Source organism: Dendrobates tinctorius, unplaced genomic scaffold, assembly GCF_039654945.1.
Source record: "Dendrobates tinctorius isolate UK_male_01 unplaced genomic scaffold, ASM3965494v1 ptg000151l, whole genome shotgun sequence".
In the NCBI taxonomy this organism is placed as follows: Eukaryota; Metazoa; Chordata; class Amphibia; order Anura; family Dendrobatidae; genus Dendrobates; species Dendrobates tinctorius.
Window position 1 is genome coordinate 26138489 of NW_027361818.1, and position 144179 is coordinate 26282667.

At 44.3% G+C, this 144179-nt stretch overlaps 3 protein-coding genes across 3 annotated transcripts; 2 read left to right on the forward strand and 1 right to left on the reverse strand.

Moving 5' to 3' along the window:
- Nucleotides 1-6158: 6158 nt before the first annotated feature.
- Nucleotides 6159-63501, reverse strand: LOC141050117 (olfactory receptor 5P52-like). Its single transcript, XM_073546949.1, has 4 exons — nt 63408-63501; nt 6881-6985; nt 6654-6763; nt 6159-6530 (listed from the first exon to the last, which is right to left on the reverse strand). Exons 1-4 carry the CDS (start codon nt 63499-63501, stop codon nt 6159-6161), a joined length of 681 nt encoding a protein of 226 aa, XP_073403050.1.
- A 15622-nt stretch (nt 63502-79123) lies between these two features.
- LOC141050118 (olfactory receptor 11L1-like) lies at nt 79124-80087 on the forward strand. The gene has a single exon (XM_073546950.1). The coding sequence runs from the start codon at nt 79143-79145 to the stop codon at nt 80085-80087; it is 945 nt and encodes a 314-aa protein (XP_073403051.1). The 5' UTR covers nt 79124-79142.
- A 23357-nt stretch (nt 80088-103444) lies between these two features.
- On the forward strand, nt 103445-104389 carry LOC141050119 (olfactory receptor 1500-like). The gene has a single exon (XM_073546951.1). It carries the CDS (start codon nt 103445-103447, stop codon nt 104387-104389), a length of 945 nt encoding a protein of 314 aa, XP_073403052.1.
- The last annotated feature ends 39790 nt before the right edge of the window (nt 104390-144179 follow it).

Below are 144179 nucleotides of genomic sequence, written 5' to 3' on the forward strand. Positions count from 1 at the left end.
CATACATCCTCCATCCCATAGTCGAGTGCCCATATACCCATCACACATCCTCCACCCCATAGTCCCATGCCCATATACCCGTCATACATAGCCTCCATCCCATAGTCCCGTGCCCATATACTCGTCATACATGTCCTCCATCCCATAGTCCCGTGCCCATATACTCGTCATACATATCCTCCATCCCACAGTCCCGTGCCCATATACCCATCATGCATATCCTCCATACCATAGTCCCGTGCCCATATACCCGTCATACATATCCTCCATCCCATAGTCCCGTGCCCATATACCCGTCATACATATCCTCCATCCCATAGTCCAGTGCCCATATACCCGTCATACACATCCACCATACCATAGTCCCGAGCCCATATACCCGTCATACATATCCTCCATCTCATAGTCCAGTGCCCATATACCCATCACACATCCTTCAACTCATAGTCCCGTGCACATATACCCATCATACATATCCTCCATCCCATAGTCGAGTGCCCATATACCCATCATACATATCCGCCATCTCATAGTCCCGTGCCCATATACCCGTCATACATATCCTCCATCTCATAATCCCGTGCCCATATACATATCCACCATCCCATAGTCCCGTGCCCATATACCCGTCAAACATATCCTCTATTCCATAGTCCAGTGCCCATATACCCATCACACATCTTCCATCCCATAGTCCCGTACCCATATACATATCCGCCATCCCATAGTCCAGTGCCCATATACCTGTCATACATATCCTCCATCCCATAGTCCAGTGCCCATATACCCGTCATACACATCCGCCATACCATAGTCCCGAGCCCATATACCCGTCATACATATCCTCCATCCCATAGTCCAGTGCCCATATACCCATCACACATCCTTCAACTCATAGTCCCGTGCACATATACCCATCATACATATCCTCCATCCCATAGTCGAGTGCCCATATACCCATCATACATATCCGCCATCTCATAGTCCCGTGCCCATATACCCATCATACATATCCTCCATCCCATAGTCCCGTGTCCATATACCCGTCAAACATATCCTCTATTCCATAGTCCAGTGCCCATATACCCATCACACATCTTCCATCCCATAGTCCCGTACCCATATACATATCCTCCATCCCATAGTCCCGTGCCCATATACCCGTCATACATATCCTCCATCCCATAGTCCAGTGCCCATATACCCGTCATACACATCCACCATACCATAGTCCCGAGCCCATATACCCGTCATACATATCCTCCATCTCATAGTCCAGTGCCCATATACCCATCACACATCCTTCAACTCATAGTCCCGTGCACATATACCCATCATACATATCCTCCATCCCATAGTCGAGTGCCCATATACCCATCATACATATCCGCCATCTCATAGTCCCGTGCCCATATACCCGTCATACATATCCTCCATCTCATAATCCCGTGCCCATATACATATCCACCATCCCATAGTCCCGTGCCCATATACCCGTCAAACATATCCTCTATTCCATAGTCCAGTGCCCATATACCCATCACACATCTTCCATCCCATAGTCCCGTACCCATATACATATCCGCCATCCCATAGTCCAGTGCCCATATACCCATCATACATATCCTCCATCCCATAGTCCAGTGCCCATATACCCGTCATACACATCCGCCATACCATAGTCCCGAGCCCATATACCCGTCATACATATCCTCCATCCCATAGTCCAGTGCCCATATACCCATCACACATCCTTCAACTCATAGTCCCGTGCACATATACCCATCATACATATCCTCCATCCCATAGTCGAGTGCCCATATACCCATCATACATATCCGCCATCTCATAGTCCCGTGCCCATATACCCATCATACATATCCTCCATCCCATAGTCCCGTGTCCATATACCCGTCAAACATATCCTCTATTCCATAGTCCAGTGCCCATATACCCATCACACATCTTCCATCCCATAGTCCCGTACCCATATACATATCCGCCATCCCATAGTCCCGTGCCCATATACCCGTCATACATATCCTCCATCCCATAGTCCAGTGCCCATATACCCATCATACATATCCTCCATCCCATAGTCCCGTGCCCATATACATATCCTCCATCCCATAGTCTGGTGCCCATATACTCATCACACATCCTCCATCTCATAGTCAACCATTATGACATCATAATGAGCGGTGACGGGGCTTGCAACCTTTGATGACATCAGCGTCGCCATGGCAACCATTGTGACATCATAATGAGGGGCGGGGCTTGGCGCGCACACACTGCTTCCCCAGTATGCAAATAGGGGCATTGTGACATCATAATGAGGGGTGGGGCTTGACGCGCACACACTTTTTCCCCAGTATGTAGATAGGGGCAAAATTGTTTGGTGAATTGGAACGCGCGGGATTAAAATTTCGCCTCACAACATAGCTTAGGACGCTCTCGGGGTCCAGACGTGTGACTGTGCCAAATTTTGTGGCTGTAGCTGCGACGGTGCGGATGCCTATCCCGGACATACACGCATACACACACACACACACATACAGTACATACATACACACTTTGAGCTTTATATATTAGATGGAGCATCATGTGGGGCCATTATACTGTATGCAGCATCATGTGGAGCAATTATACAGTTTGGAGCTTAATGTGTGGCCATTACACTGTATGGAACACTTTGTGGGGCCATTATACAGTATGGAGCATCATGTGGGACCATTATGCAGTATGGAGCATCATGTGTGGCCATTATACATTATGGAGTGTCATGTGTGGCCATTATACAGTATGGAGCATCATGTGTGGCCATTAGACAGTATGGAGCATCATGTGAGGCCATTATACATTATGGAGCGTCATGTGTGGCCTTTAGACAGTATGGAGCATCATGTGTGGCCATTATACAGTATGGAGCATAATGTGTGGCCATTATACAGTATGGAGCATCATGTGTGGCCATTAGTCAGTATGGAGCATCATGTGTGGCCATTAGTCAGTATGGAGCATCATGTGTGGCCATTATACAGTATGGAGCATCATGTGGGGCCATTATACTGTATGCAGCATCATGTGGAGTCATTATACAGTATGGAGCATCATGTGAGGTCATTATACAGTATGGAGCTTAATGTGTGGCCATTACACTGTATGGAACACTTTGTGGGACCATTATACAGTATGGAGCTTAATGTGTTGCCATTACACTATATGGAACACTTTGTGGGGCCATTATACAGTATGGAGCATCATGTGGGGCCATTGTACAGTATGGAGCATCATGTGTGGCCATTATACATTGTGGAGCATCCTGTGTGACCTTTAGACAGTATGGAGCATCATGTGTGGCCATTATACAGTATGGAGTATCATGTGGGGCCATTATACTGTATGCAGCATCATGTGGAGCCATTATACAGTATGAAGTATCATGTGGAGCCATTATACAGTATGGAGCTTAATGTGTGGCCTTTACACTGTATGGAACACTTTGCGGGGCCATTGTACAGTATGGAGCATCATGTGGGGCCATTATACAGTATGGAGCATCATGTGTGGCCATAATACAGTATGGAGCATCATGTGGGGCCATTATACTGTATGCAGCATCATGTGGAGTCATTATACAGTATGGAGCATCATGTGAGGTCATTATACAGTATGGAGCTTAATGTGTGGCCATTACACTGTATGGAACACTTTGTGGGACCATTATACAGTATGGAGCTTAATGTGTGGCCATTACACTATATGGAACACTTTGTGGGGCCATTATACAGTATGGAGCTTAATGTGTGGCTATTACACTATATGGAACACTTTGTGGGGCCATTATACAGTATGGAGCATCATGTGTGGCCATTATACATTATGGAGCATCCTGTGTGGCCTTTAGACAGTATGGAGCATCATGTGTGGCCATTATACAGTATGGAGTATCATGTGGGGCCATTATACTGTATGCAGCATCATGTGGAGCCATTATACAGTATGAAGTATCATGTGGAGCAATTATACAGTATGGAGCTTAATGTGTGGCCTTTACACTGTATGGAACACTTTGCGGGGCCATTATACAGTATGGAGCATCATGTGGGGCCATTATACAGTATGGAGCATCATGTGTGGCCATAATACAGTATGGAGCATCATGGGGGCCATTATACAATATGGAGCACTATGTAGAGACAGTATACAGTGGGGCGCAATATATGTAGCCAGTATTCAGTTGGGAGCACTATATGGTGCCTGTTATACAGTATGGAGCACTATGTGTGGCTATTATACAGTATGGAACACTATGTTGGGCAATTATACTGTATGGATGGCAATGCAGGGCCCCGTTAAACATGATATGGAGCAGTATGTGGGGCCCATTACACTTTATGCAAGTCTATGTGGAGCACATTGTACTATATTGAAGACTATATGGAGTCTTTGTACTGTATGGAGGACTTTATGTGTCCATTATACTGTATGGAGGGCTTTATGTGTCCATTATACTGTATGGAGGGCTTTGTGGGATTACAGATGGCGTATCACACTGTGATGGGATCAGCATTCGTTGTGGGGGGACTGAAGGAGGGGGGTACAGTAGGGTCATCATGCTGTGCGTGTGGAGGTGCTCACTGTGGGGGTGTCATACTGTGTTTGGGAGCACTTTTCTTTGCATCATACTTTATTATCTTGTTTATTCATGTTTACTCTATCCTTTTTAATACATATTTAAATTAGGCCATTTCCTATTTACTGCTCTTACATAACATATTATATTATTCCACTATCATTCCAAAAGTTAAACATTTTATTTGATAAGGAAAAACTTCCTTAATTGTAGATTTTTGTTTAAATAAATATCAAGGTTGGCCCGCCACTTTGTCCAAGCTTTTAACTTTGGCCGTCTGTGTATTTGAGTTTCACATACCTGGCTTAAAGGGATTGTTCTCATCATGATTAAGGGTTACAATTGCAAAGAGGTTGTAAAAACTAACAACTTTGCATTTTTACTTTTGATTAAAAATCCTCTCCATTCTCAAGAACAGACCTCCATTGCAATAGGTGGCTGGCATCAGGATTGGAGTGCAGCGCTTACAAGCTCTTTGCTACAGACTCTATAGTGCTAATGTATAAGTTGTTTTTCTAATCTAGTAACTGAGAATTCAGCTTGAATTGCCATGTTGGCACTATGCGATGAATAAGTGGTTTTGTCTTGCGATTTGGGCACTCGGTCTCTAATAGGTTGGCCATCACTGCTGAAAAGGATATGGATCAGCAAGCTTGTCGCATTACCTTTCTTGTAGTTATCCAGGAAACTCCCCCTTCCCACCCTGGCAACCAAATGTCTTCTTTTCCCAAAAGGATATTTTCTATAATAGTAGGGAGCAGAGGATGAGGATGTGAACAAATATGTTGCCTTTTTTTGTTGTTGCTGCCTTTCAATGCAAATCAATATGCCAGGCACTGGACATGTAGTGCTTGGTGGCAAATGAGACCTTGGTCTATTAATCTGGGCAGTAGAGATAAGTGGATCAGGCGCAATTCAAATGTGCCTGTTTGAGTGGTTATTACCAGGAAATTGAATGTCCATTCCCCCCACTTATGTCACAATCGTTGGTCCTCTCGCACTGCACCTGACTTCCTAGTGTCATGGTGTCCAGGATTCTTCTATGCAGGACAGCAGAATATATGAAGCCATTGACCTTCTCGCACTCGTGCAGAACCATTCAGGAGCCATGAAAACCTGAAGTCCTGCGCAGTGCCAGATTGCCGAAGATTCTAGTTTTTTTTAATCATTTTAACCTATTTGATGGCACAGTATGGTTCATAAAGAAATGGCAGCTAGTGGACACCATGTGGGTGAATCCGCACAGAAGCAAATTGCAAAAAGAACTCAGTTAAATCCCAATAAAATGTATTTAATCATCTCTAGCACACAGGATATACTTAGATTAAGGTATATTTAATTAATTTCCATAAATCCAATGCAAATTATTTTTGACCAAAGAAACATCATGAACAAATATGTTTATTGATAACGTTTTCAGAGGTTATCACAATCTACAACAATACATCAACAAAGTCCAGTAAAATCATGGAAGCTGAATTAAACATAGTTTGACCATTTTTGGCAAGTACTCTACCAGAGATTAGAGATATTTCAGAATCGCTTCCTGCACGGCTTTATTAATATCTTTATTTCTAAAACTATAGATAATGGGATTGACCAATGGAGTAACCACAGTATATAACAGTGATATGATTTTATTAATATCTGGTTCTGCTTTTGCTAGAAAAGTATAAACACTGAACAGAGTCAGGTAGAATATGAAGACCACAGCGAGGTGGGAGCTACAGGTGGAGAAGGCTTTCTGTCTACTGACATTGGACTGAATCTCTAAGACGGCACGGACAATGTTACCGTAAGAAATAACAATTATCACGCTGGGAATAATCACAAAAGCAATGCTTCCTAAACATATTAGCAGTTTTATAGGAAATGCATCAGAGCAGGAAATCTCCTGCAAGGGAATAAGATCACAGAAGAAATGGTCCATGATATTTGGCCCACAGAAATTTAGCCTTGATGCTGTTAATGTATAGATAATTGTAGCAAAAAAACTGGCCAACCAAGAATTGACTACTAATCGCAGGTACAATCCATCTGTCATGATAGTGGTGTATCGGAGGGGGTTACAGATGGCCACATATCTGTCATACGACATAACTGTGAGAAGAAGACATTCAAATAACTCTGTAACACAGAAGAAAAAAAATTGAGTCATACAGCCGGTAAAAGTAATGGTCGCCCCATTATTGAGTAGAATGTAAAGTGTGTAGGGGACAATATCAGTGGGCAACAAGATGTCACTGATGGACAGTTGTGAGATGAAGAAGTACATTGGGGTGTGGAGGTTCTTGCTGGTGGACACCAGGGTGATGATCAGGAGATTCCCACATAACGTGACCCAGAAGACTACAAGAAGCAGACAGAAGAGTGAAAGTCTTAGTTGTAGGCTCAATTGAAAGCCTAAGAGAACAAACTGTATGACATCAGTCAGATTGGTAACCTTTAGAAAAAAAAAGAGAGAAGACCTAAATATCAACTCTTGTAAGAAAATATATTTGGTTAGGGTCAATTAAGTCTTAGTGAGCCCTCAGCAGGACATGCACTGAGGAGAAGGCATATACCGTATCTATTGTCAAAGATAGGCAAGATGAAAGATCAAAGGGAAGCTAGAAATCTTAGACAAATGGTTACCTGTGTTTCTGGTTAGGGTTTTTTTCAGGGCCCAAATTGGATGACCAAGCCATAAAAAATGTAAAATAGGTATGGCCTCTGGAGTGTTAATACATAAATATTATATTTTATGTGGAAAAGGAATAAAGGAAAAGTTGTGAAACAAAGCAAAATGTGTGTGGGAATATGTATATACTAGAGGTGTGCCCGATGCTATCGCATCGGGAGTGAAGTGTGTGTGGGGTGTGTGTGTGAGTACGTGTGTGTATGTGTGTGTACACACAGTACGTGTGTGTGTATGTACATGGTGAGCAGGCGGCGGCGGGATGTTTCCGCGGCGGCGGGGCTCCTGGCGGCGGCCAGCTGGCAGGAAAGATTGTGGCTTGCGGCCTGTGCTGGAGATGGGGTGCGGCGCCACCAGAGGACGCCGCACCCCATCTCCATCACAGGCCGCAAGCCGCGGTCTTTCCTGCCGCCTGTGACGGAGGTGGGTAAGCAGACAGCGGCGGGTCCAGTGGGGGGGTCCAGCAGCAGCGGCGGTGGCGGGGTCCAGCAGTGGCGGTGGGGGGGTCCAGCAGCAGCGGTGGGGGGGTCCCGGCGCGACACGCTGTAACGTGTATTTTTTCAGTACAACGACACACTGTAGGTGCACTGAGACGCTTTACCCTTTTTTTATGTACAGCGTGTATTATTTTAGGTCCAGTGACATGCTGTAACGTGTCTTTTGTAGGTCCAGTGACATGCTGTAACATGTATTATTTTAGGTCCAGTGACACACTGTAATGTGTATGTTTTAGGTCCAGTGACAGGCTGTAAGTGTAACCTTTTTTTTATGTACACCGACTCAGAGTCCTTTTTTTTATGTACACCAATGCAGAGTCTGCTGGCAGGTGCATCACAGCAATGACATGCTGTGATGCAGTTCATAAATTAACAGATAGCGCAACTGAATTCACACATGCGCAGTGGCCGGGATCCCAGCGGTGGCTGCGATTCTAACGGCCGTCGGGATCGCAGCTGCGTCCTGGATCCGAGCGGCATCACTTGAGTGTACAAAAATGGCGGTCGGCGTACTACCGGTGCGGAGCAGTGGATTGTGGGATTTCGGGGACATCCAGACGGAAGTGGATGACAGACAATTTAAGGCAATTATATATATAGATACTGTATATATGTCTCTCTTTATATATATACACTGTATCATGTTTGTAAAACATTTAAACACCCTTGTTAAAATCTTAGCTTTTTGCCCTATAAGTAAATCATACCAAGAAGAATCATTTTAGAACTTTTTCCACCTTTAAAGTAAATTAAAATCTGTACAATTCAATTGAAAAACAAGCAGAATCCTTTTGAAGTGCCAAAAGAAAAAATAAAGAACTAAAATGAAGTGGCTGCGTAAATGGACACACTCTCAAACTAATTCTTTGCTAAACTATACTTTGAATTTAAGGCAAAATTCAGTCTTTTTAGGTAGGAGTCTATAAGCACTGCATATCTAGGATTGGCCATCTTTGCCCATTCTTCCTTGCTGTTGCCGCATCTCTCAGATCTCTGGGGCATGTCCTATGTACAGCACTTTCGTCAGGTCACTCACAGACTGTCACTGAGATTCAGATCTGGCCTTTTGCTTCCTGATGTTTAGAACTGTTCATAATTCCTTCATCTTGATTAAACCTCAGTTCCAGCTATAGATAAACAGATCCAAAACATACTGCTGCCTCAATGCTTCACTGTGGGAATGGTGTGCAGAGGTGACTTTTCGTGGTCTGCAGTGTAGGCTTTGGGCCAAACATATCTGTTGGAATTTTGGTGAAAAAGTTCAACCCTGAAACCTTTTTCCACATGCTTTTGTCAGACTTGATGTAGGTTTGAGAAAAATATTTCTTGGATGTTTTTCTTTGTAAAAAGGCTTCCATCTTGCCACCGTACCTCATTGGACCAACTCAAGAAGAATTTAAAGGATTGTTGTCACATGCTGTACGCAACCAGTGTCTGCCTAGTTTACCTTCTTCAATTTTTCTGTATGCCTCTTGGCAATCTCCTGGAACTATTTTCTTGTCTTTTCATAAATATTTGAGGGATGTTTAATACATTGAGCAATTCACTATTTTTCCAAATTTAAGCCACTTTTTGATGACCGTTTTCACAGTGCTCCCTGGTTTATCTAATGTTTTGAAAATCTTTTTAAACCCTTCTCAGAACTGATAAGTTTCAACAATGAAATCCCTTTGCTGTGTAGAAATCTGTATATGGAGCATGGCTTATGCTGTAAAATATAACTAGGAAAATGTCAGGCAAATCCTACGAAAACAGCTAAACTTTAATCACAATCACTCTATATGATGTATGATGGCAGCTGTGTAATGTATTTGATTGACTAATACTGAACACAACATCACCAATTCTGAGAGAGTGTTCATAATTATGCAACCATATAATTTTAATTTTGTTATCTGTGATTTAAAATGACATAGTGAAAAAAATAAAACCTTAATTAGCTATTTATACTTTCGAAATGAAAAAGTGAAAGCGTTTTGAATCTGGCAATGTAAAAAACAAACTAAAAAAAGTATCCTAACTACAACCAGTAACGAAGAGGTAAAACATTTAGTTATGAACTGTTTAAACAACTGAGCCAACAAAAAGTATCAATAGGGAAGCCATACACTTGTCAATGACCCAGGTGTATTGACCAGAAAAAACATTACTAATGTATTTTATATGTCATATGGTAAGTGTGTTCTTTATTCCTTACATGATTACACTTGTGACACCGGCTCCTCGTCTTGCCTTTGGAGGAGGTAAATTATTTAATATTATGCTGCCCTCTCATGCCTTGTTTTGGTATTACAACTTGTAGTACTATGCTGCCCTCTTCTGCCTTAGTGTGGCATTGCAACTTGTTTTTCTGATTAAAAAATAAGTGGCAGTTGGAGGTGGGGCGTGTGGAACTGAAAAGGTCCAGTTACGGGTGGTTTTGGTGGTGAGAAGAGGTAGAAAATTGGTGCTCCTCGATTGGGACAAGCGGGGAGTACAGATAGCACCCTTTTTGGAGTGCCCCACGTTTACAGCAACAGAGAGCTGAGATAAAAGAAGGAACAGCAAAACTGCGCAGCAGATTTCCCTGAAACTCGGATCCAATTAAGGTTGGCTGATCCTCCCCCTTCACGCAGCACAGTTAGTCAAATGAAAAGTTATCGCCATCATCCCAAGGCCAGAACAGAGAAAAGACTTTGACAGACGCAATGTGTAAGGAAAATTTTATCTGCTACCCATGACTGTTATATTGAAAAAATATAAGAATTCTTACCAAGTTGATCTTTCAAGTTTGCACGAGACCCCGGTGTATGCTTCTTTTCGTCCGTGGCCTCATACCTTGCGGGCATCCACATAACTCTCATTCTCATATATCCATCATCTTCCCCTTTACAATTGCCACCTAACCTAGGGATTCTTAGAGCCATCGGAGTCACCGAGACTGAACGATGCTCCGAGGTACTAGGCCCTGCATCTCACAAGGCGGTGTGTCAATTAAAATGGCGTCATGAACAGGATGAACCTTCTGTGCCTGCATGTACTCTAACTGTTTACTAAGACTGTTTTAACAGAGCTCACTACTCTAACAGTGAAACTCACAATGGCAGACGAAAGTGAAAATGAGCCTCTTTGCAACAGCTCTTCTGATAAAGCCTCCACTGCATTTATGCCTCTCACCATGCCATATTATTTGGGAGCTCCCTGGATGTCACATTATAATGGGGAAAACAACACATTATGAGACTTTAGAGAAAAAATGACTGCTTTGTTTCGCCTGTGCCTCAAGACCAATAACCAAAAAATGGAAATCCTGAGTGACCAACTCCAAGATGCAGCTTTGAGAGAAATCAAGTCCTGGCCCAAAGTTCATAAAAGGACTGTAGAACAAATCCTGGAGCGGTTAGAAAGCATATTTGAGGTCCGCTACGCATCAGAATTAAAAATGCATTTTTTCTGAAAAAAAACAAGACATTAACGAGTCACTAAGAGACTATGCTTTTTGCTTGAAGAATCTTGGAGAGCTTTAATACACGTGGAGCCCCAGGAGACCAGGGTTACAGATGAAGTCCTGAAAGAGCAGTTTATTGAAGGTGCTGCCACGGAAACCCTACACAGTCAGCTAAAAATGTTAGCGCTCCAGCATGCCAATAGCTCCTTTCAGGAATTCTTAGAACTTGCTATTCAGATTTTAGAGAGAGAATTTCGCCCAGTGGCTAAAAAACTTGAAATATCTACCTTTGCTAGTGATACAGCAGTTCAATCATTGCCAAATTTTTTAAGAAGTAACGTCCTGCTGTTCCAAGCAGACCAAACGCAAGCTCCAAATACTAGTGCTATGATAGAATTACAGAAACAGATGGCGGAGTTAGCTAGCGGACTAGCCGATGTCTGCAAAAAGATAGAAAAGCTAGAGAGCCTGCTACTAGAATCTACGCCCAGAACCCAAATGGAATTCCCTGCTGACCGCACTAGCCAGGAATATCAAACCCCGTCTGAGAAAAGATCCACCAACTATTTTGACAAGCAGGGTAGGCCAATCTGCAGATATTGTCATCGAGCTGGACATTTGGAACATCAATGTTGGCATTTAAAAGAGCAACCCCTGAGGCAGAGGGCCGCCCCTTGGGAGGACAGGCGGTAGGTCCCGAAATTGTTACTTGGTTCTCCAGATATGTTGGACCTCGTAATTCTAGGCATGAAAGTCCTGCGCAACTGTTATGGAGAAATGTTAGAGGCTCTTCGCAAATCAGTACCCACTGCTTCACAAGAACAGCAAAGAGACTTTCAGAGAACTATCAAAGTGTTGTCAGCGCAGCAGCAGTTCAGTAATCCTCGAGGCGAGATCTGCCGTGCCCGCATCTGTGATGTACGTCCTGTCATTTTGCAACCTAACACTGAAACTATGCTGTGGTGTCGTGCTCGACAAGGGATCCAAGGACAAGACTACCAGGCACTAGTAGAATCACAATCCATGGCAGAGCATCCTACGCTTGTGACTGCAAGGAGTCTTGTTACGGTATCTGCAGGAAGGGTACCAATTCATCTGTTAAACCTTGGTGACACTGCAGTGGAATTGAAAAGGTACTATCCTGTAGCTCAATTATCTATAATTTCTTACCAGGATGTAGTGAGTCCAACGTAAAAAAAAAAAGCCCAACAGGCGAATCAAGTAGTAGAGGGGAACAGTGTAGCTCCAGAAGCCCCGTGGTGGTCTGACATACATGTAGTAGAGGTAACCACCACATCTAAACAAATCGAAGAAGTACTGAAGCTTGCTCAAGACTTCCATCAAGCCTTTAGCAAAAATCCTATGGATTAAGGTAAAGCACGGTAGATAAAGTATACCATCCCCAATGGTTCTCATCCTCCCATTAAAGAGCTGTACCAACCCATTCCACCGGCCATGTATCAGCCTGTCAAAAATATGAGGCAAGAAATGAAAGATGTTGGAGTAATTCATGAAAGTCACATCCCCTGGGCTGCGCCTTTAGTTTTGGTGAAGAAAAAAGATGTCAGTATCCGATTCTGCGTGGACTACCGCAAGATAAACAGCTTTACCCATAAAGACGCATATTCATTACCGCGCATCGAAGAGTCACTAAGCTCTGGGGTCTGCTGCATATTTCTCCACCTTAGATTTAAAAAGTGAGTACTGGCAAGTGACTATGTGGGAGGAAGATAGTGAGAAAACAGCATTTACCTCCCCAATGGGCCTCTTTGAATTCAATGACATGCCTTTTGGACTCTGAAATACCCCAGGAACTTTTCAAAGGCTAATGGAACGTTGTTTAGGCCACAAAAACTTTGAGACTGTTTTGCTTTATCTAGACTATGTCATAGTCTACTCAAAATCTTATGAGGACCAGTTACAGCACCTGGCAGAAGTTCTCCAGATTCTCATCAAACACGGCCTCAAAGTCAAACCTTCGAAGTGTCACTTACTGCAGACCCAAGTACCCTATCTAGGGCATGTTGTGAGTGCTGAAGGAGTGAGATCTGATCCGGACAAGACTGTTGTGGTCACGGATTGGCCCACGCCTACTACCTTGGAGGAAGTTCAGAGTTTCTTAGGATTTACGGGCTACTATAGACGCTTTATACCTAACTATGCCCAAATTGCCACACCACTGCAAGAACTTTTTCGTGGTCACCCAAAAAAGGAAGGAAAAAAATCAATTATTAGTCATTGGACAGAAGAGCAGGAAGTTGCCTTCCAGCATCTCTAGAAAAAGCTTACTACTCCACCTATTCTAGCTTACCCGGATTATAGCAAGCCTTTCCGTCTTTTCACTGATGCCAGTCTAAAGGGGCTAGGAACAGTTCTAAGCCAGAAGCAAGATGGAAAAAAATGAGTAATCGCTTTTGCTAGCAGATCTCTTAAAGGAGTGGAATGATCAAAATTACAGTTCTTTTAAACTAGAGTTTTTCGCTCTTGTGTGGGCCATTACGGAGCGATTCAAGGACTATCTAGCTGCCTCTCCATTTGTCGCCTACACTGACAACAATTCTCTTGCTCATTTGAGCACACCTAGATTGGGATCTTTAGAGCAGAGATGGGCCTCAAAGCTAACTACGATTTTATCATCAAGTATCGTGCTGGGAAGTCCAATGAAAATACCGATGCCTTGTCCTGATTTCCAACCTCTTCAGATCCCCTGCCAGATGAAGATCACTGGGAGGAAGTGGAGATATCAAACTTTTAAGCCCATTTTGCTCAACAAAATGTAGCCAGTGCCCTTTGGCAGGAGACTTCTGCCTCCCAGTCCCAGGGAGCTAGTTTAGACCCTCCGCTAGAGGAAACTAGATGGATACAAGTACAGACTGAAAGTAGAGTTACTGCAGAAATTTCGGAATTCCTATTCACGGGGAAACCTCCTGGGAGAATTCGCAGAGGCGATGCTGACCCTGAATTGATTCGTTTGTGGAGACAGTGAAAGCGGTTCTTTGTGAAGAAAGGGTTGCTGTATTGCAGTAGCATGGATCCCATCACAGGTAGTCATCTTCATCAAATTGTGATCCCAAGGAGAGATGTAGACCTGGTTCTAACCGCCTATCATGATCAGTCTTACCACTTTGGAGTGCAAAAGACAGAAGCCACAGTCCATAGGCAATTCTATTGGATTGGCATGAGGTTAGACATTGAAAAATGGTGCCAGGAATGACACACGTGTGTGACTAGGAAAACTGTGAAAGCTGATCAGAAAGCACCACTGCATCTGATTGTGAGTCGACACCCATTAGAAATGGTAGCCATTGATCATCTGAAGGTAGAGCCCAGCAGGACAGGCCATAGCTATGTCTTAACTATCATCGATCACTTCACCAAATTTGTAGTGGCCATCCCTGTGAAGGATTTAACTGCCCAGACTACCGCTGCTATCCTCTGGAAAGCCTTCTGGCTACCTTATGGATGCCCAGAGAAGATTTTGACTGATCGAGGCTCCGCCTTTGAATCACGACTCTTCCAAGAATTGTGCAAGTACTGCAATTATCAGAAGCTCAGGACTACTGCATGCCACCCTCAGTGCAATGGGCTTTGCAAGAAGATGAATCAAACCATCCTGAACTTGCCAAGAGCTATTCCAGCTCACAGAAAGGCTGACTGGCCAATGTTCTACGGGTTAGACCTCATATTATCTGATGTTCAGATGCCAATGGAAAACTACTGGCTGACGTTGCTCTAGGAGTGACTGTCTCCAATAAAATTAATCCTCTGCCTGCTACTGAGTGGGTGAGTGATCATCAAAGACGCCTAGTGGAACCCCAAGAAATTGTGGATACCTGTATGGGAGAAGCTCGCAAAACACAGCAACATGATTTTGATAAACAAGCAAAAGCTACACCTTTGCACGTAGATGATAAGATCTGGTTGAGAAACAATCATCGTACAGGTGTGAAGGGTTAAAACTAAAATCAGAGCTGAAGGTTCATTTTCTCCATTCTCTGAAGGTTTCTTTTCTCCATTTTTGTTGCTGCAAGATAAATTTTTGAAATTAGGATGAAAAAGTTCAGGCTGTCATGAAACCAGACTGTTCCCATCAGGTGCAAGATAAGGGGAATGTCATTTATTGTATCCAGCGAGATACTCAACAACCCAAGGTTGATCTCAGGAATTGACTAAAACTCTGCAGGTCAGAATATCTCCATCCTGATTCAACACCTGTGGACTAAGTGCACACGTAGCAGAACTCCCGCGGAAGTTACCACGAGAATTTCGGAATTCCATTCCGCTGGAAAATCGCATTTTAAATTCTCGCAATTTTCCCGCGGAAAAACTAGCGATTTGCAAGCGGAATTAGCTTGCAGAATACTTCCATTTTCCAAGCGATCTGTAGCATTGCTTGGAGAACTGATTGACAGGTTGGTCATGCTCGTCTATCATAGTGTTGGACGAGTGTGACCAACTTTTTACTATTGAGGCTGCCTATGCAGCATCAGTAGTAAAAGATATAATGTTAAAAATAATAAAAAAAATAAAAATTCAGGTTATATTCACCTTCCGATGTCCCGCGCAGCCTTCCCGGGCCTCAGCGATGCTTCCGTTCCCAGTAATGCATTGCGAGACCTTTGATGACATCCAGGTCTCGTGATACCGTAGCGGTTTCGCGAGGAATAGGGACTGCTACAGTATCGCGAGACCTCGACTTCATCAAATGTCTCGCACGACATTACTGGGAACGCGAGCATCGCTGAGGCCCGGGAAGGCTGGGCGGGACGCCGGAAGGTGAATATAACTCGATTTTTTATTTTTTATTCTATTTTTTACAGGGATATGGTTCCCACAGCCTGGAGGAGAATCTCCTCTCCTCCACCCCCTGGGTACTATCCGCAAATGTTCTGCTTACTTGTCGCATGGTGGGCACAGCCACATGCGGAAAGTAAGCAGAACAATGCATTCCTATGTGGGCGGAATCCCCGCGATACCGCAAAATTAATGAGCATGCTGCGTATTTTTCCACGATGCGATTCTGTCGCAGGAAAATCCGCAGCATTAGCACAGCATTGTGGAAACCCATAGGAATGCATGGGATGCTGTTTTTTTGCGTTTTAATGGCAAAAACGTGCGTTAAAAATCGCTGCGGAAAAAAACGCGACATGTGAAAGCAGCCTTACACATTTTACGCATTACTTTAAGGCTGTTACTTACATCTACGAGCAGGAAGATTTGCTACAAGAGAAAGATATTCTTCCTCCTGAGAGACTCTAGTATTTGTGCTATTTTTTTGAGTTCTGAAGAAATGTTTAGTCTTCCTATTACAGTGAAACCAAGATTTAAGTTATAAAGTTTATGTATGTTTAGGTATTATTGCACCTGTGCAGTTGCCATTTTACTTCGGTCCGCTGCACCCTGTTAGTGCAGTTGTATTGAGGTCTGTTTAGACAGGTAAGCATCTCTACATGTTTCTCTTTTTTTTTTTGGAGGATTTTCTCCTCTTTCTGTGGTTTTTATGTTAGAGTAGGACTGGCAAGTGTAAGGAATTATAAAGTTTATTGTTGCACTAAAATGCATGTTTACTGGATGTTACAATACTTTCATGATTATTTAGTGCCCCAAGTTTGTACAGGGGGCAGGGAGAATAGTACTCTATTTCTGGTACCTCAACATCTACGTTGGAACATATTTTGCAGTCATTCGAGTGTCCACAGATATATTTACAGGTCTGACAATTAACCTTTGACTGAACTCTATCTCGGAGTTCCGAAGTGACCTATGTCGGAAGTATTGTATGGATCTCATAGATTTGCTATAGACATGGGATTCTGCCCTCACTTAGCTCCCCACTGCAACTCACATGTTGCTCAGTTACCAGTCTACACCCCGTTATGGGGAGGTTTAGACTCTGGTGTCACACCCCACTGTTTGGTAATTGTGACTATAAAACCTCTTTGGTTCAAACTGGACGATGACCTGTATTATTTTATAAAATATATATGGTGCCAAACTCCGGGGATGACTCTGTTTAAACTAGGGGGTATATGTAATGACCAGAAAAAGCATTACTAATGTATGTTATTTGTCATATGGTAAGTGTGTTCTCTATTCCTTACATGATTACACTTGTGACACTGGCTCCTCGTCTTGCCTTGGGATGAGGTAAATTATTTAATAATATGCTGCCCTCTCCTGCCTTGTTTTGATATTACAATTTGTAGTACTATGCTGCCCTCTTCTGCCTTAGTTTGGCATTGCAACTTGTTTCTCTGATTAAAAAATAAGTGGCAGTTGGAGGTGGGGCATGTGGGGCTAAAAAGGTCCAGTTACGGTCAGTTTTGGTGGCGAGAGGAGGAGGAAAATTGGGGCTCCTCGATTGAGACAAGCGGGGAGTACAAATAGCACCCTTTTCGGCGTGCCCCACATTTACAGCAACAGAGCGCTGAGACAAGAGAAGGAGCTGCAGAACTGCGCAGCAGATTTCCCTGATAGTCCGATCGGATTAGGGTTGGCTGATCCTCCCCCATTCACGCAGCACAGATAGTCAAATGAAAATTTAACGCCATCCTCCCAAGGCTGGGACTGAGAAAAGGCTTTGAACGACCCAATGTATAAGAAAAATTTTATCTGCTACCCATGGCTGTTATATTGAAAAAATATAAGAATTCTTACCAGTCTTCAGTAAAGTTGATCTTTCAAGTCTGCGCGAGACCCTGGTATATGCTTCTTTTCGTCCGCGGCCTCTTACCTTGCGGGCATCCACATAACTCTCAGTCTCATATATCCATCATCTTCCCCTTTATAATTGCCACCTAACCTAGGGTTTGTTAGAGCCATCGGAGTCACCATGACTGAACCACCCTCCGAGGTGCTAGGCCCTGCATCTCACAAGGCGGTGTGTTACAGGCAACTACACCGGTGAAGGGGTCAATGGAAATGAGCTTGTGAAAGTCCTACCTTACCACGTTCTGTTCTGATTCTTCGATTTACTTCACAGCTGAAATTTCTTACCGGCTGTTGTAACAACCTCTAAGCAAATTTGTCAAGATGGACAGAAGAGACGTTGGAGAAGCATATAGTGAATCTCAGACGCTTTCCTCAACACAGCTTTGTCTCCAACAGAGCTCACAGACACAAAAAGAAAACTTTGAAGTCCTCCAAAAGTTTTTTTTAAAAATCACAGGAAAAACGCAGAGATGCTTACCTGCCCAAGCCTCCAAACAAATGCAATCGGGTAGACCCGATTAAAGATGGCAGCAACACAGGGGCAGCAATACCGATATAACAATCACTCTCAGCCTAGCAATCCTTGGAGGGGGTGGCTGTTTGATATATTAGTGCCCAAAAAATAATAATCTATATACGGCGTTATTCACATACAGGTAATGCTGAGCACCTGGCCTATCAGGGACGCCGATACTCTTAGATCTCACGGGCTGCCCAGTGCTAACCAAAATGCATCCTGTGTGAACAGAGGCCACAGTCTACAGAACCATCTGGGCCCAACTGCACCCTGAAAAATAAATTAAATTACGTGCAAAAAACGCAAATCAATATATGCGAGGTATTAGTTGATATTAAGGCCAAAATATTGCAAAGTATTGCTACACCTATGCTGTTGCCATCTTTAATCGGGTCCACTGCACCCTCATTGGAGGCCTGGGCAGATAAGCATCTCTGCCTTTATTCTGTGACTTTTTTAAAAGCTTTGTCTCCAACACTGAGATATGTGGTATATAATACACGATGTGCCTAAGGTGTGTACCTATATGATGTTGTATTGTGTACTTGTGTGTTACATGTTCTACTATTCATGTGTAACGTGGACCCTTCCTGACATGTGACTTACATGGATGTTTCTCACATATTTGTTGCATTAGAGAAAAACAAGTTTAATACTAAACCTTAGAAAGAGTTCAGCCTAACCCTAACTTTAACCCTAACCACATAAGTCGCAATATATTTAAAAAAAATGTTTGGGGTCTCATAGTATAGCTAAGTTTTGATTATCTTGTAATATTTTTTAATAATATTTTTGCAGTAAATGATTTTAAAAATTCTATATAAATTTGGTACCATCATTCCAATGAAAATGTTCTATTTCTCCTGCACAGTAAATCCCATGAGAAATTAACAAAAAAAACTGGCAAAATTCTTATTTTTGTTCCAATACATTATTTTTCAAATTTAATAGTGTCATTAAAAATACAGATCGTCCTAAAGAAAAAAAACAGGATGTCAACAGAAAATTGAAAAAGTTGACGCGTTAAAGGTTTGACTACCGCAGTCATTCAGTGGCCACTGCAGAGAAGAATTGGCCATTTATTGGCTGGAATCGTCAAGAATCCACAGAGCCAAAAGGGGAACAGAGGAGAAGGCCGGCGAATCTGAGGATGGAATTAGTGAACAAGTTAATTTTCCAGAAAATAACAAGCAACACTTGAAAACCATTTTTATTCCTAAGAACTACTGGACAAAAAGAACAGGTAGATTTGTCATGGGAAATAATAATAATTTAGATGGTATGAACAGAAGTTTCTGTAGATTCCTGCTGATACTGTGTACAGTGAATATCTAATAATTTACTATAAATATGATTCCTGTAGATTTGGGTTTATATGATTTTATAAAATGAAAATCATAAAATTACAGATATGTTAATGTTTGCTCTGTACGAAAATGATAAATATAAATTGCTCCAATAAAGATGGGAAACTATCAGAAGCCAGTGAGGAAGCAAAGACTAAACAGAACATAAAAACATGGACTCACAAGTTTAAAATTAAAAAGGAAATATTTTCATTTCTTTACATTAATTCTGATATATATAATATTCAGTATTATTGAGATTTAGAATATTATTTTTCCAGGAGTCTGAACTCAGAGCATTCTGCTTGTACTTACATCCGGTGTTTCCATGCTGCTGTTTGGATGAAGCTCATCCGCACCTAAAAGAAAAAAAATATTCATCAATTTGATCAATTTTTTCAAGATGAAGTGACCCAAAGACATAAACATTTACTCACAGAGCAGAAGCTACGATAGGACTCCGTGGGCATTTATATACGTTTATGCTCTCTTATGATTCGGTGGAGGGAACATACGATTTTTTTATTCTAAGTCTCCTGAGTTAAAGTCCAAATAGAAGGAAAGTAAAATAATTACCAATTACTAGATAATTGCTAATATGATGTAATCCGCATGTTGAAGAAGTTTATGCTAGGCTAAAGAAAAGAAAAGTTTTTACATTAGAGAACTGCAAATCTTTTGAAATCCGAACTTGACATCTTTATTAATTATATTAAAGAAAATTCTTCAGAATAAATTGATTCACAGTGACTTTTCAAGTCCGGCAAAGTTTCCAATTACCCTGAAAAACATGTGTGTAACACCATGAAGTCTCCTCTGAGTGTACTGAGCACTTTTCAAGCTTTTTACAATGTCAAAGTGACCTCAAACTATATGGCAATGAGCAAATGGACGGTGACTATTATTCACTGCCCGGCTGTCACACACTGTCTGGAATCATTATTCAGTGTTTGATGATTTCTCTCCTTATCTTCTGAGTTGTGAGCTACATTGTTCACTCACTTTTCATATTCATAACATAATTTCTGCTGCATTCCTGCCTTCACCTTTATACGATGATAGTTCTTCCTAATTGGCTGTGCTACACCCTGTGATGTGATTGCTGCAAGGCATTATGGGGTAGCTCGCACAGCAGCGCCTGAGGTAATGCTATTATTGTTATTATTTATAATAACCAGCTTTCCCCTCTACTCTCCAGATCACATCTCACTACATGTGCACTTGACCCGATCCCATCTCATCTCATCCTAAACCTCACCACAGCCTTCATCCCAACCCTAACCCAAGATCTTCAACCTATCACTAATGATTGGAGCCTTCCCTTTTTGCTTAAAACATGCCTTAATCACACCCATCCTCAAAAATTCTCCCTTCACTAAGTCTCTGTTTCTATTGACCCATATCACTTTTCCTCTATGCCTCAAATCTCCTGAAACAACACAACCATCCTGAACGCCCCTCCTGCTCTCTCTTTGATCTCTTACAATCTGGCTTGCGACAGCATCATTTGCTATGATTTGGTAACCGAGAAAGATAGCCGGGGAATACGCGAGGCAACCAGATAACCAGAATAGTTGGCATTGCAGACCCCTAAACTGACAACACAACTAGAATTAGCTGTGGGACGTACCCACGATGCTCTAGACACCTCGGCACAACCAAAAAATTTACTAAGCCTAAAGGAAGAAAGGGGAAAGCTAAACTGCCCCGAAGTAGAACCCAAAAGGAATCGATAGCCCCCAAACATATATTGCCAGTGAGACAAGATGAAGCACAAAACACAGGCAGAAAATAGAATAAGCAAACAATGGGGCCCAAACTGTCTAGCTAGAACAGGACAGGAAAGAATACTGTCTGCCATCACGCAAAAAACCCTAAGAAAAATCCAACGCATTTGATATGCAAAAATACTGAGGCCACACGACCTCTCCCCCACTAGATCAGAATTCTGGTGTGAACTGGAAGCAAAGCAAAAGATACTGATATACCAGGGGATTAAAAATACTAAACAAAGTAACATGAGCTGTAGCCTCAATACTTAATACTTTGGGCCTAGTAACTGTGTCTGCTACTCAGCAGAGTTGACCACCCGTGAACCAAGCTATGGCGCCTATTTATTAAAGAACCAGTTTTTTAATGCATTTACACCGCTTAATACTTTGAGCCTAGTAACTGTGTATGCTACTCAGCAGAGTTGGCCACCCGTGAATCAAGCTATGCCGCCTGTTTAGGTAAGAACTGTGTGCTACTCAGCAGAAGAGCCCAGCTGTTAAGCAAGCTACAGCACCTGTGGTTTGGACACTTAATTTTTTCCTTTTTTCTGGAATTTCGGTTGACCTGCACTTACTGTGAAATCCTCGTTCGCGGGGATGAATTGGAATCCCAGATCCCCATCACTAACGGTGTTCAGTGGGTTATCTGCACCTGTAAGAGACACACGCTGGTCCTTTCAGTGTAGCGCGCATGCAGCCACGGACATGTAAGGGCATGACAGACCTGTTATTGGCCGATCTTGCGTGCCAGAGCCTCACGTGTCCCTCTAGTAAGCTGGACGCGGACCGCGGGGGCATGACGGAGTCTCGTTCATTAACGGAATTAAGCATTCCTTTAAGGTTCAGCTTTGCAACCATACTGGCCCTGGAAACCAAACACTTTGCCTTCATGGACGCTGTTTGGAGGGTCGTGACACGTGGGTATAACACCGCCCGATCGGTTTACCTGCTAGAGAGATCCTTCGTTGCTCACAAGCATGACATCACACTCCCTAGGAGGAAGGTAATGCCACTGTGGCGAACGTACTCCTTGGGGCGCCACAAATGCACAGATGCCCAGCTAATGCTAGATGATTCTGCTGGAACATTGACCCAGACCACTACTTTCCCCTCGCAGTCTACACAGCCAGAATCTGACCCTGATGAAACTCAGGTTCCCCTTCCTGCATACTATACCACCTTACACGGTGACAAAGAGGAAGGTGCAGATGAAAGTGCAGGTTCCTTGAGCAGGTGGGGGGGCATACTCATGGGCGACGCACTGGCACAGGGCCCCTCATAGTATGCAAAAGTGTCACTGCTGGTGGGAGCAATTTTTGGGGAGCATGATACTCTGGAGAATGATATCTGGGGCCCACCATACACTGGAGCATTCCAAAGGTGGACATCAGTTACTGGAGCTGCATTTACAGGGCCCATTATACACTGGAGCATTAGAAATGGGGCCCATTATATATGGAGCATTATTTGGGCCCATAAGACAGTGGAGCTTCATCCATGGGGACCAATATATACTGTAGCATTATGTGGAGCTCATCATATACTGTATCGAACATTATATGGGACCAATGATTCTGTATGGAGAAATATATGGGCCTCATTACTCTGTATGGTGCACGATGCAGTGGCCATAATACTGTATGGAGGAATATACTGTCTGTTTTTGGAGCTATTGGAGAATTTAAAATGGATATCAGTCATGTGATGTAAGAATTTAAGTATTTTCATTGCACTGTACCGCTATTTCTCTGCTGTGTCAAAGGATCATGAATTGTGTCACGTGTTAAAGGAGCCCAGTGACACTCTTTGGCCTTGGGCCCATGAAAATCTGGAGCCAGCACTACCCCCCCCCACAACTTTAGCCAAATAACCCCCAGTTTTCAATGCCTAACTATTATTATAAAGTAAATTTGTCATGATCCAGGACGGGATTTCGCTTTGACCCGTCCTGGTTAGACTATGGGTTAATTGTGCTGCCTCTCTCTGGCAGCAGGAGGCTATTTAGTGCTCACTGGACCTGGGTCCAGTGTCAGTTATACTCCTGCCCTTGGCTGAGTTAAGTGACCTCTTGTATACGTGTGCCTTGTGCCTGATATCTTGCTTGCTTGTTCGGTTGTGATCTGGTTCTGTCCCCGTTTACGAGTTCTGCCTGACCCTCTTGTACTGTGCTACCTCTCGTGTATTACTCTCTGCTTGTGACCTGACTTCTCTGTGCTTGACCCCTTGGTACCACGTCGCCCTCTTGTGTATGACCTTTGGCTTTGTCTGACTACCCGTCTGTTTGTCCCTCCTGTACCTCGTTTGCCCGTACTGCTGTGACCTCTGTTTTGCCTGACTCTGAGTTGTTGTATGGTGTCCTGTCCTATCTGAAAACAAGACGCTAAGCCCCGCCCCCTTGCAGTCACATGACCATAGGTCCTGTGCAAGCTTGCTCATTTTCAGTGTCCGCAGGTCCCGTGCCTCTTTACTTTCCAGCGCTGACTGGACCCTGACACTATTAGCTTGAAGCACGCATGGTCACCTTTGCTGCCCTTCTCCACAGGTATCTTTTAGCACTGCTTCTGTACTCAGAACACGCGCACTGGCTCTATGAGCAAGTGCAGTGCGGTGTCTCTGACATTATAACTGACCGATACCATTTTTTTTCTCTGCTCCCATTCACCTGTGTGTGTGATGGATCCTATGCACACTCTTTCTGAACAGGTTAAGCATCTGACGCAGATGTCTCAGAAACTCTTTGGAGAACAAAGAGTTCTGGCTCAGTCTCAGCAGCGGATCGCCGACACTGTGCAGGGGGTTCTTTCATTGGGGGCTCGGGATGTTACATTAATTTCCCCTGAGTCTCCAGTGAAGTTACCAGATACCTTCTCTGGAGATAAAAATGACTTCAGAGTTTTCAAGGAGGGCTGTAAGCTTTTTTTTTCCTTAAGACCACACTCTTCTGGGGATGAAAGTCAGAGAGTGGGGGTCATTATGTCTCTGTTAAGGGGAGCCCCCCAAGCTTGGGCTTTCTCCCTTCCTACCACGGCCCCTGAGCGTATGACTGTGGATGCATTTTTTGAGGCCCTGGGGCATATTTATGATGAGCCTGATCAGGTGCGTATGGCTGAGGACATGCTGATGAATGTTTGCCAGGGGAAGCACTCAGCCGAGTGGTTTTGCTCAGAGTTCAGACGCTGGGCTGCTGAGGTCTGCTGGAACGACGACGCCCTCCGGGGGTTGTTCAGGCCTGTCTGAGCATCTGAAAGACGCCTTGGCTCTCCACCACCCACCTGATGCCCTGGAGGAAGCTATGACACAGGCCGTCCGAATGGATCGCAGGTTACGGGCAAGAGGAGTGATACAAACCGAGACATCATTATTCTCCCAAGGAAGGGGAGCCAGTTCTTCATTGAAAATCACGAAGATGGGAACCATCAACCTTAAGGAGGAAGAAAGGAGACAATGGCACGTGAGAAAATGCTGTGTTCACAGTGGTGAGTCTGGACATTGGAAAAAGGATTGCCCCTCCCGGCCACTAACCAACAAGCGACTGAGCCCGGGTGATTATCGTGGAGGTCACCCAGGCTCTCAGGTACCCTTTTCTGCATTTTCTAAAATGTCATTTCAAGTGGAACTTTGTTGTGGGAGTGTCTCCACATCCACTTCTGCCTTCGTGGATTGCGGTTCATCGTTGAACTTTATTGACTCTGACTTGGTGGCCAGGTGTAAGTTAGGGACAGTTAGGTTGTAGACTCCGATTCACCTTGTTGCTATTGACAAAACACCACTGGTTAAGAATGACATTGTGTTTTGTACTAAGAGTTTCTCCTTAAAGTGAGTTCCTTACACCAGGAACGTATTTCATGTTTTGTAATGAACAACCTGCCTGCGGGACTGGTGTTGGGGTTCCCCTGGTTACAGCTGCATAATCCTGTGATTAATTGGGAATCTCGGGATATTGTTAAATGGGGTCCCTATTGCTCTGAGAAATGTCTTGTTTCTGTGTCATCCGTGGGTCTAGAAGGCATTCCGGAGTGCCTGATAGATTATACTGACGTTTTCTCCGAAAAAGAGGCTGAGGTTTTACCACCACACCGCCCATTTGATTGTGCCATTGACCTGGTTCCAGGTGCTAAATTGCCCAAAGCCCGCCTGTATAACCTCTCGGGTCCGGAACGGGCTGCGATGAAGGAATATATTTCCGAGAGCCTCCGTAAGGGACATATTCGTCCTTCTGTTTCTCCTGTGGCTGCAGGGTTCTTTTTTGTAAAAAAAAAAGACGGTGGTTTGCGCCCATGCCTCGATTTTCGTGAGTTAAATAAAATAACTGTGAGGAATACTTATCCCCTTCCACTTATTCCTGATTTATATAATCAGTTGTCCGGAGCTAAGTGGATTTCGAAATTAGATCTACGGGGAGCGTATAACCTTATCCGAGTCCGGGACGGAGATGAATGGAAGACCGCTTTTCTCACTACTGAAGGGTTGTTTGAAAATTTGGTCATGCCCTTCGGCCTGACCAACGCTCCAGCGGTCTTCCAAAATTTCATAAATCATGTGTTCTCCGATTTGATTGGACGTTTTATGGTGGTGTATTTGGATGACATTTTAATCTACTCGCCTGATAAACAGACTCACATTGGTCATGTTCGGGCAGTTCTCCAAAGGCTCAGGGAGAACTGTCTGTTTGCTAAACTTGAAAAATGTTTATTTTTTGTTCAGGAACTGTCCTTTCTGGGGTTCATCGTGTCTGCTGAAGGGTATCGCATGGATCCTAATAAGGTGCAGGCCATTCTCGAGTGGGTTCAACCGTGTGATTTGAAGGGTCTGCAACGTTTCCTAGGGTTCACTAATTATTATCGGAAATTTATAAGGGGGTTCTCACAAGTGGTTAAACCCCTCACAGACATGACTCAAAAGGGGGGCGATATCAAGAATTGGTCAACCGCAGCGGTAGCGGCATTTCAGTTTTTGAAAAAATGTTTCATGTCGGCCCCGGTTCTTGTCCAACCGGACCCCTCTGAACCATTTATTGTTGAGGTAGACGCCTCAGAGGTGGGGGTGGAGGCGGTATTGTCCCAGGGACCCGCCACTTTGACCAATTTAAGACCTTGCGCCTTTTTCTCAAAGAAGTTCTCCCCTGCGGAGAGAAACTATGATGTGGGGAATCGGGAACTTCTGGCCGTAAAATTGGCTTTTGCAGAATGGAGGCATTTTTTGGAGGGGGCTGTTCATCCTCTAACGGTAATCACGGACCACAAAAACCTAGCTTACATTAAGTCAGCTAAAAGGTTGACTCCCAGACAGGCTAGATGGTCACTTTTTTTTTCCCGATTTAACTTCTCGATCACTTTTCGACCAGGATCCAAGAATATCAGAGCGGATCCGTTGTCACGCAGTCTTGATCCGGTGTCCCCCCCGGAACCTCCATCCTCCATTCTTCAGCCTGGGGTGGTGGTGGCAGAGGTTTCTAATGTGTTGGAACGGGAGATTCGAGAAGCCCAGGCTCTTGCACCTCCAGCTAAGCTGGTGGATAAACTTTTTGTGCCAGCTCAGTTTCGTCTCAAGGTCCTCCAGGAGTTCCATGGCTCAGTTCTGGGCAGACATCCAGGGATCTCAGCGACCCGGAAGGCCATTGCTAGAATATTCTGGTGGTCTTCTTTAGCCTCTGATGTTGGGGAGTATGTGTCTGCGTGTGAGGTTTGTGCCCGTGCGAAAACTCCCCATAACCGGCCGGCCGGGGAATTGGTACCACTGCCAATTCCTGAGAGACCATGGACTCATCTGTCCATGGATTTCATCACCAACCTTCCCCCTTCCAAGGGTAATACCGTGGTCTGGGTCGTAGTGGACAGGTTTAGTAAGCAGGCACCTGGATAATGAATTGGTTAAAATTTTATCATCAGGAATTAATGTGGTGTCAAGAAAAGCACTGTCTTTAGGGAGTATACTATCCCCCAGCATGTTTTCACTAACACATCACAAGCCTAAAGAAAACTGGTTAACGGTGAAGGGCTTTTACAAATGTGGTGCTAACATTTGTAAAATATGCAAATATGCCCAAATTTCTCAGGAATTCACTAATAATGATCATACTTCATGTTTTAAAATAAAAAATTATATCAATTGCAATTCTAGCAACATAGTGTATAAAATTAATTGTGAACAATGTGATTTATCCTATGTTGGTTGCACCTCGAGGCAGCTAAAAATAAGAATAAGGGAACATTTAAATGATATTAGCAATACAAATAATTTTATACGGAATGTCTCAGCAGTTTCCAAACATTTTATTTATTTTTTTTTTTTCTATGTCGCTTTTGTATTTAATTTTGTATTTAAAGTCCTACCTTACCACGTTCTGTTCTGATTCTTCGATTTACTTCACAGCTGAAATTTCTTACCGGCTGTTGTAACAACCTCTAAGCAAATTTGTCAAGATGGACAGAAGAGACGTTGGAGAAGCATATAGTGAATCTCAGACGCTTTCCTCAACACAGCTTTGTCTCCAACAGAGCTCACAGACACAAAAAGAAAACTTTGAAGTCCTCCAAAAGTTTTTTTTAAAAATCACAGGAAAAACACAGAGATGCTTACCTGCCCAAGCCTCCAAACAAATGCAATCGGGTAGACCCGATTAAAGATGGCAGCAACACAGGGGCAGCAATACCGATATAACAATCACTCTCAGCCTAGCAATCCTTGGAGGGGGTGGCTGTTTGATATATTAGTGCCCAAAAAATAATAATCTATATACGGCGTTATTCACATACAGGTAATGCTGAGCACCTGGCCTATCAGGGACGCCGATACTCTTAGATCTCACGGGCTGCCCAGTGCTAACCAAAATGCATTCTGTGTGAACAGAGGCCACAGTCTACAGAACCATCTGGGCCCAACTGCACCCTGAAAAATAAATTAAATTACGTGCAAAAAACGCAAATCAATATATGCGAGGTATTAGTTGATATTAAGGCCAAAATATTGCAAAGTATTGCTACACCTATGCTGTTGCCATCTTTAATCTGGTCCACTGCACCCTCATTGGAGGCCTGGGCAGATAAGCATCTCTGCCTTTATTCTGTGACTTTTTTAAAAGCTTTGTCTCCAACACTGAGATATGTGGTATATAATACACGATGTGCCTAAGGTGTGTACCTATATGATGTTGTATTGTGTACTTGTGTGTTACATGTTCTACTATTCATGTGTAACGTGGACCCTTCCTGACATGTGACTTACATGGATGTTTCTCACATATTTGTTGCATTAGAGAAAAACAAGTTTAATACTAAACCTTAGAAAGAGTTCAGCCTAACCCTAACTTTAACCCTAACCACATAAGTCGCAATATATTTAAAAAAAATGTTTGGGGTCTCATAGTATAGCTAAGTTTTGATTATCTTGTAATATTTTTTAATAGTATTTTTGCAGTAAATGATTTTAAAAATTCTATATAAATTTGGTACCATCATTCCAATGACCAGCGAAATAAAGAGAAAATGTTCTATTTCTCCTGCACAGTAAATTCCATGAGAAATTAACAAAAAAAACTGGCAAAATTCTTATTTTTGTTCCAATACATTATTTTTTCAAATTTAATAGTGTCATTAAAAATACAGATCGTCCTAAAGAAAAAAAACAGGATGTCAACAGAAAATTGAAAAAGTTGACGCGTTAAAGGTTTGACTACCGCAGTCATTCAGTGGCCACTGCAGAGAAGAATTGGCCATTTATTGGCTGGAATCGTCAAGAATCCACAGAGCCGAAAGGGGAACAGAGGAGAAGGCCGGCGAATCTGAGGATGGAATTAGTGAACAAGTTAATTTTCCAGAAAATAACAAGCAACACTTGAAAACCATTTTTATTCCTAAGAACTACTGGACAAAAAGAACAGGTAGATTTGTCAGGGGAAATAATAATAATTTAGATGGTATGAACAGAAGTTTCTGTAGATTCCTGCTAATACTATGTACAGTGAATATCTAGCAATTTACTATAAATATGATTCCTGTAGATTTGTGTTTATATCATTTTGTAAAGTGAAAATCATTAAATTACAGATACGTTAATTTTTGCTCTGTAGGAAAATGATAAATATAAATTGCTCCAATAAAGATGGGAAACTATCAGAAGCCAGTGAGGAAGCAAAGACTAAACAGAACATAAAAACATGGACTCACAAGTTTACAGTTAAAAAGGAAATATTTTCATTTCTTTACATTAATTCTGTTATATATAATATTCAGTATTATTGAGATTTAGAATATTATTTTTCCAGGAGTCTGAACTCAGAGCATTCTGCTTGTACTTACATCCGGTGTTTCCATGCTGCTGTTTGGATGAAGCTCATCCGCACCTAAAAGAAAAAAAATATTCATCAATTTGATCAATTTTTTCAAGATGAAGTGACCCAAAGACATAAACATTTACTCACAGAGCAGAAGCTACGATAGGACTCCGTGGGCATTTATATACGTTTATATACAGATTTACCAGTGGAAAAGCCAAACTTCACATGCCACAAATGCAAGCTTGTGACCCTGTTGGAGGAAAAGTTGCAAAATCTCGAAGAGAGGTTAGCTACGTTGAAGATCATTAAGGAAGGTGAAGAGTTCTTGGACAGAGCAGAATTATCTCTTCATGTTACAGAAAGAGAAGAAATTCGAAGTGCACCTGAAGAAACAGAGGATTGGAGACATGTGACCCAGAGAAGCAGGAGGATCAGGAGGCAGTCAGCACCCATACTGCTCAGAAACCAGTACCAGGCTCTCACGCAGGAAAACGATGAAGAAATACATCAGGATAAGACTTTGCCAACAAACAGCAACCTTGTACGCCTTCAGAGTCCTCCTGGATGGAGAAAGAAAAATGTTGTGAAGAAGAAACGGAGAGTGGTGGTCATGGGGGATTCCCTGCTGAGAGGAACAGAGGCCGCTATCTGCAGACCGGATATAACTACAAGAGAAATGTGCTGTCTTCCAGGTGCAAAAATTAAAGATGTGTCTGACAGGATATCAGGACTCTTCAGACCTACAGATGACTACCCATTCCTGCTACTACATGTGGGGACAAATGACACCGCAAGAAACGACCTGGAAACCATCTGCAGAGACTTTGAAGACTTAGGCAAGAAAGTGAAAGAACTGGGAGCGCAGGTGGTCTTCTCTTCCATCCTCCCAGTGGATGGCCATGGAACAAGGAGGTGGAATAAGATTCTGCAGGTGAACAACTGGCTACGTCGATGGTGCCGTCAGCAACGATTTGGATTTCTGGATCACGGAGTGAACTACTTATACGATGGACTACTTGCTAGAGATGGGGTGCACCTTACGAAGACTGGAAAGCAGGTATTTGGAAGTCGCCTTGCTACACTTGTAAGGAGAGCTTTAAACTAGAACAACATGGGAAGGGAAGCAAAAGACCAGAAAAAGCCATACACCTGACAAATGCTACTGAGAACTCTGCTATTAGAAGTGGAAAGGAAGAACAAAGACGAAAGAATCTAATTAAAAAAAATATTGGAAAAAGAGAAACCAATCACAAACTAAAATGTTTCTATACTAATGCACAAAGCATGGGCAACAAACAAGGAGAATTGGAACTACTAACACAGGAAAAGAAATATGATGTCATTGGAGTCACTGAAACTTGGTGGGACAATACACATGATTGGAATACAAGACTAAACGGATACAACTTATTTGCAAGAAACAGACTTGATAAACGAGGAGGGGGTGTCGCATTGTATGTTAGAAATGCGTATATCTGCACAGAGATTGAAGCTTCAGAGACTGGGAGTTCTGTGGAAACTGTTTGGGTAAGAATACAAGGACAGAACAATGGAAAGGACACCATTGTAGGCATTTACTACAGGCCGCCTGTGCAAGCTGAAGATATGGATGAACTCTTTATGCATCAAATGGCCAAGTTCTCCAAAAAATATGAGTTGTCATGGGAGATTTCAACTATCCAGACATTTGTTGGGAATCTCTCTCAGGCAAAACTAACAGGTCAAGGAAATTCTTATCCTCTCTTGCTGACAACTTTATCTTCCAAAAGGTAAAGGAGAAAACAAGGGGAACCGCTACCTTGGATCTAATCCTTATAAACAGGGAGGAAATGGTTGAGGAGGTAAAAGTGGCTGGGACCCTAGGAGGTAGCGACCATGCTATTTTAGAATTTTGGATAACTAGAGGCGGAAGACCTGTGAAGACTCAGACGTCAAGGTTAGATTTCAGAAAGGCAGATTTTAAGGGATTCAGAAAGAGAATTGGAGGGATCCAATGGCTGGATATCCTTAAAGACAAAAATGTCCAGGAAGGATGGGAAATCTTGAAAAATGAAATTCTCAAAGCACAGTTGTTAACAATTCCGAAAAGAGGGAAGAATAGGAAGCATTTAAGGAAACCAGGATGGATGAACACAGAACTTAAGCACATGCTAAAAAGGAAGCAAAAAATGTTTATAAAATGGAAAGAAGGAGGCATATCTAAAGAAGAATATAATGCTGTCTGCAGAACCTGCAAGGCACAAATCAGATTACCTAAAGCTGAAAATGAATTGAGGATTGCAAGAGATGTCAAAAGCAATAATAAAGGATTTTGGGGATATGTCAAAAGTAAAAGTAAAAGAAAAGTCAAAGATGCTATAGGATTTTTACAGGATGAAAATGATGAAATGGTAAGACAGGATGTTGAGAAGGCTGAACTTTTAAATTCCTATTTTGCATCTGTTTTCTCTCAGAAAGGAAATGTAACATCAACTGTTATTCACTGTCCTATTAAGGGAATAGAAGAATCCAGGATATCTATAAACAGAAAGATAGTGAGGAAACACTTAGCTAACCTAAATGTATTCAAGTCTCCAGGTCCAGATGAATTACACCCCAGAGTACTGAAGGAGATAGCAGAAGAAATTTTTGAACCCCTCTCCATAATCTTTGAAAATTCTTGGAGAACAGGAGAAGTGCCAGAAGACTGGAGAAGAGCAAATGTTGTTCCTATCTTCAAAAAGGGGAAGAAGGTGGACCCAGGCAACTATAGGCCGGTGAGTCTGACTTCTATACCAGAAAAGATCTTTGAACAAATTATTAAACAACATGTATGTCAATACCTGGATAAGAATGAAGTGATTAAACAGAGTCAGCATGGGTTTGTAACTAATAAGTCATGTCAGACTAATTTAATTTCCTTCTATGATGGTATTACTGATTGGGTGGATCAAGGAAATGCTGTAGATATAGTATATCTTGACTTCAGCAAAGCATTTGACAAAGTCTCTCATACAATCCTTATTGAAAAAATGACTAAGTATGGAATGGACAAGGCAACTGTTAGGTGGATTCATAACTGGCTTAGTGATCGGACCCAAAGAGTGGTCGTAAATGGCTGCACATCCAGTTGGAAGAATGTCTCAAGTGGGGTACCACAGGGCTCTGTCCTGGGCCCTGTATTGTTCAACATCTTTATCAACGATTTAGATGAAGGAATTGAGGGTAAACTGATTAAATTTGCTGATGACACAAAGCTAGGAGGGATAGCTAATACTAGAGAAGAGAGAGAGAGGATTCAAAAAGATTTAAATAAACTGGAGAAGTGGGCAGCAACTAACAGAATGGTTTTTAACAGGGAGAAATGCAAAGTACTACATCTGGGCAATAAAAATGAAAAAAGCATATATAGAATGGGAGGAATAGGGCTAAGTGACAGCACATGTGAAAAAGACTTGGGTATACTAATAGATCACAGACTGAATATGAGTCAACAGTGTGATGCAGCAGCAAAAAAGGCAAATGCAATTCTAGGATGTATTAACAGAAGCATACAGTCTAGATCACGTGAAGTAATTATTTCCCTCTACTCCTCTTTGGTCAGACCTCATCTGGAATATTGTGTCCAATTTTGGGCACCACATTTTAAAAAAGACATCAACAAACTGGAGCAAGTTCAGAAAAGAGCAACCAGAATGGTGACCGGTCTGCAAACCCTGTCTTATGAGGAAAGGTTGCAGGATTTGGGAATGTTTAGTTTGCAAAAGAGAAGACTGAGAGGAGACTTAATAGCTGTCTACAAATATCTAAAGGGCTGTCACATTGTAGAAGGATCAACTTTATTCTCATTTGCACAAGGAAAGACTAGAAGCAATGGGATGAAGCTGAATGGGAGGAGACACAGATTAGATATTAGAAAAAACTTTTTGACAGTTAGAGTGATCAATGAGTGGAACAGGCTGCCACGAGAAGTGGTGAGTTCTCCTTCAATGGAAGTCTTCAAACAGAGGCTGGACAGACATCTAACTGGGATGATTTAGCGAATCCTGCTTTGAGCAGGGGGTTGGACCAGATGGCCCAGGAGGTCCCTTCCAACTCTACGATTCTTTGATTCTATGATTCTATGCTCTCTTATGATTCGGTGGAGGGAACATATGATTTTTTTATTCTAAGTCTCCTGAGTTAAAGTCCAAATAGAAGGAAAGTAAAATAATTACCAATTACTAGATAATTGCTAATATGATGTAATCCGCATGTTGAAGAAGTTTATGCGAGGCTAAAGAAAAGAAAAGTTTTTACATTAGAGAACTGCAAATCTTTTGAAATCCGAACTTGACATCTTTATTAATTATATTAAAGAAAATTCTTCAGAATAAATTGATTCACAGTGACTTTTCAAGTCCGGCAAAGTTTCCAATTACCCTGAAAAACATGTGTGTAACACCATGAAGTCTCCTCTGAGTGTACTGAGCACTTTTCAAGCTTTTTACAATGTCAAAGTGACCTCAAACTATATGGCAATGAGCAAATGGACGGTGACTATTATTCACTGCCCGGCTGTCACACACTGTCTGGAATCATTATTCAGTGTTTGATGATTTCTCTCCTTATCTTCTGAGTTGTGAGCTACATTGTTCACACACTTTTCATATTCATAACATAATTTCTGCTGCATTCCTGCCTTCACCTTTATACGATGATAGTTCTTCCTAATTGGCTGTGCTACACCCTGTGATGTGATTGCTGCAAGGCATTATGGGGTAGCTCGCACAGCAGCGCCTGAGGTAATGCTATTATTGTTATTATTTATAATAACCAGCTTTCCCCTCTACTCTCCAGATCACATCTCACTACATGTGCACTTGACCCGATCCCATCTCATCTCATCCTAAACCTCACCACAGCCTTCATCCCAACCCTAACCCAAGATCTTCAACCTATCACTAATGATTGGAGCCTTCCCTTTTTGCTTAAAACATGCCTTAATCACACCCATCCTCAAAAATTCTCCCTTCACTAAGTCTCTGTTTCTATTGACCCATATCACTTTTCCTCTATGCCTCAAATCTCCTGAAACAACACAACCATCCTGAACGCCCCTCCTGCTCTCGCTTTGATCTCTTACAATCTGGCTTGCGACAGCATCATTTGCTATGATTTGGTAACCGAGAAGGATAGCCGGGGAATACGCGAGGCAACCAGATAACCAGAATAGTTGGCATTGCAGACCCCTAAACTGACAACACAACTAGAATTAGCTGTGGGACGTACCCACGATGCTCTAGACACCTCGGCACAACCAAAAAATTTACTAAGCCTAAAGGAAGAAAGGGGAAAGCTAAACTGCCCCGAAGTAGAACCCAAAAGGAATCGATAGCCCCCAAACATATATTGCCAGTGAGACAAGATGAAGCACAAAACACAGGCAGAAAATAGAATAAGCAAACAATGGGGCCCAAACTGTCTAGATAGAACAGGACAGGAAAGAATACTGTCTGCCATCACGCAAAAAACCCTAAGAAAAATCCAACGCATTTGATATGCAAAAATACTGAGGCCACACGACCTCTCCCCCACTAGATCAGAATTCTGGTGTGAACTGGAAGCAAAGCAAAAGATACTGATATACCAGGGGATTAAAAATACTAAACAAACTAACATGAGCTGTAGCCTCAATACTTAATACTTTGGGCCTAGTAACTGTGTCTGCTACTCAGTAGAGTTGACCACCCGTGAACCAAGCTATGGCGCCTATTTATTAAAGAACCAGTTTTTTAATGCATTTACACCGCTTAATACTTTGAGCCTAGTAACTGTGTATGCTACTCAGCAGAGTTGGCCACCCGTGAATCAAGCTATGCCGCCTGTTTAGGTAAGAACTGTGTGCTACTCAGCAGAAGAGCCCAGCTGTTAAGCAAGCTACAGCACCTGTGGTTTGGACACTTAATTTTTTCCTTTTTTCTGGAATTTCGGTTGACCTGCACTTACTGTGAAATCCTCGTTCGCGGGGATGAATTGGAATCCCAGATCCCCATCACTAACGGTGTTCAGTGGGTTATCTGCACCTGTAAGAGACACACGCTGGTCCTTTCAGTGTAGCGCGCATGCAGCCACGGACATGTAAGGGCATGACAGACCTGTTATTGGCCGATCTTGCGTGCCAGAGCCTCGCGTGTCCCTCTAGTAAGCTGGACGCGGACCGCGGGGGCATGACGGAGTCTCGTTCATTAACGGAATTAAGCATTCCTTTAAGGTTCAGCTTTGCAACCATACTGGCCCTGGAAACCAAACACTTTGCCTTCATGGACGCTGTTTGGAGGGTCGTGACACGTGGGTATAACGCCGCCCGATCGGTTTACCTGCTAGAGAGAACCTTCGTTGCTCACAAGCATGACATCACACTCCCTAGGAGGAAGGTAATGCCACTGTGGCGAACGTACTCCTTGGGGCGCCACAAATGCACAGATGCCCAGCTAATGCTAGATGATTCTGCTGGAACATTGACCCAGACCACTACTTTCCCCTCGCAGTCTACACAGCCAGAATCTGACCCTGATGAAACTCAGGTTCCCCTTCCTGCATACTATACCACCTTACACGGTGACAAAGAGGAAGGTGCAGATGAAAGTGCAGGTTCCTTGAGCAGGTGGGGGGGCATACTCATGGGCGACGCACTGGCACAGGGCCCCTCATAGTATGCAAAAGTGTCACTGCTGGTGGGAGCAATTTTTGGGGAGCATGATACTCTGGAGAATGATATCTGGGGCCCACCATACACTGGAGCATTCCAAAAGTGGACATCAGTTACTGGAGCTGCATTTACAGGGCCCATTATACACTGGAGCATTAGAAATAGGGCCCATTATATATGGAGCATTATTTGGGCCCATAAGACAGTGGAGCTTCATCCATGGGGACCAATATATACTGTAGCATTATGTGGAGCTCATCATATACTGTATCGAACATTATATGGGACCAATGATTCTGTATGGAGAAATATATGGGCCTCATTACTCTGTATGGTGCACGATGCAGTGGCCATAATACTGTATGGAGGAATATACTGTCTGTTTTTGGAGCTATTGGAGAATTTAAAATGGATATCAGTCATGTGATGTAAGAATTTAAGTATTTTCATTGCACTGTACCGCTATTTCTCTGCTGTGTCAAAGGATCATGAATTGTGTCACGTGTTAAAGGAGCCCAGTGACACTCTTTGGCCCTGGGCCCATGAAAATCTGGAGCCAGCACTACCCCCCCCACAACTTTAGCCAAATAACCCCCAGTTTTCAATGCCTAACTATTATTATAAAGTAAATTTGTCATGATCCAGGACGGGATTTCGCTTTGACCCGTCCTGGTTAGACTATGGGTTAATTGTGCTGCCTCTCTCTGGCAGCAGGAGGCTATTTAGTGCTCACTGGACCTGGGTCCAGTGTCAGTTATACTCCTGCCCTTGGCTGAGTTAAGTGACCTCTTGTATACGTGTGCCTTGTGCCTGATATCTTGCTTGCTTGTTCGGTTGTGATCTGGTTCTGTCCCCGTTTACGAGTTCTGCCTGACCCTCTTGTACTGCGCTACCTCTCGTGTATTACTCTCTGCTTGTGACCTGACTTCTCTGTGCTTGACCCCTTGGTACCACGTCGCCCTCTTGTGTATGACCTTTGGCTTTGTCTGACTACCCGTCTGTTTGTCCCTCCTGTACCTCGTTTGCCCGTACTGCTGTGACCTCTGTTTTGCCTGACTCTGAGTTGTTGTATGGTGTCCTGTCCTATCTGAAAACAAGACGCTAAGCCCCGCCCCCTTGCAGTCACATGACCATAGGTCCTGTGCAAGCTTGCTCATTTTCAGTGTCCGCAGGTCCCGTGCCTCTTTACTTTCCAGCGCTGACTGGACCCTGACACTATTAGCTTGAAGCACGCATGGTCACCTTTGCTGCCCTTCTCCACAGGTATCTTTTAGCACTGCTTCTGTACTCAGAACACGCGCACTGGCTCTATGAGCAAGTGCAGTGCGGTGTCTCTGACATTATAACTGACCGATACCATTTTTTTTCTCTGCTCCCATTCACCTGTGTGTGTGATGGATCCTATGCACACTCTTTCTGAACAGGTTAAGCATCTGACGCAGATGTCTCAGAAACTCTTTGGAGAACAAAGAGTTCTGGCTCAGTCTCAGCAGCGGATCGCCGACACTGTGCAGGGGGTTCTTTCATTGGGGGCTCGGGATGTTACATTAATTTCCCCTGAGTCTCCAGTGAAGTTACCAGATACCTTCTCTGGAGATAAAAATGACTTCAGAGTTTTCAAGGAGGGCTGTAAGCTTTTTTTTTCCTTAAGACCACACTCTTCTGGGGATGAAAGTCAGAGAGTGGGGGTCATTATGTCTCTGTTAAGGGGAGCCCCCCAAGCTTGGGCTTTCTCCCTTCCTACCACGGCCCCTGAGCGTATGACTGTGGATGCATTTTTTGAGGCCCTGGGGCATATTTATGATGAGCCTGATCAGGTGCGTATGGCTGAGGACATGCTGATGAATGTTTGCCAGGGGAAGCACTCAGCCGAGTGGTTTTGCTCAGAGTTCAGACGCTGGGCTGCTGAGGTCTGCTGGAACGACGACGCCCTCCGGGGGTTGTTCAGGCCTGTCTGAGCATCTGAAAGACGCCTTGGCTCTCCACCACCCACCTGATGCCCTGGAGGAAGCTATGACACAGGCCGTCCGAATGGATCGCAGGTTACGGGCAAGAGGAGTGATACAAACCGAGACATCATTATTCTCCCAAGGAAGGGGAGCCAGTTCTTCATTGAAAATCACGAAGATGGGAACCATCAACCTTAAGGAGGAAGAAAGGAGACAATGGCACGTGAGAAAATGCTGTGTTCACAGTGGTGAGTCTGGACATTGGAAAAAGGATTGCCCCTCCCGGCCACTAACCAACAAGCGACTGAGCCCGGGTGATTATCGTGGAGGTCACCCAGGCTCTCAGGTACCCTTTTCTGCATTTTCTAAAATGTCATTTCAAGTGGAACTTTGTTGTGGGAGTGTCTCCACATCCACTTCTGCCTTCGTGGATTGCGGTTCATCGTTGAACTTTATTGACTCTGACTTGGTGGCCAGGTGTAAGTTAGGGACAGTTAGGTTGTAGACTCCGATTCACCTTGTTGCTATTGACAAAACACCACTGGTTAAGAATGACATTGTGTTTTGTACTAAGAGTTTCTCCTTAAAGTGAGTTCCTTACACCAGGAACGTATTTCATGTTTTGTAATGAACAACCTGCCTGCGGGACTGGTGTTGGGGTTCCCCTGGTTACAGCTGCATAATCCTGTGATTAATTGGGAATCTCGGGATATTGTTAAATGGGGTCCCTATTGCTCTGAGAAATGTCTTGTTTCTGTGTCATCCGTGGGTCTAGAAGGCATTCCGGAGTGCCTGATAGATTATACTGACGTTTTCTCCGAAGAAGAGGCTGAGGTTTTACCACCACACCGCCCATTTGATTGTGCCATTGACCTGGTTCCAGGTGCTAAATTGCCCAAAGCCCGCCTGTATAACCTCTCGGGTCCGGAACGGGCTGCGATGAAGGAATATATTTCCGAGAGCCTCCGTAAGGGACATATTCGTCCTTCTGTTTCCCTTGTGGCGGCAGGGTTCTTTTTTGTAAAAAAAAAAGACGGTGGTTTGCGCCCATGCCTCGATTTTCGTGAGTTAAATAAAATAACTGTGAGGAATACTTATCCCCTTCCACTTATTCCTGATTTATATAATCAGTTGTCCGGAGCTAAGTGGATTTCGAAATTAGATCTACGGGGAGCGTATAACCTTATCCGAGTCCGGGACGGAGATGAATGGAAGACCGCTTTTCTCACTACTGAAGGGTTGTTTGAAAATTTGGTCATGCCCTTCGGCCTGACCAACGCTCCAGCGGTCTTCCAAAATTTCATAAATCATGTGTTCTCCGTTGTGATTGGACGTTTTATGGTGGTGTATTTGGATGACATTTTAATCTACTCGCCTGATAAACAGACTCACATTGGTCATGTTCGGGCAGTTCTCCAAAGGCTCAGGGAGAACTGTCTGTTTGCTAAACTTGAAAAATGTTTATTTTTTGTTCAGGAACTGTCCTCTCTGGGGTTCATCGTGTCTGCTGAAGGGTATCGCATGGATCCTAATAAGGTGCAGGCCATTCTCGAGTGGGTTCAACCGTGTGATTTGAAGGGTCTGCAACGTTTCCTAGGGTTCGCTAATTATTATCGGAAATTTATAAGGGGGTTCTCACAAGTGGTTAAACCCCTCACAGACATGACTCAAAAGGGGGGCGATATCAAGAATTGGTCAACCGCAGCGGTAGCGGCATTTCAGTTTTTGAAAAAATGTTTCATGTCAGCCCCGGTTCTTATCCAACCGGACCCCTCTGAACCATTTATTGTTGAGGTAGACGCCTCAGAGGTGGGGGTGGAGGCGGTATTGTCCCAGGGACCCGCCACTTTGACCAATTTAAGACCTTGTGCCTTTTTCTCAAAGAAGTTCTCCCCTGCGGAGAGAAACTATGATGTGGGGAATCGGGAACTTCTGGCCGTAAAATTGGCTTTTGCAGAATGGAGGCATTTTTTGGAGGGGGCTGTTCATCCTCTAACGGTAATCACGGACCACAAAAACCTAGCTTACATTGAGTCAGCTAAAAGGTTGACTCCCAGACAGGCTAGATGGTCACTTTTTTTTTCCCGATTCAACTTCTCGATCACTTTTCGACCAGGATCCAAGAATATCAGAGCGGATCCGTTGTCACGCAGTCTTGATCCGGTGTCCCCCCCAGAACCTCCATCCTCCATTCTTCAGCCTGGGGTGGTGGTGGCAGAGGTTTCTAATGTGTTGGAATGGGAGATTCGAGAAGCCCAGGCTCTTGCACCTCCAGCTAAGCTGGTGGATAAACTTTTTGTGCCAGCTCAGTTTCGTCTCAAGGTCCTCCAGGAGTTCCATGACTCAGTTCTGGGCAGACATCCAGGGATCTCAGCGACCCGGAAGGCCATTGCTAGAATATTCTGGTGGTCTTCTTTAGCCTCTGATGTTGGGGAGTATGTGTCTGCGTGTGAGGTTTGTGCCCGTGCGAAAACTCCCCATAACCGGCCGGCCGGGGAATTGGTACCACTGCCAATTCCTGAGAGACCATGGACTCATCTGTCCATGGATTTCATCACCAACCTTCCCCCTTCCAAGGGTAATACCGTGGTCTGGGTCGTAGTGGACAGGTTTAGTAAGCAGGCACCAGGATAATGAATTGGTTAAAATTTTATCATCAGGAATTAATGTGGTGTCAAGAAAAGCACCGTCTTTAGGGAGTATATTATCCCCCAGCATGTTTTCACTAACACATCACAAGCCTAAAGAAAACTGGTTAACGGTGAAGGGCTTTTACAAATGTGGTGCTAACATTTGTAAAATATGCAAATATGCCCAAATTTCTCAGGAATTCACTAATAATGATCATACTTCATGTTTTAAAATAAGAAATTATATCAATTGCAATTCTAGCAACATAATGTATAAAATTAATTGTGAACAATGTGATTTATCCTATGTTGGTTGCACCTCGAGGCAGCTAAAAATAAGAATAAGGGAACATTTAAATGATATTAGCAATACAAATAATTTTATACGGAATGTCTCGGCAGTTTCCAAACATTTTATTTATTTATTTTTTTTCTATGTCGCTTTTGTATTTAATTACATGTGTCCAATTGGATTGGCTCATGTGATCATGTGATTTTTATATGATGTTTTATTCGTTAAGCTACATATATATGTCTAATCTAAGGCAAATTTCAAACATGGCTTTGACAAAGACCGTCTGGTCGAAACGCGTAGCCTGTCATCTCTGTTGTGGTGAGGTTATATGGAGAGTCTTCACCATTGTATGTTTTAATGGTTTTTCATTAAAGAAGATTTTAATAGCAGCTGGAGCAGAATTTTCCTTCTATGGTCTATGACGTTGGTCCGCACGGAGCTCCGAGTTTCTGCGCTTGATCTCTGGTGAGCTGGCTATTTCTTTCTATTTCTATTTGGACAGTTTTGGACTGCCGTGCTCCCATTGATTATCTCCACTGCTTATAAATTATATAAAGCTGCTTATATTGGAAACTAAAATCTGGTGGGATCATGCCACCTTAAATAACTATATTGCAAAGGACATGATACCAAGAGGTTTACGTATAAAAAAAACTGCCTACTACTGTTTACTCAGATGAGTTTAAAAATGAATGGAATGCTATATTGAGCAATTGTTCGGCAAATTTAATGAAATTAATAATAAAATATGAAGATCAGAAATTGAAGGAAATACAAGAGGAATTGAGTCTATTGAACATTTCAATGGTGGAATACAAAACATTACCACAATTTGACTCTTCAGTGACTGCTGTGAACAAAAAGGTGTCAACATTGGAAGATGAAATTATGGATAGAAAGAAAAAAAGTTCACAAGAGACTTGAATGACTATTCTACCAATATGGTGTATGAATGGGGAAAATGGAAGGGTCTAAATAGAACCCCAAAATCTATCTTGAAGCAAAGCCATGTTCACAATAAGCGCAGAAACTCCACCAGAATTCCAAGATCTCATGTTTCCTTCACTTCATCAGAGTTGGATTCTTCTGACAATTTTTCAAGCATATCTGATGTTTCATCTAATGAGATCACTCCAGGTGCGTCCAGACGTAATCTTCATTATTCAAAAAACGTCAGAGGCGTGGAGGCAGAAAACACCGGAGGAACACAAGGAATCACAACTCGGAGAAAAAAATATTGGCACCAATAAAAAGCTGCAATAATGTCCTCAATTTATCTTCAATTATTCTAACCAAAGAACAAACCCAAATATTATCATTGGGTCTCAATTTTGTCCCTGATCGAGATTTTGATCTGTTTTCCACCATTATGGACGTTAATAAATTTATTCGCAATTTGACAGTTAAAAAACATTTTTTTGACATTGATAATTCAGACTGTGTCCCTCTATCTAGTCACCCCTCAGATGCTAACAATGAGTTTGTGGACATGAATTTTGAGGAACAGTTAGCACTGGTTACTCTGCAGGATCTAGATGAACATTCCCTTTCCAGCAATGATCAATGTGAACAGACACATGCTTTTGAGACAAAAAATCCGTATTTTTACCCAGTGCAAACAAGATCTAGTTGCATGGAACAATTTCAGGATATGGTAGAGAGGGATTTGCTCCATTTATATGATCAAATGAAATCCAAAGATAAATCAAACAACAAAAATTTTTTTTCAAATTATCAGCACAAAATCCTGCAGGATTTGAAAAATAATGCTGATTTAGTCATTAAAATGTCAGACAAGGGAGGAGTGGTAGTGGTATTGAATGCCACTGATTATTATCAAAAAATGATGGAATTATTATCAGACAGTACCATCTATAAAAAACTACCGCATAACCCGTCAATAAGATTTAAGGAAATAAGTAGTGCTCTAATAAAGTAAGGTTCCAGTTTGGGGATTTTAACAGCTAGTCAAGCAGAATACTTGGAGGTAAAAAATCCCATTTTGCCAATAATACATGGGGTCCCCAAAATCCATAAATCTGAGGGTATTCCACCTTTGCTCCCAATAGTATCGGGCATTGGCTCAAATAATGAGCATTTATGTCAGTGGGTAGATTCGCTGTTACAACCTTTGGTGCAGCGCACCCCGGGATACATCAGGGACTCCAAACAGGTTTTGGGGGCATTCTTCAAAAAAACTTGGTCATCCAAATATAGTTGGCTAACTTGTGATGTTATTTCATTATACACGTGCATTTTCCATGATATAGCCATACGAGCATTACAATTCCATTTTGTCAAATACAGCAATTTTTCATCTGAGCTGCAAAATTACATTCTACAAGTAGTTGCATTTCTTATGTCACATAATTTCTTCACGTTCAATGGAGAATTTTTTTTGCAACTTAGAGGAGTTGCAATGGGAGCTAAATTCTCACCCTCCCTTGCAAATCTTGTAATGTCATTCTGGGAAATGGAATATATATATTCCACTGCCAACCCTTTTTCAAAGCAATTAATCTGGTATGGTAGATATATCGATGATACCCTCATCATTTGGGGTGGAGATATTTCTGCCATACCAGATTTCATAAAATATATTAATTCTAATAACTATAATATCAAATTGACGTATAACTACAGTTCTAACAATATTGCATTTCTGAATTTGTGTTTGAGTGGCACAGATGGTGCGGTCATTCATACCAAAACGCACCATAAACCATACAGTGGGAACACGGTGCTACATGCAAGGAGCAGTCATTCAAAGCATACAATCAGGTCAGTCCCTGTTGGTGAATACACCAGAGTTAAACGTAATTGCAGCTCAGAGGAATCCTTGCAAGAGGAGTTTGCACATGTTACCAATAAATTGACAAATCGCAATTATCCAAAATGGACCCTAACTAGAGCACAAAATATAGTGCAAACCAAAGATCGAAATGACTTGCTGGCATCAAGTACAGAAGGGGAAAAAAAGGCAATAACTATGGGAAAAAAACCCTATATATGTTTCCAGTACAGCCCGCAATTCACATCTATAAAAAATATTGTTCACAAGTTTCTACCCATTCTGCACCAGGATAATGAATTGGTTAAAATTTTGTCATCAGGAATTAATGTGGTGTCAAGAAAAGCACCGTCTTTAGGGAGTATACTATCCCCCAGCATGTTTTCACTAACACATCACAAGCCTAAAGAAAACTGGTTAACGGTGAAGGGCTTTTACAAATGTGGTGCTAACATTTGTAAAATATGCAAATATGCCCAAATTTCTCAGGAATTCACTAATAATGATCATACTTCATGTTTTAAAATAAAAAATTATATCAATTGCAATTCTAGCAACATAGTGTATAAAATTAATTGTGAACAATGTGATTTATCCTATGTTGGTTGCACCTCGAGGCAGCTAAAAATAAGAATAAGGGAACATTTAAATGATATTAGCAATACAAATAATTTTATACGGAATGTCTCAGCAGTTTCCAAACATTTTATTGATTGCCACGCCCGCAATACATCTCACCTTAAAGTTCAGGGAATAGAAAAAGTAAACCTGTCATCCCGTGGGGGAGACATCAGGCGATGTCTCCTTACTCGGGAAGCATTTTGGATATACCATTTAAATACTAGACATCCAAACAGTCTCAATAAAAGACATGATCTATTGTTGCACTATTGTTGAATTTCCCCTTTTTCCCCTTTTTTTTTTTTTTTTTCTCAAAAGAGGAAAAAAAACTTTGGGTTTTTTTTTTTTTTTTTCTATGTCGCTTTTGTATTTAATTACATGTGTCCAATTGGATTGGCTCATGTGATCATGTGATTTTTATATGATGTTTTATTCGTTAAGCTACATATATATGTCTAATCTAAGGCAAATTTCAAACATGGCTTTGACAAAGACCGTCTGGTCGAAACACGTAGCCTGTCATCTCTGTTGTGGTGAGGTTATATGGAGAGTCTTCACCATTGTATGTTTTAATGGTTTTTCATTAAAGAAGATTTTAATAGCAGCTGGAGCAGAATTTTCCTTCTATGGAATGAATTGTCAACTCCAGGTTGGTCCGTCGCGCCCTTCAGTATCTGATACATTGGAAGGGCTACGGTCCTGAGGAACGCTCGTGGGTTCCTGCTCGATCAGTTCATGTGGATCAGTTGATCCGAGCCTTTCACGCCAAGTACCCTGAGAGGCCTGGAGGTCCGGTGGCCCCCATTGAGAGGAGGGTACTGTCATGATCCAGGACGGGATTTCGCTTTGACCCGTCCTGGTTAGACTATGGGTTAATTGTGTGCTGCCTCTCTCTGGCAGCAGGAGGCTATTTAGTGCTCACTGGACCAGGGTCCGGTGTCAGTTATACTCCTGCCCTCAGCTGAGTTAAGTGACCTCTTGTATACGTGTGCCTTGTGCCTGATATCTTGCTTGCTTGTTCGGTTGTGATCTGGTTCTGTCCCCGTTTCACGAGTTCTGCCTGACCCTCTTGTACTGCACTACCTCTCGTGTATTACTCTCTGCTTGTGACCCGACTTCTCTCTGCTTGTCCCCTTGGTAGCACGTCGCCCTCTTGTGTATGACCTTTGGCTTTGTCTGACTATCCGTCTGTTTGTCCCTCCTGTACCTCGTTTGCCCGTACTGCTGTGACCTCTGTTTTGCCTGACTCTGAGTTGTTGTATGGTGTCCTGTCCTATCTGAAAACAAGACGCTAAGCCCCGCCCCCTTGCAGTCACATGACCATAGGTCCTGTGCAAGCTTGCTCATTTTCAGTGTCCGCAGGTCCCGTGCCTCTTTACTTTCCAGCGCTGACTGGACCCTGACACTATTAGCTTGAAGCACGCATGGTCACCTCTGCTGCCCTTCTCCACAGGTATCTTTTAGCACTGCTTCTGTACTCAGGACACGCGCACTGGCTCTATGAGCAAGTGCAGTGCGGTGTCTCTGACAAAATTAAGGTTGACAAGCTTAAGTTATAAGAATTGATGTTTTTGGCATTAAAATGGGCACTGTAGGTGTGTTTCCTGTCCTCCACTCACTGCCGACTTTTCTTCCCCATTGACTTACATTGGGATTCGTGTTTCAGTCGGCCTTCGACTTTTCACAAAAATCGGCCGATTTCGTTCAACCCGACTTTTACGAAAGTCAGATTTCATGAAACCCGACTCGACCCGAAAAAAGGCAAAGTCGCTCATCTCTAGTCAGGAACATCATGAGACTGGGGAGAGGTGGAAAAAACAGGAGTGTCACTAAGAACACATTGACAACCCCAACTAACCACAGACACATTTCCAATCCAGAACAGGATTATGGGTCTGCAACCAAGGAAAACCCAGTACAATAATGTCATGTAAATTATGCAACACCAAAACAGGGGTTAATTCTCCGCCAAAGGAGTAGCATCAATACCCATTAAAGGAATAGGATTCTGCAGGGGTACCATGGGAAAACCACAATTTTTGGCAAAGTCAAAATCCATCAGGTTCAGGGTTGTTCCTGAATCAACAAAAGCCTTAGCAGAAAAAGAAGAAGGAAAACGCCAAAAGGAATTTAGGCTGTACATTGCCCAGAGCAAATGAATGAGCAAAACGTTTTTCCCGCTTAGGGCAGACGGAAATAGTATGAGACGTATAGAAAAACACCATGAGAACAACTATAGAGGGTGCTAAGGAAAGGTTCCCAAACCGTTAAAGCAATGAATATAAACCTAGCACTCAACTTAAAGGTGATTGCAGAGAGATTTATTGTAGTACATGAAAAAGACGTTTCGGGTGGTGTGATCTTCTTCAGTTACGTGTGACAGGACAGGAAATCGCAACATAACATCTTTTACAGTTTCTGCCAGACCCTTCCGAAAAAGAGCCACTAAAGCGTCATCGTTCCATTTAGTAAGGACCGCCCACATTTGGAATTTCTGACAATATAACTCTGCCACTTCCTGACCCTGGTTCAATGCCAATAAAGTTTTCTCAGCTTGGTCAATCACATTAGGTTCATCATGCAACAACCCCAGAGCCTGAAAAAACGCATCCACATTAGCCAGAATAGGATCCCCAAGTGTCAGGGAAAAAGCCCAGCCAGTCCTGATGGTCACCGCGCAACAGAGAGATGACTATTTTAACCTGCTGCACCGAGTTCCCCGAGGAATTAGGTTTCAAGGCAAAACACAGTTTACAATTATTCTTAAGGTTCAAAAACTTAGACCGATCCCCAGAAAATAAATCAGGAATAGGGACTGTAGGTTTTACAGCAGATGATTGAGCGAGATAGGCAGAAATTCCCCGAACTTCAGCAGCAAGCTGCTCAACACGATCGGACAATTGCTTAGTCTCCATTAAAGAAAAATCCTCCTACGGCCCCCAGAGAAAAAGAGGAAAAAATATATAAAACATTCTGACACTGATTCTTTCCTTCTTTAGAGTACCCTAGAGTCTACAGTGTTGGCTGGTGATTCTGTTATGATTTGGTAACCAAGGAGGATAGCCGGGGAATGTGCTAGGCAACCAGATAACCAGAATGGTTGGCAACTAAGAGGTTTGCAGACCACTAAACTGACAACACAACTAGAATTAGCCGTGGGATGTACCTAAGATGCCATAGACGGCTCGGCACAGCCAAAGATTTAACTAAGCCTAAAGGAAGAAAGGGGAAAGCTAAACTGCCCCGGAGTAGAACCCCAAAGGAATAGATAGCCCCGAAACATATATTGCCAGTGAGACAAGATGAAGCACAAAACACAGGCAGAAAATAGAATAAGCAAATGATGGGGCCCACACTGTCTAGATAGGACTGGACAGGAAAGAATACTGTCTGCAATCACGTAAAAAACCCTAAGAAAAATCCAACACATGTGATGTGCAAAAATACTGAGGTCACACGACCTCTCCTCCACTAGATCAGAATTCTGGTGTTAACTGGAAGCAAAGCAAAAGATACTGATATACCGGGGGATTAAAAATACTGAACAAACTGACATGAGCTGTAGCATATGGAACGGGGTCCAGCACAGGTCCCAGCAGGGGACAAGGCTGAACTCACAACAGCAAAGCAGAAATCAGCGAAAGGCAAAAACTGACAAATGACTTATCTGAAAGATGCAGGACCAAGCAGGAGGCAGACTTCCAAAGTCCACAGGAAGAAAACCAATTCACCAACAACAACTGAGGGAAGGTTGCTCACTTAAATCTTCCCAGTCTGTACCACCTGACCTCCAATCATCCTCTTCAGGTGATTGACTTCTGTCAGCCAGACCAACTCCATTACCAGCAGCAACCACCAGAGGGAGCCCAAGCTCAGAAGCCAGGTCAAAAGTGTTCACAACAATTATTCCACTGAAACTGCCCTCACTAAAGTTATCAATGACCAACTAACCCCCTAATCCAAGCGACAATACTTTATCCTCCACCTCCTGTACCTGTCCTCTGCCTTAGAAACAGATGGCCATTCCCTACTACTACAAATTCTCCCATCCCTTTTCATTACAGACTTGCCACTATCTTCAACTTCTTCATACACATATATGATAACACCTCCTTACTAACCAGAATCCGACAATGTCTGTTCTCTTTTTCATCTTCTCTGGTAGATTTCTAAGACTTAACATATATAAAACAGAATTCATCATCTTTCCTCCATCTGACTCAACCCCCTAACCCATCAAAGTAACCTAGGGGTAATCCTTGACTCTGATCTCTCCTTCAAACTACATATCTAAGCCCTTTCCCCAAACTGCTGACTCATAAATGTTTCCCTGATCAACACATTTCTTTAATCAAGAATCTGCAAAAAAAATTAGTTCATGCCCTCATCATCTCCCACCTTGACTACTGCAACCTCCTGCTTTTTGCGGCTTCTCCTCTAGCACTCTTGCATCTCTCCAATCTATCCTAAACTCTGCTGTCCTACTAATCCACCTGTCCACCCACTATTCCCCAGCCTCTCCTCTCTATTAATCCCTCTACTGGCTCCCCATTTTCCAAAGAGCAGTTCAAAACCCTAACCATGACAAAAGAGCCATCAACAAGCTGTCTCTTCCATACATCTGTGACCTAGTCTCCCATTACATACCTGCATGAAACCTTCAATCCTCACAAGATATCCTTTCTTGTTCCCATCTTATCTCCTCTTCTCACAATCACATACAATATTTCTACTGTGCATCCCCCTAATCTGTAACTCTATATCCCAACATATCAGACTCTCACCTACCACGGAAACCTTAAAAAGGAACCTGAAGAACCACCTCTTCCAACAAAGTTACAACCTGCTGTCATCCTCCTACCACCATATAGCTGCATGATGAGCTCTCCTCTCACCTACTGTATCTTCACCCATCAGTTGTACACTGTGAGCCCTTGCGGGCTGGGTGCTCTCTCCTCCTGTACCAGTTGTGATTCATTTTGTATTTGTAATTATAGATTATAGTGCTTGTTTTTTATTATGTAAACCCCTTTATAAATGTAAAGTTCCATGGAATAAATGGTGCTGTAATAATAAATAATAATACAAATAACATTAAGAGCACCATTGATTCCATGGTGCTCTACATGATGAGTGGTTACATACAAAGTAGAAATATTAATTACAGTTCAATGTACAAACTAACAATGCCACACAGAGGGGAGATGACCTTGCTTTTGCCGCCTTACTGTCTACAGCAGTGGTCCCCAACCTTTCTGACCTTGAGAGTCACATTCAGCTTAGAGGGTTGCGAGCCACATTCAGCACTTAGAGAGGGTCGCAAGCCACACCCAGCTCCCACCCCCCTCAAAGTAGTGTCATCCAAAGCCCCCATTACAAAAGCTTTTCCACTGAAATCACTTCAAAGAAGTACACTAAGATCCAGGGGTTCCCACAATACCCCATTCAGTATTCTCCCATCAAGGGCTCCCATCACACTGTCACATTCAGCTTTGAGCACCTCCTCTAACAGGTAGTACCATCCTCTAGTGTACCATACCTAAATCATCTCTAAACCCCAAGACAGTATATGTGCATCCAGATCTGCTCTTCAGTGCAGGGCTACTCACAAAATTCACTATTTTGAGTTGTTCTCTTCATACCTGTTTGCTAGACCTGGAGCTAACACACCAAGCTGGCAGACTGTCGCGAGCCACATGTGGCTCCCGAGCTACAGGTTGGGGACCCCTGGTCTACAGAATAGTGGTGAAGGAGACAGTAGGATGGGGGAATGCGTCAGCTCCAGTGGTGGTGCGGTGGCCCCTTGGTAATTTCTGGCTGTAAGCTTTCTTAAAGAGACGGGTATTCATTTCCTTATTAAAATCCTGAATGTGGTGGATAATTGGTCATGTTGGGACATAGAATTCCAGAGGATATGGAATAGGAATACTCAGGATAAGTCTTGGAGACAACTAGGTTCAAAGGTGTATGGAGGAGACAGATTATGGACAGCTATGTAGCTCTATGTAAGTAGTTTTAACTGGATATGTTGAGGAATTTGGAGCCAGCAAAGGGACTTGCAGAGTGGAGAAGCAGAGTAATAGCCGGGAGAGAAGTGGGTTAGTCAGGCAGCAGAGTTAAGGAAGGGCTGCACAAGTGCAAGACTGTCAGCAAGAAGAACATAGAGGCTGATATTGCAGTAGTCAAGACGGCGGGGGAATATGAGAGCCTGGACTAACATTTTAAAATATTCAGGGTTGAAGAAAGGAAGGATTTTGGAAATATTTTTGACTGGAGGTGACAGGTGGTAGTAAGAGATTTGATATGTGGTTTGATTGGCAGAGCAGAATCAATGGTCTCTCCAAGGCAGCGGACTTCTATCGCAGGAGAAAATTTTATGTCATTTATTGTGATAGAAAGGAGTTAATCGAGATGAAGAAAAGACATTAAGTTCTTTTTTGACCACACTGAACTTTAGGAAGCATGATGAGAAGAAAGAGATTAGGGATGATAACCACACTGGGATTCAGACAGCAGAGAGGTGACTTTAGAGCAACAAAATGCTGCACATATAGGACCACTAAATGTTAGTCCCACCTATGTATAGATAATACTTCAAGATAAAAAAAAACCTCAATGTTGCACTAATGTGTTAAATAAAAAAAATCCTTTATTATAATGAATCCAAATATATAAACAAAAATAGTCAAAGAATGCAAAGCAATGCAGTGGAGGACCGTACATTCATAAGGTAGCACAATAAATGATTAAATATGCTTTCCAATAGCTGTAAAGTGCCGAGTGCACTAACACATTTATATTAGACCTGCTTCATAATATCTAGAGTATATATCATAGTAAAAATTATAGTAAATAAGTATTTATTCTTCCACATACCCCAGTCACAATTCATTTGCTGTCACCCCAAGTCCAAATTATTCATTATTTGCTGCACCCCGTCTCCTGGTTTCAATCATTATTTACTCCCACAGTCTCAATTCATCACCATTTTCTGTACCCCGCCCCCAGTCTCACTTCATCATTATTTATTCATTGTCCCAACCCCCCAGTCTCAATTCATCACCATTTGCTGTCTCCACGAGTCTCAATTAATAATTATTGACTACAATTACAATTAATCATTTTTTATTCTCCCCGCCCCCATACTCAATTAATTACCATTTGCTATCCCCTCCCCAGTCTCAATAAATCACCATTTGCTGTCCCTCCCCATTTTCAATTAATCATTATTTGAAAGAGAGGAGGGAGAGAAGCAAGGAGCCTTGGGCTGGAATCAAGTTGAGGTTGCTGATAAATAACCGGTGGGTGCCGATCCTGCTGGTGTAGTACATAGGCAAGAGAGACACAAAACCCAAATAGGGTCTTATCCAACGATAAAACAGCAATTTTTTAAAAGAACTGCTCACCTGGCATTAGGTGGTCAAAGCATGTGTAGTGAGGAAAGGCTGCTGCAGAACCACAGGTTGGTCACCAAAAATTCCAAGATATAGTAGGTAAGTTATACGTGGTGTTTCCTGAGGAAGGCGTGTTATTCATCCTGAAACGCGTTGAATAAACCACTATTGAACGTCTACTATGTCTTGGAATTTTATCATTCGGGCAGCGCGGACAATAATCCACATCCTATCCTGCAGTGCACTGTATTGTCTGGTCGGTGACCAACCTGTGGTTCTGCAGCAGCAAAATAGCATGAAATCTTTTGAGCAAGATTGGAGCATTTACGCAACATCTCTCCTCAGAAACGTATCCATTCTAGACCATCGAATAGAAGAGATCACCATGAATCTTCTTACTGTCCAGAATTTGTTTGATCTTATACTCCTTACTGTGATCAGAAGCAGAAAAAGTCTCAACCAAACTATAAACTGGATTATTGTCCGCGCTGCCCGAATGATAAAATTCCAAGATATAGTAGACGTCCAATAGTGGTTTATTCAATGCGTTTCAGGATGAATACCACCTCTTCCTCAGGAAATACCACGTATAACTTACCTACTATATCTTGGAATTTTATCATTCAGGCAGCGCGGACAATAATCCACATCCTATCCTGCAGTGCACTGCTCCTGCTGGTGAGTACAGCAATCAGAAGAAAAGTTAAAGATGTTTTTCCAGCACACTAACCAGGTAAAATCCAGAATTATATTCAATCAGGGTTAAAACAAAGAAACAAAACAACCTGACACGTTTCTGGAGCGGCAATGCGCCCTTAGTCACTAAAACATCCATTTGAAGACTTGTTGCAAAAAACTGGCATCCAGGATCATAGGCCATTCCAAATTATCAAGCAAATGAGCCTGGCCACCTTCCATCTGAAACTAAGTTTTACTCCGAAAATCTCTACTATGGCCTTTGGTCCTCAATACAATTTATAGTTTGGTCGAGACTTTTTCTGCTTCTGATCAGAGTAAGGAGTATAAGATCAAACAAATTCTGGACTGCAAGAAGATTCATGGTGATTTCTTCTATTCGATGGTCTAGAATGGATGTGTTTCTGAGGAGAGATGCTGCGTAAATGCTCCAATCTTGCTCAAAAGATTTCATGCTATTTATCCTCTTTCTGTAGTTGCGGACTCATCTGGAAGGGGCCCTAAGAGGAGGGGGTAATGTTACACACCTGTTCCAGGTATCCAGGACTTTGCCTTGTTTATTTCAGTCCATTGTCCTATGTTGTGCTCTACATCGGGTTTGCAGGTGGCCCAGCGTGACATCATGTTCGTAGACCTTTTAATGGACATTGTTTTACAACTGTGATTTAATACTCTACTTTTGTGTACTCCACCTTTTGTGCACATTGTGCTAACCTGCTTCCATCCCTTCTGACCTTCAGTTCATCCATCTTGAAGCTCCCAGGATTTCTGGCTGTGCCATGTACTAACTTCCCAAGTGCCATTGTGACAGCGGCACCAACGCTCAGTGTCCACAAACCAAAACCGTGAGGTTTCACTCTTAAATATTTGTGTTTGTTGCTTGTCACTTGAGATTTATATCCTGTAGCCACACAGTGCCTCCTATCATTATTTACATATGGTATCACTGCATGTTTTATGGTAGTGTGGTTCCTTGCATATCATATTTATTTTTTGACTGTCTATGAATTTGTGCTCTTGGTAATGAATAAAATATTTATTTTGGGCTTAATATACTCTGGTGTTGGTATGCACCACAATTTCTTCCGCTGTTTGTGTCTTCTCCTGCAGAAGTCATAATATAAGATATTGGAGGGATCTTGAAGTTGGACTCACCTGCATTTGTCTAATCTCTTAGCCAGCTTCAAAGTAAATAGGGATTTACATTGTAAGATATTTCCTTTAACTCTGTTAAATAATTGGTGGAGAAGAATTACAGATGTAAAGTAACCACCAGAGATGACTGGATCCATCCAATGTGAATAACCCTCCAGTTTATTTTAGGGAACTTGAAAGTCTCTGCAAATGCAAATAATTTGTTATTCAAGTTGTAAGGATCGTATGAAAAAAAAATGTCTATGTCCATTTCACACACTGCTGCAGATTGCAGTAGTCAGAGAACGAGCTCATGACTTCAGGTTTGGTTATGCAGGATTCCCAATAATGTCCTGCAGCTATGATATCAAGTAGCCTAGCGCATCCAATCAGCAGGGGCTATAAAAAATAAGGAGAGGTCAAGCAGTGGCCATTTTAGGTTTTTACAGTTTAGAGATAGGAGGTCATTACATGTAGGGAAATTAAAAATGCTAAATCTTATTGCGATGCTCTGCTGCGGTGCTAGTGTAAAGGTTCGTCGGATGCAATGAACAGCAGGAGGCAGAGAAGGGGTAAACTAAGTTTACTAAAGCAATAATTGAATCTGTATTCGAGGAAACCTTTCGCGCAGGGAGGTGTTGACACAAGCAGTGAAATATTCAAGAGAACACAACAAGAAGTAAAAAGTGAAGATAAGGATTTATAGATTGAAAATCTTATAGGAGAACGGTTGGAACAGTTCCCGACGGTGTCGCAGTGCGTGAACAAAGTTTTTGGCTCTGCGGCATAAAAACAAGATGCACTGTCTCCTGTCTGTGCCGAACTATCCCGATCCATTGGTCGTGGGGTCATTGAACTTGGGTCGATTGAACTTGGGATAAAGTTCCTGCTGTGGGTTGTTGAAGTGTGACATGACATACCGGGAGCACGATGTCGTACAGGTCTCAGATATGACAAGGCCTCTTGCAGAGTTACAGCTTCCAGGGAAAGTCGGTAAGTCTGCTGCATCACCCGTTATGGGTTTTGTATGTCGAGAGGCACTGGATAGAGTGCTCTAGGAGAGAACAGTGTGAAAAAGGCTGGCATCAGTGGCGGTAGTTGAGGAGAGGGAGTCAACCTTCATCCTGCTTTGCAGTCACCTTCGAGTCAAGTCTCCCCTCTTCCCACTCTCCACTCCTTTTAAGTCCCCCACGCCCCCTTCAGTCAAGTGCTCAAGGTCTTCCCGTCCAGTCAAATCAGGCATGTCAGACAAGTCATCCCCCTGCAACAGTGGTGATGTCCCCGACAGTTCCTGCTCCAGAACATATTTCTGTCCGATGACGCTAATCCTGTTCACCCCCTTACACTCCTCCTTTCCTCTCATTCACCATTCCACGGGAGAGACATCTGGGAGCTTGTTATGTTTGTGTTGGCCTTTTTCAGAAACCTGTTGCCAAATGAATTGGTCCTGGTTGTATTGGTTGGGGGGATGTCCAGCCGTTGTACGTTCGGAGCGATGTAGATTGGAAGAAGCAGTGGAGTCCTCAAGTGTAGTTGTACTCGGCTGTTCCGATGTTGGGGAAGCCATATCATTGCCTGTCATGACATCCTCTTCTGAGACTCCAGGGCCCTGACTTTGGACCCATTTTCAGGCTGTTGTTCCGAGTCCTCCTCCTCTTCATCCTCCTCCACTTTGGGAGAGACTAACTCAGGTGCCTCTGGTGTGTCTTCCTCTAACACGGGATCCTTGGAGAAGCATGGCCGGAGCATACTTCTGTGTATCACCAGAGTGGGGGCATCCCCCTCTCCTTCTGCTTGAATTTCATAGACTGGTCCTTTTTCGCCGACCTGACGCCTCACTCGGTATAGACACTTCTCCCATGGGTTCTCCAGTTTTTCTCATGGGCGTTTGTCCCTTACCAACACCCGGTCCCTGACTGAAAGATCTGTCCCTTGCAGAGGGAGTCTCTCAGGATGTCCCAGCTTCTGTAGTTGAGTTTGCACCAGCAGATGTAGAGTCTGCAGGCGATGGCGATGTTCTCGAACCCAGGTAGACAACCCTGTCCGTGGATAGTCTTCCTCTGGGTCCAATTCCAGCTCCGTGACTTCTTTCCCCTCTCGGCCGAACAACACAGAGTATGGCGTGAAGCCGCTGGTCTGATGTACTCAATTCTAATAAATCCATACCAGCTCGGATGCACACTCAGGCCACCGATCCTTCCGATCTTCCTCCAAGGTTCTCAGCATTTGCATAAGGGTACGGTTGAACCATTTGCAGGCCCCATTTCCTTAGGGATGATATGGTGTGGTGTGAGACCGGTCGAATTGATAAATCTGTTGAAATTCATCCATGACTTTCTCTAAGAAGCAGGGTCCCTGATCAGAGTGAATCCGCTGCTGCGGGCAACCGTAGACCTGAATAAAGTTTTTGCAGATGGCATGGGCCGCTGATTCTGCTGTTTGATCTCAAGTGGGGGTTCCACAGTGAACTTTGAAAAATTATCAATCATTACCAGACAGTGGTGATATCCCTGGTGCACCAGTCCGATGGTCAAGTAGTCAATGGTCAATAGTTCCAGGGGTGCTGATATCACAATAGTCTGTGTCGGAGCTCTTTGTTCTGGAGATTTGGCCAATTCACACACCTGGCAGTTTACAAGCTTCCTCAACCGCTGCTCTCAAACGAAGATGGTAGACAAAATGTTGTAGCCATTAAAAAGCTTTCTCAGCACCAAATTGGGCTCCTTTCTTGTGAGCTTCCACAGCGATTTTGGACAGCACCGTCTCGGGATCACCACCTGCCAAGAGGCTCCTAATTCTCTCTGTAGCTGGACTTTGCGGTACAACAGACCATTTCTCATTTGGAGTCTCTCCCACTGTGGAAGTATTCTCAGCGCTTCGGGAGTAAGAGTGTCTCTTTGGTCCTGCCTGGGCAATTGTTTCACGGTCACCTATTGTTGGAACAGTTTAAAAAAACATGTGACATGCACAAAAGTGAACAGGTCGGTTGGACAGTGTTCACACCACCCAAAGACTAAAACACAAAGAAAAAACACAGTATGACAAACGTGCAAAAATACTCTGTTGTAAAAAATATATAACAGTAGACAGCAAGTGCTAGTAAAAAATGATAACAAAAAACAGGGTATTTAGTTGATACGTTTTTTTGCAACAAATGAGCCGTCTTGCACAGCGTGCCCACATCAGGAAGCGCCTTTCTGAATCCTGCTCATATAGGTACTGTTCACATGATCAGGTTTTAAATACATTAGATAGGACTGCTCCGAGATGGGTATACCGTGAAGTTGGTGGAGTGGCTTAGTATACATTTTTTGCAAAAAAAGTATCAACTATTTTATGCAGGGGGCATTTATGCACATTTAATCAAAGTGCATTTTATCAAAGTACCAGGCAGTTATAACATGGATGAATGTGACACGCATCTCTATTCTCTTCATACAGGTAGCCAGCTTTTCAATCTCTGCTCTGGATCAACTCCTGTGTGTCTCTATTCAATGTCAGCAAGCAGATAATCCTGCATGCTATATACAGTGGGGCAAAAAAGTATTTAGTCAGTCAGCAATAGTGCAAGTTCCACCACTTAAAAAGATGAGAGGCGTCTGTAATTTACATCATAGGTAGACCTCAACTATGGGAGCCAAACTGAGAAAAAAAAAATCCAGAAAATCACATTGTCTGTTTTTTTTCATTTTATTTGCATATTATGGTGGAAAATAAGTATTTGGCCAGAAACAAGCAATCAAGATTTCTGGCTCTCACAGACCTGTAACTTCTTCTTTAAGAGTCTCCTCTTTCCTCCACTCATTACCTGTAGTAATGGCACCTGTTTAAACTTGTTATCAGTATAAAAAGACACCTGTGCACACCCTCAAACAGTCTGACTCCAAACTCCACTATGGTGAAGACCAAAGAGCTGTCAAAGGACACCAGAAACAAAATTGTAGCCCTGCACCAGGCTGGGAAGACTGAATCTGCAATAGCCAACCAGCTTGGAGTGAAGAAATCAACTGTGGGAGCAATAATTAGAAAATGGAAGACATACAAGACCACTGATAATCTCCCTCGATCTGGTGCTCCACGCAAAATCCCACCCCGTGGGGTCAGAGTGATCACAAGAACGGTGAGCAAAAATCCCAGAACCACGCGGGGGGACCTAGTGAATGAACTGCAGAGAGCTGGGACCAATGTAACAAGGCCTACCATAAGTAACACACTACGCCACCATGGACTCAGATCCTGCAGTGCCAGACGTGTCCCACTGCTTAAGCCTGTACATGTCCGGGCCCGTCTGAAGTTTGCTAGAGAGCATTTGGATGATCCAGAGGAGTTTTGGGAGAATGTCCTATGGTCTGATGAAACCAAACTGGAACTGTTTGGTAGAAACACAACTTGTCGTGTTTGGAGGAAAAAGAATACTGAGTTGCATCCATCAAACACCATACCTACTGTAAAGCATGGTGGTGGAAACATCATGCTTTGGGGCTGTTTCTCTGCAAAGGGGCCAGGACAACTGATCCGGGTACATGAAAGAATGAATGGGGCCATGTATCGTGAGATTTTGAGTGCAAACCTCCTTCCATCAGCAAGGGCATTGATGATGAAACGTGGCTGGGTCTTTCAACATGACAATGATCCAAAGCACACCGCCAGGGCAACGAAGGAGTGGCTTCGTAAGAAGAATTTCAAGGTCCTGGAGTGGCCTAGCCAGTCTCCAGATCTCAACCCTATAGAAAACCTTTGGAGGGAGTTGAAAGTCCGTGTTGCCAAGCGAAAAGCCAAAAACATCACTGCTCTAGAGGAGATCTGCATGGAGGAATGGGCCAACATACCAACAACAGTGTGTGGCAACCTTGTGAAGACTTACAGAAAACGTTTGACCTCTGTCATTGCCAACAAAGGATATATCACAAAGTATTGAGATGAAATTTTGTTTCTGACCAAATACTTATTTTCCACCATAATATGCAAATAAAATGAAAAAAAACAGACAATGTGATTTTCTGGATTTTTTTTTCTCAGTTTGTCTCCCATAGTTGAGGTCTACCTATGATGTAAATTACAGATGCCTCTCATCTTTTTAAGTGGTGGAACTTGCACTATTGCTGACTGACTAAATACTTTTTTGCCCCACTGTATGTGTTTTCAACTATGCAAGTTTATATCTGGTAACCAGCTCTTTCAATCTCTGCTCTGAATCAACTCCTGTGTGTTTTCACTCCATTCAATGTCAGCAAGCAGTTAATCCTGAATGCTATATATGTGTTTTCAACTATGCAAGCTTATATCTGGTAACCAGCTCTTTCAATCTCTGCTGTGAATCAACTCCTGTGTGTCTCCACTCCATTCAATGTCAGCAAGCAGTTAATCCCGAATGCTATATATGTGTTTTCAACTATGCAAGCTTATATCTTGTATATAGTTATTTCAACATACTGTGCTTGTCCCCTTATGAAGTGAGGTCAAGAAACTTTGGAAAGTGCTTTATGATCCATATAGTGCTGGACATTTGCTTATCTGACCGCATTTATTGGGTCGTGCTGTCTCAACTTAGTTTGATTGATTAACGATAAGAGAGAGAGCAAAAAAAAAGGAGATCTAAGCCTTAGCCTCCTATATATTCAGACATAGCTTGGGGATGGCATTTATGCAGGGGTCATTTATGCACATTTCATAGAAGTACATTTTATCAAAGTACGAGGCAGTTATAACATGGCAGATAGACAGGGCAGGAGACAGGTAAGACATTTAAATACATCTATTCCCTGTACATTTGGATTACAACAAATATATACCATATGCATTTGTGTAATTTGTATCCTGGCCGCTGCATTCACACACATCCACCGCCCTGACATTAACTCTCTACACTCCATCCATGTTGGCCCCTCACTCCTTTCCTCTCCTATGTATAGCACTCACGCTCTTTTCACATTGCTAAATTGCACAGTTCCATTCAGTTCCACCATTCAACATCAGAGACGCTCGCACAAATCATTTAACCATCTGCTCACTCTTTCTATCCTCCTTCTCCTAGTCGCAGGAGACACTGCTCCCAACCCTGGTCCCCCATGTTATAGAAAGTCAAACCTCCCAACTGCTACACTCAGAAACCCCTCTAATCTTATTAATATTCCCTGCATTCCATCTGTCTCTCTTAATTGTGCCCTTTGGAATTCTCGCTCAGTGTGTAACAAACTCTCCTTCATTCATGACTTTTTCCTTTCTAATTCTCTTAACCTTCTGGCTCTTGCTGAAACTTGGATCCAGCAGTCAGACACTACCGCTGTTGCTCTTTCATATGGTGGACTACACTTCTCTCATACCCCAAGATCAGACAATAGAGCAGGGGGAGGCGTTGGTCTGCTCCTATCACCAAAATGTACCTGTCAGGTTATCCCTCAATTACCCTCACTTGTCTTGCCTTCTTTTGAGGTCCATGCCATCAGACTCTACACCCCCTTCACCATGCGAGTGGCGGTGGTGTATCGTCCTCCCGGCCCCTCCCATCAGTTCCTGGATCATTTTGCCACTTAGCTTCCACATTTTCTCTCCTGTGACATCCCTACCCTCATCATGGGCGATTTCAACATCCCCATTGCTCTTCCCCTCTCCCCATCTGCTACTCACCTTTCATCTCTAACCTCCTCGTTTGGCCTTTCGCAGCTTACTAATTCTCCAACGCATGAAGACGGAAACTCCCTCGACTTGGTCTTCTCTCGGCTTTGTGCAGCGGATGATTTTGCAAACTCCCCTCTCCTGCTCTCTGATCACAACCTTCTTTCATTCTCTATCAAGAACTGCCAGGCCGCTCAGGTCACCTCCACTGTCCAAACTTATAGAAACATACAGGCCATTAACACCCAGAAACTTATGAAGAACTTGCAGTTTTCATTGGTCCCTATCTCCTCCCTCTCATGTCCTGATTCTGCATTGAAGCATTACAATGAAACACTTCAAAGTACCCTGGATGAATTTGTACCTCCTATAAATAGAACACCACAACACAGACGGTGACAACCCTGGCACACCCTGCAAACACATTTCCTGCAGCGGTGCTCCAGGTGCGCCGAACGTCTGTGGAGAAAATCCAATCTACACGAAGATCTCATCCATTATAAGTTTATGCTTAGAACATACAACACTGCCCTTCACCTCTCCAAACAAACATATTTCAACACCCTCATCACCTTACTGTCCAATAAACCCAAACTTCCACCTGATGAAGACGGATCCTCCGTCGAAATGCGTTGTGGTTTAAACCCATCTCTTGTCTGAGTCTCTTTCCTGCGCTCCTAAGACCGTTTCCATTTTCTCATTGCTCCTATCCTCCATTGGAGGTTTTTGGCTGGAGCTGCGGTGGAGACCTGACATCTTTGTCTGCCCCTGGGTTGCTTCCTAAGCGCTCCTCTATGACCGCTTATCACTGACTCTTACTCAATAAACCTAAACGTCTCTTTGACACTTTTCATTCTCTACTCAACCCAAGAGTACAGGCCCCAACCACAGAGCTTCGAGCTGACAATCTGGCCAATTACTTCAAAGAAAAAATTGACCAGATACGACACGTAATTATCTCCCAATCACCTCATACCATGCACTGTCCACCCTCCCCCACTGCATCAAGCTCACGCTCTGATTTTGAACTAGTCACAGAAGAAAAAGTTGAAGAGGGGCAGCGGCCGTGGGTGGAAACAGGGCAGTGGCTTTCAGACGGTCGTCTGGGCGTCGTCCCTCTGATGTCCTAGGTGGATGTCTCTCTTGGCTCTGGTAAGTCGCTTTGGCTCTCAGTCGCTCCCATGGTCTCCTGCTACTTCTGTCCCGGTCTGCTTACTCACCGTGATTAGCGTTCCCCGCCCCTTTTATACTGGCTCCTCCCCCAGTCCATCTCAATGGTCCGTCCCTGAACTCTGTCCCCCGGGAACAGTTTCCCCCGGAACCTAGGTGACGGTCCCTTTAGTTCCGGCCCGGAAACTCGGCGGGGGCCCTTCTTCCCACATCTGTACTGTTACACACTGAACATTATGGCTAATCCAAGCAATCAGGGCAATTGTTACCACCCACCTTTTGTATCTACCTTTTTCCTCATAGATTGTAAGCTTGCGAGCAGGGCCCTCATTCCTCTTGGTATCTGTTATGATCTATGTTTTTACTGTTAAGCTGTAATGTCTATTGTCTGTACAATTCCCCTCTGAAATGTAAAGTGCTGCGGAATATGTTGGCGCTATAGAAATAAAATTTATTATTATTACTAAATACCCTGATTTTGTTATTTTTTACTAGCACTTGCTGTCTACTGTTATATATTTTTTACAACAGAGTATTTTTGCACATTTGTCATACTGTGTTTTTTCTTTGTGTTTCAATTGTCAGAACAGTGCAAGTTCACTTTCCACCTGCTGTAAGCTGACCCACTCATCCCTGGACCTTCCCAACACTCCCTCGCGTGAGGAGGTCAGAATTTGGTCCAGCATAGCTGCCACCATCCCAGCAGTCTTTCGGAATTGGGGAACTTCCTTGTCCTCTAGCGTCTTATCAGGATTTTGTCCTGGTGTTGCATGCCTCTCCCTGGACAAGGAGTCAGCATTGGTGCTTTTAACTTAGCATTCTCAAGATGCACCAATGGATTATTATCAGTGCATACCAACACTTCCGATCCGGCCAGATATTCCATAAACATCTCCATCATCGCCCACACCAACGCCAGCAGTTGCAGATTGAAGGAACTGTAGTTGTCCAGGTTGCGTTCAGAATCGTGAAGGGACCAACTAGTATAAGAGATCACCCTCTCTTTCCCATCCTGTACCTGTGACAACACAACCCTCATCCCGTGTAGGCTTCCGTCAGTGTAGAGAATGAATGGCACAGAAAAGTCTGCATAGGCCAGCAACGCGGTGCCTCAGTCAGTGCCCTCTTCAGGTCCCGAAAAGCTTTTTCTTGTTTCTCTTCCCAGCGGATGGGCCTACCTTTTGCATTCGTGGGTACCCCTTTCATGCGCTCCAGCAGGGGCTGAGCCACACGGGCAAGTACTTCACAAACCTTCGGTAGTACCCCACCAATCTTAGGAACACTCGGACGTCCTTCACGGTCTCAGGGGTTAGCTAGTCCAGGATCACCCTGATCTTCTACCGGGATGGCTCCACTCCATCCACTGTGACGACATGACCTAGATACTCAATTTGAGTCTGGAACAAGTGGCACGTCTGGGGTTTCACCTTTAGTCCGTACTTTTGCAGGCAACTCAGCACTTGCTCTAGTCTCTGCAGGTGATCTTCAAATGAGGGAGCATACACTGTGATGTCATCCAAGTATATGAGCGAGGCCTCAAAGTTCAGGTCTCCAAGCACCTCTCCATCAAACGTTGGAACGTACCCTGAGCGTTTTCAAGGCCGAAGGGAATCCTATTGAACTCGAAGAGTCCCATGGGTATGATAAAAGCTGTCTTCGCCTGATCCTTCTCCGACATGGGCACCTGGCAGTATCCGCTAGTGAGATCCAATGTCGAGAAGAATTTGGCTTTTCCCAAAGCGGACAAGGACTCTTCAATCCAAGGCAGAGTGTTTGAGTCCCGCACGGTGCAGGCGTTAAGCTTGCGATAGTCTACGCAGAACCTCAATGTCCCATCCTTCTTTCGTACCAGCACGATGGGGCTGCCAACGGACTTTGACTCTCCCTGACGACGCCTGCCTGTAGCATCTGAGCGAGCATCTCTCGTACTTCCTGATGTAGCTTAAGAGGAATCTGACGGTAACGCTCTCTGATAGGTGCTGTGTTTCCTGTTGGTATTTCGTGGGTGATACTCGTAGTACAGCCAAAGTCGTCCTCATGACTCACAAACACACCCCAGCACTGTCTCCACTTGTTGAACTTGAGCAGGTGTGAGTTCGGACAACTCGGCACACATCTGTTCTATTATGCGACAACCCTCGTGGATGTATTTGGGCTCCAACGTTGGAGACGTGGTGACTGTCACTGACCAAGGGTCTTCCCGTTTAATGGACAACTGTACAGCCTAGGGAACAACGATTTCCTCAGGCATCCTCACTATCCATGTTAATTGGCTTCCTGGTTGCAGCACTACTTCTTGATCGTTCAGGTTAACGCAGAGCACTAGCACTGTTCCACCCTGTTTTACGGCCAAATTTCAGGGCACCAACAGTCCGGATGGCAGCAGTTCAGTCAAAGAGGATTCCCGCTGTACTTCCACCCACGCCAGTGGGGCATGGGCTTGAACAAGTAGGGTCAGTATGGTCTGTCTTAGTGTTAGGGTGAGTTTAGCAGAGTTTGGCACCATCACCTTTCCTAATGCTTCTCCATGGCTGGATGACTCCTGGGCTTGAGCAGCACATAGCAGTCATTGGAATACTTGCTACTGGGGGGTATGGGTGCTCCGCTGTTTCAGGGATAAGTGAGGGGGTTCGTCCAGAAGCACTTTCCCAAACTCCTTCAGGACATTCATCCCCAAAGTGACAGTATGACTGGGGCCGGCTTTGCCCCGGGTCAACATTACTTCCTTCCGTCCGAGGTCTTTGTCGCACAGAGAAACTTGTATCCACACCACTCCTGCGACCGGGATTGGCAGGTGATTTGCCGCAATCAACCTCACTACTGGGCCCCACTCGGGCCGTAGCGTCTCCGGAAAATGTTGATGGAAGTAAGCTTAGGGCTTCGTGGTCACCTAAACCATCAGACAACGCACTGCTCATACATCAAATTCAGTTGAGACTAGCGGGCACGTGGACACTAGATTTGTGGGACTTTCACTACTCCTTCCTTTCCATTCTGGCTCCAGGCAACGTTCCCCAGGCTCAGAGCCCTTTAGTTTAACGGCTGATGTGGGCGAGGTCTGTCTCACCATGAACGTTCCCAAGCAAAGTGTCCTATCTCTCTGCAGTTGAAGCTGGTGACAGACCTTGGCTGTCGGGGTCTCCTGGCCCCATTACTGGTACTCGGACCAGTTTCCACTTTCTCCTTCATCTGGGCCAATTCTCCTTGGATACTCAGCAGCTCTTTTCTCATCTCTTCCACCCAGGGGGGTTCATTGACAGCATTCACTGTTGCTTCCCCACTCTGGACCCTCCCTACCGGGACTGTCACCCTCTGGTAATGTTCACGTAAGCGGGCCTCACTTCCTATGTCTGCAAAAGTGATGTGGGGGTCCACTCCCTCAGGGTCTGTTTGGTCAGGACATCTTGTAACCCAGTCACTAACAGATCATGTAGCATGATGTCAGTCGGCCCTATTCTCACTCCGTCCTTTCTGACAATAGCAGTATGCAACTCTTGAATGGCATTCATATACTGTGTCACCATCTCCCCCTCCCTTTGTATAGGACTAAACTGGTGAGTCCTGAACTCCACTACGTCAGTGGGGTCCCCATGGGTTTCTTCCAGAATCTGCAATACTTAAGTCAACATGTCATGGTCCCGGGGGGCGGGCAGCATCACGGAGTTCCTAGCCTCTCTGTCCAGTGCCATAATGACCACCTCAGCCTCTAGTGTGGGAGTCATCAGGTGCATTCTCAACATACCCCTCACATGCTCGGTCCAGCTCCACAACATGGTATTAGACCCCATGAATTTGGGCAAATTACTTAACATGGCCCCCAAGGAGATACTGGTCCTGGGCCCGGCTGACTGTTAAGCTGACTCCATGCTGCCAGACTGCATCCTGTCACCAATGCCAAAATGTAAAGGTTCGTCGGATGCAGTGAACAGCAGGAGGTAGAGAAGGGGTTAACTAAGTTTACTAAAGCAATTATTGAATATGTATTTGAGGAAACCTTCCGCGCAGGGAGGTGTTGAGACAAGCAGTGAAATATACAAGAAAACACAACAAGAAGTGAAAAGTTAAGATAAGGACTTATTGATTGAAGATCTTATTGGAGAATGGTTGGAACAGTTCCCAATGGTGTCGCAGTCCGTGAACAAAGTCTTTGGCGCTGTGGCGTAAAAATGAGATGCACTGTCTCCTGACTGTGCCGAAGTATCCCGATCCGTTGGTCTTGGGGTTGTTGAACTTGTGTCCATTGAACTTGGGATAAAGTTCCTGCAGTGGGTTGTTGAAGTGTGACACGACACGCTGGGAGCACGATGTCTTACAGGCCACAGATATGACAAGGCCTTGTCCAGAGTCACAGCGTCCAGGGAAGGTCAGTAAGTTTGCTGCACTACCCATTATGGGTTTTGCATGTGGGGAGGCACTGGATAGAGTGCTCGAGGAGAGAACAGTCTGAAAAAGGCTGGCGTCAGTGACAGTAGTTGATGCGAGGGAGTCAACCTTCGTCCAGCTCTGTAGTGGCCTTCACGCCAAGTCTCCCCTCTTCCCACGCTCTGCTCCTTTTAAGTCCCCCACACCCCCTTCAGTCAGGTGCTCGAGCTCTTCCAGCCAAGTTAAGTCAGGCACGTCAGACAAGTCATCCCTCTGCAACAGCAGTGACGACCCAGATAGTTCCTGCTCCAGAACATATTTCTGTCTGATGGTGATATTCCTGTTCACCCCCTTACACTAGAGCTCATTGAAAATGGCAGCGCTAGACTCAGGCTGTGCATGACAACAAAATATTATATGGAGGATCGGGATCTGCAGAGTCAGTGTAACTGTGACTTAATTGATCTGTGATCTGCAGCAGTAACAGCACCTAAAGAACGGCATTTTTTTATCCTTCATGCACTGCATACTTGGAAGGCAATTTCATACCCCTCTGTCCTAATATTGGTACTGAAGAAAAATCCTGAAATCAATGCTTGTGTGTCAGAGAAAGTGTGCTTTCTGCATTGTGAGACAGATAAGTAGTATCATTTTATTTTTAAGGCAAAATAAATATTTCACATATTTCAACATTCCAGAAATGTAAACACAATTGTTACATAGCTACATAGGTTGAAAAAAGACCTATGTCCATCAAGTTTAACCTTTCTCCACCAAAATGGGTGTGCGCTGCACTTGGACCTTAGACCACACAAGTATAACTCCACATTGCCTCTTTACTATTTGCACATTATTTGCTCATTACCTGCTTCATTTGTACACTTATTTGTATATCTCCGTGCCGCATTCCTCAATTTTTTGGTATTTTCTTCCTTTTTGCACACCATTTGTCATATATACCATATATCTTTATTTATATTTTCTTCCTGCCATATCTCCTTCCTGTTTAGTGTCATATTATTACTATTATAATTTATTTATATAGCATCATTGATTCCATGGTGCTGTACATGAGAAGGGGTTACATACAAATTACAGATATCACTTACAGTAAACAAGCTAACAACGACAGACTTATATAGAGGGGAGAGAGGTCCCTGCCCTTACGAGCTTACATTCTACAGGATGGTGGGGAAGGAGACAGTAGGCTGGGGGGCTGCAGCAGCTCCAGTGATGGTGAGGCGGTAGCTCCAGTAGTGGTGGGGAGGCAGCGGGGATCATTGCAGGCTGTAGGCTTTCCTGAAGAGATGGGTTTTTAGGTTCCGGCTGAAGAACCCAAATGTGGTTGATAGTCAGAGGTGTTGGGGCAAAGAATTCCAGAGGATGGGTGCTATTAGGGAGAAGTCTTGGGGGCGGTTGGGTGAGGAGCGAATAAGTGTGGAGGAGAGAAGGAGGTCTTGAGAGGACCGGAGATTATGTGAGGGAAGATATTGGGAGATTATTTCAGAGATATATGGAGGAGAAAGGTTATAGATGGCCTGTAGGTCAGTATTAGTAAATTGAATTGGATACGCTGAGGGAATGGAAGCCAGTGAAGAGATTTGCAGAGGGGAGAAGTGGAGGAGTAGCGAGGAGAGAGATTAGTTGGGTGGCAGCGTTAAGGATGGACTGGAGAGGTGCGAGGGTGTTAGGAGGGAGGCCACAGAAAAGGATGTTGCAATAGTCGAGGTGGGAGATGATGAGGGCATGCACAAGCATTTTAGTAGATTGAGGGTTCAGGAAGGGACGGATTCTGGAAATATTTTTGAGCTGGAGGTGACAGGAGGTGGAAAGAGCTTGGATGTGCGGTTTGAAGGACAGGGCAGAATCAAGGGTTACTCCAAGACAGCGGACCTCTGGTACGGAAGAAAGCATGATGTCGTCAATTGTTATAGATAGTTAGGGTAAGGAAGATCTGTGAGATGGGGGAAAGATGACCAGTTCAGATTTGTCCACATTGAGTTTGAGGAAGCAAGAGAGCAAGAGGAGAAGAGGGAGGATACGGCTGATAGACACTCATCGGCATAAAGGTGGTACTGGAATCCATGGGACTTTGAGTTGCCCCAGACCATATTGTTACCACTACATGTATTCCCCAGGTAAAGAGTTGAACATTTGAGCTTATATGGGAAACTCCCCTGAGGGATAATTTTGCTTCCTTTCTTCTGGCAGTGGGCACACATTGAATGAGTCTGCACCTAGTGACCTCTATAGCTTATTGTGAATTATTACAATTATACTTATATGGTCAGACTCATACATTATTGTATGTTTTTACTCTTAGGGCTCATACTCACTTGCATGTATTCGTATGCAGCCATACACTCCGGTCCAAGTGCCAGCGGCAGTGCCAGGTTTTCATGAGAGAGACTCGCAAGAGAATCGTGCGAGTCTCACGCAAGTGAGTATGAGCCCTTATATTTATTATTGTCCCCTTTTAAGTGCGGGCACATTTTTTGCTTGTAGTGTTACCATGTGACCAATAAAGGTAATTTTATCCTCACATTAATTGTTCCACATCATTCCTATTAAGATGGTAAGTTCGGGGTTCTCTCTTTGGTTTTCACCAATTGTGCATAAAATTTCATTTCTGTTCTCTGAGTCTCCCAGGTATTTGAACCCAGAATCTTAACATTATAGGCAGGAGCCCAAGCTACTGAGCCACAAGCTCTGGTAGACCTCCAAAAGTTTGTGTGTCTGAAAATAACTTTTTTGCATGCTTCCTTTCTTTAATCGTCCAATATTGGACCCATACACACTACTCACATACACGAGCTGGTTGCTCCCAGTTACTGTTACATTTCCTTCCAGTCCCTTGAACATTAATCAGACTGTGTTTGCATAACGGAGCTCAGAAGATGTTTAATACGGTGCGAGTAGACATCTGAGGAAATAACAGCTGAGCTGGATGGTAATCGGTGGTGAATACATTTTTGGGGGAAATTTGACCAAGACGACAAAATTGGATTTCAAAAGATTTCAAACATTTTCTCATCTGTGCAAACACGTTGATCAATAATTAGTACAATATTGCTAATTTCGTCACTATGTATGACTTTTTACTTAACCTTATTAATAACTTTCTTATATACAATATTTTAAGAATGTAAAAAAAAATATTTTGGATTGTTAACTAATGCTGATGACTTACAGATTTATTATTCTGTTTCCCAATTGACTGGAACGCTGGAGACTAATCAGAGAAGAAACATCTCCCGGGACTTCTTCTACCTGGCAATTTGTCTTCATGTTATCCATAAATATCCACAGATAATGAACCCCATTCTTATATTTCGTGTCCGCTCTAAGCCGACTTCACTACGATCCATCCTGTAGAGCAACGAGAAGAAATAATGTGAAAATGACTGTGAAGAGCAAAGACGTTCCTGATGTGAGAAACATTGGTCTAGCAATGCCCCGGAAAGATAAAATCATTGTTACCAAGTGTCTTATACGTCATAGTAAGATGCAAGATTCAAAAAACAACTGAATATTATTCTATATATAAAATGTGTTTTCCAATCTCGAAGCTTCGGGATGTCTTTATATTTTTATCTTAATTCTTAAAATATTTTATAATTTCCAAATAATCGGTACGGTCAATATAATATTTTTAAAGAGAAACTAAAATGCATTTGCGTTTTATTTCTATTTATAATTTTGTCCGACACGGAAAGTTCTAAACATTTGCAAATTATTTTATTAGGGGATTTGCCTTCATTTATCTAATAATAAAATTCTATGTATCATCCAATCCCCTCCTCTTTTTCCTGGTTTGTTTCCTTGTCTTCAGCTGCCTTGATATCAGAACATCCTCATTTGGAGTACAGATGATGGCAGTGGAGTGATCATTGTTTTCCTGACTGTCCTGTTGCTGATCCTTTCACTGCCATCATCTGTACTCCCAATGGCAACATTCTGGTATCAATGCAGCTGAAGGCTGGAAAATAGACTGGGGAAAGCAGGGGTCCGGAGGCCGCTTACAGGCAATTTTTCACAAGTTTTAAGACAAATCCCCTAATAAAGTGATTTGAAAAGTTTCCTAACTTTACATGGGGATACAAAAAATAGTAAAAGCTTAATTACTCCTTAATCACTGGTATTATACGATGGTTTCATTTAACAATTTACGATAAAAGAGAGAAAATTGATAAAGTTTGGTGTCTAAACTACAGTGTGCAAAACTACAGTGTGCTAACCACTGAGCCACCGTGCTGTCTATGTATATGACTATGCCTTCTAGTGTGTTCATTGAAGCAATTACTGTCTGTATTTTATGTGCTGTATATTTCTAGTGGCTCTAATGTATTTTTTATCTTCAACCAGTTATAGTAGTGTTTAAAGATTATTTTCAGAGTTTCGTCTGGTTTTACCATCTCTTATGATATGTAAGGCGTTTAATTGTTTTGACATTTTCTTGCTGTTTTTACCATGTGATAATAACAATGATATTTTTTTTAACATTTTATGTTTTGATTTTCCGTTCATTGTTTTGATATTGTTACATTATAGTAAATGATACAATGTAAGTTTTTAATACTTTTTATTCTGATGATCACATATTGATCTCTTTTCTTAGCAGAAGTAATTTTTTTTATCAATTTTTATTTTACCGAAGCTCAGAATAAGTGGGTCGCGCAACTAAAGATGAGTAAATCTACGAAGATTCATATTCACAGATCCCTTGAATTGTGCAGTAAAATATGATTCACATTGTAGTTCTCTGATCCAAATGGAATGTTCCTTATTACTCTCAGGAGCCTATCAGGACTACAGAACATATTAGTCATAGGGTGAAGAAATAAAATCTTACCTTGCTTCTCATCCATCTGGCCACCACAGCTTGCCGTCCGGTTCTCTGCTCATTCTTTCGCTCTCACGTTTCCTTAAGCAATCTTCGCTGGGTGATGCCGTCTAAGCTCTACTTGGGGCCAAACACCCAACGCCAAGTGATGTTTGTGGGAAAGGAGATGCAGAGAACTGGATGTCCAGACAAGTCAGGGGGGAAGTGAGAACATATTTTTTTTCACAGTTTTTCTTAGTATAAGTCAGCATAATGGAGACCACCTGGCTGACATTTTGCTGAATCCGCCCAAATCTTGTTAAAAAAATATTGAATTCTTGACAGCTTATGATTTTCTAAAATTGTAATCAAATTCAATTCACCTCAAAGAGATTTGCTCATCTTTAATGTACATAGAAAAAGAAACTTGTAATAAATTTTCAATTGGTCCCTCTTCTCATTGACCTGTAGTCATAGAATCATAGAATGTTAGAATTGGAAGGGACCTCAAGAGTCATATCCAACCCCCTGCTCAATGCAAGATTCGCTGAACCATCTAAGACAGATATCTGTCCAGCCTCTGTTTGAAGACTTCCAATGAAGGAGAACTCACCACTAGTGATGAGCAAGTATACTCATTGCTCAGGTTCGAGTATTTTGTAGTGCTCAGAGTTTAGTGTTTGTCGACGCAGCTGCATGATTTGCTGCTGCTGGACATGCTGAATACATGTGGTTACTGCCTGTTTGTTAGGAATTCCACACATGTATTCAGGCTGTCTAGCAGCTGCAAATTATGCATATGCATCGACAAAAACTAAATCTCCGAGCTCTACAAAATACTCGAAGATCACCCGAGCATGCTCCGAGTGTTACACCTGGTCACTGTCCTGGCTCTGTGCCCCGGTCTACCTCTGCCCCCCTTCCAGGGCACTCACCTCGTGCCTTGCATGCTGTCCCTGCACAGCCTCCGGCTCCCTGTGTGTCCCATGCTGCTCCTCAGCATTCAGCTCTCTCCTCTTCCCCCACCTCCTGGCATCCTGTCGGCAGGTCATCAGCCAAAGCTATTAGGGCATGCAAGCACGCTCTCCAGGCTTCATAAAGGGACAGCGTGCATTTTTCAAAATAGGCAATTATCCAATGGCAGCACACTGGCTGCTATTTCTGGCCTCTCCTCCATAGGGTGAGTGCCGGAGAATTGAGAATCAATCATTGCTACATCCGGTTCTGTTGCTAACCTGTCTGCACTGCGTAGCAGTCTCTGTGCATTTTCTTATGCTGTCTATCTCCACAGAAATATCTGTATCCTGCTAACTCTGGTTATACCTGAAACCATCTGGGCGAAAGCCATCCCGTTCCGCCAACAGCCATCCAAGTCTGAGAACTGTGTCAAGGTCACTGGAGCCAGCTACTCAGCAACTACCCGGATCCAGTACCCGTCACATTACGGACTCTGCTGTCATTTCTGTTATCCCTTTTGGTCCCGCTGGGACAGCTGCCACGTGTCCGGGGTTTAACTGGAGTTAGCACCCCTGTCCTCCGGGTATTCCATTCTGGTCCTATCTGAGGGACTTTACTATGGGTACCCGGGGCTCACTACTTACACCCCCTTCGGAGCCCCCCAGACCGTGGTCCCGAGGTTCCGCTTTAAAAATAAAAAACGAATGTGAACTTCACCATCTCTGCCTCCGCTTCCATTCGTTACAGATTGCTCCGGCCATGGAATCTGCTGGACTCCACAGGCCTCCGACTATGGAACTGTGCCAAGAGGTAACCCGTTTAAGAGATCAACAGGACAAGGTTACAACGTATCTACGTAACCTGTCTACCTGCATGGATTCTCTGCTGAACCCGGCTGCTCCTGATTCATCTACCAGCATCCAGGTACCTGCCGTCTTGGCAAGCAAGGGCCCTCGCCTAGCGGCTCCCACCCACTTCCACGGTGATCCCACTCAGTGTCAGGGTTTTCTCAATCAGTGTACCCTACACTTCAAAATCTTGGGGCACATGTTTTCTTCTGACCGTGCCAAAGTGGACTTCATTATGTCTCATCTAGCTGGAGAAGCTCTTGCCTGGTTAAACCCGTTATGGTAGAGAGGAGACCCGCTGGTTAATGATCTTCAATCTTTCCTAGAGACTTTTCGCAGGACCTTCGATGAACCAGGTCGTGTCACGTCGACCGCTTCTGCCTTGCTTCGTTTACGCCAAGGAACCCTCACAGTCTGCTGTTCAGTTCCGCATCCTCTCATCTGCGTTATCCTGGAACAATGAGGCCTCGCTGGCTACCTTCTGGGAGGGCCTATCCGGAAGAATCAAGGATGAGCTGGTGGGACGGGACAGACCTACCATCTTGGATGATCTGATATCCTTGGCAACCCGGATTGACCTGCATTTTCAGGAGCGTTCCATGGAGATCAAGCAAGACAAGAGGTCCTACCACCTGGACACTAGTTCTTCCAAGATGGTTACCCCATCTTCTTTTCCCAAAGCTATGAAAATTGAACGAGTAAGTTTGGCCTGCTGCCGCCAGGTGGCACGTCGCAAAGACGGAAGCTGTCTATATTGTGTGTTGTGAGTTCATTTTCCCCTTCACCATTGAGGTCTGATGAACTCCCTCTTCTGGTGAAGGAAGGTAGTGAGGCTGATTACAAAGCACCTGAGCAGAATGATGATGACTGGGTGACTGAAATTGCTGACTGGATATAAGGCAACCGACGCCCTTCTGCCTTGCGGGTGATTTCTCTGAGGGATTCTTGGAGACCAGTCTGATTCCTGCTCCTCAAAAGCTAAGTTTTCTGCTCTTCTTTTTGCATTTGTGTTTTGGTTTTGTTTTGCTTTGTTTTTCTGGATTTCTGCCTTTCCCTGCTGGGTGAGCTGAATTCATTTTTGCTCTGTCTTCAGAAAATACCTGAGTACTGATATAGTCTTTTGAAGCCTAGCGTCTTCAGGGCTTTTTTCCTTATCAGTCTGTTGGCTCTTGTTTTTGAGAGGGTTTTGACGGATTGCAGACAGCAGCTTTCCTGTCCTGTCCTGTTTAGTTAGCTTGGGCCCCATCATTTGCTCAGCCTATCTTTCTATCTGTGCGAGTGTTTTTTCATCTTGCTTCACCGTCATTATATGCTGGGGGCTGCCTATTGCTTTGGGGTCTGCTCTGGGGCAGTTTAGATTTCCCTTTCTGTCTTTAGGCTATGTAGTTCTCCGGCTGTGATCGAGGGGTCTAGGGCACCGTAGGAACCCCCCACGGCTACTGCTAGTTGTTGTTGTTAGGTTCAGGGGTCTGCAATCCGATAGCTGCCAACTTCTCTGTTTTTCTGGACTTAGCTAGTATTTCTGTTTTTGCCTCCTACGGTGACTCATTCATAACAATTGTGGTAGTTCCGAACACCTGATTCGCTCCTGTCCAAAGAAGTCAGGAAACTCCAGTGCCTAGTCTCGGTAGGAGAGGCCACCTTAGGTAGAGAATATTCCTCTCCTTTGTTGCAGATCTCGGTCTCCGTGACCTGTGGAGCAATAAAATTTTCTGGACTCTGTCTGTTGGATTTCGGAGCCGCCGTGAATTATATCCAGCACACGCTTGTGGATCATTACCGCTTACCAGTCCAGGCTCTTCCCAATCTGTTATGGGTGACTGCTGTCATTGGCAAGCCACTGACCGAACCCGTCCAGTTTCAGACTGAGCCAGTGGAACTCTGGGTAGGTCTAATGCATTCTGAAAGAATCTGTTTTTATGTGTGCCTTGGTTAGTCTCACCCATTGCTTTTAGGTTTGCCATGGTTCCAGAAACACGAACCAGTCCTTAATTGGAGAACAGGCAAAATTCTTCATTGGGGAGATTCCTGCTCGGACCGTTGCTTAACCCGGATTGAACCAGTTTCACCCCCTGTCCAGCCTGCTACCCTGCCTGGTTTACCATCTGCTTACTGGCCCTTCTCGGATGTCTTTGGGAAAAAGGAGGCCGAAAGACTTCCCCCCACAGGTCGTATGACTGTCCAATAGATATTCTTCCTGGAACATCACCTCCCTGTGGGAGAGTTTACCCTCTTTCCCAGGCAGAGACTCAAGCTATGTCAGACTTCATCCAGGAGAATTTGGCCAGAGGATTTATCCGAAAATCATCATCACCGGCAGGAGCAGGATTCTTCTTCGTGAAGAAAAAGGATGGATCCTTGCGGCCCTGTATTGATTACCGGGGACTGAACCAGATCACGGTGAAAAACAGGTACCCTTTGCCTCTCATTTCAGAACTGTTCGACCATCTCAGAGGGGCCAAAATCTTCACCAAGCTGGATCTCAGAGGTGCCTACAATTTGATCCGAATCCGGGAAGAAGACTAATGGAAAACAGCCTTCAACACCCGGGATGGTGACTACGAGCACCTGGTAATACCGTTTGGCCTAATTAATGCACCTGCTGTTTTGTAAGAGTTCATCAATCACATTTTCAGGGATTTGCTTTATACCTGTGGTGTTGTCTACCTCGACGACATTCTGATTTATTCCACTGACTTGGTCACGCACCGGACGCAAGTACGCCTAGTCTTACAGAGGCTCAGAGAGAACAGACTGTATGCCAAGTTTGAGAAATGCCTCTTTGAACAATCCTCTTTGCCTTACCTCGGTTACATTATTTCCTCCACAGGATTGAAAATGGATCCAGAGAAGTTGTCGGCTGTATTCAGTTGGTCTCGTCCATCTGGGCTGAAGGCCATACAGCGGTTTCTGGACTTCACCAACTATTACAGACAATTTATTCCTAACTTTTCCACCTGAGTGGCGCCCATCTCAACTCTCACCCAGAAAGGCACAAATCCCAAGTATTGGCCTCCTGATGCAGAGGAGGCTTTGGTTTCTCTCAAAAAGGCCTTTGCTGTCGCACCTGTCCTCCATCGTCCTAACTCTAATGAACAATTTTTTCTTGAGGTCGATGCTTCCTTTCTAGGTGTGGGAGCAGTACTTACCCTGAAATTGTCCACCGGGCGAATGAACTCATGTGTTTTTTTTTCCAAGGCTTTTTCTTCCGCAGAGAGGAATTATTCCGTTGTAGATCGAGAACTGTTGGCTATAAAATTGGCTCTATATGAGTGGAGGCACCTTCTTGAAGGAGCTCTTCATCAGGTAGTCAGATACACTGATCACAAAAACCTTGCTTACTTCCAAACTGCGCAAAGGATGAATCCCCGTCAAGCCTGCTGGGCTTTGTTTTTTGCTCAATTTAATTTTGTTCTTCATTTTCATCCAGCTGACAAAAATGTCAAGGCAGACACACTTTCCAGAGCATTTTTTACCTCCTGATAAAGAAGAACTGCAGCACATCATTGAATCCTCAAGATTAGTCGCTGTCGCTTCTGCTGATCTTATCCAGCTTCCCCTTGGGAAAACGTTCGTGTCTGCTCCTGAAGGTACTCGTGTCCTTTGATGGGGTCACTCTTCCAAGTTGGCTGTTCACGCCGGTCAGAGGAAGACTCTGGAACTCATCACCCGATACTACTGGTGGCCTGCTATGGCTAAGGACATCGAGGAGTTCGTCGCAGCCTATCCTTCCTGTGCCCGTAACAAGACGGTCAAACACCTACCTGCAGGTAGGCTTCAGCCTCTTCCAATTCCATCTGCTCCCTGGCAGCACATCGCAATGGACTTCATCACAGATCTTCCAATCTCATTTGGCTGTTCTGTGGTGTGGGTAGTGGTGGACCGCTTCTCAAAGATGGCCCACTTCATTCCGCTACCCGATCTTCCAACTGCTCCTGAACTGTAAAGTGCTGCGGAATATGTTGGCGCTATATAAATAAAAATTATTATTATTATTATTAACTGGCTGATTTGTTCACCCGGCACATCTTCCGTCTCCATGGTTTCCCTCTCCACATCATGTCCGACAGAGGAGTCCAGTTCACCTCAAAATTCTGGAGAGCAGTTTGTAAACTGGTAAGAATTTAGCTGGATTTTTCCTCATCATACCATCCCCAATCCAATGGACAAGTGGAGAGGACTAATCAAATCCTGGCTGGATTCCTGCGTCACTTTGTCAGCGCGCATAATGACAACTGGGTAGACTTACTGTACTGAGCTGAATTTTTCTACAACAATCAAGTAAGTGGATCTTCTGGAAAGTCTCTCTTTCAGATTGTCTTTGGACTGCAACCAAGAATGCTTCTTCCCATCTCCGGATCATCTGGCATTCTGGCTGCTGATACTTTCTCCGAAGATTTTTCTAAGGTTTGTGGAGGGTAACCAAAACTGCGCTGGAGAAAGCCTCCCAGCGCATGAAAAGGCATGCAGACAAGAGACGTCTGGATGTGCCTGCCTTTCGCAACGGAGACAAGGTATGGCTCTCCTCCAAGTATATCCGTCTGAAGTTGCCATCCTACAAGTTGGGCCCCCGGTTCATTGGACCAGTTGAAGTCTTGAAACAAATCAACCCAGTCTCTTATAAGCTGAAGTTGCCTTCTTCTTTTTTATGTGTGGCTAACTCCTTTCTTGTTTCTCTCCTCAAACCAGTAGTTTTGAGCCCCTTCTTTAAGGATCTGGGTACCACTCCTGACCCTGTCTCGGAGGATGATGTTTTTGAGGTAAAACATATCCTGGCCATTAAGAAAAAAAGGGGTAAGACATATTACCTGTTGGACTGGAAGGGCTTTGGTCCTGAGGAGAGATCTTGGGAGCCTAAAGACAACATCCAGGCTCCTCTTCTTCTTAAAAGATTTCATGCAGGCTTGAAAAAAAGGGGACATAAAGAGGGGGATACTGTTACACCAGGTCCCTGTCCTGGCACTGCGCCCCAGTCTACTGCTGCCCCAAGTCCAGGGCACTCACCTCCGGCTCCCTGTGTGTTCCATGCGGCTTCTCAGCATTCAGCTCTCTCCCCTTCCCCCACCTCCTGGCGTTCTGTCGGCAGGTCGGCAGCCAAAGCTATTAGGGCACGCGCTCTCCAGGCTTCTTAAAGGGACAGCGTGCATTTTTCAAAATAGGCAATTATAGAAAGGCAGTGCACTGGCTGCTATTTCTGGCCTCTCCTCCATAGGGTGAGTGCCGGAGCAACGAGTATCAATCATTGCTACATCCGGTTCTGTTGCTAACCTGTCTGCGCTGCGTAGCAGTCTCTGTGCATTTTCTTATGCTGTCTAACTCCACAGAAATATCTGCATCCTCTGGTTATACCTGCAACCATCTGGGCGAAAGCCATCTCGTTCCACCAACAGCCATCCAAGTCTGAGAACTGTGTCAAGGTCACTAGAGCCAGCTACTCAGCAACTACCCGGATCCAGGACCCAACTCATTACGGACTCTGCTGTCATTTCTGTTATCCCTTTTGGTCCCGCTGGGACAGCTGCCACGTATCCGGGGTTTAACTGGAGATAGCACCTGTGTCCTCCGGGTATTCCATTCTGGTCCTGTCTGTGGGACTTTACTACTGGTACCCGGGGCTCATTAGTTACACCCCCTTCGGAGCCCCCTGGACCGTGGTCCTGAGGTTCCACTTTAAAAATTAAAAAAATGTGAACTTCACCATCTCTGCCTCCGCTTCCATTCGTTACACCGAGCACGCCAAAATGCTCAAAGGTCACCAGAGCATGCTCAGGAAAACCTGAGTAACAAGTATACTCACTCATCACTCCTCACCACTTCTCATGGCTGCCTGTTCCACTCATTGATCACAGTATATGTCAAAAAGTTTTTCTAATATCTAATCTGTATCTTCTCCCTTTCAGTTTCATCCCATTGCTTCTCGAGTTTCCTTGTGCAAATGAGAATAAAGATGATCCCTTTACAGTGTGACAGCCCTTCAGATATTTGTAGATAGCTATTTAATCTCTTCTTAGCCTCCTTTCTTGCAGTTTAAACATTCCTAGATAAGTCTTTGGGGGTCAGACATCCAGTATGTTTGACTAATCATGAAGTTCTAAAAATGGAGCAGTAATTATATCAATGTTGGGTTCAACGTCAAACGTCTGCATCTCCTAAGATGTTTTCATGTTTAGCCTAATATTGATACATCAGTACCATAAACTCTATAGAATCAAGAAACAGGATAACAATTATATGAAAAGCGAAATTATAGGAACAGAAGATTGAAAAGTGAAAGGAAAAAGTTACTTTTGTTTTACATAACAGGTTATAACTTCCACTTTCCCAGTCTCCATGAAGAACAGGACGGTGGTTACAGAATTCATCCTCTTAGGATTTCAAGTCAGCAGAAGTTTAAGACTTTTCCTCTTCAGTTTGTTCTTTGTGGTTTATTGTTTGATATTATGTGGGAACCTCCTGATCATCACCTTGGTGTCCACCAGCAAGAACCTCCACACTCCAATGTACTTCTTCATCTCACAACTCTCCATCGGTGACATTTTATTGACCATGACCATTATTCCCAGTATGCTATACATTCTACTGAATAATGGGGGGACCATTGCTTTTACCAATTGCATCACTCAATTCTATTTCTTCTGTTCCTCTGAAGCATCTGAAGCTTTTCTTCTAGCTGTGATGTCCTACGATAGATACATAGCCATCTATAATCCTCTCCGTTACGCCTCTATCATGACAAGTGGGTATTGTGTGATATTGACCGTCTTCTGCTGGTTGTTTGGATTTTCCTTTAATTTGATCTTCACCCTTACAACATCGCAAATAAACTTTTGTGGCTCAAATATCATTGACCATTTATTCTGTGACCTTGTTCCTCTTCTACAACTTGCCTGTTCAGACATTTTTATTGTCCATTTGGAGATTTATATAGTAGGCATTCCAAATATGTTAACCCCAACCATAATAATTATAGTTTCTTATACTTATATTGTCTTAACAGTTGTAAGGATTCCTTCCAGTACCGGCAGGCAGAAAGCCTTCTCCACCTGTACCTCCCACCTCACAGTGGTCTCCATATTCTACGGGACTATATTGAGTGTTTATGTTGTACCTACAAAACAATCAGTCACTATTAGCAAAATCCTATCTCTGCTATATACTGTGTTTACTCCACTGATCAACCCCATTATATACAGTCTGAGAAACAGAGACATTAGAAAAGCCGCACAGGAAACATTTATCCTTGTAATATGGAAATTTTTTCACAATAATTTATAAATATAATCCACAAAAAAGACAATAAACCAAAATATTTGCAGGAAGTTGTGAAAGTCATAAATTCACAAAGTACATGAATAGACTATTTTATTGAACTTGGAACTTGTCTTGAGGTCCTGAAAGACCACCGGGTTCAGAACAATTATACATCACACAATGCTTTAATAATTATGATTAATAATTTCATTTATCCTTACATAAACAATTTTCTCTTCTTTTGAATGATGTCAACACATAAGTATTACTTCCTTTCTTAAATCGAGTAATCTATATATATAATTTAAAAACCTCAGTGGCGCTCAAGTCTATATATTGGGACTCCAGCAGCAAAAGTAGAAAGACACCAGTCACCATAGATGTCAAAGGGAAAGTCTGTATAGATAAATGAATTACTGCTGCGCTTAGAGTCACTGGTATCTATTGTCTTACTCAAATGGATTTGAAGAGAAAAAAAAAAAATCAAAGTCCAGAGCACAATAAAAAAAACAGGTTAGGACAGAGAACAACAATAAGTAACACTAAAAAAGTCATATATATCCCTTTGGATGCTTAATGCCAATTATAGTGCAAGAAACCAAGATTACCTTGTAAAGCAGTAGGGGTTAAAAGCCACAGAGGGGGAGGGCAGGCTCGGCTGATTCTGTGTTCGGAGATCCAAAAAGTGCTTCTGTAAGTAATAACACTCCTCCGGTGATTAAATGCTTCTTGCTTAAGAACTGCAGTAATCCTGTTAGCGATGCTCCCCCGGCCGGTGGCAGCAGTCGCTCTAATGGCAGGCTGGGTGGGAAAACACACTGAACTAGGTGCCTGAACTTCACACTATGCTCGTCAGCACAGGACCTGTGTGAACTTCACACTCTGCTCGTCAGCACAGGACCTGTGTGAACTTCACACTATGCTCGTCGTCAGCACAGGACCTGTGTGAAGTCAGAGACACGTGACGCACTGGGCTGCAGCCTAGAGATTGCAATGAGGACCAAAAAGCGATCCTACATGTTTCCGAGACCCCTGTCTCCTTCCTCAGGGATGTGGTCCTGCTTGCAGTCTCTGTAGTATATATGCACACACTCAATAGAAGTAAATAAATCAATTAAAAATGTCCGTCATCACTGGAAGCCTAATAGTTCAATTTCACTATTGAGTCCTTTAGGAATGAGAGTATCAAGCATAAAAATCCAGCGTGACTCAGCGCGAGACATTAGTTTTATATGGTCTCCTTTGCGTGCCTGTTTATGAACGAGTTCTATCCCCATAGCTGTCATATTAGACACCTTCCTGATAATTAGCAGAGTGGCTTGAAAGAGGATGGCCCATGAATTTCTTCTTTATATTCCCGATATGTTCGTTTAGCCTTATTTTTAATGGGCGTTTAGTGCGCCCTATATAGATTTTTTCACAAGGGCATTTTGTCATGTAAATGACACTCTCTGCTCTGGACTTTGATTTTTTTTTCTCTTCAAATCCATTTGAGTAAGACAATAGATAATAATAATTTTTATTTTTATATAGCGCTAACACATTCCGCAGCGCTTTACAGTTTGCACACATCATCATCACTGTCCCCGATGGGGCTCACAATCTAAATTCCCTATCAGTATGTGTTTAGAATGTGGGAGGAAACCGGAGTACCCGGAGGAAACCCACGGAAACACGGGGAGAACATACAAACTCCTTGCAGATGTTGTCCTTGGTGGACACCGTGGTCACCGTGCCGCCCAATAGATACCAGTGACTCTAAGCGCAGTAGTAATTCATTTATCTTTATATATAGTTACCTTAAATTGTCTGTCATCCACTTCCGTCTGGATGTCCCCGAATCCCAAAATCCACCGCGCTGACCGGAAGTACGCCGACCGCCATATAGAAATACCCAAGTAATGGGTATTCCAATATGGCAACCGGTGGTGGTACCAGGGCCTTCAACAGTACCACCAGCGGTACACCGCCGGGACCCCCCCACCGCCGCCGGACCCCCCCGCCGCTGCTGGACCCGCTGCTTTGGACCCCCCTCGCCGGACCCGCCGCTGCCTAACCACACACCTCCGTCACAGTCACAGCCAGGATCCCCCCGCTGGACCCATCGCTGCCTGCCCACCCACCTCCGTCACAGCCGACAGGAAAGACAGCAGCTTGCGGCCAGTGCACAGGCCGCAAGCCGCGGCCTTTCCTTCCAGCTGGCCACCTCCAGGACCACCCTTGCCACTGGACCTTCCGCCGCTGAACCCCCCCCACCGTCGCCGCTGGACCTGCCGCTGCTGGCCACGATATGTACATACACACACACGTACACACACACATGTACATGCACAAACACACACGTACGTACACACACATACACACACGTGTACGTACACACACATGTACTACACTCACATGTACGTACACACGTATTCACTCACTCACGTATTCACTCATGCATGTACTCACACACGCAAGTACTCACACACGCATGTACTCACATACGCACGTGTACACACACGTACGTACACACACACACGTACTCACACACACACGTACTCACATACATACACACACACGTACTCACACACACACGTACTCACATACGTACACACACATGTACTCACACACACACGTACTCACATACATACACACACACGTACTCACATACACACGTACTCACATACACACACACATACGTACTCACATTCACACACACGAACTCACATACATGTACTCATATCTCCAGCACAGGCTGCAAACCACTCTCTTTCCTTCCGGCTGTGACTGCATGGAGGTGGGTGGGCAGGCAGCTGAGGGACACACAGACACGTACACACATATGTACTCACACACACACACCCCACTCACACACTTCCCTCCCGATGCGATAGCATCGGGCGCACCTCTAGTGTAACTAATAAATTCCCTTCCCAGGTTCTGATATTTGTAATTGTACACTTTTGCTGCCATTGGATTTCTTGGACAATTTACGCGTCTGATTGGCACAACAATTTTAACACATTTATTGTGCACAAGTAGAAAATAAATATTGTAAAATAAAAACAATAATACAATAAAGACAATAAACCTTGTCACACTGCAAACAGTGGTGTTAGAAGGTTTAAAGATCTTCAGAATATTCCAAATTTCACCATACATTTGACCTAAAGGTACCTCCGATTTGCTCGCAAGTTTTGAAAGGAATTAAAGAACCAAATAAAATAAATAAAACAAGAGAAAAAAAGGTTAAATGTTATTTTTTTTAATTGAGAAAAATTTGAAATTATGTCATGTCTGTGAGTGGCAAAAGTATGTGATCCTTTTCTTTCAGTCTACGATGTAACTCCCTTGTGCAGCAATCACTGCAACTAAATTTTTATGGTCATTATTGATTAGTCCTGCACATTGGCTTGGATGAGTTTTCGCCTATTCTTCTCGACAGGAAAGCTTAATTTCTGCTGTTTTGGTGGATTTTCTCTCATTTACTGCTTTCTTGAGGTTCTTCCACAACATTTCATAGAATCATAGAATCATAGAATCATAGAATCGTAGAGTTGGAAGGGACCTCCTGGGCCATCTGGTCCAACCCCCTGCTCAAAGCAGGATTCGCTAAATCATCCCAGTCAGATGTCTGTCCAGCCTTTGTTTGAAGACTTCCATTGAAGGAGAACTCACCACTTCTCGTGGCAGCCTGTTCCACTCATTGATCACTCTAACTGTCAAAAAGTTTTTTCTAATATCTAATCTGTGTCTCTTCCCATTCAGTTTCATCCCATTGCTTCTAGTCTTTCCTTGTGCAAATGAGAATAAAGTTGATCCTTCTACAATGTGACAGCCCTTTAGATATTTGTAGACAGCTATTAAGTCTCCTCTCAGTCTTCTCTTTTGCAAACTAAACATTCCCAAATCCTGCAACCTTTCCTCATAAGACAGGGTTTGCAGACCGGTCACCATTCTGGTCACTCTTTTCTGAACTTGCTCCAGTTTGTTGATGTCTTTTTTAAAATGTGGTGCCCAAAACTGGACACAATATTCCAGATGAGGTCTGACCAAAGAGGAGTAGAGGGAAATAATGACTTCACGTGATCTAGACTGTATGCTTCTGTTAATACATCCTAGAATTGCATTTGCCTTTTTTGCTGCTGCATCACACTGTTGACTCATATTCAGTCTGTGATCTATTAGTATACCCAAGTCTTTTTCACATGTGCTGTCACTTAGCCCTATTCCTCCCATTCTATATCTGCTTTTTTCATTTTTATTGCCCAGATGTAGTACTTTGCATTTCTCCCTGTTAAAAACCATTCTGTTAGTTGCTGCCCACTTCTCCAGTTTATTTAAATCTTTTTGAATCCTCTCTCTCTCTTCTCTAGTATTAGCTATCCCTCCTAGCTTTGTGTCATCAGCAAATTTAATCAGTTTACCCTCAATTCCTTCATCTAAATCGTTGATAAAGATGTTGAACAATACAGGGCCCAGGACAGAGCCCTGTGGTACCCCACTTGAGACATTCTTCCAACTGGATGTGCAGCCATTTACGACCACTCTTTGGGTCCGATCACTAAGCCAGTTATGAATCCACCTAACAGTTGCCTTGTCCATTCCATACGTAGTCATTTTTTCAATAAGGATTGTATGAGAGACTTTGTCAAATGCTTTGCTGAAGTCAAGATATACTATATCTACAGCATTTCCTTGATCCACCCAATCAGTGATACCATCATAGAAGGAAATTAAGTTAGTCTGACATGACTTATTAGTTACAAACCCATGCTGACTCTGTTTAATCACTTCATTCTTATCCAGGTATTGACATACATGTTGTTTAATAATTTGTTCAAAGATCTTTCCTGGTATAGAAGTCAGACTCACCGGCCTATAGTTGCCTGGGTCCACCTTCTTCCCCTTTTTGAAGATAGGAACAACATTTGCTCTTCTCCAGTCTTCTGGCACTTCTCCTGTTCTCCAAGAATTTTCAAAGATTATGGAGAGGGGGTTCAAAATTTCTTCTGCTATCTCCTTCAGTACTCTGGGGTGTAATTCATCTGGACCTGGAGACTTGAATTCATTTAGGTTAGCTAAGTTGTTCCTCACTATCTTTCTGTTTATAGATATCCTGGATTCTTCCATTCCCTTAATAGGACAGTGAATAACAGTTGATGCTACATTTCCTTTCTGAGAGAAAACAGATGCAAAATAGGAATTTAAAAGTTCAGCCTTCTCAACATCCTGTCTTACCATTTCATCATTTTCATCCTGTAAAAATCCTATAGCATCTTTGACTTTTCTTTTACTTTTGACATATCCCCAAAATCCTTTAATATTGCTTTTGACATCTCTTGCAAGCCTCAATTCATTTTCAGCTTTAGCTAATCTGATTTGTGCCCTGCAGGTTCTGCAGACAGCATTATATTCTTCTTTAGATATGCCTCCCTCTTTCCATTTTATAAACATTTTTTTCTTCCTTTTTAGCATGTGCTTAAGTTCTGTGTTCATCCATCCTGGTTTCCTTAAATGCTTCCTATTCTTCCCTCTTTTCGGAATTGTTAACAACTGTGCTTTGAGAATTTCATTTTTCAAGATTTCCCATCCTTCCTGGACATTTTTGTCTTTAAGGATATCCAGCCATTGGATCCCTCCAATTCTCTTTCTGAATCCCTTAAAATCTGCCTTTCTGAAATCTAACCTTGACGTCTGAGTCTTCACAGGTCTTCCGCCTCTAGTTATCCAAAATTCTAAAATAGCATGGTCGCTACCTCCTAGGGTCCCAGCCACTTTTACCTCCTCAACCATTTCCTCCCTGTTTATAAGGATTAGATCCAAGGTAGCAGTTCCCCTTGTTTTCTCCCTTACCTTTTGGAAGATAAAGTTGTCAGCAAGAGAGGATAAGAATTTCCTTGACCTGTTAGTTTTGCCTGAGAGAGATTCCCAACAAATGTCTGGATAGTTGAAATCTCCCATGACAACTATGTCATATTTTTTGGAGAACTTGGCCATTTGATGCATAAAGAGTTCATCCATATCTTCAGCTTGCACAGGCGGCCTGTAGTAAATGCCTACAATGGTGTCCTTTCCATTGTTCTGTCCTTGTATTCTTACCCAAACAGTTTCCACAGAACTCCCAGTCTCTGAAGCTTCAATCTCTGTGCAGATATACGTGTTTCTAACATACAATGCGACACCTCCTCCTCGTTTATCAAGTCTGTTTCTTGCAAATAAGTTGTATCCTTCTAGTCTTAGTATTGTCCCACCAAGTTTCAGTGATTCCAATGACATCATATTTCTTTTCCTGTGTTAGTAGTTCCAATTCTCCTTGTTTGTTGCCCATGCTTTGTGCATTAGTATAGAAACATTTTAGTTTGTGATTGGTTTCTCTTTCTCCAATATTTTTATTAATTAGATTCTTTCGTCTTTGTTCTTCCTTTCCACTTCTAATAGCAGAGTTCTCAATAGCATTTGTCAGGTGTATGGCTTTTTCTGGTCTTTTGCTTCCCTTCCCATGTTGTTCTAGTTTAAAGCTCTCCTTACAAATGTAGCAAGGTGACTTCCAAATACATGCTTTCCAGTCTTCGTAAGGTGCACCCCATCTCTAGCAAGTAGTCCATCGTATAAGTAGTTCACTCCGTGATCCAGAAATCCAAATCGTTTCTGACGGCACCATCGACGTAGCCAGTTGTTCACCTGCAGAATCTTATTCCACCTCCTTGTTCCATGGCCATCCACTGGGAGGATGGAAGAGAAGACCACCTGCGCTCCCAGTTCTTTCACTTTCTTGCCTAAGTCTTCAAAGTCTCTGCAGATGGTTTCCAGGTCATTTCTTGCGGTGTCATTTGTCCCCACATGTAGTAGCAGGAATGGGTAGTCATCTGTAGGTCTGAAGAGTCCTGATATCCTGTCAGACACATCTTTAATTTTTGCACCTGGAAGACAGCACATTTCTCTTGAAGTTATATCCGGTCTGCAGATAGCGGCCTCTGTTCCTCTCAACAGGGAATCCCCCATGACCACCACTCTCCGTTTCTTCTTTACAACATTTTTCTTTCTCCATCCAGGAGGACTCTGAAGGCGTACAAGGTTGCTGTTTGTTGGCAAAGTCTTATCCTGATGTATTTCTTCATCGTTTTCCTGCGTGACAGCCTGGTACTGGTTTCTGAGCAGTATGGGTGCTGACTGCCTCCTGATCCTCCTGCTTCTCTGGGTCACATGTCTCCATTCCTCTGTTTCTTCAGGTGCACTTCGAATTTCTTCTCTTTCTGTAACATGAAGAGATAATTCTGCTCTGTCCAAGAACTCTTCACCTTCCTTAATGATCTTCAACGTAGCTAACCTCTCTTCGAGATTTTGCAACTTTTCCTCCAACAGGGACACAAGCTTGCATTTGTGGCATGTGAAGTTTGGCTTTTCCACTGGTAAGTCTGTGAACATGTAGCAAGAAATGCAGCTCACCAAATGGCTCCTGGCCTCTTCCATCTTGAGATTTCTTAAAAACGATGAAAGATGAGCCAAAATTCGCGCGCCAATAGGCGCGCGGGTTTTCCGATTTCCTCTTTTCAGCTGCAACGGCCAAAACCCAGTGATCGTTGAGCTCGCGGAGACTCTTCACTTATCCCAGAAGGCACTGGGAATATGCAAATGATCTCAAGACTCTTCCCCTGGTTTTCTATAGGAATGATCTCATGACTTTCACTTGGTCATTCTAAAGCTTCAACTTTCTTCCTTACTATTTTGTTATTGTCTTGCGACATGGTCCTTGGTCACTTGGAATTTAGCTCATGATCAGATGTCCAGACATTTTCCTTTTGAATTTCCAATTGTAATTCTGAATTCATTGGTAAATTTATGATACAAATCTGTACTAGGCCATTTGAAGCAACACAGGACCAAAATAAGATTCTGCAGATGGACAATATAGTCATGGACAAGGGGCTGCTGTGTTCCCACACCCTTGCACATAAAAAATTAAAGAAGTCTCATTTTCCTTGTGTTCTGGGTGAAATGCAAGACACTCACATTTTGGTTGCAGGCCTCCACTGGCTCCTCGAATCCAGATTTGGGTCAGTCACAGGAACATAAGGGGACACTTAGTGCTTTTCAAACAGTTCAAATTAACTTACCATTTTGAATTCCATGGTAGTAAACACAGAGTAAGCTGTCATAGTTGCAGTCCCTTTAGCTTGAGCTTTACATTTGCCTTTTGGCACCCCTGACTACTAGGATTCTCCACCCGGCTCTGTAGCTCACACAAAAACCAACTCGTCTTTTTGTAGAGACTCCCCGTTCGGCTTCCCGTCATAGTAAGTGGTTGAGGCAAGTCTCTCGGTGCCTTATCCAGGTTATAGGCCCATATGTTACAGGATTGATCACCAAAATTTGTTGAAGCCGTTCTCAAGCTGCTTTCTTTCTGTACTGTGTTTCACATGACCGTCAGCCTTCAGGATCTGAACTCCTGATGGATCACTTTTATCTTAATCTATATCTCTTCCCAAAGCGGTAAATCAGGAAGTGTCCTACTGTTTCAACTGCTCCTACCCCACCCACCTATAGGAAATTTCTTAAAGCCTTAACCATTTCTATACTAAACATATTTAACTTCCTGAACTAGTGTGCCCTCAATAACACTATCCAATTCCATCTGTATTTATCACTTATCTTATATCCTACTCCTTATACTGTCCCCATGTTTCATGCAATGCTATACTATAAGGTAAGCACTAAAATGCTCGGGTGCTCCTGGCTCTGGTCAAACAAATTGGAATACTTGGGTACTCGACCAGAGCAACGAGCCCAATGTAAGTCTATGGGAAACCTGAGCATTTTTGCCATGACCCCCCCGAGGTTCCTTTTAGGGTCTAAAAACATCTGAAATCAATGGGAACAGTGCTCAAATGGCACTGGAACATCATGCGGAAGACCCCTGGAAGCATTTCTGACTCCTAGGTCACAGCTGTGTCCAATGTTGTCAAAGTGTGACGCCACTTTTACAGGCGCACACTAAAACATACTAAAACGAAACCAAAATGGATTTTCCTGTAAGGTATGAACACTAGAACTACCGATGGAGTCATTTTAACTCCTCGCAATTTTTATGTCTCTTCTGTGACTACATTTTTCTGAATTCCGACTCGGTGACTTTTTCTCATTTGGATGCTAAAAAAGATTTTGCGACAATAAATAATTTTTGAAAAAAAAGAGTACCTTTATTTCAAAATTTACTTTTAATTACCAAAGGGAGTCATTTTGACTCCCTACTATATTTTGCTAGTCTTTGTCACTAAATGTTATTATTTCTTTTAGCTTTCATTTACTTGTATGTTTAGAATAAGTTTAGAATAAATGTTGGCTTAGACTTTGAATAATTAGCATTTTTGCAATTATACTTGACATACACAGGACTAGAGTTGAGCGAAACGGGTGTGTCAAATTCAAAAGTCGACGATTTTCGCTGACGTCGGGTTTCGCCGATCGAAACCCGACCATAGCGTGAGGTCCGCCATGCGGTCGCCGACTCGAGCGCCAAAGTCGCGTTTCCCATAATGCTTCCAGCGCCGTTTCTCAGCCAATGATCAAGGACGCACACTGTGGGCAACGTGATGACATAGGCAGTGGCCACCACCATCTTAGAGAAGGGCATTGCAGTGATTGGCTTGCTTTGTGTGGCGTCAAAGTGGCTATAAAAGCCCTGAATGCCGACCGCCATCTTACTTCTGCCGATCTTAGCATAGGGAGAGGTTGCTGCTGGTTGTTCTCAATAGGGAGACTGTTTAGGCAGGGGAAAAAAATCTGTGATTCTGCTGATAGCGATTTTCACTGTATAGCACAACAGTTAGTGTGCTGTGACAGGGGAGGCTATATTTTTGTGTGCAGCAGCTCTGGTGGTGATTAGGCTGCCATATAAGGCTCCCTGATAGCTGCACTGTTGTGTGCACACTGCTGTGCAGACTGCTTTTTTCAAAGCAAAAATACTTTTATTCTTTTTCTGCACAGATAGCGAGCGTTCATTTTTGCACACACCGTATAGAGGTGTACGCTCCTCACATACTACCGTGTACGGGCTGGTATCACGGACAAATACATGCTATCCGTGTGTGACTCCGTAAAAAGATAGATGGATATTTTCATTTTTCCATACATACACCGTATAGAGCTGTCCGCTTATCAAACAGTATTGTATATCTGCTGTTTGTATTGCAGTCAAATCTATACAGAGACAGCGTGTGTGTGTGAGACTCCGTAAATACATATACGGAAATTTACATTTTTCCATACACCGTCTAGAGCTGTCCGCTTGTCAAACAATATCGTATATCTGCTGTTTGATAATGATCAAATCTATACAGAGACAGCGTCTGTGTGTGACTACGGAAAAAAATAGACGGATATTTAAAATTTTCCATACATACACCGTATAGAGGTGTACGCTCCCCACACACTACCGTGTACCGGCTGTTATCGCGGACAAATACATGCTATCCGTGTGTGACTCCGTAAAAAGATAGATGGATATTTTCATTTTTCCATACTTACACCATATAGAGCTGTCCGCTTATCAAACAGTATTGTATATCTGCTGCTTGTATTGCGGTCAAATCTATACAGAGACAGTGTGTGTGTGTGAGACTCCGTAAATACATATACGGAAATTTAAATTTTTCCATACATCGTCTAGAGCTGTCCGCTTGTCAAACAATATCGTATATCTGCTGTTTGATAATGATCAAATCTATACAGAGACAGCGTCTGTGTGTGACCAAGGAAAAAAATAGACGGACATTTAAAATTTTCCATACATACACCGTATAGAGGTGTACACTCCCCACACACTACTGTGTACCGGCTGTTATCATGGTCAAATGTATGCTATCTTTGTGTGACTCCATAAAAAGATAAGCACAAAAGGAAATTTTCTGCTCACCCCTCTTCACTCCTTATCACACCTCCGACGCACGGAAACACCCTGACCCGGGTGTATAGTGCATGCACAACATAGAAAAAGATTTTCCAGCGTCTCCAGGAGATAAAATAACAATTGCTTTATTGAAAATATAAAATCTTCTTACCATCAAGTAAAAACAACATAAAGAGGCATATGGAGGGGAGCACTTTCCATAAAAAGATAGACGGAGATTTTCATTTTTCCATACATACACCGTATAGAGCTGCCTGCTTCTGATTGAGTACCGTATATCTGCTGGTTGGATTACGGTCAAATACATACTGGGAGAGCATCTCTGACTAAGGAAATAGATAAGGAGATTTAAATTTTTACCTACACCTTATACAGCTATATGCTCCTCATACAATACCATATATCTGCTGTTATTTTTGTTACATTTTCACAAACATGAGGAAGTATGCTGGAAGAGGCCTTGAACGTGGGCGTGGGGAAGCTGGTACTGATGGTGGTGCATCTGCTGATTATGCCAAAAGCACAATAGCAGCTAAGGCAGAAGGTGTTGAGCCTGCGTCATCGTCTGGCACAAGAAGGCCTGTAAGGTTCCCTTTTCTTGGAGTAGGAAAACCGCTTTTAAAGCCGGAGCATCAGGAACAGGTTTTGGCGTACATTGCCGAAACAGCCACCAGCTCTATTGCCTCCTCTTGTGAATGTTCCAAACCTGCAAGCACTGAGTCGTCAGTGCAGGGTTCTGGTCAGGAAAAACACCTTTCCTTGTGTCCTTCACCCCACCAAAAGTGAAGGATGCGGCAGCCCACACTTCAGATTACTCTATGGAGCTCTTTTCACATACCATGCCTGGGCCCATCATATACTGGAGCTTTCTAAATGGGGCAGATTATATATGGAGCATTATTTGGGCCCATAAGACACTGGAGCATCATCCATGAGGCCCATCATATACTGGAGCATTCCAAAAGAGGGACATAAGACACTGGAGCAGCATTTATGGGGCCATTATACACTGGAGCATTAGAATTGGGGCTCATTATATATGGAGCATTATTTGGGCCCATAAGATAGTAGAGTATCATCCATGGGGCCCAACATATACTGTAGCATTATGTGGAGCTCATCATATACTGTATGGAAAATTATATGGGAAAAAATATTCTGTATGGAGAAATATATGGGGCTCATTATTCTGTATGGCACACCATGTGGTGGCCATAATACTGAATGGAGAAATAAAATGCCCATTTTTTGAGCTATTGTAGAATCATGTGATGTAAGAAGTGAAGTATTTTTCATTGTACTATACCTATATTTCTGTGCCGTATCGGAGCATCATGAATTGTGGTATGTGTTAAAGGGGCGCACTGACACTCTTTGGCCCAGGGCACATGAAAACGTGGAGCCAGCCCTACCCCCCCACACAACTTTAGCCAAATAACCCCCAGTTTTCAATGCATAACTATTATTATGAAGTAAATTAAGGTTGACAAGCTTAAGTAATAAGCAGAGTTGAGCAAAACGGGTCGGTCAAATTCAAAAATCACAGATTTTCGCGAAAGTCGGGTTTCATGAAACCATAGCGTGAGGTCGGCCATGAGGTCGCTGACCAGAGCGCCAAAGTCACATTTCAAATGATGCTTCCAGCACCTTTTTTCAGCCAATGATGGAGTACGCACACTTTGGGCAACGCGATGACATGTGCAGCGGCCACCACCATCTTAGAGAAGGGCATTGAAGTGATTGGCTGGCTTTGTGTGGTGTCACAGGGGCTATAAAAGGCCGTCACTGCCGACCGCAATCTTACTTCTGCCGATCTTAGAACAGAGAGTGGTGCTGCTGCTGATGCTGAATAGGGAGAGCGTTAGGCAGGGAAGAAGAAAAAAAAATAGCTTCTGCTGCTAGCGCTTTTCACTGTACAGTTAGTGTGCAGTGAAAGTGGAGGATTTTAGTGGTGTGCAACAGCTCCATTGGTGTGTGCTCACTGCTGTTCAAACTGCTCTTTTCAAAGCACTCCAACTTTTATTATTTTGTTCTGCTCATTTACCGAGCATTCATTTTTTCACACCGTATAGTGGTGTACGCTCCTCACACACTACCGTGTACCGGCTGGGATGACAAACAAGCACAAGCTATCTGTGTGTGACTTTGTAAAAACAAACTGAGGCGATTTGCCATTTTTCCAGACCTACAACGTATAGAGCTGTCGGCTTTGCAAACAGTTTAGTATATCTGCTGTTTGATCACGGTCCAAACTATACAGAGACAGCGTGTGTCACTCCGTATAAACATAGCCTGAGATTTACAATCTTCCATGCAGACACCGGATAGCTTTGTACGATCCTCACACACTACCGTGTCCCGGCTGGTATCACGAACAAATACAAGCTATCTGTGTTTTTTTCTGGAAAAACAAGCCGAGGCGATTTGCCATTTTTCCAGACCTACACCGTATATAGCTGTCGGCTTTGCAAACAGTTTAGTATACATATATGCTGTTTGATAACGGTCCAAACTATACAGAGACAGCATGTGTCACTCTGTATAAACATATCTTGAGATTTACAATCTTCCATACAGACACCGGATAGCTTTGTACGATCCTCACACACTACCGTGTACCGGCTGGTATCACGGACAAATACAAACTATCTGTGTGTTTTCTGGAAAAACAAGCCGATGCGATGTGCCATTTCTCCTGACCTACACCGTATAGCGCTGTCGGCTTTGCAAACAGTTTAGTATATGTGCTGTTTGATCATGGTCCAAACTATACAGAGACAGCGTGTGTCACTCCATATAAATATAGCCTGAGATTTACAATCTTCCACACAGACACCGGATAGCGGCGTACGATCCTCACACACTACCGTGTACCGGCTGGTATCACAGACAAATACAAGCTATCTGTGTGTTTTTCTGGAAAAACAAGCCGAGCGATTTGCCATTTTTCCAGACCCACACCATATAGAGCTGTCGGCTTTTCAAACAGTTTAGTATATATATCTGCTGTTTGATCACGGTCCAAACTGTACAGAGACAGCGTGTGTCACTCTGTATAAACATAGCCTGAGATTTACAATCTTCCATACAGACACCAGATAGCGGTGTACGATCCTCACACACTACCGTGTACCGGCTGGTATCACGGACAAATACAAACTATCTGTGTGTTTTTCTGGAAAAACAAGCCGAGGCGATTTGCCATTTTTCCAGACCTACACCGTATAGCGCTGTCGGCTTTGCAAACAGTTTAGTATATCTGCTGTTTGATCATGGTCCAAACTATACAGCGACAGCGTGTGTCACTCCGTATAAACATAGCCTGAGACTTGCAATTTTACATACAGACACCGTATAGCGGTGTACGCTCCTCACACACTACCGCATACCATCTGTTATCCCGGACGAATACAAGCTATATGTGTGAATTTTTCTGCAAAAAAAAACGAGGAGATTTTCCATTTTTCCAGACCTGCACCGTATTGAGCTGTCCGATTCTCAAACAGTATTGTATATATGCTGTTCGCATTACAGTCACATTTATACAGAGTCAGAGTGTGTGTGTGACACTCCGTAAATACATATACGGAGATTGTTAGTTACACAAAAAACGTATCCAGCTGTACACTTCTGTTACAGTATTGTATATCTGCTTGTTGTATTACGGTCAAATACATACTGGGAGAGCGTCTGTGACTAACAAAAAATATACGTAGATTTAATTTTTTTAATACACCTTACACAACTGGACGCTCCTCATAGAGTACCATCTCTTTGCTGGTATTTTGGGTACATTTTCCCAAACATGAGGAAGTATGATGGAAGAGGCCGTGGATGTGGGCAGGGGGGCGCGGCTGGTACTGATGGTGGTGGTGCATCAGCTGTTCTGGCAAAAGCACAATAGCAGCTAAGGCAGGAGGTGTTGAGCCTGCGTCATCGTCTGGCCCAAGAAGGCCTGTAAGGTTCCCTTTTCTTGGAGTAGGAAAACTGCTTTTTAAGCTGGAGCATCAGGAAAAGGTTTTGGCGTACATTGCCGAAACATCCACTAGCTCTATTGCATCCTCTTCTGAACGTTCCAAACCTGCAAGCACGGAGTCATCAGTGCAGCATTCTGGTCAGGAAAAACACCTTTCCTTGTGTCCTCCACCCCCACCAAAAGTGAAGGATGCGGTAGCCGACACTTCAGATTACTCTATGGAGCTCTTTTCACATACCATGCCTGGGTTATCCAGTCAAATCCTGAATTCCCCAGTACAAGATGAAACTGACATGGAGTGCACTGATGCACAGCCATTGCTAGATGATTCTGCTGGTACATTGACCCAGAGCACTACATTGCCCTCGCAGTTTAATGAGCCAGAATCTGACGCAGATGAAACTTAGGTGCCCCTTCCCGCATACTATACCACCTTACACGGTGACACAGGGGAAGGTAAAGAGGAAGGAGCAGATGACTTTGAAGAGGAGGTGATGGATGACCCAGTTCTTGATCCGGATTGGCATCCATTTGGGGAGGAGGGTGGCGCTGGCAATAGTTCAGATAAGGAGAAGGATCCGAAGCAAGCATTGACATCGCAGCAGCGATTATCTGGCAGGCCCGTAGCTGTCCAAAAACGTGGACCAAAAAATAAAAGAGTTGCAGGACAGCTTGGCCAGACGGTCAAGTTAGCACAGCGTGCAAGGCCAGAAAATGTCTACCATAGTTGGAAGAGTGCAGTGTGGCACTTCTTTGTCCAAAATCCTACTAATGAGGCAACGGTTACCTGTAAGAAGTGCGGAAGGACCTTTAGCCGTGGTAAACAACTCAAAAATTTGAATACCAGTTGCATGCTTAGACATTTAACCAACATGCACTTGCAAGCGTGGACGGACTACAAAACGTCAGGTAGCACATTTGCACCTGCTCTGACTGAAGGTAGCCAGCAACACTCCATCACTTCCCCCACTGTAACACCACTGCCACCATTAAGCACACCACCAGCACTAAATGTTGAGGTGTCGTCGCAAGGCCAAAGCACTCACAATGGTTTTGCAACACAACACTGAATCTAGGCCATCACCACCAATACCATCACCAACCCCCTCTCTCTCTGTCCGGTCCACCGCTAGTTCCCCCATTTGCAGCTCTCCAGTACAGCTCACCCTACCTGACACTCTGAGTAGGACAAGAAAGTACTCATCCTCTCATCTGCGTACACTGCGTTTGAACGCCTACATTGCCAAACTAATCTCGCTAGAGATGATGCCCTACCGTTTGGTTGAAAGCAAAGCTTTCTGCGAGCTCATGGCCTACGCAGTCCCACGCTATGACCTACCCAGTCAGCACTTCTTTTCTTGAAAAGCCATCCCAGCCCTCCACCTGCATGTGAAAGACCGCATTGTCCATGCACTCAAGCAATCAGTGAGTGGAAAGGTGCACCTCACAACAGATGCATGGTCCAGTAGGCATGGCAAGGGCCGTTACGTGTCCATCACTGCGCACTGGGTTAATGTGGCGGATGCATGCTCCACTGGGGACAGCGGCGGTGGAACAGTGCTGCCTAGCCCATGGTATAGAAAACAGTTGCCTGTAGGCTTTCGAGCCTCCTCCTCCTCCTTCTCTATAAACGAAAGCTCGTCCACAGAGTGCAGTCGCACGAGCACTCCATCCGCAGCTGTCAATGTTGCACATGAGGTGTCCCACTATCAAACAGCTAGTGGCAAGCGTCAGCAGGCTGTGTTAAAGATGATGTCTTTGGGCGACAACAGACACACCGCAGAGGTACTGGCCGACTACTTGCAGTGACAAACTGAGTCATGGCTGGGCAGTCTACATCTTGAGGCAGGCAAGGTAGTTAGTGATAACGGCCGTAATTTTGTGACAGCCATAGGCCTTGCAAAACTCACACAAATACCTTGCCTGACTCACACTTTGAACCTGATGGTGCAGTGGTTCCTTAACAATTTTCCAGAGTTAACATCCCTGCTCCATAAGGTGCGAAGACTGTGCTCGCACATCCGTCGCTCGGCCGTACACTCCAGTCGTATGCAGAAGCTGCAGCGATTGCTCCACCTTCCCAAGCACCGCATAATTATAGACGTTGCAACAAGGTGGAACTCCACCCTGCACATGGTTGAGAGGCTGTGTGAGCAGAGGCAGGCTGTAATGCATTTGTGGGAGGATACACGGGCAGGCAGTTTGAGGGCAGACATGGAATTGTCGGGTGTGCAGTGGTCAAAGCTGAAAGACCTCTGTAAAGTCTTTCAGTGTTTTGAGGAATGCACACGGCTGGTAAGCGCAGAGGACGCCATCATTAGCATGAGCATCCCACTTATGCAAAGTTTGACGCAAATTAAGGAACAGGCGTCTGCAGCAGAGGAAGAACAGGAGGAGGAGGAGGGAAGCCTTGCTGACAGTCAGCCATTGTCTGGTCAGGGAACTGTCCTGGATGAGGTGGAGGAAGAAGAGGAAGAGGAGGAGGATGAGGATGAGAGGATGCATGACTGTAGGGATATGGATTTTCCAGAAAGTGCTCCTCCACCCAGCAGTGACAGTGCATTATTGACACCTGGAACATTGGCCCACATGTGCGATTATGCCTTGCGGATCCTAAAAAGGGACCCCCCGCATTGCCAAAATGATGAAGGATGACGACTACTGGCTGGCCAGCATCCTTGATCCACGCTACAAAGGCAAATTACACAGCATCATGCCACAGGAGACCCTAGAGATAATATTGGCTAACAAGCAAGCAACTCTGGTAAACCGTTTGTTTGAGGCTTTCCCAGCACACAGCAGTGGTGCTGTTTCTCCCACGAGCCATAGTGGGCACAATGGAAGAGGTGTTCGTGGTGCACACAGCCGAAGTGGCGTTGGAGACAGGGGTTTCATGACCATGTTGTGGACTGATTTCTCAAGTACCGCTCACACGACTGCTAATACTGCATCGATTAAAAGTGACAGGAGACAGCAGTTGTCAACTATGGTTACAAACTACTTATCCTCCCATATAGATGTTCTCCCTCACAGGTCAGTCCCCTTTGACTATTGGGCCTCTAAACTGGACACCTGGCCTGAATTGGCAAAATATGCCTTACAGGAGCTCGCTTGCCCTGCTGCTAGTGTGTTATCTGAAAGAGTCTTCAGTGCTGCTGGATCAATCCTGACAGAAAAAAGAACCCGTCTGTCGACCCAAAATGTTTATGATCTAACCTTCATTAAAATGAACCATGCATGGGTTTCCAAGGATTTTGTCCCACCTTCCCCTGATGACAACTAGGTTGCCAGAAAACTGCCTCGCTTTTGTTCTCCTCTTTCTCTGAATTGCCCAATTCCACCATTTACAGCTGCTGAATGTCCAGCCTACACATCAACATATGCCATTTTTTAAACCACCCTAACTGGGCTGCCCACCCCCCCAAGGGCTGAGGTCAACACCTGGTGCACCTGGGCAAGTGCCGTTGCTCTGAACAGGTTGATGGGCCCACTGATGGCCGACTGCACTGGCACAGGGCCCTTCGTAGTACAAGATAGTGTCTCTGATGGTGGGGGGGCCCACTCGCCGTCAGACACACCACCGTACTATGAGGGGCCCTATGCCAGTACCATCGCCCACGAGTGTGCCCCCTCTGCTTGGTCATGGCCACAGCACTTGCAAGTTGCAATACTTACCTCTTTGTGCTCCATCGCTGTGTAGTCTGGGCAGTTAAATCCTTCATAGGGACGGCCACTTTAAATTTGGTGTATTGATCGATGATGGTTAAGATGTAGCTATGGCCTGTCCTGCTGGCCTCTTCCTTCAGATGATCAATGGCTACCATTTGTAATGGACGTCAACTTACAAGCAGATGCAGCGGTGCTTTATGATCACCTTTCACTGTTGTGATAGTCACAGACATGTGACATTCCTGCCACCATTTTTCAATGTCTCCTCTCATGCCAATCCAACAGAATCACCTACGGCCTGTGGCTTCTGTCTTTTGCCCTCCAAAATGCCCAGACACATCATGATAGGCAGTGAGGACCATGGGTACATCTCTCCCTGTGATCACAATTTGATGGAGATGAGTAACAGTGGTGTGATCCACGCTACTGCGATAAAGCTATCCTTTCTTCACAAAGAACCGTTTTCGCTATCTCCACAGACACAGTAATTGAGGGTCTGCATTGCCTCAGCAACATCTACAGGGAGGTTTTCCCGCGATGAGTAATTCCCAAATTTCTGCAAACACTCGACTTTCCATCTATACTTTTATCCATGTAGTCTGCAGTAGCGGAGAGTCTGGACTGGCTTACTGAGATTGAAATATATACGAAGATTTAAAAGTACCACAATATTGTATACTGGTGTACGCCTCGAATACCTTTCACTTTTTCTACTTTTTAAATTCTGGTGTAATACATACTGAGCCTGTGAGTGTCTGTGTCTGACTCCGGAAGTTCAGACGTAAATTTACAATTACCCCTAGACTGGATACACCTGGTATGTGCTGATGCACTACCTTTGTTCAAAATTTTTTATTACGGTGTTATCCATACTGAGTAAGCGTGTGTGGTTTACTCCTTATATATATATGGAGATAACAATTTTTACCCTATACTATATACAGCTTGTATTTGGTTATACAGTACCTTTGTTCGACATTTAGTATTACGGTCAAATCCATACTGAGTTAACATCTGAGTGTGACTACGGGACTATCTATATGGAGATTTCAATTGTACACTATAATATATATACTTGCTATCTTGTTATCCAGTACCTTTTTTTTCAACATTTTGTATTATGGTCAAAACCAGACTGAGTGAACGTCTGAGGGTGACTCTAGAAATATATACCGAGATTTCAAATTTGCCCAACACTGTATACAGCTGTATGTTTCTGATACAGTTCCCTTTTTTGCTATTTAGATTCTGGTGTAATCCATAATAAGCCTATGAACATCTGTCTGTTACTCCGGAAATATATTTGGAGATTTAAGATTACACCAACACTGTATACAGCTGTACGCTTGTGTTACATAACCCATTTTCAGCTTTTCATATTCTTGTGTAATCCACACTGTGCCTGAGAGCGTTTGTGTCTGCCTCCTGAAATATATACAGAGATTCAGAATGTTTACACTATACTATATATACCTTGTACCTGGTGATACTGTACCCTTTTTCAACTTTTTATTTTATTATGAAATCCATACTGAGCCTGTCTGTGTATGACTCATGAAATATATATACGGAAATTTACAATTATCCTTAGACTGAATAGAGCTGTACACTTCTGATACAGTACCATATATCTGCTGGTATTTTTGGTTCATTTTCCCAAACATGAGGAAGTATGGTGGAAGTGGCCACGCACGTGGGCGTGTGGGGCCACCTGGTACTGATGGTGGTGGTGGTGTATCTGCTGGTAGTGCCAAAAGCACAATAGCAGCTAAGGCAGGAGGTGTTGAGCTTTCTTCATGGTCTGGCTCCGGAAGGCCTGTAAGGCTCCCTTTTCTGGGAGCAGGTAGACTGTTTTTAAAGCCGGAGCATCAGGAACTGTTTTTGGCTTACATTGCTGAACCAGCCTCCAGCTCTATCGCCTCCACTTCTGAAGTTTCAAAAAATGCAAGCACTGAGTCGTAAGTGCAGGCTTCTGGTCAGGAGCAGCCCCTTTCCTTGGGTCCTTCACCCACACCAAAAGTGAAGGATGTGGCAGCCCACACTTCAGATTACTCCATGGAGCTCTTTTCACATACCATGCCTGGGTTCATTCTAAATGGGACCCATCATATACTGGAGCATTCTAAATGGGGCAGATTATATATGGAGCATTATTTGGGCCCATAAGACACTGGAGCATCATCCATGAGGCCCATCATATACTGGAGCATTCCAAATGGGGGACATCAGACACTGGAGCAGCATTTATGGGGTCCATTATACACTGGAGCATTAGAAATGGGGCTCATTATATATGGAGCATTATTTGGGCCCATAAGACACTGGTTCATCACCCATGGGGCCCATCATATACTGGAGCATTCTAAATCGGACAGATCACACACTGGAGCAGCATCAATGGGGCCTATTATACACTGGAGCATTCTAAATAGGGCCCATTATGTATGGAGCATTATTTGGGCCCATAAGACAGTGGAGTATCATCCATGGGGACCAACATATACTGTAGCATTATGTGGAGCTCATCATATACTGTGTGGAAAATTATATGGGAAAAATTATTCTGTATAGAGAAATATATGGGGCTCATTATTCTGTATGGTGCACTATGTGGTGGCCATAATACTGTATGGAGTAATATACTGTCCGTTTTTGAACTATTGTAGAATTTAAAATAGATATCAGTCATGTCATGTAAGAAGTGAAGTATTTGTCATTGTACTAAACCAATATTCGTCTGCCGTATCAGAGCATTATGAATTGTGGTGTGTGTTAAAGGGGCGCACTGACACTCTTTGGCCTGGGGCACACGAAAACCTGCAGCCAGCCCTACCCCCCCACAACTTTAGCCAAATAACCCCCAGTTTTCAGTGCGTAACTATTATTATGAAGTAAATTAAGGTTGACAGGCTTAAGTAATTAGAATTGATGTTTTTGGCATTGAAATGGGCACTGTAGGTGTGTTTATTGTCCTATACTCCCTGCCGACTTTGCTTCCCCATAGACTTACATTAGGTTTCGTGTTTCAGTCAGACCCTGACTTTTCCCTATAGTCGGCCGATTTTGTTTGACTCGACTATTGAGAAAGTCGGGTTTCATGAAACCCGACTCGACCCTAAAAAAGGCAACGTCGCTCATCTCTAGTCTTAATAACATTATGGGCAGGAGCCTAAGTTACTGAGTCACTAGCTCTGGTGTGCCTCAAAAAGTTTGTGTGTCTGAAAATAACTTTTTTGCATGCTTCCTTTCATTAATCGTCCAATATTAGACCCATACACACTACTCACATACACGAGCTGGTTGCTCCCAGTTACTGTTACATTTCCTTCCAGTCCCTTGAACATTAATCAGACTGTGTTTGCATTAAGGAGCTCAGAAGATGTTTAATACGGTGCGAGGAGACATCTGAGCAAATAACAGCTGAGCTGGATGGTAATCGGTGGTGAATACATTTTTCAGGGAAAATTTGACAAAGGCAACAAAATTGGATTTCAAAAGATTTTAGACATTTGCTCATCTGTACAAACACAATGATTATTAATTAGTACAATATTGCTAATTTCATCACTATGTTTGACTTTCTACATAATGTTATGAATAACTTTCTTATATACGGTATTTTAAGAATGTAAAAAATATGTTTTGGGATTCTTAACTAATGCTGATGACTTACAGATTTATTATTCTATTTCCCTATTGACTGGAACACTGGAGACTAATCAGAGAAGAAACATCTCCCGGGACTTCTTCTACCTGGCAATTTGTCTTCATGTAATCCATAAATATCCACAGATAATGAACCTCATTCTTATATTTCGTGTCCGCGCTAAGCCGACTTCACTGGGATCCATCCTGTAGAGCAATGAGAAGAAAGTAATGTGAAAATGACTGTGAAGAGCAAAGACGTTCCTGATGTGAGAAACATTGGTCTAGCAATGCCCCGGAAAGATAAAATCATTGTTACCAAGTGTCTTATATGTCATAGTAAGATGCAAGATTCAAAAAACAACTAAATATTATTCTATATATAAAATGTGTTTTCTAATCTCAAAGCTTCAGGTTGTCTTTATATTTTTATCTTATCCCTGGTCATAGCATGATGGACATTAAATTACTTGTATTAAAAGGTAACTTCAAGTCTCAGAGAGATTTATGAAAACTTTTGACGCTCTCATTGCAGGAATGAATGTGTCTCATGGATTTATGTCTTTCTACATCAATTAAGAAATTTGCTCTTCAGACCTACTGGGGTCATCACAACACAGAACCAGACCCCGATCAGAGGGCAATAAAACCTTCACACTGCTGATCTATGAACTGTTCCAATATTTATTCTTATCCCTCTCCCATAATGACAATTTTGCTTCCCGTCACTTGTCTCATCTATCGCATTTTTTCTGTGCTGTGTTGTGTATAAATATGTGATTCTTCAGATTTTGTATTAGTCTAGCCTGATGAAGAGACCTGAGTAGTCTCCAAAGCTGCAATGTGTTACCATCTTTTCAACAGTTAGCCATTAATAGGTATCAACCACTGAGGACTCTCAAATCTGAATATTCTTCTATCTACTGGCTAACACGGTAAAAATATATATATCTTTCCTATAAAAAAGGAGTAGTAAATCTTATATCAATGTTGGGTTCAACGTCAAACGTCTGCATCTCCTAAGATGTTTGCATGTTTAGCCTAATATTGATGCATCAGTACCATAAAGTCTATAGAATCAAGAAACAGGATAACAATTATATGAAAAGTGAAATTATAGGAACAGAGCATTGAAAAGTGAAAGGAAAACATTATTTTTGTTTTATATAACAGGTTATAACTTCCACTTTCCCAGTCTACATGCAGAACAGGACGGTGGTTACAGAATTCATCCTCTTAGGATTTCAAGTCTGTGGCGGTTTAAGACTTTTCCTCTTCAGTTTGTTCTTTGTGGTTTATTGTTTGATATTATGTGGGAACCTCCTGATCATCACTTTGGTGTCCACCAGCAAGAACTTCCACACTCCAATGTACTTCTTCATCTCCCAACTCTCCATCGGTGACATTTTATTGACCATGACCATTATTCCCAGTATGCTATACATTCTACTGAATAATGGGGGGACCATTGCTTTTACCAATTGCATCACCCAATTGTATTTCTTCTGTTCCTCAGAAACATTTGAAGGTTTTCTTCTCGCTGTGATGTCCTACGATAGATATGTAGCCATATGTAATCCTCTCCGTTACAACTCTATCATGACAAGTGGGTATTGTGTGATATTGACCGTCTTCTGTTGGTTGTTTGGATTGTGCTTTAACTTGATCTACACCATTACAACATCGCAACTAAACTTTTGTGGTTCAAATATCATTGACCATTTATTCTGTGACCTTGTTCCTCTTCTAGAACTTGCCTGTTCAGACATTTTTATTGTCCATTTGGAGATTTATATAGTAGGCATTCCAAATATATTAACCCCAACCATAATAATTATAGTTTCATATACTTATATTGTCTTAACAGTCCTAAGGATTCCATCCAGTACCGGCAGGCAGAAAGCCTTCTCCACCTGTACCTCCCACCTCACGGTGGTCTCCATATTTTATGGGACTATATTCAGTGTTTATGTTGTACCTACAGAACAATCAGTCACCATCAGCAAAATCCTATCCCTGCTATATACTGTGTTTACTCCACTGATCAACCCCATTATATACAGTCTGAGAAACAGAGACATTAGAAAAGCCGTACAGGAAACATTTATCCTTGTGATATGGAAATTTTTTCACAATATTTTATGAAGATAATCCACAAAAAAAGACAATAAACAAAAATATTTGCAGGAAGTTATGCCAGTCATATATTCACAAAGTACATGAATAGACTATTTTATTGAACTTGGAACTTGTCTTGTGGCTAATTAATCACTTCATGGAATATGAGAGCCATAACAAGTTCATTATTATCACAGTACTCACAAATGAACATAGAGGCTTTGGTTGTAAGACACAAGTCCTGAAAGACCACCACGTATAGATCAATTATATAAATCACGCAATGCTTTATTACTTATAATAGATAATTTATCCTCATGTAAGGTGAAGGAACTAACTATTCTTGTCTCCTCCATGAAGGGTCCGGAAGCATCGGAGCTGTCACCTAAATTGTGGGGTAGAAAGCTTGAGACTCCAGACCGTACCCTGTGTTTGAGAAAAGGAGACATGGCTAAGCGGAGAGAGCTGCAGTGCGCAATTGACCAGACAGTTTGGCAGGAACTTTGGGTGCATGTGACGTCTGTGAGGTAAAATTAGTTGAGAGGCATCTGGGCAGAGCTGAGCCTGGGATGGCAGAGTGCTTTGACAGGAGACAGTCAACTGAGTACCGTTCAGACATCGCTGTCCAGCCGACATCACTGCCCTCGCTGAGACCGCTGACACAGCCGACACTTCCACAGCCGAACCCGCTGACAGTACTGACCGTTAGAGACAAGATCTGTTAACGGGACTTAGGTGTGTGTCGATTCAGCACAGCGAACCGGGCTATCCATTGTAAACTCAACAGTACTGAATTCAATACACTAAAAAGCAAAGTATGATCTATTTTATCAACGCATCAAAAAATATTGGAAGAAAGGAAGCGTACTACGTTTCAACGAGACACAGAGGACTATCTAACCAATAAGGCTTACAGATGGGAGGATCCAATCCCCAGACATCAACGGCCAAAACCTCGCAGTCCAGCAGGAGGACATACAGCGTCCAGGGGTTCCTCACCTGCAGGGGGATCCTCTCCAGGTTCCGGGAGCGATGTTGGTGGGGCACCTACCCCAAGACCGGCTTTTTTAGCGCCAAGCACACGCCAACCAGGAGGTCGAGGAGGCTGAGAACCAGACTATCAGATGGTTCTCCGGTCACAGGTTTGAGTCCAAACTTAGTCTTAAACATCTCAGATTAATCCCTCTCTCCCCTAGAATTAAAAGTTTTAAACATGGGTTTATCATCCTGTCACACACCTAGACAGAATTCTTTTCAGTTGGAAAAAGACCTCCATCGTTTTTATCATAACCTCAGGCTCAAAGTACACTTTGAGGACAATCCATACCCTAGGAGTAACACGTTAGGGACAGTACCAAATCGGGACGTGGGACCAGTAATCAAAATTGACACACTAGGTTTGAGAAATCCAAGCAATTTTGTCCCACCTAAAACCAACCATGCAGTTGAGACCTTCATTGACCTATTAGACAGAGACATCAAACAGACTATTCATGACCAATGCATAGGCCTTCTCCCTTTCCACCACAATCTGACCCCTCCTGAAAAACAGGCTTTGACATCACTAAAGGATAATAAAAACATCATTACCAAACCTTTGGACAAAGGACGTGCTATCGTGGTCATGAATAAGAGTCAATGTATGGCAGAAATCAGGAGACAACTTTTGGACATAACCACATATAGAAGAATCCAATCTGATCCCACCAACTGCATATGTAGGAAAATTGACACTATTCTGACCAAACATTTTGAACTTAAAACAATTGACGCCAAAACCTATCTGACCAACCATCACCATGTAACTCCGGTATTATACATTCTGCCAAAAATACATAAAGATCTACATAATCCACTGGAGCGCCCTATAGTAGCGTCCACGGACTTTGTTCTCAACCCCTTATCTATTTTCTTAGAAAAATTACTCATACCTTAGACACACCTAACAAAGTCCTTTATCTTGGATACAGGTGATTTAAAAAAAAAATCCAAGATATTAAGACAATCCAACCGAATATTACTCTTTGTACACTAGATGTGAATTGCCTGTATGCATCTATTGTCCTTGATAAAGGCATCAAGGCGGTCTCTTTAACTCTTTGCGAAGCCAACATTGATACACAATCTAGAGAACTCTGTCTGGATCTACTTAATTTGGTTTTAAGGGAAAACTTTTTTTCTCTTTGAGAATGATTTCTTCATTCAAATATGCGGGACTGCTATGGGCTCGAATGTAGCCCCTGCACATGCAAATCTATATATGGACAAGTTTGTGCGGGATTTTGTGTATCCTAATCCCCTATTTCAGAAACACACTTTGGCATAGCATCGATACATAGATGACATATTTTTTATCTGGCAAGGAGATCAGAATAGTCTACTTACATTTTTCAACACGATTAACGAAATCAGACAGGAACTTAAATTTACACTTTGTCACCATACTGACGAAGTCACATTCCTGGATACTAGGATAGACAAAAATACCCTGGGTACACTTACCACAGATATATACACAAAACCCACTGACTGCAACAACCTCCTCCTCTACATTAGTTGCCATCCAAAGTCTACCAAAAATAGTCTCCCTCGGTCACAGTTCAAAAGAGTCACAAGAATTGTATCAGACCCCATGACCATGAAGTCCTGATTACAGGAAATTTAATCTAGAAATTATCCAACTGAACTTATTGACTGAAATGTCTAGAGCATTGTCAGACACCAACTGTACAACTTCCACCCTACAAAAACCACCCAGACTTCCTTTTGTCCATGGCCACCACTCGTCAATGCTAAGAGTTCATAACTTGATTCGTAAGTAGTGTTGAGCGATACCGTTCGATACCCCAAAATATCGTATCGGATGGTATCGCCCGATACGAAAAAAATATCGGGTATCGCCGATTCCGATACCGGAAGTCCCATTCAAGTCAATGGGACTTCCGATATCGGAATTTAAAAAAGCCCTTTATTTCCTTGTTGGCTAATTCTACATAATTGAAAACAAATAAGAATCATGTAGAATGTATTGTGGGAGGTGGAGGAGACATTAAAGGCATAGTGGTTTATTCAAATCACATGGCATAGCATTAATTCCAATTTTTTTTTCAAGACGTTCGGAGTTAAAAAAATATTGACTATGTTAACTTTTTTATATTTAGTAATTAAAACAAAAAGGGTGATGAACTTAATAAATTCAATACTTAATAGAGCACTATAATGAAATATAATAAAATAAAATCCGAGTTGGAACACCCCTCAGAAACTATGGATGGCAGACCATCCGGTAGAGAGTGACTATACACACTGAATATGGGGGAAGAAAAACCGGCAAGGTGACAGGTGAAAATAAATAAAATATATGCAACAAAGTGTGGTTATAATTAAAATACCCTTTATTAAAATATGGGTATACACATAAAACAATTAAAAGAAAGACATACCAGGCATGTACACGGTGTCATAATATAATATATTGTAGCATGAGGCTTGATATATAACCATGTAAAAATATAAAAACAAGCTCAATAATAAACAGGTAATAGTTGTATATTTTTGTATGGACCCCAAAGATAAAATGGTGAAAAAAATGCAAAGAAAAAATATATATAGTGAAGTATAAAATATATATGAATGTTGTGTAAATAATAATATACAAATGAAGTGACACAACAATAGTCAATATAAAATAAAAATGGTGAAGACGCACATAATCTAACCAAAAGTGTGCAGAAGAAACCACACTGAATGTAAACAAGTACATAGATTACATTCTACAACCATTTGTTACTGCCCTCCCGTCTTACACCAGAGATACTAATGATTTCCTCAAGAAAGTTGATGGTTTACACATTGATGAAAATTCCTTCTTGGTCACATGTGATGTAGAATCTTTATACACTAGCATCAGGCACACCGATGGGATAGCGGCTGTTTCATATTTTTTACAGCATTCTTCGTTTTCACGAGCCTTTATTATATTTTTCATCAATTTATTAGAATTTGCTTTATCACACAATTTTTTTATCTTCAAGGAGTCCTTTTTCCTACAGACCCAGGGAACAGCCATGGGTGCTTCTTTTGCCCCATCATATGCCAACCTGTTCCAGGGTCTGTGGGAAAGGGACTTATTCTTTTCTGGTCAAGTTGAACAGATGGAGCGTGTCCCCTTTTGGACACGCTACATTGACGACATATTTTTTATTTGGCAGGATCCCATCGGTATGTTGCCTGATTTATTATATTATAACACTGTGTACATGCCTGGTATGTCTTTCTTTTAATTGTTTTATGCGTATACCCATATTTTAATAAAGGGTATTTTAATTATAACCACACTTTGTTGCATATATTTTATTTATTTTCACCTGTCACCTTGCCGGTTTTTCTTCCCCCATATTCAGTGTGTATAGTCACTTTTTTATATTTAGTCAGATATGTATGTTTCACAACTTCCATGCTCTTCACCTTCTTTTGTACTTCTCCCACACTTTCTCCTTCATGATCCGCAGCAGTAGCATTTTTTTCATCAACTTTTTCTTCACCTTATTCATCTTCTTCTTCATCTTCTTCCCATTAATTTTTTTTTTGCATTCTTCATATTCTTCTTATTCAGCTATTATTAATTTTCATATGCAACTTCTTCATCTTCTTCCTATTCTTCTTTTTCTTCATTTTCTTATGGTGACAGGCATTCCTGTAGTTGTTATCTATAAAAGTTATAAGATTACACCTTACGTTCTGCCTGTCACAAAAGATTTACAACAGGATTTGTCCGCGTTCAGTTTGGCCTGCAGCAGCAGGCATTTTCCAGGGGCACCACGAGGAGGAACGGACTCACCCCCATTTACTGCTTAGTCTTCTGCTTATAATTTTGATTTCTTCTATGCTGATTTTTAGTTTTATGCTTAATGTTCTTCTGCTTTTGCTTCTTCTGCTTCTTGTTCTTCTGTCTTTTGTTCTGTATCTTGGTGGTTGTCTTCATGTTCTTTGTCCTCTTGGTCTTATTATTTAGGGTCATATTTCTGGTCTTCTTTGGTGTGGTCTTCAGGGTCGTCATCATCAGGGTCGTCGTCATGGAGATCAACAAGGATTACCAAAGACAATTTCAAAAAGCTTGATCTTGGAAATGTAGCAGAAGGTACAAGAAGGCTGAGAAACTGGTGAGAACCAGCTGACAATACTGGAACCCGTAGTGGCAGCAGAAGGAACAATAGCCAATGGCACTACTGAGGAACAGCTGACGGTGCTGGACCCTGGCTACTATGCAGGAGGTACCTGTGCTAGAAACCACTACCGTTGCTGGACCTCGGATACCGAGATGGAGGCACCTAGGCCAAAGGCTCTGGCGAGAACCAGCAGACAGTGCTGGAACCCGGATGGGTAGCAGAAGGAACAAGAGCCAATGGCACTACCGAGGACCAACTGACGGTGATGGACCATGGTTACTAAGCAGAAGGTACCTGTGCTAAAAAGCACTACCAAGGACCAGCTGACGGTGCTGGACTTCGGATACCGAGATGGAGGCACCTAGACCAAAGGCTCTGGTGAGAACCAGCTGACAGTGCTGGCACCCTGATGGGTAGCAGAAGGTACCCATCCAAAGCAAAGTAGCCAGGCCGCAAGCTGGCCGTAGTTACCGAAACCCACAGTCCTACAGGGGGTCCATGTCCCATTGGCACTACGGATCCAGCCTTCAGTGCCAGTTCCCGCAGCCCACATAGGAGTCACCTAAACTGCAGGCACCGTAGAGTCGGCTAACCCGGCCGCAAGACGACAGGACAACAGATTGGTGGCATAGTGACCTTGACACTACCCGGAAACAGCTGGCGTGCTGGAACCAGGCTGGGCAACAGGGAGTACCCATGCCAAAGACACTGCCGAGAACCAGCTGACGGTGCTGGAACCCAGATGGGTAGCAAAAGCTACAAGAGCCAATGGCACTACCGAAGAACAGCTGACGTTGCTGGACCACGGTTACTAGGCAGGAGGTACCTGTGCTAGAAAGCACTACCAAGGACCAGCTGATGGTGCGGGACCTTCGGATACCGAGATGGAGGCACCTAGGCCAAAGGCTCTGGTGAGAACCAGCTGACAGTGCTGGCACCCGGATGGGTAGCAGAAGGAACAAGAGCCAATGGCACTACCGAGGACCAACTGACGGTGATGGACCACGGTTACTAAGCAGAAGGTACCTGTGCTAAAAAGCACTACCAAGGACCAGCTGACGGTGCTGGACCTCAGATACCGAGATGGAGGCACCTAAGCCAAAGGCTCTGGCGAGAACCAGCAGGCAGTGCTGGAACCCGGATGGGTAGCAGAAGGAACAGGAGCCAATGGCACTACCGAGGACCAACTGACGGTGATGGACCACGGTTACTAAGCAGAAGGTACCCGTGCTAAAAAGCACTACCAAGGATCAGCTGATGGTGCTGGACTTCGGATACCGAGATGGAGGCACCTAGGCCAAAGGCTCTGGCGAGAACCAGCAGACAGTGCTGGAACCCGGATGGGTAGCAGAAGGAACAAGAGCCAATGGCACTACCGAGGACCAACTGACGGTGATGGACCACGGTTACTAAGCAGAAGGTACCTGTGCTAAAAAGCTCTACCAAGGACCAGCTGACGGTGCTGGACTTCGGATACCGAGATGGAGGCACCTAGACCAAAGGCTCTGGCGAGAACCAGCTGACAGTGCTGGAACCCGGGTGGGTAGCAGAAGGTACCCATCCAAAGCAAAGTAGCCAGGCCGCAAGCCGGCCGCAGTTACCGAAACCCACAGTCCTACAGGGGTTCCATGTCCCATTGGCACTACGGATCCAGCCTTCAGTGCCAGTTCCCGCAGCCCACATAGGAGTCACCTAAACTGCAGGCACCGTAGAGTCGGCTAACCCAGCTGCAAGACGACAGGACAACGGATTGGTGGCATAGTGACCTTGACACTACCCGGAAACAGCTGGCGTGCTGGAACCAGGCAGGGCAACAGGGAGTACCCGTGTCAAAGACACTACCGAGAACCTGCTGACGGTGCTGGAACCCAGATGGGTAGCAAAAGCTACAAGAGCCAATGGCACTGCCGAGGAACAGCTGACGTTGCTGGACCACGGTTACTAGGCAGGAGGTACCTGTGCTAGAAAGCACTACCAAGGACCAGATGACGGTGCTGGACCTTCGGATACCGAGATGGAGGCACCTAGGCCAAAGGCTCTGGCGAGAACCAGCTGACAGTGCTGGCACCCGGATGGGTAGCAGAAGGAACAAGAGCCAATGGCACTACCGAGGACCAACTGACGGTGATGGACCATGGTTACTAAGCAGAAGGTACCTGTGCTAAAAAGCACTACCAAGGACCAGCTGACGGTGCTGGACCTCGGATACCGAGATGGAGGCACCTAGGCCAAAGGCTCTGGCGAGAACCAGCTGACAGTGCTGGAACCCGGGTGGGTAGCAGAAGGTACCCATCCAAAGCAAAGTAGCCAGGCCGCAAGCCGGCCGCAGTTACCGAAACCCACAGTCCTACAGGGGTTCCATGTCCCATTGGCACTACGGATCCAGTCTTCAGTGCCAGTTCCCGCAGCCCACATAGAAGTCACCTAAACTGCAGGCACCGTAGAGTCGGCTAACCCGGCCGCAAGACGACAGGACAACAGATTGGTGGCATAGTGACCTTGACACTACCCGGAAACAGTTGGCGTGCTGGAACCAGGCTGGGCAACAGGGAGTACCCATGCCAAAGACACTGCCGAGCACCAACTGGCGTTGTTGGAACCCAGGGACAATCATGGTGAAGGCCGAGGGAAGGTGGACAGCGCAGGAGACAGTGGCGGACACACATTGTGGGATCTGCTGACATTACAGAACCCCAGTAACACAGGAACACGTGTGGAATGCGCGGACGGCAACTGTGAGCAGGAACTGGTGGTGTTGGAGGTCAGGGGAAATACTAGAGACAGAGTGGAGACAGAGGCCAAATCAGAGAATGTTTAAATCTGAAGTAGTTACAATTTGGAGGCAGCAGCACTTTGACCTCCACACAGCAGGGGATCAGCTGACGTTACCGAACCCCACTTTCACATGAACGAGTGTTTTTTTCTGTGTGGACAGCACTTCCAAACAACAACTGACAAGGTTGGAGCCCAGGTATAGTCATTTTGTAGGCTGAGGCCTACTTGGAGGCAGTTTAAGATAAGACGCTGTTTGAATTTGGAGGCAGCAGGAGAGTTTGCCGTACACACAGCAGGGGATCAGCTGACGTTACCGAACCCCACTTACACATGAACAAGTGTGTTTTTCTGTGTGGACAGCACTTCCGAGCACCAACTAGCGTTGTTGGAGCCCAGGGACAATCATGGTGCAGGCCGAGGCCTACTTGGTGGCAGTTTTAGATTGTTTGTAGGCTACAACAGACTGTCAACGTGCTCCAATTAGGCATCTGTCTCCACTCTGTTTCCAGGATTTCACGTGACCACCAACACCGCCAGTTTATGCGTACAGCAGCCGTCTGCCCAATCCACACGTGTTCCTGTGTTACTGGGGTTCTGTAATGTCAGCAGATCCCCTGATGTGTGTCTGCCACTGTCTCCTGCTCTGTCCACATTCCCACCGCTTGCAGTGTGAAGGTGGACAGCGCAGGATACAGTGGTGGAGACACATTGGGGGATCTGCTCACGTAACAGAACACAAGGAACACAGGAACAAGTGTGGAAGGCGCGGACGGCAACTGTGAGCAGGAACTGGCGGTGCTGGAGGTCAGGGGAAATACTAGAGACAGAGTGGCGACAGAAGCCAAATCAGAGAATGTTTAAATCTTAAGTAGTTACAATTTGGAGGCAGCAGCAGTTTGCCCTCCACACAGCAGGGGATCAGCTGGCGTTACCGACCCCCACTTTCACATGAACGATTGTTTTTTCTGTGTGGAAAGCACTTCTGAGCACCAACTGGCGGTGTCGGAGCCCAGGGAAAATCAGGAAGTAGGCCGAGGCCTACTTGGAGCCAGGTGTAAATCTGAGGTTGTTTGACTGTGGAGGGAGCAGGAGAGTTTGCCATACACACAGCAGGGGATCAGCTGACGTTACCGAACCCCACTTACACATGAGCGAGTGTTTTGTCTGTGCGGACAGCACTTCTGAGCACCAACTGGCAGTATCGGAGCCCAAGGAAAAAAATCAGGTAGTAGGCCGAGGCCTACTTGGAGCCAGGTGTAAATCTGAGGTTGTTTGACTGTGGAGGGAGCAGGACACTTTGCCATACACACAGCAGGGGATCAGCTGACGTTATCGAATCCCACTTACACATGAGCGAGTGTTTTGTCTGTGCGGACAGCACTTCTGAGCACCAACTGGCGGTGTCGGAGCCCAGGGAAAATAAGGTAGTAGGCCGAGGCCTACTTGGTGGCAGTTTTCGATTGTTTGTTTCTAGACTACTACTAACTGTCAACGTACTCCAATTAGGCCTCTGTCTTCACTCTGTTTCGAGTATTTCCTCTGGCTTCCAACCACGCCAGTTGCTGCTCTGAAATGCCGTCTGCACAACCCACACTTGTTCCTGTGTTACTGGGGTTCTGTAACAGCAGCTTCTCCCTAGAGGTGAGTCAGGCAATGTCTCCTGCTCTGTCCACTTTTCCACTACAAGTAGTGGGAATGTAGACAAAGCAGGAGACATTGTCGGACTCACCTCTGGAGATGAGCAGATGTTACAGGACCCAGGTAACACAGGAACAAGTGTGGATTGTGCAGACGGCACTTGAGAGCAGAAACAGGCGGTGTTGTAGGCCGGAGGAAATACTCAAAACAGAGTGAAGACAGAGGGCAAATCAGAGGTAGTCAGAAGTTGTAGGCAGCAGTAGAGTTTGCCGTACACACAGCAGGGGATCAGCTGACGTTACCGAACCCCACTTCCACATGAGCGAGTGTTTTGTCTGTGCGGACAGCACTTCTGAGCACCAACTGGTGGTGTCGGAGCCCAGGGAAAATCAGGTAGTAGGCCAAGGCCTACTTGGAGCCAGGTGTAAATCTGAGGTTGTTTGACTGTGGAGGGAGCAGGACACTTTGCCATACACACAGCAGGGGATCAGCTGACGTTACCGAACCCCACTTACACATGAGCGAGTGTTTTGTCTGTGTGGACAGCACTTCTGAGCAACAACGGGCGTTGCTGTAGCCCAGGAAATAAAGTTCAGGTCATAGAAACATGAACACAACAGGAGACCTGGATCCTGTTGCCAGCCAATTATTTATTCTGGAAGAGGACTGGCAAATTCAGGTGAGATCCAGGCCTTGTTCATTTTCAGAAAAGTAAGCCGGTCAACATTATCGGCGGATAGTCGCGTGCGACGGTCTGTTACCACACCACCTGCAGCACTAAAGACACGTTCCGATAATACACTGGCAGCAGGGCAAGCCAGCACCTCCAATGCTTACTGGCTAAGCTCTGGCCATGTATCCAGCTTAGAGACCCAATACTTGAATGGGGAAGAGCCGTCTGGGAGTACACTAACATGGCAAGACAAGTAGTCTGTCACCATCTGACGGAAACGTTGCCTCCTGCTGACTGGAGCCGTCTGTGATGGTGTAGCCGTTTGTGGCGGTCCCTCAAAACTTTTCCACATTTGGGCCATACTGGCCTTGCCTTGTCCTGCGGCACTGCCTCTGCTACCTCTTTGTGCAGAGCTTCCTCCACTGCCTCTACCCACATGGCTGCTTTGAAAAGCACTACCAGCAACACTTGCGGGGGGAATGGAGAACATGATGGCCTGCACAAGTGTTTCTTGGTACTCCCGCATTTTTCGCTCCCGGTTCAACTGTGGTATGAGGCTTTGTAAGTTGTCCCGGTAGCGAGGATCTAGGAGGGTGTACACCCAATAATCAGCCGTGTGGAGAATGTTGGCGATGCGGCGGTCATTTAACAAGCACTGCAGCATGAAATCAACCATGTTCTGCAGACTGCCTACTGGACCGGAAACGCTGTCCCCAGCTTGAGGCAGCATCTCAGCCTGCTCAGCATCACCCCACCCTCGCTGTACACACTGACTACTAGAGACTTGTGTACCTCCCTCCTCTGGAGAGATGTGTTCCTCCTCCTCCATTGACTCCTCGTCATCCTCCTCACTAAGTGTCCCCTGCCTGGGCCTTTGTGTGGAGGCACGTTGCGCAGACTTGCCAGAAGCAGATGGCATTTCTGACTCCTCATCCTCGACATCTTCAAAAACCTCCTCACTTAGTGCTTGTAAGTAGAGTTGAGCAAAACGAGTCGAAAAAATTCAAAAGTCGCCGACTTTTGGCAAAGTCGGGTTTCATGAAACGAAACCCGACCCTAGGATGAGGTCGGCCACGAGGTCGGCGACTTACGCGCCAAAGTCGCGTTTCAAAAGTTTGTTTTGCGCTCTTTTTCAGCCAATCAGGATCCACGGACACTGTGGGCAACGTGATGACATAGGCACGGGTCACCACCATCTTTCAGAAGGGCATGCAGGTGATTGGCTTGCTTTGGTGGGCGTCACAGGGGGTATAAAAGGGCGTGCATGCCGACCGCCATCTTACTTCTGCCGATCTTAGTATAGGGAGAGGTTGCTGCTGATTCTGTAGGGAGAGCGTTAGGCAGGGAAGAAGACAAAAAAACTGCTTCTGCTGCTAGCGATTTGGCCTGCACAACACACCAGTCACTGTGTGTGCAGTGCAAGGGGAGGCTATATAGTGGTGTATCAGTGGTGTTGGTTGTTGGGCTGCCTTCTAAGGCTACCTGACATTCCTGCATTGCTGTTTACCCACTGCTCCGCAAACTGCTTTTTTAAAAGCAATCCAATCTCCCTTATCCTCTAGTCACTTTTGTCACAGCTGTGCCATCGAGCCTGTCACATAGCGCTCAGATATTCATTGGGCCTCACACAATCCAAACGTGTCCAGTGTCCAAAAGTGTGTGCAGAGATTCAAAATCTCCCTTATCCTCTAGTCACTTTGGTCACAGCTGTGCCATCGAGCCTGTCACATAGCGCTCAGATATCAGTGGGCCTCACACAATCCAAAAGTGTCCAGTGTCCAAAAGTGTGTGCAGAGATTCAAAATCTCCCTTATCCTCTAGTCACTTTGGTCACAGCTGTGCCATCGAGCCTGTCACATAGCGCTCAGATATTCATTGGGCCTCACACAATCCAAACGTGTCCAGTGTCCAAAAGTGTGTGCAGAGATTCAAAATCTCCCTTATCCTCTAGTCACTTTTGTCACAGCTGTGCCACCGAGCCTGTCACATAGCGCTCAGATATTCATTGGGCCTCACACAATCCAAAAGTGTCCAGTGTCCAAAAGTGTGTGCAGAGATTCAAAATCTCCCTTATCCTCTAGTCACTTTTGTCACAGCTGTGCCATCGAGCCTGTCACATAGCGCTCAGATATTCATTGGGCCTCACACAATCCAAAAGTGTCCCGTGTCCAAAAGTGTGTGCAGAGATTCAAAATCTCCCTTATCCTCTAGTCACTTTGGTCACAGCTGTGCCATCGAGCCTGTCACATAGTGCTCAGATATTCATTGGGCCTCACACAATCCAAAAGTGTCCAGTGTCCAAAAGTGTGTGCAGAGATTCAAAATCTCCCTTATCCTCTAGTCACTTTTGTCACAGCTGTGTCATCGAGCCTGTCACATAGCACTCAGATATTCATTGGGCCTCACACAATCCAAAAGTGTCCAGTGTCCAAAAGTGTGTGCAGAGATTCAAAATCTCCCTTATCCTCTAGTCACTTTTGTCACAGCTGTGCCATCGAGCCTGTCACATAGCGCTCAGATATTCATTGGGCCTCACACAATCCAAAAGTGTCCAGTGTCCAAAAGTGTGTGCAGAGTTTCAAAATCTCCCTTATCCTCTAGTCACTTTGGTCACAGCTGTGCCATCGAGCCTGTCACATAGTGCTCAGATATTCATTGGGCCTCACACAATCCAAAAGTGTCCAGTGTCCAAAAGTGTGTGCAGAGATTCAAAATCTCCCTTATCCACTAGTCACTTTTGTCACAGCTGTGCCATCGAGCCTGTCACATAGCGCTCAGATATTCATTGGGCCTCACACAATCTAAAAGTGTCCAGTGTCCAAAAGTGTGTGCAGAGATTCAAAATCTCCCTTATCCTCTAGTCACTTTTGTCACAGCTGTGCCATCGAGCTTGTCACATAGCGCTCAGATATTCATTGGGCCTCACACAATCCAAAAGTGTCCAGTGTCCAAAAGTGTGTGCAGAGATTCAAAATCTCCCTTATCCTCTAGTCACTTTTGTCACAGCTGTGCCATCGAGCCTGTCACATAGCGCTCAGATATTCATTGGGCCTCACACAATCCAAAAGTGTCCAGTGTCCAAAAGTGTGTGCAGAGATTCAAAATCTCCCTTATCCTCTAGTCACTTTTGTCACAGCTGTGCCATCGAGCTTGTCACATAGCGCTCAGATATTCATTGGGCCTCACACAATCCAAAAGTGTCCAGTGTCCAAAAGTGTGTGCAGAGATTCAAAATCTCCCTTATCCTCTAGTCACTTTTGTCACAGCTGTGCCATCGAGCCTGTCACATAGCGCTCAGATATTCATTGGGCCTCACACAATCCAAAAGTGTCCAGTGTCCAAAAGTGTGTGCAGAGATTCAAAATCTCCCTTATCCTCTAGTCACTTTTGTCACAGCTGTGCCATCGAGCCTGTCACATAGCGCTCAGATATTCATTGGGCCTCACACAATCCAAAAGTGTCCAGTGTCCAAAAGTGTGTGCAGAGATTCAAAATCTCCCTTATCCTCTAGTCACTTTGGTCACAGCTGTGCCATCGAGCCTGTCACATAGCGCTCAGATATCAGTGGGCCTCACACAATCCAAAAGTGTCCAGTGTCCACAAGTGTCTGCAGAAATTCAAAATCTCCCCTGTCCTATAGACACCTTGTACCTTGTTTTACATTACTATATAGTTTGTTGGATTTTGTCTACATTTCTACCAAAAATGAGGAAGGCTGGTGGAAGAGGCCATGGAATTGGGCGGGGGTTGGCAGCTGGTAATGATGGTGTTGGTGGTGGATCTGATGGTAGTGGCAAGAGCAAAATAGGACCGAATGCAGGAGGTGCTGACCCTGCGTCATCGTCTGGCTACATAAGGCCTCGAACGCTTAGTTTTCTAGGAGTTGGCAAACCGCTTTTAAAGCCAGAGCATCAGGAAAAAGTTTTGTCTTACATTGCTGACTCAGCCTCCAGCTCTATCGCCTCCTCTTCTGAAGTTGTAAAAAGTAAAAGCACTGAGTCGTCATTGGAGGCTCATGTTCATGAACCACACCTTTCCTTGTGTCCTTCACCCCAACCAAGATTGAAGGATGATGCAGGCCATACTACTGATTACTCCATGGAGCTGTTTTCACATACCATGCCTGGATTATCAAGTGAAATGGTGAATTACCCAGGCCAAGATGAATCTGACATGGAGTGCACTGATGCACAGCCGCTGATGGATGATTCTGCTGGTACATTCACTCAGAGCACTACATTGTCCTCGCAGTGTACAGAGCCAGATTCTGACCCTGATGAGACTCAGGTGCCCCTTCCCGCACACTATACCACCATACACGGTGACACAGAGGAAGGTGCACATGACATAGAAGAGGAGGTGATGGATGACCCAGTTGTTGACCCAGATTGGCATCCATTGGGGGAAGAGGGTGCTGCTTCCAATAGCTCAGATGAGGAGCATCCACAGCAGACATCGACATCGCAACAGCTGTTATCTGGCAGGCCCAGAGCACTCCAAAGACAGGTTCCAAACATCAAAAGAGTTGCTGGACAGCTTGTCCAGAGGGTCAAAAGATCACAGCGTGCTAGGCCGCAAAATGTCTGCCAAAGTAGGAAGAGTGCAGTGTGGCACTTTTTTGAACAAAATCCTCATGATCAGGCCAAGGTTATCTGTAAGAAGTGCGCAAAGACCTTTAGCCGAGGGAAAAATCTGAAAAATTTGAATACCAGTTGCATGCTTAGACATTTAACCAGCATGCACTTGCAAGCGTGGACACAACACCAAACCTCAAGTGCCACATGTGCAACTGATCACAACGAAGGTAGTCAGCAACGCTACATTGTTTCCCCCACTGTAAGCCCACCGGTTAGCACAGCAGCAAATGTTGAGGTGTCGTTGCAAGACCACAGCAGTCAGGGAATCCCACTGTTATATCAACGAAAGACTGATTCTAGGCCATCAGAAAGAACACCAACTCCATCACCATCATCAACCCTCTCTCAGTCCGCCCTGTCCACCGCTACTTCCACCATATGCAGCTCTCAAGTCCAGCTCACCCTCCCAGACACTATGAGTAGGTCAAGAAAGTACTCAGTCTCTCATCCACGTACACTGGGTTTGAAAGCCCACATTGCCAAACTAATCTCGTTTGAGATGATGCCCTTTCGGTTGGTGGAAAGCACAGCTTTCCGCGAACTCATGGCCTATGCAGTACCACGCTATGACCTACCCAGTCGCCACTTCTTCTCTCGCAAAGCCATCCCAGCCCTCCACCATCATGTGAAAGACCGCATTGTCCATGCACTCAAGCAGTCAGTGAGCGGAAAGGTGCACCTCACAACTGATGCATGGTCCAGTCGGCATGGCCAGGGCCGTTACGTGTCCATCACTGCGCACTGGGTTAATGTGGTGGATGCAGAGTCCACAGGGGACAGCGGTGGTGGGACAGTGCTGCCTAGCCCACGGTATAGGAAACAGTTGGCTGTAGGCGTTCGACCCTCCTCCTCCTCCTCCAGAAGCGAAAGCTCGTCCACAGAGCGCAGTCGTACGAGCACTCCATCTGCAGCTGCCACTGTTGCACACGATGTGTCCCCCTATCGAGCAGCTAGTGGAAAGCGTCAGCAGGCTGTGTTGCAGATGATGTGTTTGGGCGACAGACACACCGCCGAGGTGCTGGCCGAGTACTTGAAGCGACAAACTGAGTCATGGCCGGGCAGTGTACATCTTGAGGCAGGCAAGGTAGTTAGTGATAACGGCCATAATTTTGTGGCAGCCATAGCCCTTTCAAAACTCAGCCACATACCTTGCTTGGCTCACACCTTGAACCTGGTGGTGCAGTGCTTCCTCAAAAATTATCCGGAGTTAACAGCCCTGCTCCAGAAGGTGCGAAGACTGTGCGCGCACATCCGCCGGTCGCCTGTACACTCCGTTCGTATGCAGAAACTGCAGCGATTGCTCCACCTTCCCAACCACCGCCTCATTATCGACATTGCAACAAGGTGGAACTCCACCCTGCACATGGTGGAGCGGCTGTGCGAGCAGAGGCAGGCCATAACGCATTTGTGGGAGGATACACGGCCAGGCACTTTGAGAGCAGACATGGAGTTGACAGGTGTGCAGTGGTCGAAGCTGAAAGACCTTTGTAAAGTCCTTCAGTGTTTTGAGGAATGCACACGGCTGGTAAGTGCAGACGACGCCATCCTAAGCATGAGCATCCCACTTATGCGTCTGCTCATGCAAACTTTGACGCACCTTAAGGAGCAGGCGTCTGCAGCCAATGTTGATGAGGAGGAAGAGGAGGAGGGAATCCTTGATGACATTCAGCCATTGTCTGCTCAGGGACCTCTCCTGGACGAGGTGGAGGAAGAAGAGGAGGAGGAGGATGATGATGGGGATGATTACTTAGGGGAGGAGGATGCATCTCGTGGGGCAAGTGAAAATGTTGGCGTGGCAAGGTCTGGTACAGGGTTTGTGCGTGACTGGAGGGATGTGGATTTGCCAGAAAGTGCTCCTCCACCCAGCACTCGCAGTGCATCATTGACACCGGGAACATTGGCCCACATGTCAGATTATGCCTTGCGGATCCTAAAAAGGGACCCCCGCATTGCCAAAATGATGAACGATGACGACTACTGGTTGGCCAGCATCCTGGATCCACGCTATAAAGGCAAATTACAAAACATCATGCCACAGGAGAACCTTGACCTAATATTGGCTAATAAACAAGCAACTCTGGTAAATCGGTTGCTTGAGGCATTCCCAGCACACAGCAGCGGTGATGGTTCTCACACGAGCCGTACGGGCCGGGGGCAGCTTGGCAGAGGTGTTCGTGGTGCACACAGCAGAAGTGGCGTTGGAGACAGGGGTTTCATGACAATGTTGTGGACTGATTTTTCAAATACCGCTCACACAACTGGTAATACTGCATCGATGGAAAGTGACAGGAGACAGCAGTTGTCAACTATGGTTACAAACTACTTTTCCTCCCATATCGATGTTCTCCCACACAGGTCATTCCCCTTTGACTATTGGGCCGCTAAACTGGACACCTGGCCTGAATTGGCCCAATATGCCTTACAGGAGCTCGCTTGCCCAGCTGCAAGTGTGCTATCGGAAAGAGTCTTCAGTGCAGCTGGATCAATCCTGACAGAAAAAAGGACCCGTCTGTCAAGCCAAAATGTGGATGATCTAACCTTCATTAAAATGAACCACGCATGGGTTTCCAAGGATTTTGTCCCACCTTCCCCTGATGACACATAGGGTGACAGAAAAATGGCTTGCTTTGGTCCACCTCTTCCTGGTACTTCACCTATTTCGCCTTTTGCATCAGCTGAATGTCCAACATCAACATATGCCACTTTCTAAAACTCCCTAACTGTGCTGCCTCCCCCCCATGGCCGGGGTCACCACCTAGCGCACGACACCGTGCGAGTGCCGTTGCCCTGGACAGGTGGGTAGGCCGACTGTTGTGCGCGGGCTCTGGCACAGGGTCCCTCATAGTGCAATCAAGTGTCTCTGACGGTGGTGGTGCACACCCGCCGTCAGACACACCGCTGTACTATGAGGGGCCCAGTGCCAGTACCGACGCACACGAGTGGGCCCCCCTTGCTTGGGCAGGGACCCAGCATTTGCAATCTTTACCTCTCCCTGCTCCTCCGCTGTGTAAACTGGGCCGTCAAATCCATACTGTGCCTGACACCGTCTGAGCCTGCCTCCTGATGTATAGACATATATTTTGAATGTGTACGCTATCCATACATGTTATCCGGGGATACGGTACCCTTTCTAACCTTTGTGCAATCACGTGCAATCCATATTGGGCCTAACACCGTCTGAGCCTGCCTCCTGAGACATATATTTTGAATGTGTACGCTATCCATACATGTTATCCGGGGATACGGTGCCCTTTCTAACCTTTGTGCAATCACGTGCAATCCATACTGGGCCTAACACCGTCTGAGCCTGCCTCCTGAGACATATATTTTGAATGTGTACGCTATCCATTCATGTTATCCGGGGATACGTTACCCTTTCTAACCTTTGTGCAATCACGTGCAATCCATACTGGGCCTAACACCGTCTGAGCCTGCCTCCTGAGACATATATTTTGAATGTGTACGCTATCCATACATGTTATCTGGGGAAACGGTACCCTTTCTAACCTTTGTGCAATCACGTGCAATCCATACTGGGCCTAACACCGTCTGAGCCTGCTTCCTGAGACATATATTTTGAATGTGTACGCTATCCATACATGTTATCCGGGGATACGGTACCCTTTCTAACCTTTGTGCAATCACGTGCAATCCATACTGGGCCTAACACCGTCTGAGCCTGCCTCCTGAGACATATATTTTGAATGTGTACGCTATCCATACATGTTATCCGGGGAAACGGTACCCTTTCTAACCTTTGTGCAATCACGTGCAATCCATACTGGGCCTAACACCGTCTGAGCCTGCCTCCTGAGACATATATTTTGAATGTGTACGCTATCCATACATGTTATCCGGGGAAACGGTACCCTTTCTAACCTTTGTGCAATCACGTGCAATCCATACTGGGCCTAACACCGTCTGAGAATGATAGATGGGGCCCACCATACACTGGAACATTCCAAAGGTGGACATCAGACACTGGAGCAGCATTTACAGGGCCCATTATACACTAGAGCATTAGAAATGGGGCCCATTATGTTTGGAGCATTATTTGGGCCCATAAGACAGTAGAGCTTCATCCATGGGGACCAACATATACTGTAGCATTATGTGGAGCTCATCATATACTGTTTCAAACATTATATGGGACCAATGATTCTGTATGGAGAAATAGATGGGCCTCGTCATGAGATGTAAAAAGTGAGGTATTTTTCATAGTACTATACCGCTATTTCTCTGACGTATCGGAGCATGATGAGTTGTGGTATGTGCTAAAGGGGCGCTCTTTTGCCCAGGGCACATGAAAACCTGGAGCCAGCCCTCCCCCCCACAGTCTGTAGCCAAATAACCCCCATTTTTCAGTGCGTAACTTGTATTATGAAGTTAATTAAGGTTGACAAGCTTAAGTAAGAAGAATTGATGCTTTTGGCATTCAAATGGGCACTGTTGGTGTGTTTCCTGTCCTCCTCTCACTGCCGACTTTTATTCCCCATTGACTTACATTGGGTTTCGTGTTTCGGGACGACCCCGACTTTTCCCTATAATCGGACGATCTTGCTCGACCCGACTTTTGGAAAAGTCGGGTTTCACGAAACGAAACGCGACCCTAAAAAACCAAAAGTCGCTCAACTCTACTTGTAAGGTTTTTTGAAGCAGACAGATAAGGGGGACAGTCATGCTGACTAGTGCATCATCTGCACTGGCCATCCGCGTGGAGTCATCGAAGGCACGCAAAACTTGGCAGATGTCCCTCATAGTGGCCCACTCAGTGGGGGTGAAGTGTGTCCGGCGCACAGTGCGACTTGTTTGCGCCTGATGCAGCTGGTACTCCATTACTGCTGCCTGCTGCTCACACAACCGCTCCAACATATGTAACGTTGAATTCCACCTGGTGGGGAGGTCACATATGATGCGATGTTCTGGCAGGCGGAATCGGCATTGCAGAGATGCAATGCGCGATCTTGCCATGCTGGAACGCCGCAAGTGAGCACACTCTAGGCGAACCTTGTGCAGCAGTGCATCAAGATCCGGATAGTCCCTCAGAAAGCTCTGCATGACCAAATTGAGCACGTGTGCCAGACATGGTATGTGAGTGAGGTTGTCTAGGCCCAGAGCTGCCACTAGATTTCGGCAATTGTCACTCACTACCAAACCTGGCTGGAGATTCGCTGGCACAAACCACACATCGCTCTCCTGCTTGATGGCATTCCAGAGCTCCTGTGCTGTGTGGCTCCAATTCCCCAAAGAAATTAATTTAAGGATGGCCTGTTGACGTTTGGCCACACCTGTGCTCATATCTGGCCTAACAGGCTCATGCAGTGCTGATTCAGAGGAACTAGAGTAGGAGGAGGACTCAATATGTACAGACTGCATTCCTGCAATCCTTGGAGTTGGCAGAATACGTACAGAGCCACTCTCCAGATCTTTACCCGGCTCCACAACATTGACCCAATGGGCAGTGAGGGAAAGGTATCGTCCCTGTCCATGGCTACTGGTCCACGCATCGGTGGTCAGGTGGACCTTGCTACTGACAGCGTTTAGTAGCGCATTTCTAATTTTCCCTCCACATGCTTTTGCAGGGCAGGGACGGCTTGCCTGCTGAAATAAAAGTGGCTGGGCACATTGTATTGTGGAACTGCCAATGACATCAAGTTCCGGAGGGTGTCAGCCTCCACCTGCCTGAATGACAGCATCTCAAGGGCCAGTAGTTTGGCAATGCCAGCATTCAGAGCCAGTGCTCGGGGATGGTTTGCCGAGTATGGCCGCTTTTTCTCCCATGCCTGTGCTACCGATTGCTGGTGAGTGGCCTGGGAGTGTGCTGATGACTGAGAACGTGGTTCAGTGGGTGGAATTTCACTGGGTCTCTGGACAACAGTGGCAGTGGTTCTTCCATGGCGTTCCAGTGAGGAAGCTGTGTGTGAGCTGGAGGAAGAGGCCCCAACACGAGCTGAAGAGGTAGTAGGTGCTGCTGAAGGTTAGCCTACATCTTCAGTGTGTCTGTGTAACTCCACCTCGTGCTTGGTACGCACATGTTTCCACATATTTTTGGTATTGAGGTTGCTCACATTTTTCCCTCGTTTAACTTTCTGATGACACAGCTTGCATTTGACAAAGCAAATGTCATCTGCAACTGTGTCAAAAAAAGGACCACGCACTGCAAGTCCTGGGAGCGCCCGTTTTCTGTTTTGGAAGAGGATTGCTCCTCACGGGTGCCAAAGTGGAGGCTACAGGCAACCAAGTCTGCCCCTGCCCTCTCCCTCCTCTTTTGGCCGTTCAGGGTATCTCTTCCTCAGAGCTGCTCCCACCACCTTCCTGTGGCTGACGCCATGATGGGTAAAGGACCTCATCATCTCCACTCCCCTCTTCAAGCACCGGCTGGTCCTGGGTTGTCTCGCCAGCACCGTACGCACCAGAAATTGGCAACTGAGTCTCATCATCATCAGATGAGCACTGAGGTGTGCTGACAATAGGCACTGGCCCACCCGCCTCTTCAGATTCAGAGGGACAAAGCAGTTGCGCATCACTGCATACTCCTTCTTCTTCACGCTCTAGAATGCTGCTTGGCTGGCCACCTCTTTCCAAGCCAACAGATTCTGAGAACAGAAGTAAAGATTGAGATGGCTCCTGTACAGGGCTCTCAGACTGCCTGGGCAATTTGGCAGGTGGTGAAGAGACAGATGGTTGCTCTTCAGTGCTCTGGCCCTGGGAGGATGCGGAAGTCATTGAAGTGGATGCGTTAGCTGCCATCCATCCGACAACGGCTTCAATTTGTTCGTCACGCAGCAGTGGGGTATGGCAAGGTCCTACAAAGCTGCGCATGAAGGACTGTTGCCTGGTAAAAGTGGGGGATGCCGGGTCACTGGTGGCTGCAGCAGACACCGAATCCCCACGTCCCCTCCCTGCTGAATCCCCCCGTCCTCTCCCTGCTGAAACTCCACAGCCACGACCACGTGCCTTACTCCCTGCCTTCTTCATCTTGGTAGACTGATAAAGATAGGCAGAAAAGTAAAAAAGTGGTGGCTTAGTGTTCTTATTCCTGAACACCTGCTAACCAGTATAAGAAACACTAGTTTGGCTAAGAGTGTGTGTACTACACTTTAATATGATCTAATGTGGCCTACACAACTGTAAAGTGGAGTGTTTGGTGAACTTTATTTCCTTTTTTTTGGGGGGGGTGGGGGGAGAAAAGGATGTGACCAAAGTTTGAAAGCTATAGTATCACAAACTTTTTGGAGCGATTACAATGCAGGAAGCTAACCTACAATGCAATTGTTGAGGCTCCAAAAAATAGGGTGATACTAGTCTGGCTGGCCCTGAAGGGCACAAGCCAGCAAAAAGGCTCCTCTATCTAATCCTATATAGTGTTTGCAACCAACCAATGACAATGGATGCGGATGGAAGCACACTAATATAGGAACAAAAATCTGGATAAATTAGCTGCAAAAAAAGGACTATGTATGAGGCAGTGACGCACGCTGAGCGGACTACAGCTAGCGGTGGCTGTAGAACACACTGCAACGTGAGCTGCACTCACACACAGAGAGACCTATCAGACAGCCAAAAACAGTGCAGAGAAATGGGCTATAGCACTGAAAGGCTGCTGAAAGGCTCCGCTGTCCACTCCTTTAGTGTTTGCAACCAACGTATATGGATACGTATGGAAGCACACTATAGAGGAGAAAAAAAAAGCAGCAATAAAATAAAAATGTGTATGAGGCAGAGACACACGCTGGGCGGCCTACAAGCAGACGTGCCTGCAGGACACACTACACAGCGTGGGTCTGCACTCACACAGCCCTTGCAGACAGCTATTAAAACAGCGCTGCTGGGCTACAAAAATGCTACAGTGGTGGATTATGTAGCCTGGGTAGAGCAATAGATATCTTAGATGATCGCTATTTCTAACTGTCCCTCACAGTCTTCAACAGCAGCCTGTCCCTAACTGAATTCACAGCAGAGTGACCAGAAATGGCGGCTGCTGCGATTTTTATAGTGCATCATGACATCATTTCAGCAGCCAATCACAGCCATGCCAATAGTTAACATGCCTACATGCCTAACAGGATGTGCCCACACTTCTGAGGATCCCCATTGGCTGAATCAAATCGAGCGGGCTCCTAGCATTATGGGAACTTCCGATTCCGGTATTCGATATGAAAAAAGTATCGGAACTAAGTATCGGAATTCCGATACAGCTAATATCGGCCGATACCCGATACTTGCGGTATCGGAATGCTCAACACTATTCGTAAGCACTGGCCCCTATTGGCTAAAGCCTATCCAAACATCAACATTTTCAAAAATCCACCCTATATATGCATGTGTACAGTAGACCGAATAACTTCAAGGATGAATTAGTTAGGGCTGATTTGGGGACAAAAAAACAGACATTAACAAGGACTTTGACTGGAGAGAGGAGGACTGGGACCTTTCCATGTCTGAATTGTATGTGTTGTTCAAATGTCATTAAAGGAAACAAAGTCATCCATCCATACACTGGCAAATCCTACCCAATCAAGGACTTCTTTACCTGTGAATCCAATTTTTTGATCTACATCATAAAGTGTCCATGTGGATTGCTATATGTGGGTGAAACTATGCAAGCCATTAGAGACTGGATTTCTAGCCACAAATCCACCCTTAGGTGTGAAAAAATATGGCTTCCACTACCTGCACACTTCAAAGAGGCCAAACACAACGTATCTCAATTGAGATTCCAGGTTATAGAAAAAGTCCCCAGACCAAGGAGGGGCGGGAACCACATCCAACTACTTAAGCAACGTGAAACATATTGGATTTATACACTAGACACCCTTAGCCCTAGGGGTTTTAATCATGAAATAGATTGGCTAACTTAACGCGTTTCTTTCCCTAGACCCATTGATCTTTTGTACATATCATCACGGCAATAAACAGGGTCGAGGCGGTAAGATCCTTTAGTAATTATGCATGAGGTATCTTGTTTCCTTTTTTTATACACCTCCCCAACCACTTTCATTTAGTTTGGACTCCTATTTATTATTCATTTTTGTCTGTTTTTCCTGTGTTTGCTTTCATTTAATTGATTTTCTATTTTTTATTTACTTTTTGGGTGAATTCCCCATTCATCGCAAATGGTGCATACATATTTATATAATTGCTTCTAAATACATTGGCACACCATATTATGAGTTTTTGTAATACACCCTAATTTCATTTACATAATCTATATATATAAACGCCTTATCGTGTCTGTCTGTAACCGAAATCACTGGCCGCTGATTGGTCGCGGCCGCCATGCCGCGACCAATCAGCGGCAGGTGCAGGCCTTAATCTCTAAAAAACAGAATTAAAATAAAAAAAAGTTATTCTCACCTTCCAACGGCCTCCTGTCTTCTTTCCACGTGCCCGGCCTCGCGTTCCCAGTAATGCTTTGCGGCTTAGACCGCTGATGACGTCACTCTCGCGAGAGCGAGAAAGAAGACCGACGTTACTCTCGCGAGAGCGATAAAGAAGACCGACGTCATCAGCGGTCTAAGCCGCAAAGCATTACTGGGAAAGCGAGGCCGGGTGCGTGGAAAGAAGACAGGAGGCCATCGGAAGGTGAGAATAACCTTTTTTTATTTTTTAATATTATTTTTGTACAGGGCCACGGCAGTGATTGGTCGCGGCTACAGGGCCGCGTTGCTGATTAGTCGCGGACAGAGGGCCGTGACACTGGTCGCGGCTACACGGAAATGGGGTGAGGGGACCATGCATACCAGGAAAGGAGGGCGAGGGAGCCATGCATACCAGGATTGGGGGGTGAAGGGACCATGCTTACCAGGATTGGGGGGTGAGGAGACCATGCATACCAGGATTGGGGGGTGAAGGGACCATGCATACCAGGATTGGGGGGTGAGGAGACCATGCATACCAGGATTGGGGGGTGAGGGGACCATGTATACCAGGAAAGGGGGATGAGGGGACCATGCATACCAGGATTGGGGGGTGAGGGGACCATGCATACCAGGATAGGGGGTGGAGGGGACCATGCATACCAGGATTGGGGGGTGAGGGGACCATGCATACCAAAAAAGGGGGTGAGGGGACCATGCATACCAGGATTGGGGGGTGAGGGGACCATGCATACCCCGAAAGGGGGGTAAGAGGACCATGCATACCAGGAAAGAGGGGTGAGAGGACCATGCATACCAGGATTGGGGGGTGAGAGGACCATGCATTCCAGGATTAGGGAGTGAGGGGACCATGCATACCCCAAAACGGGAGTAAGAAGACCATGCATACCAGGAAAGAGAGGTGAGAGGACCATGCATACCAGGATTGGGGGGTGAGAGGACCATGCATTCCAGGATTGGGGGGTCAGGGGACCATGCATACCAGGATAGGGGGTTGAGGGGTAGCATGCATATCAGGATTGGGGGTGAGAGAACCATACATACCAGGATTGGGGGTGAGAGAACCATACATATCAGGATTGGGGGGTGCATTATTGCATTATTATTAAATCTTCAAAAATAAACTGCATATATATTCTAGAATACCCGATGTGTTAGAATCGGGCCACCATCTAGTTACCTATAAATACATTGGCATATTACAATAGGAGTCAATCGCTGATAAAATTATACCGCGTCCCCCCCCTTTGTGCTTACCTAGCATCATATATAAGCGCTCTATATTCTACCCAACCAGCCAGACTTGCTCCTGTGAGAAAAAGGGATTAGCTCCGCCTCACCACAAATGCACTACCCAGCGCTGGGAGTGTGGTGACATCAATAGCCCATCTGCGCATGCGCCGGCTTTCCACATCACCCCGTCACATGATCTACATTAGGAGTGCTGAACGGTTCTTAGCGCTACTTCTCTCTTGGACACTGCTGTGTCAGCATTCACCACTGTGCCACCAAGGGACGTGAGCTTCCTCTACTACATTAGATAGGTACATGCAGCGTATATATTTATTTGACACTCTATATTGACACTGCATTCTTGATCCCCACAGAGCGTTTGTCCCACAATAAAACTGACTGTGTGGAGCCAATTTTAACAGCATCTGGGAAGAGATCCCTGTTAATATTCCTTCATGCGGAGTAATTATCATATATCATTTTTATAAACTCACCATCTGCTTCTCTATCTATACTAATTTTATTTGTATTCCAGTGCCAATGTAGAAGCCAGTACTCAATTTGCATCATCTCCGCATAAGACCAACTCAGACCTTTGGGGTAGGTCCTTTCACATGCAGATTATGTTATACCTATCATAAGGATACACATTATCACTTGGGCATGTCCATTAACATACAGAGTGTAGTATATCAGCCATAATGATATATGTTATTTATCATCACTATACCATTGAGACATGTCCATAAACATACAGCGTGTATTACACCTATCAAAATAACATGTGATACACCTCCCTCAGATTTAGTTAAACGAAAAAAAGTAGTTTGGTACTGTGTTAGCCAGTAGAAAAAAATATATATAGTGCTCTAAGTGAGAGAAACAAAATCGGAATCTTGTGAGTGTGATACCTTTTAGAAAAACGGCTAAGAAGCTTCACCATATCCTACACAAGGATGACCGGTTAAAAATATTATTCAAATAATATTATTCAAATATTTCTATTTTTTCTAGTGACTATGTGATCAAGGCCATTAAATGGCCGAAACGTCATTTGCCTGTCACTTCACCAACCACTATAAGTAGACCCTCGCGTGAAGCATATTTCCTACTTGTACGTGTGCAGTTATTTCATGAACTAGTGTAAACTTTGATTGGGCAAATCTCCGTAGTGTTGGGACACTCACCGCTGAGGATAACGACGTATCCCTCTTCATCACCTCATCTGTTGGACGCAAGACCCCCATCAAGATCCCGAGGATTCATCGCCATCATCAGGACCATGGGAGGACACCGCTAACATCAAAATATACTACATCATTTACCTCAGGATTGTGACAGACCCCCACTGCGACACAATCTAGGCAGCACCAGTCACAGACAGAAGTTCAACCGTGACTGACGCCTGAGTGATAACATATTTTATTGTATTGTCGGCTTTACTTGTTCCTGTTCCTTACGTTATCCCCATTAGCCTTTTGCTGTATTAGGGAATATTATCCCTCCGTTTTCTTCCTGTGTGGAGTTTCTACTGTATAATAAACCCCTTTCACCCTTGGTCTGTGTACAGTCTGTTACTGCATCCTACGTGCCTGCAGTCTCCTCACACTTGGCGTAGTCGGCAGGATGCAGTCCAAATGTATAGACATGGCAGACAAAGCATCTGGGGAAGGCCCTAGATCCAGTATCTCTCTGGGGGCAATGTTAAATAACCTTCTGAAGTTTAATGAGAATAACACCATGTTATGGAGCTGGACTGAGCATATAAAGGGAATGATGAGAATGCACCATATGGTTCCTGCCTTGCAGGAAGAGGTCGCCGTGATGGCTTTAGATGGGGAGGTGAGATATTCAGTTATGTTGCAGCCCCACCGGGATCGAGATACCCTTGTTAAAGTATTACAAATACTGGAGGAGACTCACGGGGACCCTACGGACGTAGGAGAATTACATATGTATCAGTTCAGGCACATTCAAAGAGAGGGGGAGACCTTGACCCAGTATATGAACGTGTTGCAAGAAATTCACACTGTCATAGTCAGAATAGACGACTTGGGAGTAGGGCCAACTGATGTGGTGTTACGAGACCAATTAGAGACTGGAATGAGAAATGTGTTGCTTAAGCATGCCCTGCGAAAACGTTTCCGCATGAACCCACATATAACCTTTGCAAAGGTGGGAAGCAAGGCGCATGCACATGAACAGGAGCAGGGGGTGACAGTCCCGGCGGCAAAGGTCCGGAGCAGAGAGGCGGCCGTGAATGCAGCTGCTGAACCAGGATGAGTAGAAGATTTACAGAAATAGATCCAATCCATGAGGGAGGATCTGACCAAAACTAAAAGGAAGGTGACCTCGTTACGTACCCCCAGAAGTAAAACCCTCTCAGAACCACGACGGGGTGGAAGAGGAGCTCGTCGGAAAGAGCCCCCAATGTGTTACCTCTGTGGAGAATTAGGACATATGGTCCAGGCCTGCCTGCAATGTGGGCGGCCACTACAGCGTCGCCCGTTAAACAAAGGGGCTCCGAGGCTGGGGGACACCGCCAGGATCCAGAACTGCCCGAAAGGAGCACCAATAGTCCCACCAATTTACTGTCAGTGAGTCCAATAGTATGGGCCGAAATTGATGGACGGGCCATGCGCTGCCTGGTAGACACAGGCTCCCAAGTAACCATGATGCCTGAAACATACTTTAAAAGACACTTCCCAGAAGCCATAAAGCCTGAGTGGAGGCCAGTGATCAAGTTGACAGCTGCCAATCAACTGCCTATCCTGGTCGCAGGGGTGGCATGGATGCAGATTAAGATCTGCGGTAAAGACCTGAGCCGCAAGGGAGTGGTGTTAACTGCGGCCAACCCCGTGCAAGGACATACTGTCACGCTAGGAATGAATGTACTTAAAGAGTTTGGAAGTCTTGATAACGAGTCTCTGAAAACGTTTCTGAAAAAATGGAGCCCACATACACCACAAAGGAGAGTGTTTCAGCAATTGATCCAAACGGCCCAGGCGCAAGAGGTCTCCTGTGAAGGAAAGGTATTGGGAAAAGTGATCATTCCGGCTACAACCAAACTAGACTTGCCTCCGGGTCAAAGTGTGCTGTCTTTACCTGTCTGAGCTTACATCCTGCTGGAGAGGGTCGAAGTACAACTAGAACCAGCTATTGTGGAAAATCTACCATCAGGGCCCTTACTAGCCAGGACGTTAGCTACCATGCATGACGGAAAGATACATGCATGGTGTGTGAACTTAAGGAAAGACACTCAGACACTTACCCCTAGAAGCGAAATCAGGAAAATTATAGGCATGCCAGAGGAGTTGATATCCTCACAGGCCATCCAATTAAAGGTAAAAAGGGAAGATCCATGAACGGTAGCTGTGGAGACAGCCCATAGCACTCGAAACGCGTTCAGAACCTCCTGAGCAATTCTCTGTGCGGTTATCCCATGCCAGGGTAAAACCGCGATGACGATTATAGCAGCCATACGATCCTTTTATTGGAATCAGTAAAGTATTATTTTTATTTTATTCTTGGAGCTGGACTTTTTCCCTTTTTTGCAAAGTAATCCAAGAAGTCCTGGTGGAGACGTGTCCTTGCTCGGATTGCTGCATTGTCAACGACTAAAAGGGTGAGCTGAATCTACTTTGTGTTTTTGTATGTCGGAAAGATACCTGTGTGGTGTGTGAACTTAAGGGAAGACACTCTGACGGCTACCCCTAGAAGCGAAATTGGGCAAATTGTAGGCGTGCCAGAGGAGTTGATACCCTCACAGGCCATCCAATTAAAGGTAAAAAGGGAAGATACATGAACGGTAGCTGTGGAGACAGCCCCTATGTTCCAACCCCAATTACAGAGAAAGGGGCGTCACATCTTAGAACAAGCTCGGGCTGAGTTGACAGAGTTTACACCGCAGCAGGTGGAGCAGGTGGAGGCCTTATTGGGATGTTACCAGGACGTGTTGGCTCGACATGAGGATGATTTCGACTGTACAACTGCCATCACACATGAGGTTCCAACGGTAATGCTGCGCCAGTGAGAGAGCGTTATCGACAGATTATTCCGCAAACATACCAGGAGGAAAAAAGGAATGCTCAAACAAATTCTACAGAACGGTGTCATCCAAGAGAGCCAAAGTCCATAGGCTGCATTCATTGTCCTAGTGCGAAAAAAATATGGTACTCTGCGGTTCTGTGTACACTATTGCTAATTAAATACCTGCACGGTGCGAGATTTATATCCACTACCCCGTATTGAAGAATTCTTGTCCGCTCTGGGGGACGCAAGATACTTCTCCACTCTAGACCTGGCTAGCGGGTACTGGCAAGTGGCGATGTCAGAACACGACCGAGCAAAGACGGCCTTTATACTACCTATGGGCCGGTACAAGTTCAACAGAATGCTGTTCGGATTGGCTAATGCTCCCCTTACTTTTCAGCGACTCATGGAACAATGTTTGGGAGATCTAAACTTTGAGGCAACTCTCATCTACCTGGATTATATAATTGTGTTTGCCCCCACGTTCGAAGAGCACTTACAGCACCTTGATCAAGTACTCAGCCGACTCCAGAAACATGGGCTGCATGTGAAACCATCTAAATGTCACCTGCTCCTCACCCAGATTGAGTACCTGGGGCATATGGTCTCCACAGAAGGCGTACGTCCATCCCATGAGAAGAGTTCGGCAGTGCAAGACTGGCCTACCCGGAGAACCATAAAGGATGTTCGAGCCTTCTTAGGGAGGACTGAGTATTATCGATGGTTTGTGAAAGACTTCACCCACATTGTGAATCCATTATTAGAACTTTTGAAAGGAGTATCGGCAGGAGCAAAAAATTGGAAGATTCAGAGGGGAGAGTGCTAGGAGAAAGCGTTCGAAGCCTTGAATATGGCTCTCACAGAAGCCCTGGGCCTGGCCTACGCTGATTTTTCTCATCCCTTCATTCTCCATACAGATGGGAGCTTACATGGGCTCGGAGCCGTACTGTCGCAGATCCAAGGTGGAAAAGAGAGGATGATTGCCTATGTGAGTAATTCCCTCCATGATTATGAACGGAATCCAAACAACTACAGCTTGTAGTTGGCACTGGTGTGGGCCATGACAGAAAAGTTTGCGGAATACCTATCCGGGTCTGAGGTACTGGTGTGCACAGACAACAACCAACTGGCCCACTTGGAGAACGTGAAGTTAGGGGCTCTGAAGCAACGCTGAGTCGCTAAAATGGTCAAATACTGGTACAAAATAGCCTACAAATACGGGACTGAAAACACCCATGCAGATGCATTATCCAGGGTTCCATATAAGCAGCCGGGCCCTAACCGAAATGAAGAGCTGGAGGCCAATGAGTGCTGGAGTTCTGAGGATCTGCCAGGATATCTGCAGCTATGGGAGAACCTAATCGGACAGAATCTCAGAAAGGTGTGCCGGGACAGCCTCATGATGAGTGGGCCCAACTTCAGCAGTGGGTGGCCTTCAAACAACTGCCTAGCTAGGAGGAGAGAGAAAACTTGTCTCCTGGTATGAAACAAATCCTACGGCAATGGGAGAGGCTCCATCTGAGAGAAGTATTGCTGTATGGAAAAGTCCAGCTACAGCGGGATCTCACTGTCACTTGGCAAGTAGTGATTCCTGAGAAGCTGTTACATCAAGTGGCCACAGAGGAACATGAAAAAGAGTCCCACTTCGGTCAAGAAAAAACATTTCAGTGGTTGCAGTGACTGGTGTACCATCCACTGCTTAAAACAACGGTGGAAGAAGTATGTAGACTCTGTAGGAACTGTGAACTGTCCAAATCTCCGGAACAGAGAGCTCCCACACAAACTATCGTAACCTCCACCCCGTTAGAATTGTTGATAATAGACTATCTGACAATAGGCCCAGCCCATCTAGGGTATGAACATTGTTTAGTCATGGTGTAACACAACACTAAGTTCGCTGTTGTGACTCCTACTTGGGACCAAACTGTCGAATCTGCAGCTTACGTTATCTGTAAAAATTTCATTCAAGTATATGGCTGCCTGAAAAGAAATTCACTCAGACCAAGGTGCCTGTTTCATAGGACGAGTCATGGAGGAGTTACGCCATTTGAATGGAATTGAGAAATCTCGTAAAACCTCTTACCACCATCAGGGCAATGGAGCATGTGAATGGTTCAATCGAACACTTATTCAAATGTTAAGAACCTTACAAGAAGATCGAAAGGCCCGATAGCCGGAATTTGTAGCAGAACTAGTGTGGGTGAACAACAATCCGGTGCATCGCACCACAGGAAACACGACCTATACTCTACTTTTTGACAGGCCAGGAAAAGAGATCACTGAAATGGAGCTGGACCCGGTGGAGGACTACCCACAGACGGGGGTGTCCATCTGGGTCAGAGAACACCATCATCGATTGCAGACTCTACATCTGGTTTTGAGAGTTGGAACAACCAGTTAGGGACAGATTTACAGGCCTGAGCCCAGTGCTAGTTAGAGAAAAACGTTCTCAAGACAAGTTAGATCGTCGATGGGAGAATACACTGTATCGTGTACAGCAGCGGGTAAGTTCTGAAGGGCCTATCTATGAAATTAAGCCTGAAGGGGTCGATGATGCTCCAACTCATATTGTGAACTGAAATATGTTATGCCCCTGCGTGTCTAGAGACCCTATGTGAATAGAGAAAGAAGAGCACGATGCTTCTGAGAATCTTCTATCATTCACTGGTGAAGAGGAAGATGATGAATGCCCTGAACCACCACGGGCAGTACCAGAAGAAGAACAGAAGCCTGAGACCCCTGGGACTCCTGAACTTCCTACAAGGGCTGTTTCTCCAGGGCTGAGCGTACCCCACTTTTGTCCATTCAGCCTGATTCTTTTACTCAAGTAGAGCCAACTGATATTCCCAGTTTACGACGTTCTGAATGTTCAACAGCAGGAAAACCCCCTCACCATTTTGATCAGGATAGTTTTGTTTGGCAACAAGTTGTTTGAAACATAACAGAATGTCAACGCATACTTCAAGAACTCTCGCCCATGGAATGGTGAGCACAAAGAGAGGGTGAATGTAAGAGGAAGGAACTAACTAGGCATGTCTCCTCCATGAAGGGTCAGGAACCTTCGGGGCTGTCACCTGTATTGCAGGGTAGAAAGCTTGGGACTCCAGGCTGTACTCTGTTTGAGAAAAGGGGGCATGGCTAAGCAGACAGACCACTGCAGCGCGCGAGTGAGCAGACCATTTGGGCGGGAACTTCGGGTGTACGAAATGCCTGTGAGGTAAAATCAGCTAAGAGGTGTCTGGAAGAGCAGAGCAGAGCCTGGGACGGCAGAGTGCTTTGACAGGACACAGTCGACTGAGTACCGCTCAGACACCACTGTCCCAGCCATCATCACTGCCCTCGCTGAGACCGCTGACACATCCAACAATGCTGCCACAGCCACCCCAGCTGACAGTACTGACCATGAGAGACAAGGTCTGTGTGTAAACTGTGATTGGGCAGTGCTGCAAAACTCCATAGTGTTGGGGCACTCACCGCTGAGGATAAGGACGTATCCCTCTTCATCACCTCATCGACTGGACCCAAGACCCGCATCAGGATCCCAAGGATTCGCTGCCATCGTCAGGACCACGGGAGGACACCGCCAACGTCAAAATATACTACATCATTTACCTCAGGATTGTGACAGACCCCCGCTGCGACACAATCTAGGCAGCACCAGTCACAGACAGAAGTTCAACCGTGACTGGCGCCTGAGTGATAAGTTATATTTTATTGTATTGTCGGCTTTACTTGTCCCTGTTCCTTAAGTTATCCCCATTAGTCTTTTGCTGTATTAGGGAATATTATCCCTCTGTTTTCTCCCTGCGTGGAGTTTCTACTGTATAATAAACCCCTTTCACCCTTGGTTTGTGTACAGTCCGTTACTGCATCCTACGTGCCTGCAGTCTCCTCACACTAACATAAGCCTTTTTGTCTTCTTTTGAATGATGTCAAGACATAAGTATTGTTTCCTTTCTTAAATTTAGTAATGTAACTAATAAATTCCCTCCCCAGGTTCTGATATTTGTAATTGTACACTTTTGCTGCCATTGGATTTCTTGGACAATTTACGCGTCTGATTGGCACAACAATTTTAACACATTTATTGTGCACAAGTAGAAGCTAAATATTGTAGAAACAAAAATAAAAACATTAATACAATAAACACAATAAACACTGTCACATTGCATACAGTGGTGTTAGAAGGTTTATAAAATCTTCAGAATATTCCAAATTTCACCATACATTTGACCTAAAGGTAACTCTGATTTGCACACAAGTTCTAAAAGAAAATAAAGAACAAAATGAAACATATAAAACAAAATGATAAAAATGTCAAAAATGTCAAACGTTATCTTGTTTTTAAATGAGGAAAATTATCCAATATGACATGTCTGTGAGTGGCAAAACTATGTGATCCTTTGCTTTCAGTATCCGATGTAACTCCCTTGTGCAGCAATCACTGCAACTAAACTTTTATGGTCATTATTGATTAGTCCTGCACATTGGCTTGGATGAGTTTTCGCCCATTCTTCTCTACAGAAAAACTTAATTTCTGCTATTTTGGTGGGTTTTCTTTCATTTACTGCCTTCTTGAGGTTCTTCCACAACATTTCTATAGGAATGATCTCATGACTTTCACTTGGTCATTCTAAAGCTTCAACTTTCTTCCTTACTATTTTGTTGGGTTATTGTCTGGCGACATGGTCCTTGGTCACTTGAAATTTAGCTCATGATCAGATGTCCAGACATTTTCCTTTTGAATTTCCAATTATAATTCCGAATTCATTGTCACATATAAGATGCTAATCTGTACTGGCCCAGTTGAAGCAACACAGCCCCAAACTAAGATACAGCAGATGGGCAACGTAGTCATGGATGAAAGGCTGCTGTGCTTCCACACCCTTGCACCCCAAAAGTAAATAAAAGTCCCATTACCCTTGTGTTCTGGGTGAAATGTAAGACACTCTCAGTTTGGTCGCAGGCCTCCGCTGGCTCCTCGAGTCTGGATCTTAGGTCAGTCACAGAAACATCAGGGGACACTTGGTTCTTTTGAAACAGTTAAACTTTACTTAAGATTTTGAATTCCATGGTAGTAAACACATAGTAAGTTGATATAGTTGCAGACCCTTTAACTTGAGCTCTCCCTTTGCTTTTCAGCACCTATGACTCCTGGGATTCTCCACCCGGCACCGTAGCTCTCACAAAATCCAACCCATCTTTCTCTAATGGCTCCCCATTCGCCAGAGGTGGTTAAAGCAGGCCTGTTCATGCCTATTCCAGGCCATAAGTTTGTATGTTACAAGATGGATCACCAAACTTTGTTGCAGCCATTCTCATGCTGCTCTCTCTCCAAATTGTGTTCCACATGACCATCAGCCCTCTGGCTCTGAACTCCTGCTTGGATCACTCTTAACTTAATCTATATCTCTTCCCAATTCTGTAAATCAGGAAGTTTCCTACTCTTTCAACCCCTCCTACCCCTCCCACATGAAGGAAATTCTCTAAAACCTTAACCATTTCTATACTAAACCTATTTAACTTCCAGAACTAGTGTGTTCATAACACTACCCAATTCTATCTGTATTATGACTTATCTTATATCCTACTCCTTATACTGTCCCTATGTTTCATGCAATACAACACTATAATATCATTACAACAAATTTGAGTCACCATTACAAAATGCACATGAATACCCTCCCACAGGCCCACCCACAACCCTTCCTACAGTCTCACCCACATGCCCACTCACAGTCCCTCCCGCAGTCCCACCCAAGAGCATGAGAATCTTATTAACTGAAACTGCAAAATAATAGTAATAACAATAACAATAACAATAAAGAATAAATAACAACAACAATACAGATTTCATCACCCAGTTATCATTTTCATCAGTATAATGGCGCCAACCTCACACTGTCTCTAGTTACTGAACACAATCCTGCTGACATGTTCACTTTAATATATAAGCCGCGGAGACACCATCACATGTTTCTCAACGCAAGCAATGACTAGCCAGGTCTTTCACCGGTAAGGAACAACCACGGGAAGGGCAGTCTCCAATGAAGGAAACCACCTATGCCAAAACATGGCATCCATCCACAGACAGCTGTTTCGGGGTATTGCCCCTCATCAGTGTGGAGTAGGAAACTGGCTAGTAGGAGCAATGCCTAGTAGCAGACTATGAAAAATGAGGATGATTGACCTCATGGAGATCAACATCCGACACTGCGGAGACACCATCACGTGTTTCTCAACGCAGTGATTCTAGACCACCGCTCCCATCCCTTATGGGAAATATGTGGTTAATCACTCCACACTGATGAGGGGCAATACCCCGAAACAGCTGTCTGTGGATGGATACCATGTTTTGGCATAGGTGGTTTCCTTCATTGGAGACTGCCCTTCCCGTGGTTGTTCCTTCCCGGTGAAAGACCTGGCTAGTCATTGCTTGCGTTGAGAAACATGTGATGGTGTCTCCGCAGCTTATATATTTGCATGTTTTACATATTTCCCATAAGGGATGGGAGCAGTGCTCTAGAATCACTGCGTTGAGAAACACGTGATGGTGTCTCCACAGTGTCGGATGTTGATCTCCATGAGGTCAATCATCCTCCTTTTTTCATGAAAATATAAAATTTTTTACAAAGAATGTGAACATTTTGCAATTTTCAAAATGTCAATTTTTATGTCATTAGATCAGATAGTTGTACCAAACAAAATAGCTGATAAATAACATTTCCCACATGTCTACTTTACCTTAGCATCAATTTTCTTTGTTTGGAAGTTAGAAGGATTAAAAGTTAATCAGCAATTTTCAATTTTTCCAACAAAATTTACAAAAATTATTTTTCAGGGACCACAAAACATTTAAAGTGATTTTGAGGGGTCTATATTGACAGGAAGTACCCACAAGTGACATCATTTTAAAAACTGCACCCATCAAGGTGCTCAAAACCACATTCAAGAAGTACAGCTGTGTGAACGAGTGTTTGCCCCTTCCTAATTGCCTATACTTTTGCATGTTTGTAGTATTAAATGTTTCAGATCACAAACATTAGAGAAGGATGACACAAGTAAAGATAAAATACAGTTTTAAATGAAGATCCTAATTATTAAGGGAAAAAAATCCAAACCTACAGGGCACTATGTGAAATAGTGATTGCACCCTAAACCTAATAACTGGTTGAGCCACCCTTAGCAGCAATAACTGCTATCAAGCATTTGCGATAACTGGCAATGAGTTCTTTACAATGCTCTGGAGGAATTTCGGCCCACTCATCTTTGCAGAATTGTTGTAATTCAGCCATATTGGAAGATTTGCAAGCATAAACCACTTGTTTAAAGTTATGCCACAGCATCGCAATCAGATTAAGGTTAGAACTTTAACTAGGACATTACAATGTCTTAATTTTGTTTTTCTTAAGCCATTCAGGCGTGCAGTTGATGGTGTGTTGTGGATCACTGTCCTGCTGTAAAACTCATGTGTGCTTCAGATGGAGGTCTTGAACAGACGGCAGGACATTCTCCTTCGGTTTTTTTTGGTAGACAGAAAAATTCATAATTCCATTTACCACTGCAAGTCTTCCAGGTTCTGAAGCAGCAAAACAGCACAGACTATGACACTACCACCGCCATATTTTACTGAAGGTATGATGTTCCTTTTCTGAAATGTTGTATTAGTTTTATGCCTGATGTATTGGGACAGACACCTTCCAAAAAGTTCAACTTTTGTCTCGTCAGTCCAGAGAGTATTCTATCAAAAGTGTTGGGAATCATCAAGATTTTTCCTGGCAAAACTGAGATGAGCCTTTATGTTCTTATGGCTCAGCAGTTGTTTTTGTCTTGGAACTCTAGCATACAGCCTATTTTTGCCCAGTCTTTCTTATGGTGGAGTCATGAACATTGCCCTTTGTGACTTCTTGGATGAGTCATCGCTGTGTTCTTGGTGTAATTTTGGGCTTCCAGACACTCCTGAGAAGGTTCACCACTGTTCCATGTTTTCAACATTTGTGGCTCTCACTGCAGTTCACTTGAGATCCAAAGCATTAGAAATGGCTTTGTAACATTTTCCAGACTGATACATCTCAATTACTTTCTTTATAATTTGTTCCAGAATTTCCTTGTATCACGGCATGATGTAGCTTTTGAGGATCTTTTGGTTTACTTCATTTCATTAGGCAGGTTCTATTTAAGTGATTTCTTGTTTGAGAACAGGTGTAACAGTAATCAGGCCTGGGTGCAGCTAGGGAATTTGGACTCAACTTCCCAAAGATGGGATAAACTACATTTAAATTACATTTTTTTTGGATAGGGCAATCACTTTTTCACACAGGGCCCTGTAGGTTTGGATATTTATTCCTTTAATAATAAAGACCGTCATTTAAAAACTGCATTTTATGTTTATGTTTTGTGTTACCTTTGTGTAATATTTAAATTTTTTGGTGATCTGAAACATTTAAGTGTGACAAACATGCAAAAGAATAGGAAATCAAGAAGGGGCAAACGTTTTCACACAACTGTATGTTAATACTTTAGGTGCATCACAGGAATTAAAACAATGTGGAAGAAAAAAAATGAAAGTTTTAATTTTTTTCCACAAAAATGTTGATTCAGTCCCAAAATTTTCATTTTCACAAGGGTGACAGGAGAAGATGGAAAATATAGTTTGTTGTTCAATTTCTCTTTAGCACTCTGATACCCATATGTGGTGGAAATTGTTAGGCGTCGGGTTTCTGCATCTGCTCTGCAGGAATCCAGAGCCTCACATTCTGCGGTCTCCTACTGTTTATCTACCGCAGAGGGATTGCCTTGCAGCAAATCTCTCCAGAGACTAAGTATCTCTATCCTCCTACTGGGCATGCTCACGAGACGAACTCCCATTGGAGATCGGGAGTCATGTGTCCAGGTCCTGCTCCAGATCTCATTGGTCCATCGTGGAGATCTGGAAGCTTCCGGAAGGTCCCGGCTATAAAAAGCACGCATGGCCGTTCTACCACTCTCTAGTATAGTCTCTAGTTGCTACTGTGTGAATGATGATAGATGTATGATTCTGGTGACTGACTCATTAAGATCCCCTCCCTCTGATATTACGAATGTGTACAGGGACTTAGCTTAGAGTCAGCGTCAGCGCGTGGCAAACCTCATGCCACTACTACATCATGCACAGTGCTAGCGTCCGACATTTGCGCTTGCTTCCTTGCTTTGTTGACTAGCGGCAGTGTCCTATGCCGCGCTGTAGTTGCAGCCCTCTTTGGTGTCAACAGTAGCGACGCCGCACGCACGGTATGTCTAGACGGACACAGTTCCTCTGCTTTGGGTCCCGCTCCTGTGACCATATACCGTGTGTACAGTTACCTGAGAGCTGTGACAATAACAGGCTCAGCCTTTTGTGTTGACCTCTGCTGGCGTCTCTGTGCGCAAACAGAGATTGCTTAGCGCACCTGGGTGACTTATAACCCGTGCACGTTATACCGCCATATTGCTCGTCTGTCACTACTTAGCAGCAGTGATATCACCTTCTGCACGGTGGACCCCGATCGGCGAATGCACTTCATTATTTATTTTATTTAGTGCGTTCCGCCGTTCCTAACAGGAAACACTTTCTGGGCGCAAGTAGAGCTCAGAAGGGAAGGATCGCTATTTGACTTTTGGAGTGCAAAATTTTCTGGAACAGATAGTGAACGCCATGTCATGTTTACAGAGCCTGTGATGTGTCTAAACAGCAGAAATTTCCCACAAGTGATCCCACTTAGGAAACTACACCCTCAAGGAATTTATATGCAGGTGAGGTGAGCATCTTGAACCCAAGTGCTTAGCGGGATTTTAAAACATTGGACCGTTGAAATTAAAAAATATTTTTTTTCCCAAAAAAAGTAATTTTAGCCTCAAATGTTAATTTTCAAAAAAGTAACAAGAGAAAATGGACCAAATGCTGTGCAATTTCTCCTGACTATAGAGATACCTTATTATGTGCTCAGAAACTCTTGTTTGAGCGCACGGAATGGCTTGGAAGGTAAGGAGCGCTATTTTATTTTTGGAGTACAAAATTGTCTAGAGTAGATTGTGGGTGCCATCCTGCATTTAGAGAGCCGCCAAAGTTCCAGAAACAGCAGAAGCCCCATCAATTGACCCTATTTTGAAAACTACACCAATTTCCTTTAGGGTTCTAGTGAGCATTATAAATCTACAGGTATTTCACAGTATTGTAAAACATTGGGCTGTGAAAATAAAATGTTACATTATTTCAACTAAAATGTGGTTTTAGTCCCAAGTTTTTAATTTTCAAAAGGGATA

What these genes read in the sequence shown, in the direction of transcription:
- LOC141050117 (XM_073546949.1), bottom strand. Translation starts at nt 63,501, where the DNA reads ATGTCGGAGAAGGATCAGGCGAAGACAGCTTTTATCATACCCATGGGA. An exon ending in CGGCCTTGAAAACGCTCAGG is followed by an intron (nt 6,986 to 63,407) that starts GTACGTTCCAAC and finishes TGCTTCTTGTAG; the next exon opens with TCTTCTGGGTCACGTTATGT. An exon ending in ATGGATTGTACCTGCGATTA is followed by an intron (nt 6,531 to 6,653) that starts GTAGTCAATTCT and finishes ATTCCCTTGCAG; the next exon opens with GAGATTTCCTGCTCTGATGC.
- LOC141050118 (XM_073546950.1), top strand. Translation starts at nt 79,143, where the DNA reads ATGAAGAACAGGACGGTGGTTACAGAATTCATCCTCTTAGGATTTCAA.
- LOC141050119 (XM_073546951.1), top strand. Translation starts at nt 103,445, where the DNA reads ATGCAGAACAGGACGGTGGTTACAGAATTCATCCTCTTAGGATTTCAA.